Source organism: Cryptomeria japonica, chromosome 9 (genome assembly GCF_030272615.1).
Source record: "Cryptomeria japonica chromosome 9, Sugi_1.0, whole genome shotgun sequence".
Classification (NCBI taxonomy): domain Eukaryota; kingdom Viridiplantae; phylum Streptophyta; class Pinopsida; order Cupressales; family Cupressaceae; genus Cryptomeria; species Cryptomeria japonica.
In genome coordinates this window covers 344,639,638-344,774,791 of record NC_081413.1, presented here as the reverse complement: position 1 = coordinate 344,774,791, position 135,154 = coordinate 344,639,638, and the positions used below count along the sequence as shown (strand labels likewise).

Sequence of the window (135,154 nt, the reverse complement as noted above, 5' to 3'; positions counted from 1 at the left end):
GAAGAAGAAGAAGGTGGTGGCTTGATAGGCTATGAGACATTTGAAGAAGGGGCACACAACATGTGTCCAAATAAATAATGTACACCCAAGAGTCTTCTAGCTAGGGCTATGTTATTTATGTCGTGAAGGTTTGGTTCTGTGAAAGAACTAGTTTCCTTTGAGGGTGATATAACCATAAAGGACTCAAGACTAGTAGAATCTTCTTAGAGTGAGAATAATTGTTTCAAATGCTCAAGATTAATATAACTTGATGTTGAGAAGGTTTTATATATGATTTGATGATAATATGGTTGAATTATGTGGCTACGTTATTCAATTTTATTGTGTTAACAATTGAATTTTTAATTCTTATCAGATTATTACATGTCATAGTCACTAAGTCTATTTACATATAATTTAATCTTATCACATCTTATAATTGATCTTATTAATATTTAATCTATTATTTTTGCTGCAATTACTTAATTAAGTCTTGGAGAAAAGTGCCCTTACAGGGAAGGTGTGTATCCCTGACCATTTCCATCATTGTTGAAGATATCATCTTTATTAAGGATTCCCTCTCTTTTTTGGAGGTAGATAGCCTTAGGAAAATATCTCTTCTTCCTTTGATGATCATGTGTCCTTGAAAAGGATTTCCTTACACTTGCTGCAAGATATCTCCTTTACAACTATCTCTCCCTTTCTTAAAGAAACATATCCTTTACAAGGATCCCTCTTCCTAGCTTGGAATGCATGCATTTTTTCTTAAAGAATATCTACTTGGTGTTGAAGGTGTTTATCCTTGATGTGGATTTCTATCTACCTTTATATATTAACATGAAAGTATGTTGACATCGTAAGGAGGGGCATATAAGGCCTCCTTTTTTGTTTGTAGTAATTCATTGATGTAACCCCAAAGTTGTAGTGTTGTGAAAATGATTATTCTAAGTTGGCCTAAAAGTGAATTCACCTTGAGAATCCTATATAAGACATCATCCCTAATTCATTTCTTCATCTCATTATTATCACATTCTTACAATTCAAGAGCAATTATTATGATTCAAGACAAGATCTAAGTTTAATGAGAAACAAGCTACAAAAAGGCATCTTAAATTATGTTTTCATGATGAATTTTATGATGATTTACCATGTTATTGCATCAACGCATGGAGAACTTACCCTAGGAGAATTGCATCACCAATTGGAGGTATATTAATTTCAATTAAGCATTTGCATTCAAGTGTTTCACTTCAGATTTTTATTTATTTACCATCATTGCTTTAGGGTTGAATCCAACCCAAGGTTTGACTAAGGCAAGCCTCTATATAGCACAACAATATTGTTCTCTTCTATTGTATAGATTTAGGCTCAAAAAATAGTTTTCAAGTTCAAACTAAAGATACAAGAACACGATGCAGATAGAGACAGGATTAGTGAAGCATCTTTCACCATGAGGAGAACTAGGGTTCCTAGCACCTCAATCTGCCTGGACTAGGGTGCCTAGCACCTTAGCCTTCCTAGAGTAGGGTGTCTAGTACCTCAATCCACTTGTAATAGGACACCTAACACCATAGTCCAATTTTTCAACCTAAGATTTGACCAAAACGAAGATTAGGAGATCTTGAGATCAATTTGCCCTTGTTCTACAATTGGACACCTGCTTGGACTAGGGTGCCTAGCTACAATGTTCACCCAGTTGTTGAATACACCCCAAGACAAAGAAGGGGGTGAATCAATCTTGAACAAAACTTAAAAATTTATAACACAAATCAAATCCCAAAATCCTTAATCTGATCAACAACAATGAAAGATAAATCGATGAACATATATGCACAAGAGAACATCAGATTTAAGTGAAAAACTCAAGAAGGGATAACCACAGTTAGAGTTAACTCACACTATATGAATAATATTACAATTTGTTTTAAATGATTTATCTATATAAATCTTGTATTCGTATGTTTAATAATTATATTCTTATTGATAACTTTATGCAATCATATAATCATCATATTGTAATCCTTGGATAAACAATTAATTTTAGATTTGTATTCAATTGTAAAAGATTTTATTGCTAATTTTATGCAATCACATAATCATCATATGATAATCCTTGGATGTTATATTCCATATTAGCATAAAATTTGAAGAGATTTTATTGTAGTATTTTCCCCTTATATATCAATATTTGGTATTATAGCTAACCCTATCTATTAACTGTTGAAGGTTATTTTTGTTATAGCAAGAACTCTTGAGTAGGATTATGTCTAACCTTGGTAGAGAGAATAAAATGGTATTTAGATATTTACATAAAACTTCTAATTACTATTTGTGTCATTGTGGTACTGATGACGAGGACACATCATTAAACATATAAATAAAAATTGATATAGATTGAGCACATGACATGAATAATCAAGGATTCATTACTTGTATTTTTTTTGTTTGGAGATGTAATGAGTTGGATGAGTAAAAGGTAGCCCATGATTTCTTTATCCACCAGTAAAGTAGAATATATGACTTCTATATATCCCTCTAAGGAAGCAATTTGTTACATAGGATTTGTAAATGTGTTGATTTTGATTGTATAATTGTAAAAATTGGATATGATAAAATGCTATTTATATAGCTAATAATCTTGGATGCATCATACTCATACTAAGCATGTTGATGTTTAGTATCACTTTGTGCAAATGGTTGAGAATGGTAAGGTCTTATCAGACAAGGTTGACACTTTAGATATGTTACAAATTTGTTTACAAAGTTAATGACCACAAATAAGTGCTTTACGTATAGTAAGGTCATGAACTTTAATTCTTGTATTTAATTGTATTTTATTTCTTATGGATCTATATACACTACATAATGTCAAGTCAAAGAATATTAGAATTAACATGCCATTTACTTTTAGATTTATGTATCAACAGTATTGAAAAGTGTACTTGGATGCTTGGATGCAAATGGATAAAACATTATACTTAATATTCTCCAAGAATCTTGATCTTAATTGTTTTACGTATTCATGAGCGAGGTGGAATTGAAAGTGAAATTACAAGCCTATTTTGACAACTTTCTCAATGTGGATGCAAGATTTGAGTAGTGGGGCATTTTGCATGTTGTACTTGGGGATTTTTTTTTTATATTCATGGCTCATTAAGAGCTATATTTACTATTGTAGACACCTAAAATTGTCCTAGCTTAATTAAATAAATATTTTATTTATTTAATTATTTTATCCTAAGTCTTCTATTAATTAAATAAATTCTTATTTATTTAATTAATTCATTTATCCTCTTCTAAGTCTTTCCTCATTTAAAATAAATATTTTTATTTATTTAAATTATCTTTTCCCTAAATTAAATATTTTTATTTATTTAAATTATCTTTTCCCTAAATTAAATATTTTTATTTATTTAAATTATCTTTTCCCTAAGTCCAAAGGGTTGAGCTTAACTGGTTAAAACATTGGGTTCTCACTGTGGAAACCCAAGTTCAATTCCCAATAGGGACATCTGAAGTGGAATTCTAAGTTGTGACTCTTGGCCTTCCATAGGATGGGGAAGGTCTTGGAGTCAATCTAATCAAACAGAATAATAATAATAATAATTCAAAGATATGTAATGGGGATGGGGCCCCCTACTGTGTCCCCACTGGTTCATAGCTCCAGTCAAAAGCTATTCAGGCTTCGGCCAATTACCGATCAAAAAAAAAAAAAATTATCTTTTCCCTAAATTAAATAAATATACTGGTCCCACTTCCTCTATTAACTAAATGAATTTATTTATTTAATTAATTCATTAGTTTTTTCTCTTCATGACACATGTCATTTATCTCTTAATTTTCCTCTACCTATCCCCTTCATTATTTTATTATTTTCTTATACCTACCCTTTAATCCTAGCCGACCATTTATCCTTTCACCTCTTAATCTTATCCCTCAATTTTCTAAAGTGTCTTCTATATAAGAGGATTCTTTCATCCTTATCAACCCTAACTGATGCGTCTATCAAGCTTTCTTGTGATCAAGTGACTTTACAACCACAATCCATTCTTTGTTGAGCTCTTGTTGTTGGCCATTTGGTGGAATTGATTATGTGTTGCATTGATGTTTTGTCATTGATGCCAACACTAGTTGTTTGGATGCTTTACTGGCACCCTTCTGGTCCCAGTAGGTTGAGTGGTTTCTGGTTGACTTCGATCCGGCATGATCTGGTAGGCTCCGGTATAGTTTGGTGATGGAATTGGATTGTTCATGATACTCGTGCTCATATTTGGTCAGTTGGTTTTGGTCTGGTGATCGGATGCTATCCTTCTTGCTTAGAAGCTTGGTTTCTGGTTCCGGTGAGGATTTCACTGGTAGAGCTTTTGGTGGAGCTTCTGGTGGAGTTTCAGGATGTTGTTGGTGATCATGTTCGAGACTTGGCGGATGGAGATCATTGTTGTAGCGTGTGGACCTATATTGGGTCCCGGTTGATCTAGGTTATGGACTGACTTTAATGTATCATGTGGATTGGACCTCTCAATTTATTTTAGGGATGTCTTATGTGTTGGATATTATTTATTTGGTTTAAGGCCGACATGGTTTGTAATTATGTAATTGGTTTATTATCTGGTGGCCAACCTGATTGTTTATGGTCGAAGGTTTGTATATATAGATGTAAGATCTCATTGTAGATCATCATGGTTATGTTAGAGGTCATGGTCAGGGAATGTAATATCATTCAGGCAGAGGAGTTGGTCGATCATTGAAGATTGAATTGGGTTTATGTAAGAGGATTTAGTCCTCTGGTATTGAGCTCAACCGGAACTATACTTAGGCATAGGAGATGTTATCTTTTGCAGTTCAACACTTCTCCGGATTGTAGTATGGATTTGTATATAGTCAGTGAGGCTCCTTTTGTGATGAGCAGTGCGCTCTAGGTTGTTGGCCCCCTCAATTGTAATTCACATACTTACTGCAGAAGTATTATCTGACTGTGGGTAGGCTTCCCATCGTGTTTTTTCCTTTATCGGGTTTTCCACGTACAAATCTTGGTGTTATGTGGATGGATTTTATTCTGTGATTATTGTTTATGCTTAATTGGTTTAACTATTATTCTGGTATTAATGTTTTGGGTTCCGGTATTAAAGTTTTAATTGCTAATGGTTCTGGTAATCTGTGACAACTGATTCACTCCCGCCTCTCAGTTGTCTTCCAGCTATTTGAACTGTCTAACAGTTGGTATCAGAGCTTTGGTCCTCTCTGCAGAAAGCCTAACCGCTTGAGGAAGATCCTATGGCGACTAACAATTCAAGTTCATCCAGTTCTTCTGGAGCTATCTTTCGAAGGGATATTCAAAGGCTTGATGGAACAAATTATATAGTATGGAAGATTTGGATGGAAACTCATCTGATATGTCTTGGTAAGGAGATTTGGGAGATCACACAGAATGGTGTCACACCCTATAATCTGGGATTTGGCAATCCTCCTCCGACAAACCTGGACAAAGAGCTTGAGAATGATTGTAGAGCAAGAGAATCCCTCTTGTGTGCACTTTCTTATCAACAAATAATGGGATTAACCGACAAATCATCTAGAAAGGCTATATGGGATAAATTGGAGACTCTTAATGAAGGTGACCCTACAGTGAAGATTGCTAAACTTGATGGTTATCGGGTGAGATATCAAAACCTAAAGATGGAAGAAGATGAAAGGATTACTGCATTCATGGAAAGGGTAAATGAGATTGTTATGGGAATTCAATGTTGTTGTGGAACTCTGAGTGAAGATGAAAATGTTTCTAAAGTCCTGAGAGCCCTACCACCAGCTTACAAAATGAAGGTTGCTGCTATTAATGAGTTGAGAACAATGGCTAATACATCAGTCAACAGAGATGCTTTGGTTGGGAAACTATTTGCTTTTGAGGTTGAATAATTTGGACCTTCTGGAGCTGTGAAGACTGAACCTGCTTTTCATGCATCTACATCTACAAGCGGTAAGCAAGACTAGAAAGCTTTGTATGCAAAGGAATTGGAAGATATGAAGAGAGAAGATGATGAGTTTGAGCAACTTGAAGCACTATTTGCTAGAAGAGTACCTAAAGGACCAGTAGGAAGTAAGTATGAAGGAAAAACACCTTATAAATATTTTGCATGTAATAAGATTGGTCATTTTGCATCTAGATGTCCTGAAAGGAATTCAAGATTTGAAGAAAGAGTTAGAAGATCATTTAAGCCTAACCCTGGATATTAGAACAAGTATAAATACAAGAAAAACAGAGACAAATCATGCTACATAGCAGATGAGGAAGGCATTATTGATTCTGATGATGAACCAGCAGAAGACTCTGCTAGTGGTTCCGACAATGGGAAGGAATGGGTGTTCTTGGCTATCAAGGAAGATGATCCAACACTGGAAGAGAATGTACCTGAAGAGAAGGCACTTGCTGTTAAAATTGAAGACAAAGATGAATGGGTAATTGATAGCGGTTGTTCACACCATATGACTAGAGATAAAGGGAAGTTTATGTCTTTGCAAGAATTTGATGGTGGTCTAGTTAGATTTGGAGATGACAAAACATGTATGATCAAAGGAAAAGGAACTATATCATTGGATGGTAAGAACGATACTAACAATGTTTATTATGTTGAAGGTTTAAGACATAATCTTTTGAGTGTAGGGCAATTGGTAGATAAGGGATTTCAATTACAGTTCAAGGATGGAAAATGCAAAATCATTAACAGATCTGGATTGGAGATTACAACCGGTACACAGACAAAAGGTAATATAGTTCATTTGAACTCCGGTGAGAAGACATGTTTGATTAAACAAATTGATGAGAGTTGCCTATGACATAAAAGGTTGTGTCATGTGAATTTTGATTGCATTGTGAAGATCAGTTCAAATAAGGCAATTACGGATATACCTAAGATTATGAAGCCCTATAATCCGGTATGTAAAGAATGTCAAATGGGTAAACAGGTCAGAACCTCTTTTAGAAGTATACAAGATAAATCAAATGATGTTCTTGATCTTATTCATACTGTTTTGTGTGATGCTGCTAGAGTTAAAAGTTTTCATGGTGATAGATATTTCATGCTAATCATTGATGATTATTCTAGAATGATGTGGGTTACTTTTCTAAAAGAAAAATCCAAAGCATTTGAAAAGTTTAAAATCTTTAAGGCTAAAGTGGAAACAAAGACAAGATTGAAGATTAAATGTTTGAGATCAAATCATGGTGGAGAATTCACATATGGTGAGTTTAATAAATTTTGTGAGAAGCATGGTATAAGAAGACAATTTTCTGCTCCCTGAACACCTCAGCAGAATGGAGTTGTGGAAAGGAAGAACGAGACTATCTTGGATGCTGCTAGAACAATGATGATGGAAGTTAGTCTACCTCATATCTACTGGAGAGAAGAAATAAGCACAGCGGTTTATACATTCGACAGAGTACATATCAAAGGAGAAACCAGTAAGACACCTTATGAATTATGGTTTGGCAATACACCTACAGTTAACTATTTCAGAATTTTTGGTAGTAAATGTTATATTAGGAGAGACGATATCATTGGGAAATTTGATCCTAGATGTGATGAAGGCATATTTCTTGGTTATTCTAATGAAAGCAAATCATATAGATGTTATAACAAGAGATTATAGAGAATTGTGGAGAATGCTAATGTCAAAGTAGATGAGCTGAACAGAAGTCAAATCAAAGTTTATGAGAAGGAACCGGTAGTGGAAATGATTATATCTGAACTGGTAACACCTTTATTGGAACAAAGAGTTGAACCAATTACTCTGGCAGTATCAGAGAATTCTATAGTAACTGAAGAACAGGGAAGAGGGACAGAAAGTCAGAAGACTCCTAGGTATATTAGATTGAACCATTCAGAAGATCAAATCATTGGGGATAAGAGCAATGGAGTTATTACAAGAAGAAGATTGGCAACTAATGAGGTATGTTTAATTTCACAAGTTGAATTGGTATCAGTAATTGAAGCATGTAAAGATGAATATTGGTTGAAAGCTATGGAAGAAGAATTATATCAAATTGAGAAAAATAACACATGGACCTTGGTTCCCCGACCTAAAAAATAAAAATGTTATTGGAACTAAATGGGTATTTTAGGAATAAATTGAATGAGGATGGTCAAGTTATAAGGAATAAGGCTCGATTGGTTTGTAAATGATATTCTTAGAGGGAAGGAATTGCTTATGGAGAAACTTTTGCACCTGTAGCTAGGATTGAAGCTGTAAGATTACTTGCCTATGTTGCTTATAAAAACTACAAGGTTTATCATATGGATGTTAAATGTGCATTTTTGAATGGGGATCTTGATGAGGAAGTTAATATTGAGCAACCTAATGGTTTTTCACTTTCAGATGATACAAATATGGTTTGCAGGTTAAGGAAAGCTTTATATGGATTGAAACAAGCACCTAGAGATTGGTATGCAAGATTGGATAAATATATTTTGAAGCTTGGTTTTACTAAGGGCAGTGCTGACAGTGATTTATATTATAAAATCACTGATGATGATGATATACTGATTATTGAATTATTTGTTGATGGCATTATTTTTGGAGGTGAAGATAAGTTATGCATAGAATTTTCTAAGAATATGGAGAAAGAATTTGAGATGTCTATGATTGGTGAGATGAAATTTTTCTTAGATTTGCAGATTACTCAGACTGACAAAGTTATTTTCATCTATCAAACTAAATATGCTAAGGAATTGTTGAAGAAATTTGGTATGGGAGATTCTAAACCGATAAGTAATCCTATGGTTACAAGTGAGAAATTAACAAGAAAAGATGTTTCTGCACCGGTAAATCCTACAAGATACAAATTTATGATTGGAGGTTTGTTTTATTTGACTCTGACTGGGCCTGACATTATGAATGTTGTTTGTATTATTTCAAGATTTCAGATTGATCCTAGAGAAAATCATGAGATGGCAGTGAAAACGATTTTTAGATACTTACAAGGTACATCAGAATATGGTTTGTGGTACCCTAAGGATGATAACTCTACTTTATGGGCATATACAGATGTTGATTGAGTTGGAGATGTTGATGACCGGAAAAGCACTTCCGATGGAGCTTTCTTTCTTGGAAATAAGTTGGTTTCATGGATCAGCAAGAAACAGTCATGTACTTCTTTATCTACTGCTGAAGTTGAGTATGATGTTGTTGCTACTAAGTACACAAGTTTTATGGATGAAGCAAATGTTGAAGGATATAAAGGTGGATTGTGATGCACCGGTAGTTATTCACTGTGATAATTCTGTTGTTGTTGATACATCAAAGAATCTGGTATTTCATTCTAAAACAAAGCACATATCTATAAAGTATAACTTTTTGAAGGAAAAGGTGGAAGCAAATGAAGTTAGACTAGTTTATGTGAACACTAAAGAGAAGAATGAAGATATTTTCACTAAACTTTTGCCCAAGGAATCATTTGAGTACCTGAGAGGTAGATTGGGAGTTTCTGCCCCTCCGGTAGAGACTTGATTGATGCGGTTTGGCATCAGTTCGACATGCACTATCAAAGATACTATTCATTTCGGCACTGATGTGGGATGCTACTACTCAGGGGGAGTAGTCAGCTTTATGATTCAGTAGTTTATGTTTTTTCTTTGACATTTTTGTCAGATTTCTGGCATTGATGTCAAAGGGGGAGTGATATTGATGTGAAAAAGAAAAAGAAAGTGAAAAAGAAAAAGAAAAAGAAAGTGAAAAAGAAAAAGAAAGGGGGAGAGACATTGATAAGGGAAAAATTCAGAGCTTTACAGAGATATTATTTACAGGGGGAGTTTGGTCTTTATGTCAGAGCTGTATACGGGAGATTGTTGGTTGTCTTCCATTGGGGGAGACATGTTTGGCATTTCTTGGTACTTAGATGTTTTTCACATCTAGTGTTGCCACCAATGCCAAAGGGGGAGATTGTTGGCCATTTGGTGGAATTGATTATGTGTTGCATTGATGCCAACACTAACTGTTTGGATGCTTTATCGGCACCCTTCTGGTCCCGGTATGTTGAGTGGTTTCTAGTTGAGTTGGATCTGGCAAGATCTGGTAGGCTCCGGTATAGTTTGGTGATGGAATTGGCTTGTTCATGATACTCATGCTCATATTTGGTTAGCTGGTTTTGGTCTGGTGATCGGATGCTACCCCGCTTGCTTAGAAGCTTGGTTTATGGTTTCGGCAAGGGTTTCACCGATAGAGCTTGGTGGAGATCTTTGATGAATTGCATAAGTGGTATTGGTGCAACTTCTGGTGGAGTTTCAGTATGTTGTTGGTGATCACGTTCGAGACTTGGTGGATGGAGATCATTGTTGTAGTGTGTGGACCTATATTGGGTCCCGATTGATCTAAGTTATGGACTGGCTTTAATGTATCGTGTGGATTGGACCTCACGATGTATTTCCGGGATGTCTTATGTGTTGGATATTATTTGTTTGGTTTAAGGCCGACATGGTTTGTAATTATGTAATTGGTTTATTATCTAGTGGTCAACCTGATTGTTTATGGTCGAGGGTTTGTATATATAGATGTAAGATCTCATTGTAGATCATCATGGTTATGTTAGAGGTCATGGTCAAGGAATGTAATGTGCAAATAATGTAATATCATTCAGGCAGAGGAGTTGGTTGATCATTGGAGATCGAATTAGGTTTATGTAAGAGGATTTAGTCCTCCGGTATTGAGCTTAACAGGAACTATACTCAAGCATGGGAGATGTTATCTTTTGCAGTTCAACACTTCTCTGAATTGTAGTTTGGATTTATATGTAGTCAGTGAGACTCCTTTTGTGATGAGCAGTGCGCTCTAGGTTGTTGGCCTTCCTGCAAGTGCAAGCCCCTCAATTGTAATTCACATACTTACTGCAAAAGTATTATCTGACTGTGGGTAGGCTTCCCACCGCAGTTTTTCCCTTTACTAGGTTTTCCACATACAAATCTTGGTGTTATGTGGATGGCTTTTATTTTGTGATTATTGTTTATACTTAATGGGTTTAATTGTTATTCTGGTATTAATCTTTTGGGATCCAGTATTAAAGTTTAAATTGCTAATGGTTTTGATAATCTGTGACAACTGACTCACCCCCCCCCCCCCTCAGTTGTCTTCCGATTATTTGAATTGTTTAACACTTGTGCACATACAAAATCTAAGAGAAAATATATCAAACAAGATCAATGGAGATAGAAGACAATAGAGATCAAACCCTTCTTGGCATGTGAATGGTATTATTGCTTCAATTTGTTGATTTGCATGTTCTTAGGTTTCTTCATTGGTGTATGGTGAATGTTTTTATTGTAGAGCTAGGATTGTTTGTGGTTGGATCTTTGTGGTTTTGCAATAGTTTGTCATCATCATTTTTCACCTCACACAACTATAATTGGAATAGCCTCTTAATTTTGGACATGGTAGGTTTTGGATTTTACCATGGTTTGATGGCATATTGTTTTGAGAAACTATTTGTTGTATTCCTCTCTTATTTCTCTATAATTTGGAGCCATGAGCTACTAGTTTCTAAGTTTATTTTATAAATATATATGTGTTGCTAGAATGTAGTTAGAGTGAAGAAAATATTATTGTGTAAAATGTATCTCTTGTTGAAGATTAGTACTGTAGCGTCCTAAAATTGCACCCTTTGCAATTTTGACCACATTTGGGGCCCTCACCTTAGTGTTTTCATCCTCGCGCTTGATGTGGACCCATTTATACCTCTGCCATGCAATAAACATCATATTTTCATATCTTACCTTGATGGGACCCCTTAAACCTCACCCAATTTGGGGTAGGACCAAGGCGTAGCGCCTTGGTCCTACCCCAAATTGGGGCCCAATTCAAACCCTAGGCCCTATCTCAAATTTGAGCGGGAATTGCTTCTTCATGTCGGCCTATGTCAGAAAATTAATAAGTTTGATGAGAGTCAAGTATATAAGGAGGTCTTCTCCTCTCATTTGGATATAACATGACAAGGTGATAAGGCAAGGAGAATACAATCAAGCATCCAAGCATTCAAGCATTCATCATCAATCATCTCTAGAGGTCTTCAAGACTGCATATTCCTCATTCATCAATTGTGGAGCAACTTTACATCATTCATTTGCAAACATGTGTGTGTGTTAGGGTATTGTCATGTTCATACCATTTCATACAACATATGTGATTACATTCAAGAAGCAAAGCATTATCATCACTCATTGCAGATCTGAAGGTATATCTTTCCATTTTTTATTTTAGGCATTTGCAATATTTCATTCAAGGTTGATTCCAAATCAGGGTTTGACTTAGGCAAACCCCTATTCCCAACCTTTTCCCCTTTCTTTTTGTGTGCAAGAAATGAGTGTGCAGTTGTACTTCTGGAATTAAGCTTTATTTGCAGAGATTGAAAAACCCTTTTTGACGCGCAAAAAATTCGGAGGACCAGAGGCAACGCCACAGTTCGTTCTTTTTTAGGGCATTTTCGCAGGGCAAATCCAAATCAGCTCATATTACTCTGATCCAGTTGCACGATTGAATCCCAAACCCGTGGCTTGGTATTTTCTCATTTTTGTCTTCAATTTCAACACTTTACATTAAATGAACATTTCAACTTACATAAGAGGGGAAAATACATCATAATCAATCAATCCACTTAGTATTCTCCTTATTTGATTTGTGATTGAATCTAGGGGATTTCTCCCCTCTTTTGAATGTAAAGGAAATCTCCCCCAAAGCAAAAATTGATTTGGTGATTTCTCTTTCTATGTTGCAAATTGTCAAATCAAATTTTGCCCTTTATAAGTACATACTTGTCATCTTTCTCATATCGATTTTCTTTTCTAAAAGGGTTCTCCATGTAAATCTTGTATTCATATGGGTTGTTGATATTATTCTTATTATTGGTTTTATGCAATTACATAATCATTACATGTAACCCTTTGATAATATTTCATATTTGCATCTCAATAATATTTGGTATTTTTTTAATTTTTGTGGAGTTGTGGCTAGTTGTATTGGTGTGAAGGTTGTTGGTTAGTGGTGGTTTAGCTTGCAATAACCATGTTTGGTCTATTTTAGAGGAGAGTACATTGTATCTCAAATTTTGAATCTCCTTGTGATGTGATTGTATTTAGATAATGCTTTTGGTTTCAAGAGTCATTATTTCTTATATTCAATAGTTGTATAATGTGATCATTATGGTATTTTCTATTATGTTTGCAATGTTTACATTATCTTTTTGGGTCAAGATCCCTATAGATACCCCAAACTAAATCATATTTAAGAAACTACAAAATAACACATAAATATGTTTAGAGGACACTTCCATATATGGTGTATTCTGATGTATTCTTCATGAAATTAGTAGTCAGAATGTATAGTTGTAATCTATTAGGGTTTAACAATGTTAGGAACAATATGGCAAGACAAAGTGATAACATAAAAAGACAAGATAAAATGATCAAAAAGAGGGTAGAATATGGATGACACTTGAAGGTTCATAATCTCTAACATAAGATGGCTATTTGTAATGATGTAGTCTACAACTAATGAGCCACCAACAAAAGGGAAACATGTGAACTCATCAAAGCACAAAAATAGACTAAAATAATTGAAAATCGCCAAGCCATGTGAGTTTCCCAAACTAATCAAGTGCTTCCCATGTAAGGTTATCTTTTTGTCTAAGGATTATTTGTTGAAGGGCATCACTTTGTAAGTCTACTAATTGACTCATCATAAGACCTAAGTAGGATGTCATATCTAGTACATTGCATGCAACCGATGCAAATATTGAAAGGAACAATCGAAAGGATATCACCAACAAGAAAAACTTTGTTATTTTTATTGAATATTCACATGACGACATATTTAAAATTGCAAATGAAGATGATTGTAAAGAAAAATAACAAACATAAAAAATAGTTCTAATCAAAAAATATTTTCCACTGATCTCATAACCTATTTATTTTTAAATATATAAAAATTAAGGGTTGAAAATCAGAAACCCAAAAAATGAACAGAATACTAATAATAGCATTTACTTAAAAATAATTTGAGAACAATATAATTAACTATATATCTTTGGACTTCGAAACTTTGGAGGAAAGGTTTGTAGACTATCTTAAATATTAATAATACAAATATATTGGACAGCGAAATTACATGGCAAAGGTGTAAAAACTTAATAAATAGTGCAGTATTGCATCATATAAAAGAATATAATATTTTTAACATCCAGAGGCCAAAGATGTAGAGGAAAATAAAGATGTAGAGGAAAATAAAAATTAGGTTGTAATTTGTTTCACTGGCTTTGCATCCACCCGGAGTCTTCTGGCATCTCACCTAAGAGCTGTAGTATTGTTGTGGCTCTTCTTCCCGTTGATGATGGTCCTTTCTGCATTAGGTCTATCAAGGGGAAACGTGCGGCAGTGGCATAAAGACTTCGGTATTCATGCTTTTGGAAAATCTTTTCCAGGACCAGCATGGCCTTCTCCTGAGCGTCGGGGCTGCCATTGCGGAGAACTTGCACTATGGGTCCTATACCATTGGCTTTTTCTATTTCCTTCAAACCCGCCTCCCACATGCCATCACCCAGAAGAGTAATCAGTGCATCCAGGGCAGCTTCATCTGCCCGGCACTCTCTGTCCTGCAATGCCCTTACAAGAGGTTCTACTGCCCCTGCATTTACCAAGCAAAACGATGCCTCTGTGGCACATATTCTTCCATGTACATGGCAAATCTGTTCAGGATCAGGACTTGCCCACCACCCACAAGCATAATAGAGAACACTACTTTGAGGTTTAATTACAGTGCTCGTCTTTATTGTGCTTTCTGAAATTTGTCCCAAAGCAGTGGCAGCTCTATGCTTTGCAAGGGAAGAACCTGTTAAGAGAAAACCCACAAGCAAAGGCATTATGCCAAGTTCTATTGCTCTTTTCTGAATAATTAAATCGGATGGACTGGTGAAGTGTAATAATACTCCAAGACCATTCTCTATCAGTGTGCCTCCTTCTCTGATTTTACAATTACTGGATTCAGCTGAAGAGAGCAAACGGACAGTTGCATCCAACCCCCCTGCGTGCAAGAGCACCGTTCTTATCTTGTCATTGTCTTTTGGAAGACGACATAGTATACCTGCAGAAACAGCCTTCTCTTCTTCTCTATTGGCATTTGATATTCTGTCCACCAAAGTCTTGATGTGTGTTTCCCCTAGATTTTCTGCAAGCTCCTCTTCTCCTCCATCTTCCGTTAAACAGATTAGCAGCTTTGTCACATAGATACGAACATCTGGATTTAGATCACATATGAGAGTCAAAAGTACATGGATGCCCTGCGCACTCCTCACACGAAGCATGATTCTAGAGCTCTTCGAAGACAGGCCTAAAAGTATTTGAAGAAGATGAACTTTCAATGACTGTCCCATCAAACAATTATCTAAAATACTCTTAATATTTTCTTCAGAAGCCAATGTTTTTAGCTTCTGATGGATTTTTTTCCCTTTAGAAGATGCTCTCGCTAAATTAGCCAGTATCTCAGCTGCTTGCTCTCTTAAGTCGATTCTTATTGAAGCCATAAACATAAGCGTGAACAGACGAGAAGCTACATTTGCATCAAGAATGCAAACACAGTTCTCTGCCATTCTTGACAGATTTTTAAGAGCGGAAAGAGAAACTAACATCGATTCTGGATTATCTTCCGATATCATTTGGAGCAGACTAGGTATAATACCCCCGTTAGTCACAGAAGCCCTACTGCAATCAATATGCTTAATTTTAGAGAGCTTATCTGCAAGAAACATTTTTGTTTTTAGAGACCCTGCACATACCAAGGAGATTCGGTCAAAATGGTTTATGAGGATGTTTACAATCAATCCCACATTATACTTAGAGAACCAAAAGATTTGTAAAACAGAAATTCTTCTTACGTGAAAAAACAAGCAAATGGAAATTGTTAGAACTAATGTGCATGCTTTACTACATCGGGATTTGTTTACTAGCCTTAAAAAAAGGAGTGGTCTAACTGCTTATTCAAACATCGCCAAGACACTCTCTGATGATCTATAGTACATTCTCCCGCAAACTATGGGATCCACCCAACAACCAAATAACATAAGGTACGAAACATCTAAAGCTTTAGTGTCTTACACACACAAACGCTATGTATTTAGTGTTTGTGCACATAAGCCACGTGACCTTTCTTATCCTAGCTAAACTTTTATATACATGACATGTGCCAAACCATTTGATAGTTAATCAAATCAAATACTAAAACGTTAGACCAAAAGCACTAACCAATAAAAGGAAAATATACATATCATTTTACAGCTACGTATCACTGCAATCTCACTATGATCACTCTATTTTGACAGTGCATCAAATTTGATACGTAACACAGACCATAATCACTTAATCAGTATGGCTTATAATGATGCAAGTGTCCATGCACAGCCATGGAATTTATCAACTAAATCTATAGATGATTTGAATTCAAGCATAACAAGAGCATCAATAAGATAAAAATCTAAACAATAATTGATTAGCAAATCCTGGAACAAAATGTCTACCAGCCTCAAACTGAGAACTGAAACAGGATGCCATCAAACTTAATCAGAAGCTCAATGTTCCTGATAATTGCCTGAAGTTTTGAATTCGAATTGCAAGATGATTGAAGTTTAAAAGTATGATATTGGATCAAACTCTGTTAATTATGAAGAGAAAAATGACTTCTTCAACAGACTCAAATTTTGTAGCAAGGTCCCAAAAAGTACGACGGTTCCAAACTAAAACAGAAAATTCAGGATGAAGGTAAAAGATATTATTTGATGAAAATCACCCCTTAAATTTTTTCAAATTTAATGGTTGCACCCAACAAACGTAAGTCCTCTGAATTAGTTTTAGAATGAGGCCATGTAGTAAGAAGGTAGGTTGTTGGTCTTACTTGATGATGGTTTGGTCAAATTTGTCAGAAACCCGAGTCAGTAGAGTAAAACTCTCGACTCTTTGGGGAAGAAAGGGGAGAATGGAAAGAGAATTTTTATTGCGTTGTAAAACTGTTACAATTGCAAAAGCCCTGTTATGGTGTAATGAATGCCCATAAACAGGACAGAACCAAAACAAATTAAAAGAGATACAATAGAGAAACTAATCTAAGAGAGCTAAAGATACTAGAATTATGAGCTAGGATTCAGATACACATAGAAACATTATGACTTCAAAAATCAAAAGACTTCACGGGTAATATCATGGCTGTAGCATATCTGAGTAAAGACTGCGAAATAGTGTTGAACGTGCATAAAGAAGCAGACCTGTAGAAACTTGGCCCTTGAAACATTATGACTCCAAAAATCAAAAGACTTCACGGGTAATATCATGGCTGTAGCATATCAGAGTAAGGACTGCGAAATAGTGTTAAACATGCATAAAGAAGCAGACCTGTAGAAACTTGGTCCTTGAATGTTATGTACTTATGTCAACCAGGCACTGCGAAAGCTGAGTTTTGAGCTGTTTTCTTTGGCTTGACAGATTTGGCTCCATTGATGAGGACTCCTAAAGGAATGCATTTGGGTGCATGAGAAGCCTAGTTCTGACTCCCCTGTAAACTGAGAGGCCTCCAAAAGACACTAGGCCTGTGTAAGATAAAAAATTGCCTACTTTGGAATTCTTATCTTACATTTTTGCACTCATTATGGCATCCATTCTATTAGTCTTATTCAGGCATCATTTAGCCCATTTTCCAGGCTGAATAATTGTCACAAATATGCAAAAACCAGATGAAAAATCTCAAGATCATGCCCTCTACCAACTCCTTAAGTCTAGAGAACTGTTTCTATCTAGACACCAGAGCCTTTGACACTTGTGTTTATGTTCAAAATTTGAATTTAGGTCCCGATGACTGTTAGAACCCTAATTCATGTTATGTTTTCTAATGGTCATGTGCTGGGGATCTTCCAATAAACCTAGTTTTTAATATCATTTGTTACTCTTGCTTCTTCTTGCACTCTTCCTCTATTGGTACTCATACACATAAAAAGTTTTCAAGGAGACACCATTGTTGCAAATTGCAAGGCAGAAAACTCTCCGTTGAAGATCTAAAGTTGGAGCTGCCTTAGGACTCATTCAAAACCATCTCCATTGGACTTCTTCCCTCCTCACCACATCTTCATAATTTACTTTCTCCTTGCCATTTGCCATTGTATTTCTTTATTTGTTGATCCTCCATTGGTGCCCTTGTTTCCTATTTTCCAAAACCCTTTTCATCCCCTTATGTTGCAGATTCGAAGCTTTTTTCCTTCAATCCCTAGCTTTCTCCTTTGCATATCTTGGTCCATTCACTTATACACACCACCTTAGAGCAGAAATCCTCTTAGGGTTTTATTTATTAGACTCACAATCTCTACACGTCACTCTTAACACCCCACTAGGAACCTCACACACTCCTATTGAGGAAGCTGAAATCTGCCAAAATAGGGAACTAAGGCAATTTCCCAAAAGAACATAACCAATTTTATTCCCCCTCTGATTCGAACATCATTTTCTCAGCATACAAAAATCCATCATCATTTCTTCTAAGGCACCAAAGAACTCAATAAAAAAGGCCAAGCAACTTTAGAAAATTGCTATTGCTAGTCATTTGGATCTAAGGACACCAATGTGCATACTAGCGCCTATCTCTAGTGATCATGTCCAAGAATATATCAAATTGGGCTGCATACTTTTAGGGAACCTTTACCAGAGTCCATTTCCAACCTTGGATCTCGCATTATACATGTTTTTCTAATTCTATTATCTTTATTTTTCAATAGCTTAATCAATTTCTATTTCTATTTCTATTCCCAACTCCCATATGATTTATAGTAAATTTAGATCAAAATATTCATCATCTTCACGTATTTCCATTAGAGTAGAGAAATATAATACTTTATTGCAAGAATATAGTTTTATAGGTAAGTTAACACCTTATCCCTACTAATGTGCTAAGAGCAAAAATAAAATTGATCCAAAGAATATGCATTGGACAAAACCACCTAGTGAATTCCTAAAGCTCAACTTTGAAGAAGCTTCAAAGGGTAATCTAGGGTTGGTTGGCACTAGTGATGTCATTAGGAATGATCAAGGTTGGTTTGTTAAGGGATGCTGTACCATCTAAGTGTTCATTCCAACAAGGCAAAACGGACTGTTGTTGTGGAAGGTCTTAACCTTGCCAACAAGATCAGATGTAGAAAGTCGATTGTCAAAGGGAACTCCTATGTGATTATTCAAGGCTTGACTACAAGGGATTGTTTCAGCTGGAAAGCAAAATCTCTATTGGCAGATGTTCTTGCCATTTGTGGAGGATCGTGAGTCACAGCTTCATCCTCATGTTGATTTTCATGAACCAGCAACTCATCACAGTGTTTAACATTCTCCTACTACCCCAAACCTGAATGGCAAGGTTGTATCTCATTGTGGTATCATTGGAACCATGAATGATTGGAATGAGCATAAGACAGACCTGTGAATGGTCAGTCATTAAGCAGAAAATTAAGCAGTCATTGATTTGCAAGATAAGAGGATTTTAAGTAGCAGTCATGAGGCAGATAATTAAGGTCATAGGATTGGAAATTATACCATGTAAATGACAGCACCTATGATGATATAAAACAGTCCTCTATGGTGTCAAGCGTGAAGTAAATGCACTGCATTAGCAGGGGCAGTTTTTATAACAGGGCACTAAGGACAGCTTAAGACATGCAACAAAAGGAACATTATGCAAATATGCTAAATGCTAGGTAAACAATATTTTTATCTCTCAAAGACCGCATGGTAGCAAAGATATATGTGACAGTGAGCATGTGAAGGGACCGTATAAAAAAAACAATTGGGGATAGTTTTAATCATGCATTTATTGGTGAGCCTTCACATGATGAGAATGACATGACTCTCGTGTCAAGACATGTTTGACAATACAGCAGACCCTCCCTAAGTGCTATAATAGCACCCCAAAGAGTGACAATGGTGTTCAAAGGGTAATCGAGAAAAGAAGTTTTGAATTTGAAAAGGGGATATCAAAAAAGGGACGGAAAAAAAATGTGTGATACAGAGTCATGAAGATTGTGGTCTTAGGGAACTATGCTCCACTCTATAAATTTAGAGTTCCATGCTAAATGATTAAGGGTAAGCATTTCCAAAGTTTACTAGCTGCTTCATAATTCAAATGGCAGTGACAAGACAGATAAAAGTGAACAGCAGTGACAACACTAAAAGATCAAAGAACAGTGTGGACAATTAGAATGTTTAGAACACTTAGACAAGCATTGGATTGATGCTATGGAAGAAGAGCTAAATCAAATTGAAAAGAATGAAACATGGGAACTCGTCCCAAGACTAAGGTTAGTTTGTAAAGGTTATGCTCAAGTTGAAGGTATTGACTTTGAAGAAACCTTTGCTCATATTGCCAGATTAGAAGTTAGAATGTTTTTGGCATTTACTTGATTCAATAATTTTAACGTCTTATCAAATGAATGACAAGTCTGTTTTCTCAATGGAAATTTAGAGGAATACCTATACATTGAACAACCAAAAGGATTTCTGTTATTAGAAAAGAAGGATTACGCAAGGTCACCTAGAGACGGGGAGACTTGGAGACTTTGGAGATTGGTACCAGTACTGGTACAACTAATTTTCAAAAATAGGAGACGAGGGTACTTGGAGATGAGAATTTTTTTTTCATATAATTTAATAATTTCAAATAATATCATAACAATGTAACATAGAACTTTGAAAACAAGAACAATGTTGAAGTAGTGGTTAACTACAAACTTTATAGTTTTAAATTTTTTAATAGACAAATCAAAATGTCAAATCTGAAATCACTAATCAGCAATCACAAATGTCATTGTATCATATATATCATAGAGTAAAAGAGTTCAAAACTCATACTACATATCTGATATCTCATATAGATTATCATTAGATTCATTACATATTGATGATGTTATATTGAAATTCAAAAATATTGATAATTTGATGTTGATATGTAAACAAAAAACAAAAATCAGAAATCTATCCATCTACTCTTCAACGTTTTGATCATCCATATCAATGTCCTCAGCTATGATGCTCTCTAAATAATCATCGCTCTCCAACTAAGGTTCCTCTGATGGTAGTAGAACAGGGGGTAATTCATTAAGGCCATCTAGTTCAACTGTTTCATCCACCATGGCTGCAGCTTCTCCATTAGGTGCAATTTGGTCCCATTTTGCTGAAGGACCCTCTGTGTATGCATGATCAACACGAGAGAGAAGACGAAGTGAGCTATGAATGTACACTAGGTTCTCTGCTTTCTTTGACCCTAATCAGTTCCTCTTCAATGAATGAATAAAACAATAAGTACTCGAATTCCTCTCACAAGATGAAGAGCTAGCTACTTGTGAGAGCAATCTTATTGCAAGTGATTGCAATTCAAGAGTTTAACCTCCATAGATCCACCACCACTCTATAGGGTCTTTCTTTGCTCGCATATCATATAAAGATTCCACTGAAGCAAAATCACCATGCCCACGTGAAAACTTATTCCATTGACTCCTCATAACTGAAGCCTCCTCACCTCAACCATAAATCTTTTTTATTGCAGCCCAAAACCCCTTCATTACCTCTCTATCCTCATATGGAGCCCTCTTATTGGTCTCTTGTATATTATGCCATTTAGGATTTAAGACATAGGTAGCACAATGAAGGGGTATGTCAAGCTTGTTCAATCTTCCATGTAACTTTTCTTCTATCAAAGGATATAAAGAAAGACCTCTAGCATCTATTATTTTCTTGATTCTTTCACACATGGAATCTATTTCTTTATATGGTTCTCCCAAACATGGCGTATCTGAGTCTGCAAATTTAATCATCTCACATGTAGGCCTAATAAAGTCCACAACAAATCTAAAATCAGCCCCAAAACAGTCATCAAGAACCAAACTGATGAGAGGTAATTATGTTCTATTTTATATCATATTTTATACCTTTTAATATGCCTTCAATCATGTTCTAATATTCCATTTTCATATGATTCCATATCATTTTACCATTTTACGTTGCATATGATTAGATATATATAAGTGGTATTTAATATCGTTTTGGGATAAAATTATGAAATTAATTATTGGTTGTCTTTACTAACAAGCCTTGTTACTGTAAGCCTTCAAAAATATATTTTGCAGCATACAGATGGAGGGATAAAAATGCATACTTCCTATCATCTTCATACAAAACCTCGTCACCTTTTATGCAAAAAATTTCCCATCACAATTGCAGTTGGTTACAAATTCTTCATCCCTGTGGATGACATCAACTTCCATAGTGAAGCATAGTTTCCTCGTTGATGCTGACCATGCAATTTTCCTTGGCAGACTTCTTTTGATATTATTGAACATGTTCTCCACCATGTTGGTCGCACATGGCTTTTCTAGCTCAGCAAATAATAGTAAGATCGGATTGAGAGAAAGCTATTATAAAGAGGAGAAAACCGAAATATTTTTATCTCCTATTTTTGTTTGTTGTTGCAACAAACTCGGTTTTAATTTGTGGCCAGTAGCAAAGGTTTTACATGAGCCATTCCATTATATAGTTTGTTGGCCACTAGCCAAAACAAACACCCTAATCCTGTATGCATTTGTTATAAGAATGTGTATATATAAGTAGCATAATATAAGCTATGGGGATATAGAATTTAGTGTGAGTAGATTTCTGTATGCACACCTTAGTATCGAGTTGTATTACTACTGATAAATAAAAGAACGTTTTTCATGTACTGAGGAGGCAGGGCCCACTTCTTGGGATGTTTGGTAATTTTTGTTAGCTTAGAAGTATTTTTATTTTTGTTCTTGGTAGAATGTTGTTTCTATATTATTTGCAAGCATGGTTTGTGGTTCATTGAAATTATGTAATGATTATAAGTTGTTGTTCTTGTTGCCAAGAAGTGATAGAACCTGTAGCTAGAATTATTTCAATTTGCAATAGGTTTATTTTGTAGTTGCATTTCATCCCACTTAGCTTGCTACCTGCAGGCCTTGTGCAGATAACCAAGACACCTTTCGCAAGCTTACGATCCTTGGATTGACACAGACCAAACTAAATCTAGTTATTAATCTTCTTATTCTTTAACCCAGTTTTGGCCTATCACAAACCTCTCGCCTCAATTGTAATATCTGATGTAGATTATCTCCACGCTGCCCATGCATCACTAACTACGATGGAACACAAAGATCCTTTGACTTCACAAAGGCAGTCAAGGAGAATAAAATAAGATGCAAATCTTGTATCAAGAGGTTTCAAAAGTTCCACCTTGGCAAATTTTCGATAAATGGCCTATGTGGTGATGGTTACATATGAACATCTATATTTTTTTGCCCTTCTCTATGAGATATGAAATCCACTGTAACTTGCCAATATCTTTGAGTGCATTATTCAATGAATTCACGCAACATTGTGTCCAAAATATATGCTTATACTTCTTTTGCACCATCAAACTTATAGCTTTACAAACAGGGGCAGCATCAGTGATAACTTGGACAACATGTGATCCCCCCACCTCCTCAATGCTATCACACAACTGGCTATGATGAAAATCTGAATTTTTTTCTTACTCTGAACAGTCAATTGCCTTCAAAAAATAAGGCCCTTTGCTGCATGTTACCATGACATTAAGTAGTGGACGGTTTCTAGTGTCTGTCCACCCATCCATCACTATATTGCATCCTTATGTAGGCCACACTCGTTGATTCATACAATTTGTTGCTCTAATCGAATTTTTTCTTTATCAATTAGAGTAGTGCGAAGATTTTTAGACCCAGGTGGCTTATACCTAGCTAGTCCACTATTAATAGCTTGGACCATCTCTCCAAAAAAACGTGAGCGAGCAACATTAAATGGTATTCCATTTGCATAAAAGAAACGTGCAATTGTTGTATCAACTACTTCTCGACCTTGCACATCAAAAAGTCTTTCGATGGGGTTTGAGTTGCCAATGTATTGTCTCTTGTGAGAATGTCGTGGCGTTACAAACTTACATCTATAGAGGACACATCTATTTCTGCTATCCCTCTATTATAATTATGAGTTGCAACAGTTGTCCTTGTTGTCGAAGCATGAGAGGAGCTAGCATTATGTACTTTCCCATCAGCCCTCTCTTGATCTCTTACAGCATCATGATGTTCTACCTCATTTGTACAAGGTTTAACACCTTTCCAAGGGATGTGAAGGAAATGAGCCTTCACCCTCGTGTAAGTACCTTGCCTTTGCATTGGACAAAGCTTACATTTAATTGTGGCTATTCCACCTGAACCTTTTTTCCTTGGAATACAATCACAATACTTCCACAATGGATACAAAGCTTGTCTTCCCCCGCCTAACATTCTACACGAAAAAATAAAAAATATCAATACCATTTGACAAATCAGACAGTTTGAAACTCAACTTTTTCTTTTTTAAAATTTTATCTTTTTGAATTACTAATTAGTTTCACTTTCTATGTTATTAAAGTTAATAGCTAAAATCATAAACAAATCAAAATTTCAATATGCTTGGCATTACTTATATTACTAGTAAGGATTCCAACTTCTTTCCAATGCTTATATTGTTAGTTTTAGCAATCAAATTAGCAGTATAGAACAGAAAATCAGAATGCAAAGTAAATCATGCGCATAACACACACATGTACCCTGGGAAAACCTCCCTCTTGGAGGAAAAACCCAACAACCAAAGATCTCAGATTTGATTAAAATAAACACAGTAGCAGATTACAAACGTTAACCCCTTTAGGGTACACAGCAACAAGAGCGAACTTATCTGAAGATGAAGGATTGAATGTGTATGCAGATCACAGTTACTGTCAGCCGAATTGAGACTGAATTCGGCAGACCTAAGGTGCTTCACCCAGTTTGAATCAAGTTCGGCAGCCCAGCAATGTCTTCACTGATGATTAATTGGTGTTCGCTTGGCCTTGAGTGGGTTCGCTCAGCATGAACAAAAATTTGGCAGAGTTTAGGTAGGTTTGGATGTGCAGAATTAGATTCACTAAGCCTTAGAATAGGTTTGCTCCTCCTTGCACAGCTTCACTGTCATGGATAAATCCCCTAGTGCAGATATATGTTGCTGAAGATGCCCGCTGCTAATCAGAGATGGTTCGCATGAGATAGATTCGCTTGTATCAATAATTTCTTTGAGATCCTCAAGTCTCCTTTCATATATAGGAGATCATACACACAATAACCCTTGGTTGGCCTTGAGCATTTTGGCGCCAAGATACAATATAATTTAAATGCATTTACAAGTTACATGAATAGGTCTTGACCTATCATGTCGTCACAAGTTACATATATCATAAATACAAGTTAACATGTAATAAAAGTTACACCCATCGCCCAAATAGGGCTTGACCCAAATGGGGTTTACATAATAAAGTAAAATATCAAAATGCTAAGGCCGATAGGCCACTTAGCATTTTGTGCACTAGGTCGGCTCTAGAAGGGATCCGACCTAGCTACACATCAACATATATAGCTAATATAATTATATTACTCTTATATTCAGAAACAAATAACAGACTCGAACAAATCAAAACTTTAGTATGTTGATACTATTTAATTACTATTAAGTATTATGCTCAAAAACAAATCAGAGTTATGATTTGTTAATAGTATTACTATAATGCTTAGACACAAATCAGAATTTCAATATGTATTAAGTTATTAACTATTATCATTATGTAACTTGGGCATATCAAAAACTAGAATGAAAATAATAAATAGAGACTAGCATATTTAAAAATATTAAGTTTTCATTAAGAATGGAAATTTAAAAATCAAAAAAATCTTTTAAAAAAATAAGAAAATTTTCAAAACCCTCATTACCCACCTAAATTTGGGCTCGATTTCCTCTTCAATGGTGATTTTTACCAGTCGTTTTGTTGTTTCTCTCCCATTTTCTACGTTCACGACTTCTAAATGCTCATACAAATGCGTAATGGTACACTTTAGGGCTCGAAAAAATACTTACACTTGAAAAATTGTGGGAGACGCACGAGAGACGAGTGGGAGACGCTAGGGCACGTCGGGAGACGCCGTGTTTTTTCGACAAAGATGTGGAGACATCGGGAGACGACGCGGTCAAGATTCGTGCGAATCCAAAGGTCTTTGGGGATGGTGCCGGTATTGGAGACACGTCTCTGTCTTCGAGACGCGTCACTCGGTTTCACTGGGATTATGTTTACAAATTGAAGAAAGCACTTTATGGGCTAAAGCAAGCCCTCAGATCTTGGTACTCAAGACTTGATAAATATCTAAAGCAGCAAGGCTTCAAGAGAAGAATTGCTGATAGTAACATGTACATCAAAACTGAAAGTGGAAATAAATTGATTGTAGCGGTTTATGTTGATGGCATCATTTTTGGAGGCAACAATGATAAAACGTGTCAAGAGTTTGCTAAGGACATGCAGAAAGAGTTTGAGATGTTCATGTTTGGTGAGTTGTCATTCTTTCTTGGTTTACAAATTTCCCAATCTAATAAAGGCATATTCATTTCACGAACCAAATATATCAAGGATATGTTGAAAAAGTTTAGACTAGAGGATTGCAAACCAATGAGCACACCCATGATCACGAGCCGTAAATTAAGAAAGGATGATGAATCTCCTAAAGCAAATCAAACATTGTACAAGTCAATGATTGGCAGCCTACTAGATTAAATAGCATCAAGGCCAGACATTATGCAAGTGGTAGGCATGGTAGCACGGTTTCAGTCAACATCAAAAGAAACTTGTGCAAGCAATCAAAAGAATTTCCAGATATCTAAAGGAGATTGTTGATTTTGGTTCATGGTATCCTAGAGGTGAAGATTTCACTCTAATAACATATATAGATGCAGATTGGGCAGGTGGTGTTGATGATAGGAAAAGTACAAGTGGAAGAGCATTCTTTCTTGGAAAGAAACCATCTTGTTTCTTAGTCAAGTAAGAAGCAAGCTTTTGTGTCTTTATCCACAGTAGAGGCAAAGTACATAGCGGCAATGTCATGTTGCACACATGTTCTTTGGATAAAGCAAACATTAAAAGACATTAAGGTAGAGTATGATCATCTGATTTCAGTACTTCGACAACACTAGTGCAATAAACATTTCGAAGAATCCTATTATGCACTCAAGGATAAAGCATATTCATATCAACAATCATTTCTTAAAAGAGCAGGTTGCAAAACAGCAGGTCAAGTTGGAATACATTGCCACAAAATAACATATTGTAGATATCTCCACAAATCCCCTTCCAAAAGAGACTTTTGAGTAATTCAAACGAAAATTAGGAGTGGTATCTTCTTCATTTTGTCACTAAGTGCTCAAGGAGAAGCTAGATGCAAGGGGGGTTAATGAATGTATTATCTTTTAGCCCCACAGGAGAGCCACTACAAGAAAGAATGATGTTTTTATCTCAAATAGAAAAGATAGAGTAAGGGGGAGATGCACAAAAAGAGGAAGAATAATGCAGCACTGAACATCCCTTTGCCATTGATGTCAAAGGGGGAGAGTTACACTCAAGGGGAGAGTACAAAAAGGGGGAGCATTGCAAAACAGGAAGTATTATATGTTTCTAATTTTATTCTTGACAATTTCTTTGTAGGGTCGCCATCAAAGAAAGAGGGCAAGATTGTTGGAAATGTTTTCATTGATGTCAAAGATTGTTGATTGTTAATGTATTGCTGTCTAAGGTTGTTGAGTGTTGTTGTAATTTATATCTAAGGTTGTCGATGTATTGTTGCAAGGATGAGATTGTAGAAAACTTGTCAAAGTGTCCTTGGTGTCAAAGTGATTTGATTGTTAAACACTCGTGAGTTTTCAGTTTTTGGAAATAGGTATGGGGTAAGTCCAACCCCCGAAATACACTATCTCCTTGTCACCATGCTTGGTTAACACTTACGAGTTTTCAGTTTCTAGCATGTGGTATGGGGTAAGGCCAAACCCTGACCCCCAAAATTATCTTGACACTCATCGTTGATCAGAGTTCCTATATGATGTTTGTTGAATTCTATTTTTGGAAAGAGGGATGACATAGGTCCAAACCCTGACCCCCAATTTGTGCTAGCCCCTCATCAACATTCAGCGTGATTAGTTAACACTTGTGAGTTTCACTTTCTAGTAAGTGGCAAGGAGTATCCACGACCCCCGACCACCGTAAGGAGTGTCACTAGCTTTACTGGCTACTAGTTTCAAGTTTCATTGATTGGCCCTGCAAACTAATGTGTTTGATTTCCAATTTTTGGTATGAGGGAAGAGGGAGAGCTGACCCCTAACCCCCAATGTAGTTTATTCACTCTACAAAATTTATCTAAGGCAATTGGTCTTAGGTGTTCAATCTTGCTGCTTAACATGTTTAAGTCATTTTGGGATGAGGTGTGGATGAATCTCGACCCCCAATAGGCTAACAAGGAGGCAAAATTTTCTAAGCGTCAAGTTTTCTCCTTGTCTTCTTGATTGGTGATTGAAGGTTGGTCTTGTTTTTTGGCATGAGGTATGGACAACCACTAATCCCCAATGGGCTGACCTGGCATTGTGAGGCTAAAAAAAAATTGTACGGCAAAAATTGAATAACGTGTTTGGCTGACTTGATAACGGTCATTTTTAAAAGGGTGGCCAACATATGTTTATTCCATTGAAGAGGGAGAGCTGACCACCAACCCCCAATGTAGTTTATTCACTATACAAAATTTATCTAAGGTAATTGGGCTTAGGTGTTCGATCTTGCCTGCTTAACATGTTTAAGTCATTTTGGGACAAGGTATGGATGAATCTTGACCCCCAATAGGCTAACAAGACAAAATTTCCTAAGCGTCAAGTGTTCTCCTTGTCTTCGTGATTGGTGATTGAAGGTTGGTCTTGTTTTTTGGCATGAGGTATGGGCAACCATCGACCCCCAATGGGCCAACTTGGCATTGTGAAGCTTAAAAAAAATTCTAAGGCAAAAATTGAATAAAGTGTTTGGCCAACCTAATAATGGTCATATTTTTATAAGGGTGGCCAACCTATGTTTATTGCATTGAATTTTCGCACCCAAAAGGAATATATAAAGGAGAAGCATTTTGTGAGAAAGGGTTTGTGTGTGTGTGCAAGTGTAATGCTTTATCATTCAAACACAAAGTAGAGCAAATGTAATGCCATGTAGATCTTAAGAAGTGGTGAAGTGCAAAAATGTTTCATCTTTTGGGAGAAGAACAAAATTAATGGAAAGCAGATATATTTCTGATGCAAGTAAATGTTTGTAAAGAAGATTGAAGTGCAAAATATGAAGTAAAAGTTGATATCATCCAAATGAGTAGATTGTTGGAGCAAAGTTAAATACTCATCATCCATTGAAAAACTAATTTTCAAAAAGAAGAAGAGGTTGGTGCCTCATGAACTAAGAGATCGGTGTCTCTTGCTAAGTTGGTGCTCTGTTGTGGGGATTGGTGTCCCCAATTGGTTGGTGCCTACAAAATCTGTAAGTGGAGATCGATGTCTCCAACATGTTGATGCTTGCAAATGTTGTAAGATCTTTTATCATTTTGTGAGGTTGGATTTGGATAGTAGATGCAAGCAATCCTTCTCCATGGTTTTTGAAATATACCCCTTAATTGTTTTTGGATTTTTTTCCCAATTACAATCAACACAAACACCCGTTAGGGTTAGATAATGATAATCAAACACTGCTGAAAGTAACCCTTTCACTTTCCAATCACCAAGAGCCCAATGTGGGAAGGTGAGATCATACGGTGATGAGGGGATCGTTAGCTCAATAATCTGCTGAAAATTACAATGCAAGTACAATACTGGGCAGCAAGCCAGCGCCTTCCGCTTATTGTTACATCCCACTTGTGCCCTAGTTGATTTTGTGCAGTATTTACGTCCTGATACATGTTAACCCTAGTGCATTTTGATATACTCGTATGATGTATAATGTGCCTGGTTTTATGCTTTAAATGATGGCTTTGTTCAGATGATTATGCAATATGTGAATAATGATAATTATGTTTTCTATGCAATTTGATGTACTTTGATATACTAAATTGATGAATTTCAGTTAGCAATATGATATCATGTTTCACTTTTATCATGAGTTATTAATTGTCAGAACTAGACAAGATTGGATCTAACCGATTTCCGTGGGCCAAGTGTGTGCAAGAGATCGTCGTCCTCCACAAAAGGAGGGAAAGTATCATCAGGTCAGGAGGTGAAAGGAAGGAAGAACTCAATGCCGTTTGAGAAAAACCCTAACCTAAGCCAAGTAAACCTATGTTGATCTTGTCAGACCTTGTTAGCTAGTGCCCTAGGCAACCTGGTAGGTCAGTGTAGAGAATTTAGGGTTTATAACCTAGGGTTGTCGCTTCTCGAGATAATTATAAATTATTTCGTTAATTATTAATTAAGCTGATTGGACTAATGTTACTTTTAGTGTATACGTATATATATTTGTGTATGTGTATATATACGTTACAAATATATCCTATACGAGTACCTGGGTACGGTAGTACATATACCTGGTCGTATACGTACTACCGCAGTCAGGTATACGTAGGATGTATGGGTCACATATATATGAATAAGTATATTTTAAATCAATTAATAATTTGCATGACAAGGATTATTGTAATTAAATAAATTAATATTTTGTTTTTGCTAACTTTAATTGCTAAGTAACCGGTTCCTGTTCGGATTCAGGTACGGATTAGCGGGTTCGGCAAAAAAAAAAAAAATTGGGTAGAGGTACGGGTTTGTCTGTATATATATATATATATATATATATATATATATATATATATATATATATATATATATATTTTAGTTTTTTTTATATATATATATGTTCAAACTTCAAACATCAAAATTATATATGTTCACAGTTCAAACATACAAATATGAAACATAAAATGTAACTTTCCCATACAATGATACATAAATGATAACAGATAAATCATAAATCATAAATCCATAATTGCCAATGGCAATAATTATTCTAATATTGATATATCATAAATCATAAATGTAATATCATATTCATAATTTGCAAATAAGATAATATTCAAGTTTCAAGTTTCAACTGATTCAAGTTTCAAAATGTTAAAATAAGATTAAAAAGTTTGTTTTTTAATTGTTTTTCTTTGTTTTCTAACCCGTGGGCCCCGTTTTTGGGAACCCACGGGCTTGGGTTCACCCAGGTCCCCCTTGGTTCGACCTGGGTCCCACCCGGGTCCTGCCCAAGCGGTTGGGTTCCCTGTGTCCACAGGGAACCCAGCTGCTTGGGCAGGACCCGGGTGGGACCCAGGTCGAACCAGGCTCGGACCAGGATCGGGCATGAACCAGGGCCAGGACCCGGCCATTTTTGGCAAGAACCAGTAACTGAGTTTAATTGGCTTGGAATATTTTGATTATGCCAAGAGGGAAATAAGTTTTAATAAATCCTTTTTCATCGCTCCACCTTACCTTGTGATTTTATCGGGCATGAAGGAGGTATTAATAAAAAAATATAAAGGAGATTAAAAGGATTTATTTCTCAACCTTGATATAATTTTATCGAGCATATTGGGAGGGAAAAAGCACCAAATATATATATTATTATGCATTCATTTATTTGGAAAAGGATGGAAAGATATTTTTCACGGGAAGCTTCTGCTGGAAGCGAGAAATGCGGAAGGTGTGAATGGAGCACGGGATTAACGTGACTCCTTGGGCAGTTTAAGATTTTCGCCTGGTATTAGGGTGAACAAAGGAAGAGTCACGAGAAAGTCTATACTTTAACCGTTTTTGGAAGAGAAAGGGATGGGCGGTTTTTATCTTTGTTCTACTTGGGGACGACAAAGAAAGAGGGTTTTGCTCTGCAATTCCGTGACTCGTCTACTTAGCCATTACCAAGTTTCAAAGGCTTAGAGTGTGAAGTGCGTTAGAGTGCAACCTCTGACGGATTTTGCTTCTTTCAGGTCATGTGGTCTGGTTACCTACTGATTCGACTATTTCCTTTTCCGTTTTTTCATTCGATTTCTAGAAAATAGAGGAAAGAAACTAAATGCAGTTTATTCTTCAGTATGTTTATGAAATATCTGAACTATTTTCCCTTCTGTAATGCAAATTCTGAAAATATACTTTAATGGGAAGAGATTAATCCTTATGTTGTCTTAAAGAAAAATCTATATGTAGTATATCTGTTTACTTCTGAATAATACCAATTTTACCTTCTATTTTTGATAAAATTAAATGGTGATGATATTACGTACGGGGTTCTCATACCTGGTTAATTTGGAATACATATATGTGTATATATATACTCGTTAATGTATATATATGTAAACATGGGTATGTGTGTGTGTATATATATATATATATATATATATTAATGTGTATCTATATAACAATGTGTATGCATATATCATGAAAGATCAGGAAAAATATTTTAGTGGTTGGAAGATTGTATGCAGTAAACCAATTAGGTGTTTTAATTCCTTCAGATGTTGTAAATCTGGAATTATAGTGGTAGACTCATCTTATACCCTAATTCCTCCACAGTACTGTTATATTTTTTCAAAAAAAAAAATATATCCTCATATCCAGAGTGAACAATAAGGTTATACTGACGCTAGACCAGCATGTTTAAAGTCTGCCATTATGAATAAATATGTAAATATTGGTGTGCAGGCCTCGAGGTTATGTTTACTTAGACCATTTCGCTAACTAAAATCTGAAAATTATAAGAACATAACCAGGTATCAAGGTGCAGCAAGGCTCCTTTCGGTCAACTTAAACCGAAAAACCAACAAGTTATAATCAGCCGGTGTGTGTCTTACTTGTAATATGCACCTTAACGCAAGTACATATACCTCTAATGTAGAAATAATTGTGTAAGGACAACCGTAGGCCTATGTGTTAAATTTGTGTATATTCTTTAGTAGAACTATAGACTAGAATAAAATCTTAACCATGGAATCCCTGCCCTTCATGAAATTTGGGATTATTGTGATTCAATGGTTGGGACAATTGCTAAGTTGTTAAATTTAATTATACTCTAAATCTAAGGCACCCTAGAATACCTATCGTACATTGGAAGGTACGGGTACGTATGTACACTTGTACATGTACTTTGACATATACCGTCAAGTAGATACCAGTATGGTTATAGTTGGTATTACTTGACAGATATGTGAAGGTATTTGTACTCGTGTGTATGTGTAAGCATACCTAACATGTGCTGGTAAGCATATTCAGCATAGTGGTGCAAACTTATGCCCCTAACTTCCCCAGCTAGGAATTCAGTTGATACATTCAAATTGAATGAGAAAGAAATAAATGATAACACTTAAGAGTTCTAAAACTGTATCTATGGAACGCTAACACAAAAGTTGGACCTTAGTTCCCTCTTGAGTTCAGTTGAACTCCTAGAACTTAGACTTATTGTCGAGAAGGGTGAGATCATTGACAGAGCGTAAATTTGTGCTTACAGTGTAAAACCTCGGCCAAGGTGGTGTTGCATAACGCATGCACTAGTCTGATCTTTAGCACCAGATAACCCCTTGGTCAGAGCGTCATACTAGTAGGGAGTTACCCTTAGTGTATGACCAACTAAGTGTGTAGGTCCTGTTGACGTGTATTTTGTACACTATCAAACACAGAATAAAATACCCAAAGGTACCTTATCCTCTCTTGAGTAAAGCCTCTGAATGTTGAAGATATCGCGAAAAGGATCAATCAGGGTGACTTCAAGGTTCTTCGTTGTAGGATCTCTACATGTGGATAAGCACCAGTGGTCGTTGTAAATGTTGTTTCTTCAAGGGGCCTTACGTTTTCGAGCTGCAGGAACAGAATTTTCCTAAAACTAACAAGTTTTCAAAAAAGATCAAAAGATAGGGTTTGCAAGAGATGAATTCTAATCTAATCCTAAGAATGACTCAATGTAGGCTAGACTCGGTAAGATTCTACCAATTTCAGTATTGCCAAGGAATTACAACTCTACTGGAATTGATGCGATCTTCTAACGTGATTAGTGATTTTTCAAACCATCAAGAATTATAGACACTACCATGAAGGTACATATCAATAGTTCAATAATGATTGAAGGTTCAAGCAATATGGATATCTCCAGTTGACCACACAAGGCGTCCTTACAATCAGTAAGAAGCTAGTGGTTTGGAACGTGAATCTCACCAAAGATCAAGCCCAACACTTAGTCCTTCAAACTTAAATACTACTTCGACTGAGAATGATTCAAGAAAGTAAACAACCATGAAAGTAGCCACAAGAATTGCAATAAAACACCATAACTTCAATATTTTATTGATCTCAAAGCCAAAATAGACAACAATTGCTTGAAATTCTTTCTTCAATGCTCAATCTTGCTACAAAATAACTTTCTTCTCTCCAAAAGCTCTAATCTTCTAATTTCTAACTATGACAAAATGAAAATGAGTGAGGATATATATAGCATCCTCAATTACAATGAACGGCCCAGATCAAAAGAAGATCAACGGCTGAGATTTTGACACCTAAACCCTAATTAGGGTTTGTTACAAAAAGTTCCCTTTTTAGTTGAACATTATTAAATGCATAGCCAAATATTTAATTGGCACAAAAATCAAGGGAACATAGACCAATGATAATTAAGATGCCACATCAATTTATAACAACCTCTCTTCTAGAACCTTATTCCCCTTCCAATGTTCTTTCTTAGCATATGCAACGAATCTAGACACAATTCCTTCAATCTCAGCAATAGGAATCTCGGGAAGATTCCTCATTCGCTCCTCCAAGTGGATAACCTGATCAAAGGCCTTGAGAAGAGTCGTTTCCCATCCAGTTTCGAGTTCTTTGATCTTCTCAATCAAGAGCATAGTAGCGAACATTAGATCCCGTTGCCCATCTGTGATGACATTCTCATCTTTGCAAAAGATGACCTTGACTCTCTCTTCCAACTCATGAAGGTCCGCATCTGTCTCAACTTCGATCCTCCTGCCAAGAATGGTACACAACACTTCAAACACTTTGTCCTAAATTGGATGGATGACGCCCTCAACTTGATTGCATTTGGTGCTGATGTCCTCGAAAAGAACCTCTTTCATCTGAAGTAGAGTTGACCACTGAAGTAAATTATGAGCTCCTCCATCCATTATCTTTTCTTGGGCTAGGATCTTCCTTGGTGTTTGCCTGATTACTTGCAGAACAGGAATGATAACATCTCTAGTGTGAGCGAAAGCGGTTACCGTTATCATCAGGTTGTCGACAATCTCAAGGACCTGGATAGCTCGGTGGATTATCTGCATCATTCTTGTTGTAAATTCAACGACAACTGTGTGGGAGTTGTCAATCCAAGAGCTCATAAGCTGAACCAAGCTCTTGACTCTCTCTGCCTCGCCAACTGATTCAAGGGGAAGTGCTTGCACAAGAGACACTGCTGGATCCTGACGTCCCAAGGGCTGATTGAGATGGCTAAAGTAGCCTCTCCAAGCGTCGACCTCTCTCTCAAGCTTTCTATTCTTTTCTATTTCTTCCTTAAGCTTGTCTTTAAGTGCTTCAAATGAATCGGTTGCCTCATCTAGTGCCTGCTCAGTAGTGAGTGGACCAAGCTTAAATGTTTCCACATCATACTCATCTGCAAGGATTTCACCTTCATACTTGTCCACTATTGGTGTAGCTATCTGCAATTTCCTGGACCCTGTCTCATCTCTGATCGTCTTGGACATCTTGGTGGCCTTCTTCTTCTCCGTTACTTCTTGAGAATTTCCTATAAGGCTCTCTAAGTCAATTACATCATCCTCATCTTCAATCACAATCACCCTCGTCAGTCTCTCCTTCAACCAACCCGGAATGGCAGATCTTGTCTCTCTAACTTGTATTTCTTTAGGCAATGGTTCGTCTTCTCGGAGAGGAGATGTCACTTCATCATCATTCTTGTCTTCATGTAGCTCATTGACTTGGGGAGATCGACTTGACGAATGCTGAGGTGCCTTCCCTTTTTCAGGTTTATCATTCTGTACCATTGACTCCATAGATTCATCAACCTCAGGATCCGTCTTCTCTTGTCCTTCAACTTGACTTGTCCTTTTTTCATGTCGAGAAGATGTGCCTGATGAGCGATCTCGATTGGCCTCTTGCTTCTTCTTGGAGGGTTCCCTTTTCTCAGGTCTTTCTTTCCTCTTCGCGCCTCTAGGATGAGAATTGTCTTCACTTGCGCTTTCTCCTCCTTCTGGTTTTTCCTCCAAAGTAAAAGTCATTGGTACGTTCTGTTCTCTTAACTTTTGATGTTGTACATCCACCCATCTGCGAGTACATGACAAAACTGGGGCCATCAAGACTCTCAAGTCTGAAATCTCAGGCTCGTTCCAATCTATCTTCACTACTTTGTCTTCTCTGTCATAGGATGACTGGAGATGTCTGCCACTGTCCTGAGCTTGATCGGCCACTCTGTAGACTTTGCATTTCCTGATGAAATCTAAAGGTAATCTGGAATGCATCTTTCTTTTCACTTCTAAATCATTTGAGAGATTCATCCAAAAGTCCTCTACCTGTGGAAATTCATGCTTGTATTTCCTGCCAGCTGTCTCTTCCATATACCCATAAGGATCAAAATTCTCCCTCAAGGCAAAGAACGTGAATGAATATAAGGCCAACTCCCTCTCTGCATCATCCAAGGCTTGAGCATTAGGACATACCTCAACTGAATTCCCCAATATGATGGGCACGGGAATTCCATTTCCATGCCTGTGTTTGAATGCCTTCGCATAAGCTACCAACTGCCTAGTCACCTCAAGTAGCACTATCCTGTCTATCGGATACCTCGGCAACATATAGGGAGGCGAAGGACACCCATGAACTCTGATATATGTAAACTTTTGAAACTGAATGAACCAAGCACCATACCTCCTTACAAGCTCCTGTGCATCTGGAGATAGTCGATTGTGAATCCCGCCTTGCAATATCCTAGTGATGTTCATCGTGAAGGTATCATTGACTAACTTGTAGTCACTTCCAGGTGGATGATGCAAATGAACATAAGAGTCACAAACTCTCACCTCTCTGGGTCCTCTTCCGATCACTCCTCTGTGAGGTAGTCCTGCATATTCGAAACTCCTGATCAAGGCATATATGACGTATGAGCTCATGTGAAATGACTTGGTAGGCTTTAGTCTTCTTAACTGCACATCCAGGCAATGGCTAATAATTCTAGCCCAATGAATCGTTCCTTTCCCTTGAACTATCACTTGGATGAAGTAGAACATCCACTTCTCAAAGTAGAAGGCTTGAGGAACCCCTGTAACTCGATTGAGCAAAGTTATCAAATCTCTGTACTCCTCTTGGAAGTCGATCCTATGTGGTGTGTTGGGAATCTTGCTCAGGCGAGGACGACTTTTGAGTAACCAATTCTTATTGATGATGCTCAAGCAAGTGTCTGGATCATCTTCATACATTGACCTGGCTCCCTCTAAGCTTTTGTAAATCATATCTTTATGCTCTGGAAGATGGAGAGCCTCACTTATACCTTCCTCTGAAAGGTACGCCAAAGTGTTCCCTTCCTTGGATACGATCGATCTTGATTGTGAGTCATAATGGCGAGCACACTCGATCATCAGCTCATGACACTGGACTGCTGGAGGGAAACCGGCCGCTTTGATGATGCCACTTTCAATTATCCTCTTTGCGACAGGTGATGGCTTGCCAATGTAAGGGACCTCTCGAAACTTCTTGACACTGAAGTTTCCCAAGTTGGTATCTCCAATATTGCTCCACTTGGACACGATCCTGGTCTCCAATTCTTCATTCCTCTGATCTTCCTTCATGAGAGCCGGACGACTAGTAGATGCTCCTGCCTTTGGAGTCGCCATCTTGACACCTACACAACATTTCATAATGAGTAATATACCTTAAAGCGTAGAAATATAAAGTAGAAAGGAAGATTTAAGATTTTAATTAGGAAACTTCATGATAAATCTTGAGTTATCATTTCCTAATTAACTATATCAAACTTAGAATTTTCAAAACAAAGCACAAAATTCAAATCTTCAATAATGGTGTCAAGGTGATTTCGCCATACCTTCACTTGAGAATTAACTCTAAGAAATGATGCAAAAATAGGAGAATTCGCTAGACAAAAATGTAGATCAAAGCTCTCCCTTTAGCAAAATGCGCCTCCTTTAATCTTCACAAGCATCAACTCCACCACCTCTAGTCTTCAATAAATTTGCTCCAAATAGACCAGCTTTCGCACCTTCTTCTTGATCTCCAAATTCGCAATTAAAGTAATGAGTGAATGATTGATTAAACTTGATCAAAACACCCCTATTATATAGGGCGCTCACCACTTTGCCTCCCATAGGCCGACTTGGCAAAATAGGCCCAAAAAATAAATAAAATTGCAAAAAGAAGAAGCCGACTTGATAAAATAAATAAAAATAATACCTCAAGCGCTCCATTTTAAATTTTAATTTCACAAAAATTAATTTTAAATGCCTTTATAATAAAAAATTCGATTTTCTAAGGCTCAAAATTAATTTATTAAATGCCACCATGTTCTTTATTAAATGCCAATTTAATTAATTCTTTCAAATATTTCGAAGTTGGTAATTTTGGCATCTAATGCGATTTGGAGGATGTTAACGCCCAAATACGGTTAAAAATATTGAATGCCACTAACTTCGCCCTGGTCCCTTGGAGAGGGACAGGAGCGAACTTCTAATTTAGGCCTTGTATTCCTTATTTTCTATGTTCAAAACTTCATCTAGGCTTTAAAAATGGCATTTTTAATTGGAGTCTCGAGTTTAATTCCTTTGATCCCTAGGAGGAACGTGCCTTTAGGACTTTTTCGCCCTGGACCCTGGGTGAGGGACAGGAACGAACTTTCACTTTTGTCCTCAATCCTTCATCTTTCAATTGCCAACTCTCAATGCGGAGTAAGTAATGATCTCTTTCATCCATTCTATGCATGTTTAACTTGTTTTGCAAGGCAAAATAGGCTATCCAAAGATTTTCGCCTTGGTCCTTCAGTGAAGGACAGGAGCGACTTTTGCATTTTAGGCTAGGATTATCAAGTTTTGGAGGCAAATCCTTGTTCACCATGTTTTAGAAGACATCCCTCATCTTGCACAACTTTGCCTTAGCGTAATCTTGGAGGGAAATTGTGGATTTTGTAAAAATCGCCCTGGTCCTTCAGTGAGGGACAGGAGCGCTTTTGAGTCTTTGTGCAACTTCTTGATCGCTTCAATCTTCAAATTACCCTCAAGGTGTAGAACATCACACTTCACTCCCTCTTGAGTCTTGGAAACAAAAATATCATCTTGAAATGTAAGGTAAATGGGCATATTTGGAAATTTCGCCCTGGACCCTTGGAGAGGGACAGGAGCGATTTTCCTTATTGTCATTAAAATTTGCAAATCTTGTATCTCAATTCCACTTCAAGGCACTTTAAACATCATCCCACACTTGCGCCTTGGCTTAGATTTGTCCAAACTTGGAGAGAAAGGCTAGCTATTAGGTTTTTCGCCCTGGTCCCTTGGAGAGGGACAGGAGCGATTTTTCACTTTTAAGATTATCCGTCCCTTGTTAGCCTTCCAAATTATCCTCAACATGCTAAACATGCCTTCTTCCATTCATTTCAATCACAAAACTCGCCTTGTCTTTGCAAGAAAATTGCACTTTTTAGAAAATCGCTCTGGACCCTTGGAGAGGGACAAGAGCGCCTTTTGCCTTCTAGGTATATTTCCTTGTTTTGAAAACCCCCCAATCGCATCTGAGGTATAAAACATCATGTCTCCCTCCTATCCAAGTCAAGTTTTGCCTCAAAATCTCAAACACAGAGGAGAATCTTGAAAAAACGCCATGGTCCTTCAGTGAGGGACAGGAGCGCCTTTAGTCATTTGGGTTGATTTCCTCCTTTGTGGATCACACAAATTATATTCAACGGACAAAACATGCCCTCCTTGATCTCTTCAAATCATAAAATTACTTTGATCCTGCAAGAATAGTGCAAATTTGAAAATCAAGCTTCAGACCTTCAGTGAGGGACAGGAGCGAACTTTGCCTTCTAGGCCAAAATGCTTCATCATTCCATCATGAAATACCTTTGCTAGGAAAGATTTCATCTTGTTACAAGTTATGAATAAGAGTTCAAGTCCAAGAAAGGTCTAAAAATGTGGATATAAAGAATTTCGCCCTGGTCCTTCAGAGAGAGACAGGAGCAAATTTAACCTTCTAGACAAAAACTTCATCATTTCATTGTCTTCAATCAAATCTGGATGTCTCAATCACGTTCATTTCGCCCTCCACCATGCCTTTGATGTTTCAATTTGACCAAACAAGGTCAGGAATGACTCGAATAAGCTTTTTCGCCCTAGACCCTTGGAGAGGGACAGGAGCGAATTTTCCCTAAACCTCCAAAATTCATCATTTTCATACCTTCAAAATCTTCAAAAGTATCAAGTCACGTTCGATCATCATTCCTGGAGACCTTGCACAAAACAAAATAGAAAAGTCAGTGACAAATATGCAAAAAATAACATTTTCGCTCTGGTCCCTGAGCAAGGGACAGGAGCGATTTCATCCTTTCTGGCTAATCCATTCAAAATTTAAGTCTCCAATCATTTCACAAGGCAGAGTTAGGTCATTTTCAAGGCCGAGAACCAGCTAGCAAGCCCCCTTAAAAACAAGGAATCACACTTAGAATGAATTTCGCCCTGGGCCTCCAGCGAAGGACAGGAGCAAACTTTCTGTTTCAAGCATCATCTTGCCTCCAAAATTTGATCAAAATTCACCTAGGCAAGAGTACACAATTTCACCTTCAAAATGCTAACACTTAGACAAAAATTTGGATTTTACCTCAAAAACCCTGACTAGACCTAACCTGAGACCTATCTGACTTCCTGGCAGACTTACCTTATTTCAACAATCTCAATCCTCGAGAGGACGCTTAATAACTTTCAAAATTTGACTGGACTCAGCTTGAAAAACATTCGGAAGAAACCCCTAAAGCTTAGCCCTAGCCCAGACAGACAACTCACTCACTCAAGACCCTAAAAGCAGAGAGAAGAATAGGCAAAACAAAAGCGAAAAGAGGGGGTCCCCATTCTAATGGGGCGATGTGTGAAATGGTCACAACAAGTCCTAACACCAAGTCTCAGATGGCATTGAGTTCTCGTATTCCTTTATCTCCCTGCGAAGGATCGGGCCAGTCCAAAAGGATATGGCACGGGGGACTAGATAGTCCGTGGTTGGGCGGAAAAGCGCCCTAATGATACTTTCCCTCCCCACCAGTATCATGACAGAGTTTGAAGTTCAAAATTTAGCATCAGTTGAAAAGTACTCTCTAAACCCTATCTCTCTTTCATTTCATGCAAATTAATTAGTTCTGAATATTGCATGTATGCTTAATTGTTTTTAGTTCAATGTACTTAATCTTCAATTATCGTTATTCATGTTCCTGTTTTGAATTTTAAATAAAAAAATATATATCCATCTTGCTATGCTTATGTTAACAGCTATTCTTTTGCAACGGTTAGATTATTTGAATTTAAATTTCTTTCAAAATTTTCAGCATGTTACACTTATCCAGCAGGTGAAAGAACTTCTACAGTAGTTTGGTGGTGCAACCAACCAATTACAAGATTACAAAGAACTGTAAATAACAACAATCACTCTACCACTTATCCAGTGGGAGGACTAAAAATGGAATTGCAATCTACTCAACCGCTTATTCAGCGGGAGGAGAGTGTTACAATAATAAAAGAAAGGCGGCAAGCTAACCTCTTCCACTTATGCAGTGGGACTAAGAGTGAACAAGAAACTTGTTGTTAGCACTACTAACCACATTACAAGATGAATATGAATGGTAAAACAAGTGTTGATATCAAGTCTAATAGCTGCAACTAATAAGATATACACTCACAACCCAATACACACTTACCACACTAAAAAAACTCTCCACACTAACAATTCAAACTCTAAAAATGCAAACCACACGCTGGAAAATGCAGACCAGCAAGCTAAGAACTCACTAAAATGCTCACAATTTTGCCCACACTCAACGGAATGACCCCCAAACTGTTGCAAATGAAGGATATCAAATAGGCGATAAAGCTAGACCCAACAAACTGCATCAAACACCCCCCAATGAATTCTTGCACGCATTCACAGGCAGCCCAGCATGGTACGGCTAGGGCAGAAGTACGACTTGCAATATAAAAAGAAATACACAAAATTAAGCTCTACCAACTTACAAGAATAATCGCCTGGGACATAGGAAGAGAATGAGCCACTACCTAGAATGAGCTAACACCCGGACAAAGAATTATGAACGAAAACATGCTACAGCCACACCAAACCAGCAACCTGAAAGCACACTAACAGCACTCCAAAATCAGAAAACCACAAAAATCTTCATCTTCGTTGAGCTCAATCTGCTCCTCTGGATGAGAAACAATCACAAGTTCAGCTAGGCGCTATCTCTCAAGCATGAAACTGAAGGCACTAGGAGGTATGCATCCCTCAAAGCAAGAGTCTGACAGTATTTCGACAACAGTTTGTTATCATAGCAAATGGATACCAAAACAAGAGCCTAACACTCTTATTTATAGCTTTTTGTGTCTCCAAATTCAAATTCGCATTCCCTCCAATTGGACGCCAAACCCAAATGCACATTCACTTCATATTATTTTGAAATTTACATTTCATTTCTCCTTTTCCCCAAATCAACCTTCACTAAGAGGCAAATATATTTTATATCAATAAAGCATAATGTGGCATCCAAAGGTGATAAAGTGCATTATATTATAAAATCAACTTATTCCTCCTTAGGCGTCTAATATGAATAAGTGAAATATATTGCAAAATTAACTTATTTCTCCCTTAGGCATCCATTATGCCTTAGCTAATATTTCACTTAATAAAACATTTTTCCTCAACAAGGAATCGCCCAACATAAGCACTTGTTTACACATTTTTAAAGATTAAAATCTTTGATAAAATATTTTTAAGATGGACGCCCCCATAAAGCAGAAATAACTTAAGTCATTTAATTAATAAATGACTAGGTCCATTTGATCATATAATCAAGGTGAAGCCAATTTGCTTGCCAAAAATAGAACTGAATCTTTGGATCATCATGCCAAGCTGGACTGCCATAAATAGCCTGTGTTGCATTGGCTCAACCCAAAACCCTAAAATAGTACTTACTAAAAATAGTAAGTATCTCCAAACTCCATTAGGGCACAAACCAGGAAGCAATTGTCACTAAAAATAGCACTTACTAAACATAGCATACTGCTAAAAATAGAAAGTTTGTCCAAATTCAATTTAACCACATATTGAGCAAACGTCACAACTTATTAAAAATAGTAAGTCCGGAAAAGTCTTCAGATTCGTTTGCATGTCACACCATCGCGAGGCTCTCTGAAAACCCAAAAAAGTAAGTTGTCCTTGCCCCCACTTACTAAAAATAGTAAGTTTACCAAACTCCGTTGATTGCTATGCATGTACCATCATTGCGAAGCTTTCTGAAAACCCAAAAGGAATCCAGAATCAAAACTGTAAAACTCTAACATGCAAGCCACCAAAATTGCTAAAACATCCTCCTAGAAAATAGGAAACCCTAATTCTGCCTCTGACTAACCAACGGGTCTCGGGATTGTCCAATAGACCCCAAAACAAACTAGAGCAGAAAAGGGGACATTACAATCTTCTCCCAAAAGGATTTCCACGTAAATATGTCTTCTCTATTGTGTAAATTTGGGGTGTGTGTTATTATTGTTGTGTCTGTTATGGTTGTTAAAGTTTAAATAAGTAAAAATTACCTTACCACCCCCTCCCCCTCTTAATATAAGCATGTGATCTTCATAGGATGGCATGTGGAGTAGATGTCCATGATTAAAGATAAACCTATCTCACTTAACCTAACAAAACAATGAGATTCCCTCATATATATAGACCGGTTTTCCTTTCACTATGGGTGTGGAAGAGCCAATGACATTCATAGCTACTTTGTGAGTTTTTCATAGTTTTTGATTAAGGTAAACGGGTTTTAGAAGGACCCGAAACCCAAAAGTTTTACAATAACCAGAAAATAAGCATTAAAGTCCATAACCAGCAGCAAAAGCTAAACGAACATAGGCCAAGCCCACAAAACAGCCTATAAAACAAAAATGATTAAGACCAGCAAAAACATAGACCTACCGATAAGAATGCACCAGCTCTGCATTCTTCTGAATCACTTTCTTGTTGATAGTCTCCAACTCGTCCATGATAAATTTGGAGCTGCCTTGCTCTTGGTACGGGTACACGGACCTGTCGCAGTATGGGAACGAGAAATTTGATCACCAGCACCCTTCACTTTCTTTTTCTTGTTGGAATCCGAAGGAGTCACACTGGCAATGGGATCAACCCTACAATCTGCAATCATATTATTGACCCTCATCAAACCTTCCGAACTATTATTCATGGCAGCCTTGCTGATCTCAACCAGATTTTTGCAAACTTCCTTTGATTTCTTCAACACTCACCTCCAAATTCCATATTCTACTTTCATGATTCGATTTTAACTTATCCACATCCTCACTAACTTTCTGGGTCAATAGGAGGATTTTCTCAATTTTATTGGGCCCATGGTTGTCCGTAAAAGTATCTACAATACCCTTTATGCCCTCTTTTAGGACTTCAATCTCCATGCCCATCTTCCAGAGACACTCCATCTGACTGTTGGCCGCAAGGGAAATGCAATCATCCAAATCTGGGTCAATGACAACCCTCCCATGTTTCCCAGGATCAATGTCAATGGGGATTTCAATCTTAATCTCCTTTTCACTATCTATGTTGGCCCCCCCCTTTCCAGACTTGGGCTTCTTTGATTTGGGAGAGACAAAGTCAACAGGCTTGGTCCACAGGTTTTGTATTTACTAGCGGCTCACCTAGGGTGTTATGTGCACTCCACACGTTCCGTAGTTGTTTAAAGATCTATGTGCATGTTATGTGCACTCCACACGTTTCATAGTGTTAGAAGTCATATGTCTATCTAAATTAATTTATCAGCGGGTAAAATTTATTCCTTTTTAGGATCATTTAATTGATTTTCTCTTTTAGCAATTTTAATCATATTTAACCCTTCAATATTTTGATTTGAGTTATTTAATTTACATGATTGATGTTTCTCCTTTTGAATGTTGAATTATTTCCATGTGATTTAATTGTTCTAATTTGGAATTTTATTTTATATTTTTTACTTAAGTGATGTGACCTAATCCTAGGTTGTAGGGGTTTTATGATTTTTCACTTATTAGAAAGGGAGTATCTTTTGTCATTTTTCTTATTGAAAATAGAAAAACAAAGGAAAAAATGCTGGAATGAAAATGGGGGTTTGAGTTGAGAGCTCTAGAGAGTTTGCATTTGAACCTATTTGTTAGGTTTTCGTTTACATCTTGTAGGTGTTTTCCAATTTGAAAGAGGTTCTTTTCACTTTCATGTGGGTACTTGTGTTCAGCAAATTGAAGCTCTCTTTGAGGTTTTGGAAGGACTTCTTCGCTAATGTTATATTGAAAAGCTTTGTGAAGTCCTTGGAGAGGTGTAAAGCTTTCCCTTCTGTTGTGACGTTTTCACACATCGCCCCATTGCAAATGGGGACCCTTTCTTTTTTTGCTTTTTAGGGTTTGTCTTTGGGTCTCTTAGGGTTTTGTTAGTTGGCTTTTGCATTTTTGAGTGTTGTCGGGGAGATCAATAGGATAGCGAGTCTGGCTTGAGTGATGTCTTGATCCTGAAATTTGGCTAAGTCTGGAATGTCCTGAAATTTGGCTAAGTCTGAAAGTCCTAATCCTGAAATTTGGCTAAGTCTGAAAGTCCTAATCCTGAAATTTGGCTAAGTCTGGAATGTCCTGATCCTGAAATTTGACTAAGTCTGGAAACTGAAAAACCTCAAAAAACTAGATTTTGCTATATAACTCCTGGAGGTCTGAAACCACTCTCAAACATCCTGAAAGTATATATGGAATATAACTTAAAGTATAAGAAATGTCACTTATACTTAAATGTTATATTCCATAAAAATTATCCTGATAGAGAGTTCGAAAAGTCAAATTTCGCTCCTCTCCTTCACTGAGGATCCAGAGCGAAAAGCGCTCCTGTCCCTCTCCAAGGGTCCAGAGCGAAAAAGCTTAGTGGAGTCATTCCTAACCTTGTTTGGACAAATTGAGACATCAAAGGCATGATGGAGGGCAAAATGAACATGATAGAGCATCCAGACTTGATTAAGGACGATGAAATGATGAAGTATTTGTCTAGAAAGGTAAATTCGCTCCTGTCCCTCACCAAGGGACCAGAGCGATTTTATTCATATACACATTTTTAGACCTTGTTTGGACTCGAACTTTTATTCATGGCGTGTAAAGAGATGATATTTTCCTCAGCGAAGGAAATTTGAAGTGAAAAGTAAAAAGATTTGGCCCTGAGAGCAAAAATCGCTCCTGTCCCTCACTGAAGGACCAGAGCTTGAATTCCAATTTCGCATTATCCTTGCAAGATTTAAGTGGTTTCGCGATTTGAGGAGGTCAAGGGAAGTATGTTTTGCCCGTTGAATATAACTTAAGTACGCCACAATGAAGAAAATCGGCCTAAGTAACAAGTTCGCCCCTGTCCCTCTCCAGGGGACCAAGGTGACTGGCTAGGGCGCTCCTGTCCCTCTCCAAGGGACCAGAGCGATTTTCCCTCAAGACAAGATTCGGGCAAGAGAAAAACAAGTTTTACGTTTGAGGTGGGTGAAGGAAGACGCAATCAATCCGTTGAAGATAATTTTCGAAGCTAGCAAAGGACGAATTGGCTTGTAATTGCAAAAGTGCTCCCGTCCCTCACTGAAGGACCGGAGCTTGAATTTCAAATTTGCACTGTTCTTGCAGGATCAAGACAATTTTATGATTTGAAGAGACCAAGGAAAACATGATTTATCCATTGAATATAATTTGGAAGGCTAACAAAGGATGGATAAGCTTGGATTTGCAAACTAGCTCCTGTCCCTCACCAAGGGACCAGGGCGAAAATGCTTTAAAGTGCACTCATTTCAAAGATCGAATAAATTGAGCTCGAAATTCTAAGTAAAAATGCCATCTTGGACGTCAAAAATGAGGTCTTGGACGTAAAAAACAAGAAGTGTGAGGTCCAAAAGGTATGGGCGCTCCTGTCCCTCTCCCAGGGACCAGAGCGATCTTGTTGATGTCCATTATCTTGCCATGCCTAGGCGCCAATATCATCTATGACACATTAAATGCCAATTTCGATAAAACCTTGAAATATTTTTGAAATTAAATTGACATTTAATAAGTGCGCAAAACATTTAATAATTAATTTATACCTTTAAAAAATCGAAATTTTAATTATTGAGGCATTTGAAATTAATTATTATTAAATTAAAATTAAAAGATGAAGCGCTTGAGGTATTATTTTTATTCATTTTATCAAGTCGGCCTCTTCTTTTTTTTTAATTTTATTTATTTTTTTGCCTTTACTTGCAAGGTCGGCCTCATGGGTAAGTGGAAGGTGAGCGCTCTATATATTGGAGGTGTTGTTTCACAATTCAAATCATTCAATCATCCTTTCAAGTGCGATTTGGAGAAGCAAGGAAGGAGGTGCGAAATCTAGCTTGTGTGGAGCGAATTTCTACCAATTGTGGAGGCTAAGGAGGGCGAAATTCATCTTGAAGGCTATTGGAGAGGCGTATTTCTTGCTAGATTGGAGGATAAATTCCAGATGTTTTGAAGGTATTTGAAGGCGAATTTCCAGATCTTGAAGAAGCTAGTGGAAGATGGAGTTCTTTTCCAAGCTAAAGGGAGTTTTGATCTACATTTTGCCTAGCGAATTCTCCTATTTTTGCATCATTTTTTAGAATTAATTCCCAAGTGGAGGTATGGCGTAATCACCTTGGCACCATTTTTGAAGATTTAAATTTTGCTTTGAAAATCCTAAATTAGGAAATGATAACTCAAGATTTATCATGAAGTTTCCTAATTAAAATCTTGAATCTTCCTTTTAAAGTTTAATTTTTTCAAAGATATATTACTAATTTTGAAATGTTGTGTAGGTACCAAGATGGCGACTCCCAAGCTCGAAAGATCCACAAGTCGGAAGACTCTCCTCAAGGAAAATCAAGCCAGATCAAGGACGGTCAAGCAAGGACAAGGGTGACCTCCTCCAGCCTAGCATCGACAAGGACGGCCTTCTTTGGACTAACGTCATCAAGGGCGACTTCTCCAATCCAGTATTCCAAGGCAAGGTACATCAATCGTCCTGCACATCAAGGACACAAGAAGTTAGAACAAGGGTTCGTTGAAGAAGCAGATAGTTCCAGATGAATTAATTAAAGCTAGCTTCTCAACAACACCAAGTTGAATATTTACCAAGTTACAAGTGTCAGACGAGGTGGCATCCTAGTCATCACTTCTCCAGTCAGTGTGGTCCACCTCAGCATTTCCAGATTCAATGTACCTAACTCATGGAAGGTGGCACAAACTCCGATGTACCTACCCCAGCTATCCATTGGTGGAATTTTCTAGAGAGGACATGTGTCCAAGCAATACAATTTTATCATTGGTCAAGCATTAAATGTTATGTAATGGTTGTAACAAACCCTAATTAGGGTTTTCATTGTTGAATCTTGGCCATCGATCTCGAATTGATCTAAGCCATCGAATTGTATTGAGGGCACTATATAAGCCCTGGCATTTCATTTTGTAAAGGGAATCAGAATTTAGAGAGAGTTAGAGTTAGTTAGTGAATAGAGAGTAGTTAGAAGGTGATTAGAATAGCAATTAGAGTAGAGTAGAGAGAGAAGGCAAAGATTGTTGCCAAGATGTTGTTGTAAAAGACTTGTAACTTCATTGAAGAAATGGTGAAATTTATGGGTCGATTCGACAATTTGCATGGTCTTTATACTTCTCATGTTTGATTTTATGATTAGATGAGTGGAAGAAATGTGCTTGATTGATGGTGAAATTCGTATATCCATACTACTAGCAGTTTGTTGATTGCAGACTTGCCTTGCGTAGTCAACTGGAATCATTCAGCTTAAGCTTAACTTCAATTGTCGCTTCTTCATTGATATGCATCAACCTGATGGTGTCTATGCCTGCAGTGATGATTTGAACATCATAAAGCTTTCCTTCGAAGATCGCACTAACCTTGTGGAGATGTTCCTACGATGTCAAAACAAGACTTAGTTAGAATTTCATCAAAGATCAATCATTGCTCCTGCATTCCTTAGTATTAGGATTAGATTCTCTCCTTGCCCTCGTCTTTTTTCCTTTTTTTGCAAATCTAAGCTAGTGAAAATCCTGTGTTCCAGCAATATTCAAAGCAAATCAGAAGTTCAGGCATCAAATGTAAGTCCCCTTGTGATTCCAGCAAATCACATCATACCACAGAGAGCTTATCCACACGTAGAGACCCTACATACAAGAACCTTGGAGTCATCCTGATTGATCCTTTTTCGCGATATCTTCAGCAATCAAAGGCTTTATTCAAGAGAGGATAAGGTACCCTTGGGTATTTTATTCTGTGTTTGATAGTGTACAAAATACACGTCAACACCTTCTCCTTCAATTGGTATGCATACTCAAGAGAAAGGTATTCCCTATTTGATTATGTTATCCTGCTGATTTCCCCTTACTATTTTATAAACTTGAATGGGGTTTTAATATGCTTTCAATGAAGATTTATGATACGTTGAGTGGAGGCTTAATTTGTTGCATGGATTTTGCTCCTTCTAATTCTTGCAATCTTATGTGGAATTGAGGGCTTATTGGTTGGAGTGATTTACTCCCTTGATTGTTTATGCCTCTTTTCCTTAAAGGACTTTGTTGATTTGTGTTCAAGCCATCTTGTTAGGTAGTACATTTATATGTTTTAATTCTTGGGTCCTTGGCATGCAACCCTTGCCAATTGTCATGGCTTGTGTTTGAATTGAGGATTTAGTTTATGCAACCATAGAGATCATAAATATTGAATCTTTGTAGTTTTTATCTTGCTGATTTTATTGGATTAGTTCTAATCCTTGGTTAGGGCTGTTTTACCTAATGATATCCTAAGTGTACTTGTGCCTTGGTTGGCTTGAAACAAGAAATCGAAAGGTTTTAGCGAAGGGTATTTCAAAAATGACCTCTTAATAATTCTATTGAATCTTTGGCAAATCTACTATAACGAAGCATAATATCCTAAGTGATTTTCTTTATTTTGAAAATAAATTTTTAGAGTAGATGACAATATGTTTCCCTTGTACCAACTTTTTGCAATTCAATCACTAAATTTTTCTATTAACATATAACTTTTATGGTGAGTCAATGTCTAAATTGTCTATCAATATATATAGTTTTAAACAAAGATGTTGAAATGGGGTAAGTATACAAAAAAAACTCTCAAATAAATTGGGAAGATTAGAGCCCAAATTTATATATCCAATAATACAATGTGTCTATCTTCAAGAATTTAAATTTCTAACTCAGGGCTTTTTTGTTTTAGATCAAGGAAAATCTATCAAGGGTGGATTGGACACTTTTGAAGAACCTATAAATAGTGAAATTTGCAAGATAGAAATGTCAAAAATAGTCAAATGATGACATATAGCAACTAAAAATTTCCTTAAGTTCCTTGGTTTTAGTGATGCATTGTGAAGCCCCTTTGTGGTTGAAAAGTTGTAAGCTGTCTTATGTGTTGCAAGAAAGTTAATTTATTCCTATGCATGAATCAAAGTGGAATCCCTTATGTGTGTGTCTCAAGTAAACCCAAACCTGAAGGCGGATTCTTAAATCTTGCAATTAACCTAGGTGTTGTTGTGACATTTTCACACATCGCCCCATTGCAAATGGGGACCCCCTGCATTTTTGGTCCTCTTGGTCTTTTGGTTGTGTTTCTTTGGGTATTTTTGCTGCAATCCCTTTGGTCTTCCCAGGTCTACAAATGTTTTGGCAAATTTTTATCAAGTTTGCAAGAGTTTTGAGCAAATTTGACTAAGTCTGGAGCCTGTTTTGTCTATTTTAGGGTATTTGCCCTTCAGACTTAGACTTGAGGTCATTTTCTTAGGGTTTTGGAAAATCTGAACGTTGCAGTGAAGTCAGAACCCTTCGAGGAAGCTACCAGTGAACTTTGAGCGAATTCTGAGCACTTACTATTTTTAGTAAGTCTATTTTTAGTAAGTTTCATTGTGTCTTAGATTGGCCTAATTTTGCATTTAAACAAATTTACTATTTTTAGCAATTTCTATTTTTAGTAAGTGTCACCCTGTCCCAGTTTTCCCTAATTTAATATTTGGAAGTACTTACGAATTTTAGTAAGTCTATTTTTGGTAGGTCCATCTCAGGCGATGGTCAAGACACTGATGGCAAAGCATTCCTAAAAATCCAAGTCCAAATCCAGAAAGTTGAAAAAGCAGACGGTTGATCAGAAAAATGGCTAAGTATGGAATTCCTTCCTGAAGTGGAAAAAGCACAAAATTATTCTAAGGCATGATGAATCTTCCTCAATCCTAAGATGGCAATCAAAATTGGAAAGATGAAAAATGGCCAAGTCAAGAAAGAATTTCTTAGTTTCAAAAAGTCCTTCATTATGCCCAAGGAGCGCTCCAAGAAGGATTTGGACGCTAAAGTCAAGATGAGGAGGAACTTTCCTTTTCATGGAAATTACTCCACTATGGAGAAAATGTGCCCAGGAGAGGTGTTAGAGCACCCAAGAGAGGTCAAGGAGGAATTCTTTCTCCGACCAAAATTCCTCTTCCCTAGCCAAATTGCACCCAAGTCAAGGAGGAGGGCGCCAAAATGATGAGCAGGAGGAATTTCCTTCCAAGCAAAAAATCCTTCTCCCTAGTCAAATTCTGCCCAAGGTTGAGCAAGGGCGCCAAACAGAGGTCATAGAGGAATTTCAAAGTTTTCTAAATTTCCTTCTCCATGGTGAAATAGTGCTCAAGGAAAGAATAGGGCACTAGAAATGGGTAAAGGAGGAATTTCCTCCCAAGCACAGAATTCCTTCTTCCTAGTGAAAATCCACCCAAAAGTGAAGAGGGGGGCCAAAACCAATGCAGGGAGGAATTTTCCTCTAAGTGGAAATTCCTCCACCTCCAAGGAAGTGCGCTCAAAGGCACAAGTAGGGCACTAAAGTGAGCTCAAGGAGGAATTCTTCTCTCCAATCAAAATTTCTTCTTCAATTCAAAGAACATGCCCAAGGTTAGAGAGAGAGGACGTGGAAAACATGGTTAGGGAGGAGAATTTCAAGGTTTCAAAATTCCTCCACATCAATGAAATTGCACCCAAGGACAAAATAGAATGTGGATTTCATGATAAGGAAGAAAATTCATCCTCAACAAAATTCCTTTCCCAGGGAAGAAATTTGCCCCAAGTTGAAGAAATCCAAGGTGAATAATTTCAAGGCACGAGGAAAAGTGGCTAAGTGAGGATTTTCTCTCTCCAAAATTCCAGAAAAGGTAAATTCCTCAGATGTGAAAAAATGGTCAACCTTCAAGACGGGGTGTGCACAAGAACACATAAATTTTCCTTGAAGACAAAAATCTCTCAAGAAAGATTTTCTCTCTCCAAAATTTCCAAGCATTCAAGAATCCTTCAGAAGTGGAAAAGATTGTTAAAATTCTTCCCAAGGCACAAAAATCTTCCAAAATATCTTTTGTGAGCCTGGAATGGAAAGATTCTTGTAAAGGATGAGTTGGTGACATGCGAAGAAAACAATCTATATTAATGAAGCACAACCCGAAAAATTATAGAAGTTCCTATGACGGCGGGGTCCACTTGTATGGCGAGAATCTATTGAACGCATGGCAACATGATGCGCATTTACTGCTAGTGAACGTTTTGACCAAGTGGTGGTTGATTAATTGCATGGTGGTTGGCATATTCAATGAAGTAGTGGCTCATTTAATGCATTATGGGCGATTTTGAGGAGTGATGGGCATTTAATGCATTATGGATGCCATTTTTGGGAGCAGAGAGCAATTAATACATAGTGGGCATGATTCCGCATTTATGATTATTCCCACTACTTGGCACTATGGTTGGGAATCTCTTGGTCAAGCCCTAATTAGGGTTTTGCATGTTTAATCTTAGCCATTGATTGGTTTGTAATCTCGGTCGTCCATTTTCCTCTTGGAGGCCTATAAAAGGGGGTCACATCTTCATTTGTAAAGCAGGGAGATTTGTATGGCATTGTTGTGATAAGTTATTGAGATAATAACAGTGATACATTGTTCTCTGATGGTGTTCATTTGTGTTATTTTGTGGCTTGCATGGTTTCACCTTCCTCAATTAGTTTCGATTTATTTCAAGCATTTAAATGAACAAAGTTGATTGCAGTGTTTTATGGTGAGATCGCTTGCTCATACCTTTTGTTGATAGATGATTTCTATCCACAATGCAAGGTTGGACTGAGCTCTTATATGTGTATTCTTGATCTGAATTGTTGGATGAACATAGTTCTCTGATGGTGTTCATTAATGGTTTAAAATCTACAAACACAACCTCTGAAGATTGCACCCACTTTATGTAGTTGTCTGCTAGTGGCAAAGTAAAGTGTGGTTGATCACGCCTGGATCATTGTTATCTATTGAGTTCTTAGATTTAGCTTAGTCTTCCTAAACTCCTTTCCCCTTTAATTTCAGTTCATTCCAATTTAGTTCGTTTAAAGCAGAAGCATCGCAGAATTGCTATATCCGATGATGAAGTTCCAACCACAGTAAAGAAGTGAAAGAATGATCCAAACGTAAGTCCCCTTGGATTACCAGCAAACATCAAAGCCAAACGAACCTATATCCATCAAAAAGTCGCTAGTACGCAGTTGGAACCTTGGAATCATCTTCCTGCAATCGTAGCATACACATGATTTTGATCTAGAGAGGATAAGGTGACCATTGGGAAACTGTATTGTGTTGGTGTGGTCACAAAACACCCATCAACAAGTGTAAGTTGTGAATGCTCAAATTTTGATAGTTGATCCATGGTGTCTTCTTCATGCTAGAGGACATAGAATAGCATGGGACCCCCCCCATATGTACTCCATAATGGTATTATGGTCAAGAGGTAACTAATTGGCCCTCTTGGTCTTGGAGCATAAGGATGCTTCTTGGGAGATCCTTCTTTGCAGATAGCTTGGTAAAAATGTTTGAAATTAATTATTCAAATGTACCTTTTGTGATTAAACTTAGCATTAATTCTTATTCAATTTACTATATATTCCTTTCTAGGAAGTTGGCTAGTCACCTCCTAATTGTTGAAGTGATAGCTTCGGTCGGTATGTTATTAAGCCGACTTAGACAATTTAGTTTTACCGATTAGTTAGGATAAAAATAATAATTAAAATATATTCTAAATGACTCAATTGATATGTGAATCGATTCAATGATAATACGTATTAACTAACTATTAGTCATTAGACGTGTTGTTTAATGCATAACCGATCTGAGGGGAGAGGCATGATGTTTGAAATAAGACGTGATGTTTGGAACAGACATCTTATTAAATATATAGGATCGTTCTCTCCCTCTATTAACAGATCGATAATAAGAAGACATAAGGTATAGAAAATACATTCACACATTTAATATATCAGATTTTATTCAACACCATCAGCAGGTTGGATAAGCAATACATCGAATTGAAGACCCAGACAGATCACGTACTACTCTGCAGATCATATCCCTTGTTCTGCGAACTCTCTGTCATCTCCCAGTCTGCATTATACAAACAACAATCAGATTGAGTTCTCTCTTGTGACATGATTTCTCTGTCTACCAGCAGATCATCATTAATAGAGCAGATCGAACTCATAGTTTGAACTGTGTAGAGACTATCTTAAGGGGTGAAACTAATTCATTGTCAAATCATTTTGTAAACATAATCTGATTACCAAAACTTAATGCTAATTGTACTTAAACTTTGGAATTTTGGATTAAGTAAACATATAATTTGTAATTTGGGACTTTTTGACATACATGAGAGGTAATGTAATACCTGACAAGTACGTTGGAAGAAGATTATATTTTGAAGGTTGTTGAGTGTTGGTTAGGTGCATAACCTATCCCTACTCCATCCGATTTGAAAACTATCAACTCCAACTGAATGGATCTAATGCTATTCAGGAATTCACCTTTTTCCAAAAAAAAAAATCTAAGCAATTCATATTAGCTTGAGGATTTCATAGATTAAACTAGTAGTTTTTGTGGGAAGCTTCTAGTATCTAAAGCATGATACACCATGTGGACATATTAGGGTGATTATGTTACAAAAAAAAAAAAAAGCCCAAAAAACTTGCACAATGCAAGCAATATATACAAAATCTAAAGCAATAACGTAATAGAAATAAAGAAAATGGATAGTACACAATACTTCACCTAGAAAAACTCTTACAAGTAAAGAAACCTAGGACAGTAATCTTATTCAATATTGCATAAAACTCAACCATTTTATTAATGGGTTGATATTTTCACCTAGGGTTTTAAACTCTTACAAGTAAAGAAACCTCACACGGTAACCTTCTTCAATATTGCATAAAACTCAACCACTCATAATACAAAAATAAAGCTCTTCTTCAACCCTATTGCATAGGTAGACATTAACAAGCACATCAATAGAAGTTTTATTAATGGGTTGATATTTTCACCCATGGGTTAATGTCCACACATGCATTAGGATTGAATAAGAACTTTATTATTGCATTGGGGAAGTTTTATGCAATAGTGAAGAAGATTTTTACGCTGAGTTTTTCATCCATTAGGGTTGTTCTATGTGATATATTGTGTAATGTGTGGTTGCTTTCTTTTTATTATGCTATTGCTTCAAATTCTATATGTGTACTTCTATTGTACAATTTTATCAAGCGATTTTTTCCTATAGTTTATGAATAATATGCTTCACATTTTCAATCTTCCATATGCTAGTAGTTGAACATTATGTTATTGGTTGCTAGACATTTTTGTTTAGAGCTTGAAATTCACATTTAAAGTTGGAGTTCATACAGGGAAAATGCAGTATTGTAATTGTTCTCTTGGTTCATGGAAATGCCATTGCCGTTGCCAATAGCTGTCAAATAATTAAATTTGTTTGGGGGGATATAGACACATATATAATATTACATATACTTGTGTTTTGCATTAATGCATTTTGTCAACCACTTGGCATTCACATGGTGATGGTTGCAAGTCCTCACACCACCTCAGCCAAAACAAATTAAATATATTTCATGGGTTTTGAATGGTGATAGTATGGCAATATTTATTTGGAACCAAATAGGGAAAATTGGAAGTTTCCTACACAACCAAATCTTTCCAAAAATAGCCCAAAAAAGCCAAAATTTCCCCTAATGGTAATCTAGATTAGCTTGCTGATTTCATAACTTAAACTAGAATTTATGTGGGAAGCTTCTAGTATCTAAAGCATTAAGATGCCTTGTGGACATAAAAGGTAGATTATGTTATAAAAGGAAAAATAAACCTGATTTATATGTGAAACACAGTGAAATCAGGAGACACATCTCCGGTACTGGAACCATCCCCAGAAACCTCTAAATTCGTAGAGTCTTGACCGTGTCATCTCTAGATGTCTCCGTCGAAAAAGGACGCCATCTCCCGACGTGCCCTAGCATCCCCCACTCGTCTCCCATGCGTCTCCCACAATTTGCTGAGTGTAAAAGTGTTTTTTTTGAGCCCTAAAGTGTAACATTACGCATTTGAATGCAAAAAGTGGGAGAGAAACAACAAAACAACTGGTAAAAATCAAGCTCATATTCAAGTGGGTAGTGAGGGTTTCAAAAAATTTCTTATTTCTTTAAGATTTTCATTTTGATTTTTAAATTTCCATTCCAGTTTTCTTAATGAAAATTTATTTAATATTTTTAAATACACTAGTCTCTGTTTATTATTTTCATTCCAGCTTTTGATACCCCCAGGTTACATAATGATAATAGTTAATAACTTAATGCATATTGAAATTCTGATTTGTTTTTGAGCATTATAGTAATAGTATTGACAGATCATAATTCTGATTTGTTTCTGAGCATAATAATTAATAGTAATTAAATAGTGTTAACGTATTGAAATTCTGATTTGTCTGAGTCTGTTATTTGTTTCTGAGCCTAAGAGTAATATAAGTAATATAATTATATTAGTTATATAAGCATTGAAAACAAATCAGAATCCTAATTAGTAATATAAGTAATGCCAAGCATATTGAAATTCTGATTTACTTCTGATTCTAACTATGATCGTATTCTGGGGCAAAAAGGTACAAATGGAACAGCCACAATCAACTGTAAGCTTTGTCCAATGCAATGGAAAGGTACTTACATGAGGGTCAAGGCTCGTTTCCTTCACATTCCTGGGAAAGGTGTTGAACCTTGTACAAATGAGGTAGAACATCATGATGCTGTGAAGGATCAAAAGAGGATTGATGGGAAAGTATATAATATTAGCTCCTCTGATGCTTCAACAACAGGGACAACTGCTGCAACTCATAATCAGAATAGGGGGATGACAAAAATAGATCTGTCCTCTAGAGATCTAACGCCACAACATTCTCACAAGAGACAATAAATTGAGAACTCAAACCCCATCAAAAGACTTTTTGATGTGCAAGGTTGAGAAGCAGTTGATGCAGCAGTTGCACGTTTCTTTATGCAAATGGAATACCATTTAATGTTGCTCACTCACCTTTTTCTGGAGAGATGATCCAAGCTATTAATAGTCAACTAGCTGGGTGTAAGCCACCAAGGTCTGAAAAGTCTCGCACTACTCTAATTGATAAAGAAAAACTTCAATTAGAGCAACAAATTGCACCAATCAAAAGAATGTGGGCTACAAAACGATGCAATATAGTGAGAGATGGGTGCACAAACACTAGAAACAGTCCACTACTTAATGTCATGGTAACATGCAACAAAGGGCCTTACTTTTTGAAGGGAATCAACTGTTCAGGGAAAGAAAAAAAATGCTAATTTTCTTCATTGTTGTCCCCATTTTTTGTAATTCAAAAATGAGGCAACCCCTATGAATTTTTCCTTAAGAATTCATATTATTATTTCTCTAAGGCGCGTCTTTCATGGTCAAAGTGCACCTTGATTAATGTTTGATCTTTTGTGCGAGTTTTGGTTTTTGTTAGAGTTTTAGTTGTTTTTAGCTATTGTTTTTTGGTCTCTTTTAGTGCAATTTCGGGTTTCAGAATTGGCATTGCAAGTTAGGGAATTTTTTTTGTGTTATTGCAAGTGTTTCTTTCACTCACTTGGAATCGGGTCTCTAAGACCCGATTGCAAGTAAGTGAAGACTTTATTTTAACTTAAAATGCAACATGTGCAATCGGGGGTCTAAGGCCCAATTACACATAAAGTTTTCCCCTTTTTCATAACTTAAAAATATAACACTTGTAATCAGGGTTTCAAGACCTGATTACAAGTGTTGTGTTTTTGCAAATAGCAATGTCCCTGCGTGGTTTCCTCTTCCAAGGCAATTTTAGGGGAGAAGCTTTAAATGCTTCCTAGTTAGATTTGGATTTCTCCTCCATTTTCTTTAAAGAGGACTACCGTTAGTTTTGATTATTGTTCTTTCATCTTTTGGAGACTTCATTCCAAGTATTGGGCGATTTTCAATTTTAGGGGAGATGCTTTAAATGCTTCCTAGTTCGATTTGGATTTCTCCTCCATTTTCTTTAAAGAGGACTACCGTTAGTTTTGATTATTGTTCTTTCATCTTTTGGAGACTTCATTCCAGGTATTGGGCAATTTTCAAGTATTTCTTCTTTTCTTTTGTTTGTTTTGGTTTTAGTAGCTTGTTTTCTCAGTCTTGTATAGGCGTTTGAGGTTTTGTGGTTTGAATCTTTTTAATCCAAGCATTGCTAAGGAAATCTTAGTTGAAACCTCTTGCGTCCCATGGTTCTCTCATGACATACCGCTGCATATATATTTTTGCTCTTCTAATGATGTCATGTTTCCTAAATCGCCGCCTATTTTGCAAGTTCGTGATCTTCCGGTTGCATCTAAACTCATGATCGCCCTCATCTTTCATGCCATTGTCTTCCCTATGATTTGCCCATATCACAAGGTTGATGGCTTGCAATCGGGTCTTAGAGACCCAATTGCAAGCTCGTTGTTTTCCCTTTGCATATCACTTCGAGTGTTTTCCTTGGTTCGTTTATCATTAATCATTCATCAATGCTTAGAATCGGGCCTTGAGGGTTTGCTTACAAGTTTCGCCATCATTGCCTTCCACATATGTTCGTGAGCTTGATTAATTTTAAGTGATTCCCACTTGTAGTCAGGTTTCTAAGGCCCGATTGCAAGTTAGTTATTCTTTATGCAAGTTTGATGACTTGCAATCGGGTCCTAGAGACCTGATTGCAAGTGCTTATTATCATGTTTCCCTCTTATTATGCCTCCATGTTGCTTTTCAGGTTTCGAGAGGATGATTGCAAGTTCCTTCATGGCTGTCCTTACTTGCAATCGGGTCCTAGAGACCCGACTACAAGTAGAAGTTTATCATTGCTCCTAAGTCATGCATTCCAAGTTTGCAAGCATATTCCATTTGCAGTCATACTTAGCCATTCTCAAAGTTTCTCAAAAGTTAAATTACATACTATTCATATGCAATCGGGTCTTTAAAACCCGATTGCAAGTATTCATTATCACTCATTTTTTCAAGCAATACACACATACACTTGCAATCGGGTTTTCAAGACCTGATTACAAGTGTGAGTTGTGAAGGTTTCCTTGCTTCCATTTCACTTGCAGTCGACCCTCCGAGATCCGAATTCCACCCTTGTCGCTGTCCAAGACTTGTTCATAAAGCATCTTTTAGTTGACCCATTCCTTTTTCATGCTAAATACTCAAGCAAGTTTAGGTGTGAGCATTGGTTTTCCAAGTTTTGACATCATGGAATCCCCAATAGCTGCTGAATATGTTCTTACTCTTTTGAGTTTTCATCACAATGTTCCAGATTCCTATTCAATGATAGAAGAGCCAGCATCTCCTTCCAACAAGAAGATGAAATACAAATATGATAAATATCATAATGAAATCGCTCCTACTCAAGTGGTTTCTCTCATTGATGAGATCAGAGATACAGAGATCAGGCATGTTGACATGTCTGAGTTTCTGGAAAGGGTAGAAGGATCACCGACTCATGGCATGCAGTTGCTCTTGAATAGTCACATCCATTTGTTTTCCACTTTCCTAGTGGCTGCTTTGGAGCCTGAGTTTGTGCTTGCATGCGCTGTTCATTTTGACAGTAAATCTAGGACGATCAAAGATGATGATGGCAATATCATTATTAGGTTAGATCCAGAGACCATTGACAAGATCTTCAAAGTTCCAGTTGCCCCTATGTATGCAGACATCTCTCTGAAGAGTGCTCTATATTATTACAACCAAAGAAGGTCAGACTGCATTAGACACATCAACTCAAAATGGCTCAAGACTCCCAGGACTTGTTTCTCAAGATGGCCCAATTGTATCGCTCTGACTTCATTGAAGATGTTAGTGATATGATCACACTTATTAGCAGGATAATGGGTTTAAGACACTCCAATATGTTCGAAATCTAAATGTACAAGTACATCGTAGTCATGAGGAAAGGACAATCTCATATTTTTGGGGGTGAAATAATCAATGGCAACTTGTGCGAGCAACTGTCACAAGTTCCAACCACTCTCACCTTCTATGTGAATTCGTACTTGGTGTACATGGCGGCGTCACTTAGACAGTTTCCTGGTCTTTCTACCAAAGGTGACAGATTGCTGGTACCAATATAGAGGTATTATAAGCAACTCACTTTGAGGCCCAAAAGAATTCATTAAGAGTACAGGGTGCCTTCTTTGGCCATTTCATGTGCTTATTTGACAAAACACTCAAGAACGGGAGAGTGTTTGAGGTAGCATGGAGGAAGGTGAATGAATATGGATGTTTGTTCCTAGAGTTCCCAACTTTCACTTACATGAGGGTTGGATGTTTTGAAGGTCAGCCATATCTGCTACCCAGCTATCCCACCGACAAGCTTATTCTGATGGAATTGGCTAGGCAGTTGATGGCAATTCATGCAATCCAGTTAGCCAATCATAAGCATGGTATTAATATTTTTTCTCACAATCCATTGCAAACTGGTCGTTATTCTTTGACAACCTCAGCAAGAGCCAAGGCAATGGAAACTGAACTTCAAGAAATTAAATTGAAGAAGTTCAAGGAGAGGAAAGATTTTGATTATCGAGGGATGAAGGACAAAATCAAGAGAGCCTTCACTCATGTTCATCACCTCGAGGATATATGGGTTGATCTTCACACAAAAGAAGATATCGGGTGAATGGATTACAGTAGGCTCACCTTGGAGCAAATTGTGGATCTGGATCCAACCAAGATCCTAGAGGCAATGATGGATGACGATAAAATTCTTGACCCAGAATATACAAAGCAAAGAGTTGCAGATGCTCCTCTTCCCTCTCCTCAATGGTCGCAAAAGGAGTGTACTTCTATTTTTGACAGGTTTCAGCCCATTCTTGCTAACACCAATGCTTGGCTAAAGAATAATAATGTCAAAACCATCAAGATTAAAGGTGGAGTGGAAAGTGATTCAACTGGACCAGTTGGGCGTAAATATGAGGTCAGAATCAAGTCCAAAGAAGGTGCTTCTTCTTCTGGCACTAGAATCAAGCTAAGGGTAAGTAGGGCTTTGGCCATTCCTCCACTAGATGTATCACTAAAAGGAAAGGAAAAGCCTCAAGTGCAGATCCATGTCATTGATCCTAAAGGTGAAGCACATGAGGAGAGTGCAGCAGGATCCCCTGCCACTATGGACTCAGGTTCTCCTCACTCGATTCCCCAATTGTCATTGGATGTACCTATGTCTCCAATTGACACGGATGTGGCCTCTTTCTCCACAGTTCATGTAGATCCTGTTGAACTAAGTACATCTATTTGTACTAATGTATAAATACCTATTGAGACTTCTCATGGTGGATTGGAGAATGTCTTTGATGTGAATCCCTCATATGCCATCTTGTCCAGCATATCTCTTCGTGAGGTTGATACTTTTGCCATAAGTTTTCACAAATTCGTGACAGAGGCCTGCCATGATATACCATCTGAGCAAACATTTGTCGCTGTCCAGACAAAAACTTCTCCTAGAGTGACAACTATGGTACAGGCAGAGCCTGTTTCTTCACAAACCACAGTTGTTGTCTCAGATGTGAATCTTTAGAACTACCTCCATGGTTGAGTTCAATCACTCCTAAAAGGAAGAAGTAGGAAATCTCTCCTGACATATTTGATTTCCAGCAGCTCGGGAAACCTAAATGAAGGGCTGCTAAGAAGGCAAAGACAGTCTCACGGGTGGTAGTGGACAACAATAAAATGAAATATGCAAAAGTTGCAAAGCCTTTAGTTGAAAAACCGCCGAAAGAAATGCAATTGTCAGATTACAAGCTCACAAGGGTCGAACTTGGTAAGCAGACGCATGCAAGTATTATACATGATGCTCAGGATTCAGTGGCTTCACTGGTCCAAAGTTATGACGAGCTCCTACCAAAGAAAAATGAGCTCAAGGAAAAGAATTCACAGCTTATCACAGTGATCCAAAAGATCATTAACTCTTTAGAACAAACTGATCCTTTGACCTCCTCCACTTCGGAAGAATCTATCAAACAATTGGAGAAAATTGCTCAGAAGGCTAAGGCAATTGATTCTTGGGTAGATCAACTGATTGATCAAAGTACTCAAGTGGTGAAAAAAGCATTGCACGTATTGAGCAATGTGAGAGCAACAAAAATGAAGTTGAATCAGACCTTAGAGGTTTTTAGCCAAAGTCTAGATTCAATTGAGAAAGATTTGGAGATCTGGCATAAGATGGATCAGATCAAGTTGGAAATCCTATGCAACAATATGGTGACATCAAGTAGAGAAAGGTACATAGAATTCGACGAACTTATGACCAACAAATCATTGGTTATCAAAGATGTACGGGCTACTCTTGAAATGAGTGATGAGATGGAGCAAGATGACATCTCTCAATTTGAGAAGATGTCCTATAAGATTTTAAGTCAAGATGGAGAATTACTCTTTGAAGATTTGATACTTTCTAGACTGGTGTCAGGTTTTCGTCAAGAACTGGAATCAAAACAGTTTACAGTGACTTCAATCCATCGGCTTGTGAGTTGCCAATCTTTTCTTGATAAAATGCAAACTGATCTTGAGGAACACACAGCAGCAACAGTAAGGTATTTTGACGTTATCATCAAGACTGTTGTCGTTGCTAGGAATATAGCGATCCTGATAAGTTGCAGAAATCCATCGACAAGTTCCAGTCCTTCATGGCCAGAGATAGAAAAGAATAAGAAGTGTCTCATGACACTTTCATTTTGTTTTATGCATTTTGTTTTTGACAAATGACATGTAGTGTCAGGACTCATGATTACAAGTGGATTCTCACTTGTAACCTTGTAAATTGTAATTACATGGAAACAAATTACAAGTTGGTTAGCAATAGACATGTAATTTGAATAAGTCATAGTTAGTTAGTTAGTTGTGGAAAAAGACTCGGTTAGTTAGACTTCTACCACATTTTTCTCTCAGCCCCTCTCCTATATATACACATGGGTGCCCTTTGTAATTTTTTTCTTTTTAGCAAGCAAGAAAACTCTATAGAAATTTGCAATCATAGAGACTTTGAGCTTTCTACTTGTAAAATTGTAATTATTTTTATTGGAGTTCTAAGTTTTTAGAGTTGGTGCTCTAAGGTTATTCAGTTGGGGCTCAAAGATTTTGAACTGTGAGTTGGTGCTCTTCGAAAAGGGGTTTGGTGACTCCCTAGGGTTGGTGCCCTTAAACATTGTAATTGGAGTTTCAATAGAGAGGCTGGATTAGGACAGTAGATCCTAGCAGCATTCTCACTGTGGTTATCCCTTCCTAGGTTTCCACGTAAATCTTATGCATTGTCTTTATTGTGCATATCTTTTCATTCCTTTCAGTTTTCAGATTGAATCTTATTAAAAGTTTAAGTTGTTTAAGAATTAATTTGATAAGGATTAAAGTTTTATTTACTACTGATTCACCCCCCACCCCCCCCCCCCCACCTAAGAATTAAACTTGTGTTCTACAACCTTTACCTCCTATATGTACCATATTTATGCCTTGGATACCACCTAGGCTTATTTAAGTACCTATGTAAGACTATATTAATGATCATATAACTTAATCAAGTGTTAAGGTAGCCACAAGTCAACTATACATAACCCTATGCACCTATAGGATCAAGGGTGTAGCATGCCTACCTCCCCCCCCTCCCACCAGCCGCCTCTTCATAGAATCATTATCCTCAATGCTAATCAATTGTCAATGCTTCTACAAAAAATATTTATCTTCCCAAGTGGAAACTTCAAGAAGCAAATACTTCCATTTCATGAACTACTTTATGGTTGTCCCAATCGTAAGCTTCTTCATGTGTGTCTAGAAAATTAACTCAAGATCAAATTGGGTCTTCTCTGCATCTAGCTCATGTAGTTGACTATTCGAAATTTTGTGCTAATCCACTTGCCTCTTCATTCTGTTATGTCCATTCAACTTGTTCGCCTTGAGATTAAAGGGTACCTCTTGCTGGTGTTGAATGTGTTTTTCTATTGCTCTATCCTTTGGGTGCATCCTCAAAGAAGAGGTGATAGACAGTGGGTAGTTCCCTAATACTCTTTGAATAGCATGATCATGATCTACTTCAAGAGGTAATCCTTGTGGCACATCCCCAACAAAAACTGAGTACACCTCTATAATTGCTTATAGATTTGCTATTGTAGGAACCTTTGACTCTTCTTCTTCTTCCCAAGTCTTGTTGAAAGGATCCATGTATTGGGAATCTCTAGAACCTTGGCTACAAATTATTTGGTCAACCATCTCTTTGAGACATCCTATCTCAACTTTCGTCTCAGATACCGGTTCTTGCAAAAAATGGCCACGTCCGGGTCCTAGTTCATGCCCGGTCCTGGTCCGAGCCTGGTTCGACCTGGGTCCCACCCGAGTCCTGCCCAGGCGGCTGGGCCTTTGACTCTTCTTCTTCTTCCCAAGTCTTGTTGAAAGGATCCATGTATTGGGAATCTCTAGAACCTTGGCTACAAATTATTTGGTCAACCATCTCTTTGAGACATCCTATCTCAACTTTCGTCTCAGATACCGGGAACCAGCCACCTGGGCAGGACCCGGGTGGGACCTAGGTCGAACCAGGCTCGGACCAGGACCGGGCATGAACCAGGACCCGGACGTGGCCATTTTTTGCAAGAACCGGTATCTGAGACGAAAGTTGAGATAGGATGTCTCAAAGAGATGGTTGACCAAATAATTTGTAGCCAAGGTTCGCCTGGGCAGGACCCGGGTGGGACCCAGGTCGAACCAGGCTCGGACCAGGGTGAACCCAAGCCCGTGGGTTCCCAAAAACGGGGCCCACGGGTCAGAAAACAAACAAAAAACAGTTTTTTTTTATGCTTTTTTAACATCTAGACCCTAATCCACCCCTTTATGATGCATTTCATGCATCAAAACATTCATTCAACTCATTCTACTTGCGTTTTTGAAGATTTTTTCTCTACAGTCAGGTTTCTTAGTTTTTGCATTTTTCTTCGAAGGTGACGACTACGAAGGTGTGAGACACGCATCAAAGGCGTAGGAATCACTGAAGAAGGAATATTTAGCCATTAAAGGTAAGTGAATCTGAATTTTTTTCAAGTTTCAAGAATTTAATAAAAAAAATTAAAGTTTTTTTAATTTTTTTTAAAGAAGTCTTGTATATTTTTTTACACTTTGTATGCATAGTATGGGGTTATAATGCCAGAATTTTAACAATTTTTTTCAATAATGTTGTGCTTTCTCTTTTTATTTTAGGTGCATTATTCATATAATCATACATAATGGCTGGAACTAGAAGTGCAAGTGCAAGCTCTAGCTCAGTTGCAAATGTCCGAACTAGAAATAACCCCTTTAAAATTGATCAAGATTCACCACTTTGGCATTATACAACAATGATCAAGCAAGTGTCTGGTGGTGGGGGTTTTGTTTGGCAATGTAACCATTGTGGCACTGAGTATACCAGCTCATACTTTTGAGTGAAAGGCCACCTTTGTTTCATCCCCGAGAGTGGAATAAAATTTTGTAAGGGATCAGATGGCAAGGGGCTCTCAAAAGCTCTAGTTTTGGGATATATTAGAGAACAAGAGGAAGCTGATAAGAGAAGTAGCAAAGCAAAGACTGATCATCCTCTTGTCCATCCAAGCTCAACGTCTAAGAGGCCTCCTAGTAGCATTGGCTCCACAAGACCAGCTGGTTCACATCCTTTCATGCAAAACCCACCAGTTGATGCAATAGAGAATCAGAATGTTGTGGCTTCACGGAAAAGAGGCCCATTGGATTTTGCCTTCAAAAATGAACTGAGAGATTGCAGATTCCAAAATTGGGCGTTGCCTTTATGGCAATGGGCTTCCTTTCAACCTTGTTAGATCACCTTACTTTCGAGACATGGTGCATACTCTTTGCAATACACATTCTGATAATGTTTGTTCAGGGTATGAAAAGGTGAGACCCACCTTATTGGCAAAGGAGAAAGCATCCGTAGAGTCACAGTTGAAGGTCATCAAAGATACATGGCAGGAAACAGGTGTGACCATTGTTTCTGATGGATGAAAAGATTGTAAAAATAGGCCATTGATCAATGTTATAGCAATGTGTCCTAAAGGGGCAATGTTTTTGAAAGCAGTGGATTGTGAGGGGCAAGTGAAAGATGCAAGTTTCATTGCCAATATCCTGATAGAATGCATTGACATGGTGGAGCCTCAAAATGTTGTCCAAGTTGTAACGGACAATGCTAAAAATTGTAGGGCAGCAGGGACTATAGTGGAAGTTGCATATGGTCACATCTTTTGGACACCATGCGCAGTCCACTCACTCAATTTAATCATGCAAAAGCTTGGCACACAAATTGATTGGGTGAAAAAACTGTATGCAGAGGGCGAGGAGATTCAAATGTTTGTGACTAATCATCATATGTCACAAGCCATTTTTAGGACCTTCTCCAAGTTGGAGTTGTTGGAGGTAATTTACAATTACTAATTTAAATTTAATTTTTTAATTTTTAGTTTTAAATTTTTATTTTTTATAGACTTACAGTTGATAAATGCTGTGTATTTTGTTATGTCATGTTAGGTAGCTGAAACACAATCTGCATCTCACGCGCTTGTCTTAAGACGACTTGTGAAGGTGCGAGAGGCCTTGAGTTCTATGGTCATCAACACCTTGTGGAGTGTATGGAAGCAATCCCACACAGAAAGAGCTCTAAAAGTAAGAGCATTGATCCTTAGTGAGAAATGGTGGAATGATGTGGAATATGTTTTGAATTTCACGGAAAGAGCTCTAAAAGTAAGAGCATTGATCCTTAGTGAGAAATGGTGGGATGATGTGGAATATGTTTTGAATTTCACTGAGCCCATCATGAGCATGATCAGGTATGCTGATACTGATCGCCCATGCTTGGGTGAGATTTATGATGGCATGGATTGCATGGTGGAATAAAATAAAAGAAGTAATAAATAGAAAAGAAAATGACCCAACAGAAACATTTTTCAAAGTTGTGCAGAATATTGTTGTTGACCGTTGGAACAAGATGACCACCCCCTTACATCTCTTAGCATTTGCTTTGACGCCAAAATTTTATAGTGCAGAGATGCTTGCAACACCAAGGAGGGTGCCACCATATAGAGATGTAGAGGTTGCTTCTGGCTATAGGGCTGCCTTTAAAAAGATATACCAATATGAGGAGACAAGAAATATTGTCTTGAGGGAGTTTGGCCAATTTGTATCCACAAAAAATCATGATGTTGTAGCTCTTAATGCTAGATATGGGATGGATGCTGATGAGTGGTGGTATGTACATGGTCAAGGCTCCGTTTACTTGCAGCCTCTTGCAATTAAACTTAACTCTCAAGTATGTATCTTTTTATTTTATTTTTTTATAGTTTTCCAATTCCATTTGATGCTATGATATTTTTATTTTATAATTTATAAATTTCTAATTATGTTTTAACTTTTAACAGGTTGCAAGTTCTTCTGGAGCTGAGCGGAATTGGAGTACATACTCCTTCATCCACTCAGTCAAACGTAATCGTTTGGGTGCAAAGAAAGCTGAGGATTTGGTCTACGTACACTCCAACCTTCGTTTGTTGTCACATAAGGACCTTGGATATAGTGAGGGTGTAACAAGGAATTGGGATCTAGCCCTTGAGTGTGCTGATTTAAATGCTACAGTTGCACAGCTTGCCCAAGTCTCTATAGACAAGGCAGCTATGGAACTTGAGAGAGACATAGCTAGTGGGAGTGGCATTCCATTCGATATTGGTTCAATTGATGCTGAATTTGAACCAACTAATGACCTTGGGCTTGGGTTGGATGCTTCAGATGAAGATGAATATGGAATTTAAATCCCATGGATGGCATGTAATTTGAATGTTTAACTTTATACTTTATGGTGTCATGACATTTTCACATTTTGAAACTTGAAACTTGAATATTATCTTTTTTGCAAATTATGAATATGATATTACATTTACGATATATGAATATCAGAATATTTATTGGCATTGGCAATTATGGATTTATGATTTATGATTTCTCTGTTATCATTTATGTATCATTGTATGGGAAAGTTACATTGTATGTTTCATATTTGTATGTTTGAAGTTTGAACTATGAACATCTATATTTATAATTTTGATGTTTGAACATATATATAATATATGACATATGTATATATAATATATATGTGTGTGTGTGTGTACGGACGAACCCGTACCCAAGAAAGAAAAAATTTTTGCCGAATCCGTACCCAAATCCAAACCCAAACCAGTAACTTAGACTTTCATTAATGGAATGAATGATTTCTTCCATCATCTTGTTGGTTTTATCCCTAATTTCCTTCAGTAATACTTCCCTTATAAATTCCATATCTATGGAACCCATTTTCTTAATTATTGTGTAATCCTTGTTTGTAGATTTGTCATGTGTGACAGGATTCCTTCCCTTCTTGTTGAAGCCCCCGTCATGTTGTAACAAGATAGTTTGGCAATAAATTACACAAAACAAATCCAATTAATCTTAAAAATTTGTTGTAACTCACTGAGGCCTAGATCTAACTTCTCAATAAAAAACCTCCAAGAAATTTGTTGATTTGCAACCTTGGGAATGAATTTGGAGTAAACCCTAATTTTGTAATTAAATCCCTAAAGTCTACTCCAAATGATCTCAAATTTGTACAATAGAAAATTCAATTTAATCAGCCCTATCATTTTATTTTTTTAATTTTTGTTGATTTGCAGCCTTGGGAGCAAATTTTGTGGAAACCCTCATTTGTAATAAATCCTTTAATTCTGCTCCAATTGACCTCAAATTAGGACTGAAACAAGTTCAAGATCCCCTTGATCAACCCTCTAGAAGTCAACAAAAAACACCAAAATGAGAGAGATGCACTTCCCAACATGACCTCCAAAATAGAAAAAAATTGCCTTGTTTCTTACCTTCACAATGCCATGATCACTTCCCAACATGACCTCCAAAATAGAAAAAAATTGCCCTGTTTCTTACATTCACAGTGCCAAGATCATGCTACGATACAACTTGTAATAAAATAACCTGTACAAGAGAAGAATTTAATAGGAAATATGCTGCAAATGCTTGATAATAACAAGTCTTCAATAAGAACAAATACACAATATGATTAAAATAACCAACGTCTATCTCCTATATATACCAGATTTATGCCTTGGATGCTACCCAAGCCAATTTAAAACTACCTCTATAAAATGATATTAATAATTATATAACTTACTTAAAAGTAAGGTAGCCACAAACTGACTACACATAACCTTGTGCACCTATAGGATTAAAGGCATAACATTAAATATCCAACATTTTGAACCTCCATTCTACAATCAGAACAAAAAACATTAATCTTCCAAAACTTTCTTCCTTCCACAAACTTCTTTGAAAATCGAAGTATAACCAAAAACAACCCCAAAAAGTCTTTCAAAGCATTGCCCCAAAGTCAACACCAAGTCATTTGAGGAGAAAAAAGACAGACTTTGGCCAACTCATTCTCCTCTCCATTCGATACAACCTAAAACAACATAACATCTCATAACACTCTCTAATAACTTGAGCAAATCCTAGTAGCACTCTTCTACCACTTCTCAACACTTACTCCAAGCTCTTTAACACCTACCCAAGCTCTCCAGCACCCTTCCTTTCCTTTTCCCTTTCCTAATTTTTCTACCCACCCACCATTTTCTTGATTGAGCTTCATTGTTATATCTTGTACCATAAGTCCTTTGACGCTTTATTTTGGGATTCCTTGCATGCATACATCATCAGCTATGGATTGTTCTCACTTTCTGGATTCTTACCCCTTTGTCCTTGATGATATTTCCTTCTTGTGTGACGTACATAAGCCTACATGTTCCATGCACAAAATTCTATCATGATTGTCTAATCTTTCATCCTATATAGACCTTGTGCATGTTTTCCGTTGCATTTAGAGGATTTTACTAAATTTGTCTCTATGACTCATCATGACACTATATCCTATGAGACAAATGATGGTGATGATTTCGTGCTTTCTCTTGATACTAGCTATTCTACATGTTCCTCCTCTTCTTATTCTTTTCTACTGTTATTTATTATAAATATGAGGAAGGATCATGAAAAGGGGCTCCTTTCACTTGTTCGTTGATTTTTTTTATGCTTGTCATATACTTGGAAAAGAAAGGTTGCAGGTTAATGATATAGGAAGCTGCCATAATTTATTGTACTCTTCTCTTGTTATATTAAGTGAGTGTCTTCAATCAAATCCAAATCGTATGGAGCGTTTTGGACTGCGTATTATGCTGCCATTGTATAGTCAGGATGTTCTTGGTATATATGTGTTTGTTTTACTTAAAACAGGGGTTTCGATTTCTTATGAACCATTAGATAGATTTAAAATGCAGTTTTGGGAAGATTTAATGTATGCCCTGTTTATTGAGGGCTGTCCATTACTAAATGATCTTGTTTGGACTAAGTCTTTGGGTCTGCTTATTTTTGAACAATAATGGCAATGTTTTCTTGTTTCAAACCCTCGGCGGAAATGTTGATGATTGTTATAAAGCTTTCATCTTACCCCGCAACATAAAGCAACATCCCAATATCAAAGAGGCATTTTCACTATTGTTTCATGTTATTTATTTTGTCTTTTGTTAATAGTCTAAGCTATACTTGTAGATCTTACTTATGGCTTAATTTACTAGTGAAACTTTGACTAGATCCACTCATGGCTTAATTTACTAGAGAAACTTTGATTAAATTATGATAGGGAGTGAACATTTGTCTATTGTTCTAATTTTGTTTAGTCGCCAAGATCGAGAGGTATGGCTTGGGTAGTAGAGTTGTAATTTGTGTCTACCCAATATTGTAGAAACTGGTAATGTGTTTCTTGTGGTACGATTGTTAACTCATATGGCCCAAGGGGCAATGTCTTAAGTATTCCTATCCATTATACTTGCTAAAAACATTGACTAGTGATGTAAAGGGAAAGGATTGATTAGGTTAGTAAATTATAAATACAAACACAGAGGATATATATATGTGTGTGTGTGTGTGTGTAAAAGTGCTTACATGTGTATAATTTGTCTTGTCATGTTAAGATGGGAACTTGTTACTCAGGACTGGTGATTGTGAAAAGGCACAATTTTTTTTTTTTGAACTAAGATTGATACGATTGATCAAATGAAATTTTCTTACATCAATTTTTTATCTTTCCATCAACTAAGCAAGATTGGCTGTTCAAATTTTTATCCTTCTTCTCTAGCAACCTTATAAATGATAATCTAAAATCTTGTGACTTTAAATCTATATATAGGCGGTTTGGATTTGTCATTTTGAACTTATTCTTTTGGAATAATATTATATTTTAAGTCATGTCTAATCTGTACTCGTGTGGTCTAGTATGTACTTGTACTAATCTGAGTTGAGTTGTTTTAAATGATTGAAACATGTGTTCTAGTGTGTTTGAATTGTTTCAAAAGTCATGCTATTTCTTCATGTTCAATCATTTGAGCAACTGAACAGAATGGTGAGGCTTCTGGGAGCCTTATCCATTTCATCTAAATTCTCTGAACATGCACGCAGGGATGGGGCGATTGTTGATTTCAATTTTCATCTCACATTGTTTTTCTAGTTAGCTGGAAGAATTAGTAGGGCTAATAGAGGCCTCCTTCAATCTTTTTTTTATTATCCCATAGAATACATTTGGTCAAAGTTGAGATCCACGAGGTTGCTGCAAAGGAATGATTAGTAATATTGTTGATATCATATGCCGTCTTTTGGATGGAGATGAAGAGGTCCTATCTAGTGATACTATCTAGACTTTCGTGATTATCAAGGTAAGGTCAACACTATAGGTTCGTGAGATTATCATGAGACATTTATTATTGTTTAAGGCCAGTTAAGGTCTACACATATGTGTACTATGTTTCAAACCTTGGCCAAGGGAATGTGCTTGTGATCTTTTGTGTTATGTGTGAAGAGAAATAGCAGTCATCTACACGTGTTTCTAGTTTCTTCCTATGTGGTACACTCTTGTGACCATGTCCACAAAGGGTAGGGTTATGCTTGTGTTGTCTTGTGTTATGTGTGAAAAGAACTAGTGGTCATCTGCACTTGTTCCTAGTTTCTTCCTATGTGGTACACTCTTGTGACCACAGCCGTGAAGTGTACTCTTGTGACCACAGCCGTGAAGTGTAGAGTCCCACCTTTCAAGGTAGCATACAAGGGAGCCATACAAACCTGTGATTGGTGGAAAAGCACTCCCATGATGCTCTCTCTCTCTCTCTCTCTCTCTCTCTCTCTCTCTCTCTCTCTCTCTCTCTCTTCCACTTTTCTATTTCAGGTTTTTGTTCATGTATGTTGTCATTCAATAATTAGAGGTAAAAGATAATGCAATATTATTCTAATACTTTATAGGCTTTTCTATCAAGAGTACCATCACATCATACTTGAGGATATCAATAGTCAGTTCTATAGATACACGGTGAAAGATAATTATGTTTTCCAATTTGAAATCTTGTAGCTTGTATATGTACTAACTATCAGCTTTGTACTTGTTTTCAATGATTAAAAACTGTCCCCTTATTGTATATTATAACATATCAAAGTATTGTAAATCTGGAAAATATATATTATTTTTCTTAGGAGAAAGAAATCATCTTTATATTTCAAATATATTGTATTTTAGGTTTTTTGTAATTAAATCTTCATGTATGATGTATGTCAATTGTTTGATTTGAATAGAAAACTATTTTCATGAAGCTTGATTTGGTGGACATTCAACTGAAATGAATTATGATATGAAGTCTTTAAAAATGCAAATTTTGTTCCCTTAAATGTTTACATTGTACTTTGATGATCTTTATATCATGTACATTAGTCAATAGGTCTAATTCGTTGTATGGAAACCTTATTAACTATTATAAATCGATTTACACCAAATGCTTAATACAACAATAACCAGAAGCATGTCAACGAAATAGATATACATTAGTAATTTCTTAGTCTTATATCGTAAGTAAGTAAAATACAAAGAGTAAAACCCTAGCACTTCAATTTACAGTTAGTCATCATTGTAGAAGATAACAAGTATATTTTGATAGCAATTGAAGAATTAGATAGGACTTTTCGGCATTTTTTTTGAATTATAGTTAGTTACCAGGAGACCTGTCTCCCACCCCTAGAGACGCGTACCAGTACCCGAGACGTGTACCAGTACCTGAGACATCTCCAGAAACTTCTTAACGCATAGGGTGCTTTTGGCTGCCGTCTTCGAAGTCTCCCAACCAAAAATTGACGTCTCCTCCTAGAAGACTTAGGGCAAAATGCAGTAAAAAGGCAAAAAAAAAAGCAAATAAATAAGATTAGCTTGCAGAAAAGCAAAGTCGTAGGGAAATGACTAATAAGGAAATTGTTTCGCAGGAAGACAAAAATCCATGCAAAGTTATAGTGATCGAATCTATTGACAGTGTAGACATTTTGAGAGGACTAATTTCTTATCATTGTAATAGTCTAAAGAGAAATTGTCTTTACTATTTAGCCGACAATATTGAGTGTGCTCAACATCTATATTACCTTACTTTCACTAAACAATTTAGATTGGCTATGTTATCAGCAATTTTAATTTCAATTTTTGTTCAATTTTAAATTTAATGTTAAACTTCACCACTGCTCTTGTTTTCAAAGTTCTCTGTCATGATACGTTTTGAAAATTATTAAATTATATTAAAAAAAAATTGGCGTCTCCAAGTACCCCTTGTCTCCTATTTTTGAAAATTAGTCGTACCAGTCTCCGGAGTCTCCAAGTACCCCCATCTCCTAGTAACCTTGAATTTACAATGAGTTACCAGGAGACCCGTCTCCTACCCCTGGAGACGCGTATTGGTACCAGAGACGCGTCTCCAATACCAAAGACGTCCCCGGAAACTTCTTGACGCATAGGGTGCTTTTGGCTGACGTCTCCTCCTAGAAAACTTAGGGCAAAATTCAGTAAAAACGCAAAAAAAAAAGCAAATAAATAAGAGCTTGCAGCAAAGCAAAGTCGTAGGGAAACGACATAAGGAAATTGTTTCACAGGAAGACAAAAATCCATGCAAGGTTATAGTGATCGGATCTATTGACAATGTAGACTTTTTGAGAGGACTAATTTCTATCATTGTAATAGTCTAAGGAGAAATTACCTTTACTATTTAGCCGACAATATTGAGTGTGCTCAACATCTATATTACCTTACTTACACTAAACAATTTAAACTGGCTATGGTATCAGCAATATAAGCAATTTTAATTTCAATTTTCGTTCAATTTTAAAGTTAATGTTAAACTTTACCACTGTTCTTGTTTTCAAAGTTCTTTGTCATGATATGTTTTGGAAATCATTAAATTATATTTTTTTTAAAATGGCGTCTCCAAGTACCCCCATCTCCTATTTTTGAAAATTAGTCGTACCAGTACCGGTACCAGTCTCCAAGTACCCCCATCTCCTGGTAACCTTTGGTCAAATTAGTAGTTTTTCTAGCACACAACTTGCGGGTTGTGATAGTTTTGATGGAGAGCATATCCAATGGGTTGTGATAGTTGTAATAGTTTTCTTCTTAAATAGAAAGTTTTTGGGTAAGGTGTACATGGTTCAGCCATAAGGATTCCAGATTCTTGGAAAAGAACATGTGGTTTGTAGGTTAACTAGGTCATCATGTGGATTCAAGCAAGCTCCTAAAGCCTAGTATTTTAAATTGATCAACCTCCTAGAGATTTAGGATTGTGAAGAAGTTATTGTGAACCTAATCTATACATGGCAATCAATGGTGATGGCATAATGATTATAATTATCTATGTCAATGATATTGCTATCACCGAGAGTGAGACCGGGATTATCCAACAAGTGAAAGCACGTGATTGTTTTGTTTTTAACATGAAAGACCTCAACCCCCTAAAGTACTGTTTAGATGCAGAATTTTGGCCACTTGGTCATGCTCTTTTTCTAGCACAAACTAAGTAATGCCAAAGCACTTCGAGAGAATTTCAGGATGGAGTGTAATCCAACATTTATACCTATAGAAGTTGAAATAAAAATGTCAACTTACATTGATTCAACACCGGTCCCAAAATTAGTGTATCATCAATTGATGAGTAATTTGATTTATCTTAACACCACTCAACCAGACCTATGTTTTGTAGTGTTCTATCTCCCTCAATTTATGTCCAAACCAGAAGAAGAATATTGACAAGCTGCAAAATGAGATCTTCAATATTTTAAAGAGATTCTCACCTTTGGAATTCAATATCAATGCTCTACAGATTTCATGGCATCGCAGTTTACTGATTCTGATTAGGCTGGCTCAGTTGATACTGGCAAAGCTAGAAGAAGCTATTCTTTTTACTATTGGTTAAAGGGTTATTTCTTGGCATAGCAAGCTTTAATAGGTGTCTTATCTTGCACTGAACTAAAATATAAATCCATAGTCAGTACAGGTTGTGAGGCAAGAAGAGGATATAGATCAATCTTTAACTTGACCAAAAAACACCAACCTCACTATTTTGCAACAATCAAAGTTTTCTCAAGATGATTAAGAATCTAGCCTACCATGTCAGAACCAAAGCATATTGATGTTCATCACCATTACATTTGACCATTAGTCCATAAAGCTGATATAATGACTGAACCCATTTGCAGAGATAAATTTGTCAAATTAAGAGAACAACTTGGTATTATATCTAATTTTGCCATTAGGGGTTTTAGATAAATTGGATAATTATCAGGAAAACTAATGGTTGTTATGTTTGCTAAATTAAGGTTAGATTAAGCACTTACTCTTTTAGTTGTACATGTGTCTGTTACATGGGTATGAAGTTTGTTATGGCCTACAAATTTCATATCATACCTAGGGCATAGGAGGTGTACCTTGTATAAGCTGGTTGACTAAAGGATCATAATAGTGAACCTCCGCCATTTCTATGATATTGGCATCCACCCTTGACAAGTTAGTAAGTACTTCTCTTGACTTTTCTGCATGTGGACCACTCAGCATGGAAACCAACAAAGGAATGGAATTTCGAGTCTCCCCTATCATGTTTCGTAGCTGATGATCTTTGGAAAGCTCTAGTAGCAAAGAAACTGCTAGGCTCTTCATCTCGGTTTCTTCTGTGAGATAGTTCACTATCTCCTCTATTTCCCCAGCTTTTGCAATCTTCTCCTGCAGCATGAAAAAAATTGACATCATATTGATTTTGATTTTTATATTGTAAAGGATTCCCCACGTGGTGGTTACTACTCCAAAAGAAATGGTTCTCATTCAAAAGGTTACTATTTACAAAATCAAGCCAATTAATGGGATAAAATTGCACAGTAAAATTATGAAGCATATAGAAGTGGAATCATCTGGGCCATATTAAACATTGCAGATTAGGTTAAGTATTTGGATAAAGAAGCAAATGATATTGCAATGTTCTATATGAGCAAAGAACAAAAATATAAAATTTAAAGGCAGATATACTTTCACTGTGAAGGGTTCCTTGGTATATAACTATCATATTGATGAGTGACAGAAATGTTTCAAGTCAATACTGCACGAACTAAAGAAACAAGATATGAGATTCAAAATTATACAAATCATGTACGTCTCTTGACAAGAAGAATTTGTATTGTTATTTTTGTTTGAAGGGAAAATCATTTTTACCCCTTTTACAAAGGGATAAATTGCCTTTGGTGAGTGTCAGAATCTTTTGATTCATGGGCAGCAGAGTGATGCAAGCTTGGGGTTATACAAAGTGGATTCATAGGTTCCAATCTTTCCAGTTAAATCACAATGGACATAAAACCCAGAAAAGGCCTGAGCATCACATGTAGCATATAACCGCCAACGTTAATGGAAATAACTTAGTATAGTTACACATAAGTACTTTCATCAAAGAGCACAAGTACAGGCATACTTAGCACTAGACAAACTGGAAAGTACCACATATGCTAGGCAGGATTGTTTCCGAAACTTAAAAAAACCCAACAAAGTAATCTGATAGTTTTAAACATCTCTAAAACTTTATAGCATAAGCCCCTATGCACCTCAAAAATGATACTAAATATTGATGTAGAACAAAATTCCATCTGTAGAGATGTGACACGTGTAAATCATAACTTATGATCAATTATGACAATCATTATGCAGAGTAATTTACCACCCTTCAGAATGGTTGACACCAACTGTCCAAATTAAGTCATACAAGTAGGGAGAGAACATGCTGTGTCGCATTATGAAGCTGGGCAAATTGCTCCGCACGAAGCAAGGGGATCCACACAGCATAGACACTGTAAAATGATGCTAGTTGATAGCAAGAGGAGAAGAGGGCATTGCTAACGCAAGAACTTGGAGAGCTACAAAAAAACAAGAGAAAATCACGAAACATCAAAACAGGATTATCAACCCAGGTCAGCCATCCTGTATCCTCAAAAGATAACATAGTAATCACTAACTAACAGCAGCTAACCAACTGCTGGTTCCAAAGCAAGGGCAAGGACCAATAGAAGGTACTAATGCACTAGCTTTTCTACGTCAGCTGTCCCATGAAATGTGATCAATTCAAAAAACATAAAACCAAAATACTACCCACGAACATATTTTCCAAAGATTTGTAAGTGACATCCTACAAAAGGTGTGAAATTTCCTCCAAAAATGTTACTGATAAAATGTGTACAGCAACTCTTCGAAACGTTAAGAGTGCTAAAAAACTTTAATATATCTCATTTTATTGCAAAGGGCGCGAAAGTTATTCTGGAGCACTTCGGAAAGACAACTTAATCGAAAAGTTATGTGACAGTAATGGCGAACTGGTGGAGAGGCCACAGAAAAACATAAGATACTCTAAATTTTGATTTTTAGGAGAGTTTCAGCCGCTGGTAGAGGCTGGGGTTAGAAGTTTGCTGTGATGTACGGGTTATTTTAGGGATGTTTTGAGCCATATGGTAAGTTGCTTATGGGCCGACATATATAATAATTTGGCATGCATAATAAAAAAAAATTGATTAGGTCAAAGAAAATATAGTCTTTTAAATTGCTATCCATGCCATCCGGATCATGGAGTATGATGATGTAAAAATATTTCACTTTACAGAATCGTACCTTGTTAGTATCGTGTTCTGCAAGACAACACAAGCATTGCATTGCTTTGAGGCGCACGGAGTCCAAATTAGAGGATGTAAGATGAAATATTGCGGGGATCAGACCTTTGTCTCCAATGAGGCGACTGTAAGAGCTGCTTTCGGCACAGAGAGTTGAGAGGTCGACAAGGGCGGCCTCAGCCTCGGCCTCCGTGGCCAATTTGGTCGCTGCCGTGTCTATTCGGAATTTGGCATTGCTTTGCTTCCACTCTCGAATGAGCTCTCGCAGATTACGGTTGGGAATCAAATGGCGGCTCTGCACCTCACATTTGTTGACAGGGCAGGTGGTGTTGCCGCTCTCAAACCACTTCTCAATGGCTGACCTCTCGTAGGTAATTCCCGTCTCCAGATCGACGGGGTCTTCCATGATGGCCTCGCTGAGCGGGCAGAAGAAGTACAGAGGCACCGGCTGCGAGACAGGCAGGGAAGAATCCGTAGAAACAATGCCGGAGCGGCAGAGGAAGGCCTGAATCTGGTTGAGCATGTAGGCCTCGGCCTCCTTCTTGTTGTTCTCGAGCGCCTCCTTCTTCTGGCGGACCTTCTCCACTTCGGAGTGGAGGGAAGAGTGGTCCATGTCGACTCCCATAGCGTTGGCGACCTGCACAATGAGCTGAAGCACCTGGCGGCTGTCGCTCTGCATGTGCTGCATCTCTCGCTCAATTTCCCCCACCAGTGACTCCGTCCCCACTTCCGCCTTGAACTCCGCATTGCGCATGGTCTCGCACAGCGCCACCGTCTTCTCCTTGATCTCCAGCGACACATCCAGCGTCGCGATTCTTAACGCGTGCAAGCTCCGTTCGATGCCCCCTGTGATTTCCTTCATCTCGTCAGGCAGCAGCTTCAATTTCAAGAAGAGGTACATCCAGCTTCCCGACGTGTAGCTGTTGATGAGCCTCGACGCCTTGTTCAGCTGCTCCTGCAACTCCTCCAACGCAATTTTCACTGTATCCGACGACCCCTGCACGTTCCGGTGCCATAGTGCCACCAGAATCGGCTCTATTTTCGTTATGTGGCTCTGCAATTCCCTGAAGCTCCGCTTTGCAAACAGAACATTGTGCGTCGCGCTGCCCGTCTCTCGTATCTGCATCAGCACCTTTCCTATCAGCTCGTTCGCTATGTTCAACCCAATTGTCGTCGCAATATCTGACATTTTTCACCCACAATGCCAATTTCCAATGCAATCAATCCTTCACAAATCACCACCAATTCCCCACGCCTCCCACCTTCTTCCTCTCCTCACTCCATCGGATGAACTTCAATGGAAGCTACATGGAATTTAGTCGTCCGGACCACACACAAATTTCCCACGACTTTCTTACCAAGGATTCATGAAATTTCCAATTAAATCATGGAATGAGGTAGTCAACGAGAGCTTAAAACAGTGCTATGATGTGGTCAAACCTAGCCTCCACGGAAGGGTTTGACTACATTCATCGGACTTAAACAACTTCAATACGCCACCGTGTGCATGATCTCCGAGTGGACATTAGCTGAGAAATCTATGCTGTTAATTGTACTGTTCATACTAGATTACATCGTCTTAGATATGAAATCGGTTGGGGAGGGGGTAGTCATTAGGGTTAATTTCGTCGACATGCAGCCATTACATGGAATATCGTAAGACCTCCGTTTTTTTTAGGAATGTAATATGGGCACTTAACTATCTACAATTAAGGTTTGAAGTCATGACTCATCATGCAAGTCGTCAAAATAACATGTCTAGTGCGAAGGGTCAAAAAAATGACTTTTTAAAAATTTGACCAAAACTTAATCTAAAAATCCCTAGTTGTTGAATAAAAAAATATCATTTGTAATTAATATAATATCGTATTTTTATGTAGAATATAACTTATATGAAACTTAAATGGACCATATACCTATTAATAATCATAAATGTGTGTTATCTCTAACTTCTATATCCAACACTAAACGACCAATAGTTGAACACAAAAACAACATATTATGATATAAAATAAAACTTATAGGAACACAAAGGGACCAATTGTTGAACACTTAAATCTTTGGACAATCCCTCACATTTCATGGAGAAAAACAAGGTATTTATTGTGTTCACCTTTTATATTTGTGATAGGACAAATTACTAATATGAAATACTCCACACATATACATTGCTACCCCAATAGTTGTACACATAAGAATAATATTTTTACACTATGATAACACTACTTGTTTAAGTGAGTATCTTATTTTATATATGACATACTTATAGTGGATAGCTATGATATATTTTATTTGAAACAAAAAATGATCTATGGGTTCTCTTATTTTCAAGTATTGGTCCATTTTGATCAACACATTTTTTCACTTGTTAATTAATGTATTTATGTCTTTTTAATATAACATTTATGGGTTCTCTTATGTTCCAAGTATTGGTCCATTTTGATCAACATTTGGTAATTTTTTTATTTACATGTGGATTGTTTATTTACATTATGTAATATAAATATGTGGCAAGACTGGATATTATATGCACAATTGCTATAACGACTATTGAACTCTGTACAACTATTGGTCCCTCTCCCCTACATAAAGTTAAAGTGGGAAATAAAAATATGTTGTAGGGGAGGGAGCCTACAAGTGTGCACCTTACCTAAACTTTAGTTTTGATTTTTTTAGTTTGAAAAAAAAAAAATTAAGTGTGTTTGTCACATGTAGGGGTCTAGAAGGTGATATAGAACATGCGCACCATGGCCCCCACACATGACCGCCCTACTCGGCAAAACTTGTGCAACCGCACACCAAAAACATAACGAAAAAAAACACATAAATATTCAACTTAAACATAACATCTTTTGAGCCATACATGTATCCATTACCAAAAAAACATAAAACATTGCATAACATTTATAAATATTAAAACATAGTCTTACGAAATAAACACATGTCAACGTGGGCACTTTCACGTGCCACCATGCCAAAGGGTGGGCCCCTCTAACAAAAAAAATATGTTATTGTAAAACTTTTAAACATGAACAAGTTTATGTAATGTGTCCTCAACCACCAATAAAACAAGCATAACATAAACATTAATATGGCCAACATAGCACGCGTGGACCCAACTGCGACCCCTCACACAACACATTTTGGCTAGTTTGGGTCCATGTCTACGCTGCGACACCTCCTTCCCTTGGCACAATATCCAACACTTTGTCGCCTATGTACAGCCCATTCTGTCTCCTTCACGTCTCTTCACACCAACTCCCACCTACAACCACGACAAAAACCGTGTATGGCTACCAAATTCCAGCCAAAAACAATCAAATCAGGCTTATATGAATTACTTTTGCAAATTCAATGGACAAACAATGCAAATTCGAATTTCAAATTCGAAACAACACATTAAAAAGGGGGAAACCACACAATCCATGTATAAAACATAAATTATCATCTCATTGCAAGAGTTGGATTTGAAAGAAATACAGTGCAAGAGAAAAACAGAAAGAAAAAACACGGAGTGGCAAACATGCACAGCAGTCGACTAGATTCATCAAAAGCACACGGGTATTGTTCTTGTTACCATACATATTTTTCTACATCACACTGTTATTTCACATTTTCTCCTTTAAGAACTGTATAAACTGTAACATTTAATCCGAAATATTTCGAAGCATTCCCAAGCATTCCCACAAACCATTCCCAAGCATTCCCACAAACCATTCCCAAGTATTGACAGGGATTCCTAGCAACCATTCCCATTAAAATTTACATATTCTGTTACTTTTAAATTAAAAAATATTGACAAATATAATGCTTACCAAAATGTGTCACACATACACACATATTCATTCAGTCTTGCATTCGCTTCTTTTGCTTGGGCGAGGAGACGTAGTCTTCTTCGTCGTTGGAGTGCACATAAATCTCTAGTACTTCGTACCAATAACCAGTGTCATCTGCAACTCCCGCCTCACCTGCACCTCGCGACGTTCCCTCTCCTGTCGCCTCACTTACACCTCCCGCCTCACCTGCACCTCTCGACGTTCCCTCACCTCCCACCTCACCTACACCTCCCGACATTCCCTCACCTCCTACCTCACCTGCACCACCCGACATTCCTTCATCTGCCTTCTTCATCTTAATGAGCCACATCTCTAGCATCGTCCATCCGAGTGTGGTTTCGGCAGAACCTGCCTTGCAGTCTGCCCCCACTTCCCATCGAATGAAGGGGAAAATTTTAGGAACCCCACGACCCGGTTCTTGCTTAGGCACTTCAAACCCTAGCCTTAGAATAGTCGTTACGACAAGTTCATCGAGATTGAGTAGCCATTCATCGTCCACAATTTCTTTCAACAACCATTTAACTTTCTCTGAACTTTTCCCAATCTGTCAAGCCCAAGCTGCCACCATGGCCATGATGTCTGCATTCGTCCAGTACCGGTGATTTGTGTTCATAAAATAATCACCTAGAAACAATTTCAAATACCGAAGAATTTTTCCATCCCTGAACTTGAATATAGTCTTCAACCTTTTATCGGTGATCTGGCCCCTAAAGACCAGCTGTTGTCTCATTGTGTAAAGGGTGAAGGTGGCTTCCATGTCTTCTGCAAACACTACACACATATACAAACCTTCTGGATATATGCAGGGAATGTTTTTTTTAACTAACTAAAACTATATCCCACCAACACATTACATAGCAACTTCATTACTTTTTTCATAATTGCCTTCATATTTATTCTCTCTCGTCGTCTTGTTTCGTTTATTAACCAATTAATAATTGTGTCCCTTCACAATTACCATGTGTATACAATTAATGCATGCACAATTGTATAGGAGATGGCTGCCACCTTTCACCCTTTCCCAATTTCCATGCGTTTACAATTAATACATGCACAATTTTATAGGTGGTAGCTGCCAGCTTTCACCCTTCGTAATTGTCATGTGTATACAATTAATACATGCACAATTTTATAGGAGGTGGTTGTCACCTTTCACCCTTCGTAATTGTCATGCGTATACAATTAATACATGCACAATTGTATATGAGGTGGCTGCCAGCTTTCACCCTTCGCCATGTATATAGCTGAGTTGGCTCCCTCCTATCAACAGATGGGGTCCACATATATATGGGTTGTATATGTATGAATAACTTTCTATGGGGTCCACATATCTAATGGGCTCCAATTATGTATTAATACCTTTAGGAACACACACACACATATTTATATATATACACACACACAGTCACATACATACATATACACAAATGAGTATATATACACACACATATGTGATTACATATAAAGTCAAATACATATGCATACATTTATATATTGAAACATATTTGTGTATATATGTGTTTGTGACTATGTGTGTATGTGTGTGTGTGAGTATTTACGTATATATGTGTCTGTGTGTGACTGCATGCATCACTATTCATACATATATATGTATGTCAATCAATATAATGGCATACGACTTACTGTGCAATTGCAGACCAATTCAATATTTGCATTCAGGGACATGTACAAGTGTTTAGCAATTCCATACCAATCTAATCTTTGAATTCAAAGAACATGTAGAAATGCATGCCAATTAGTCTACATGTATGTATATACATATGATAATGTGCATGTATGTATATACAAATTAAAGTAATGTTTTGAGGTCACATGCAAAGATTGTACTATATAGCATGATGCAAATTGACAATGCACATGGATACAACAGAGCGTGGAAATGTCAAACATAGATCAACGCTATCAGATTGTAAAAAATTATCAATATGAGAGGCAAAACTATCTCAAGGTCCATGAGATTCTAACAAGTGAAGGTCTTGTTGAAACCCCATTTCCAGAGGATGTTGATTATGAAATCCTGAACTATCTCTGTGAAACTTTCCCCACCTCACACTTTGTTATTCCACCAACAAAATGCCCTGTTAACATCCCATATCCCCGAATCTGAGCACATCAAGAGTGGTTAGTTAGGCATGGTCATCATGTTGACCAATTCTTTCTCTGTCCATACCCCTGTGATGATCTTGTCTTCCCCACAAGATCTTGTTTCTTTTCAAAATTATTCAAACTCGGCCTCCAATCATGGCAAACCAACTATATCAATAGATTTTTCTTAGAAAACTATGGTCCTCGAGTCCGAGAATGCTCTCAAAACCTGTCCTGGCAACGTCTGCTTCGTACAGTAGTGGATGAACAAATCTCATCGTGGATTTTTACCAAAATATACATCCAACCTAATTGTAAGCCAAGCACCCCTTCCCGTCTATTCAGTCAAGTAATTCTTTGGAAAGAACACACTCTAGCTACACCCCCACATCTAGAAGACCCAGAAGGTTTCGACCATGAATCCATACTGAAATAGGTGTCTGATATAAAAAACAATAAAACAAGTGTCCAATACACAAAACAATCAAACAATTGCTGAAATTTTGAGTTTCGTAAAAGGGAACCATAGGCCTATTGTTCAAGCTTTGTTGACTTGTTGCACCTTTTTGTCATTCAATATGTAAATGCACATTCATTCCATATCAAGCATCATTGTTGCCACTGATCAACACACATCGATTTAGAAAATGACATGGTTAGTTGGTTTGATCTCAGAGTATTCGGATTCAAAAGAGTATAGTTGATATTAATCTTCAGAAAAGATTGAATGGCTAACATAAACTTATTCATATCAGTTATGGTGGCCTATATTTATTAAACATTGTTTCCATAGGTAACATTCATGTTCATGTTTTTATGTGCAGACAAGATGCCTCGTCGTGCTTCAAAGAGATCAACATGCACAAGGGTGCATTCAGAAAAAAAGGGGTGTCACTTTCAATGTTCAAGCAGAAGCCCCGCCTCATGTTCAGACTCGAGCATACCCTATACCCCCAGCAACAGACCACCCAAGTGAATGTCCTATCCTGGCCATGGTGGACCAACGTAGTCCACCTTCAACTACAAGAAAAGTAATAATGCAACAGAAGTTGTGGTCGACAACTGACATGGAAGGTGCACTCCGAGATGTTGAGGGAAACGACATGTCCATACGGGGTGCATGAAGAAAGTGGAGCATCCTAACTACAACACTGTCAAAATGGATGGGTGGTCTGACCACCATGTCCAAGAAAGGTCCACCAACCATCCTCACATATCAAGAAGAAGAGGAGATTGTGCAGTGGTGCCAAGAGATGGCTGGTTGTGGTCATGGCCTTGAAATCATAAACTTGAAGGCAGTTGTCTCTCAAAATTGTGAGGTTAGGCCAACCCCTTTCAAGGATGGCATGCCTGGCAACTCATGGTGGTCTAGATTCAAGGCCAGACATCATGAACTCAACTTGTGGATGGTCAAAGGCCTCGACAAAGACCAGGCACTGTGTCTTAGACCAACAATTGCTTCTTCTTTTTACGAGACATTGTCAAAAGCATATGTTGATAATCCATATGGTCCTGCCTGCATTTAGAATTGTGATGAAACAAGAGTTATGGCCGACATAAATGGGGCAATGAGGGTTCTTGCGAGGAAAGGAAGCCGAAATGTGTCTTATATACTTTCGAAGAGTCGTGAGTGGATCACAATTTTTTGTTGCGTTAATGCTTTCAGACAAAGCATTCCGGGGTTTTACCAGTTCAGAGGCAAGATGCGGATACATAATTACATAGCTAAATGCAAACCCAGTGCTTGCATGGGAGTGCAACAACATGCGTGGATGACCAAGGAACTATTCATGATTTGGTTGCACCACTTCAAGTGCTTTGTCCCTGGGGGTGTATCACCAACGAACAGGTGCTTGTTGATATTTGACGGCCACGACAACCATGTTGCATTGCCAACCATCCAGGAGGCAAGGATGTTGGGCATAGACTTGTTGACATTGCCAACTCACACATCTCACAAATTGTAACCACTTGATGTGAGTGTATCCTCTCCATTCAAAACATACTTTAAATCGGAAAGAGCCACATGGATAGCAAGGTTCTCCAATCTATAAATCAGGAGGGTTGAACTGGCAGAATTGAGCAGCAAGTCTTTGGCCAAGGCATTAACTGTTTTAAACATTACTGCAGGATTCAAAAGGATGGGGTTATGGCCCCTCAATCCTAATGCCCTCACACAAGACATGCATCCCAGCACCACATTCCACATTAATGATGGGGAAGACGCATCTGTAGTGCAAAACATGCTCAGCCTTTCGGGAGTCCATTTCTCCCTAGAAGTGGTTGCGGAAAACATTGTAGCCAATCGTCAAATGGATTCAACTGCACAAGTGGACATGGAACAGGCAGCCACCAACATTGATGAAGCTGCAATTGACACTTTGGGCGAGAGTCTTGGCCTTCCATATGAGGGAATTGCACCATCCTGGGTGGTGGAAGGAGTGGCGAATCTCAGTGTTGAGTTGGAAGGCGAAGACGAACGGGGGACATCTAGCTTGCCTTCACCACCAGAAGGTGTCATATTGGAAATGGTGCATTACTATGCAGACTGTGGTGACTCTGACAACGAAAACGATGCAAGTTTGACGCAAGAAGCAACACAAGATTGTAATGTGGAAGAGGAGAGTCTGATGTCACAAGTAAGTGAGATGCCTCAATCACAACAACATAATACACTTTCATGATTCTTAAAGCTACTCGTTCACATTGTGAACCAGAGAAGTGGTAGGGGGGCTTCAATTGGCATCTGTTTGGCACGGGAAGGGCAGTTGATAACTTCTAATGAGTTTTTCGAGGGTGTCGAGTTTGCAAAGACGAGGAGTGGAGAAATAGAGGAGGGGAAACAAAGAAAGAGAGAGCAAATAAAAGCAATCAAGGTAGCACATTTGTTGGCCAAAGAAACTAATGCACTGTTGAGAAAGGAGAAGGCGATCTTAAGGAAAGAAAAGGAAAGGCTGAAGGAATTAGAGAAGAAGGAAAAGGCTAAAAACTGCAGTGAGATAAAGCAAGGAAGGAACACGAGGCTGAGGAAAGGGAAATCTCAAAGAAGGTACATGGGTTGGAAAGAAAGAAGTTGTTGAACATTGAGTCCAGTACGTCCATGCCTTTGCCCAACCGACACCCTATTATGTAGGATCTAATTAACACAATGTTTCCCAACTTTCCAACAAGCATGAATTATTCACCTACTTCCCCCTCGCCTACTTTTCCTAGCACATCGAAATATATTACAGGGGTGCCACCATATGGTGCCAGCCCCGGATATTGCAGCCCAATGCCACTTGAATTGAGTACCTTTGACTCTATTGATGTTGATGAGAACGTGGCACCTATTGCAACACCGTGACCATCAGGATCAAGATCAAGAATTTTTTTGCCTTGTTTTTTCAATTGAAGTTTAAGAAGACATTTTGGATAATAGTTATTGTTTAATTTTGATTGATGTAATAGAGACATTGGTAGACATATTGATTGGTGACATACAAGTAATGGGATGATTGACGGTTTCTGCCAATTTGAATACTTTATTATGTCTCAATGGTTTTAATTGTTTGAGGGTTATAGGGTTTCAATGGTTTCAATGTTTGAATGACTCAAATACTTTCAATGGTTACATTTACATTCAATGCGTAATTGGTTTGCATAGTTCAAGTGCTCCAATGTTTGAATGTCTCAAAAATTTTCATATGTTACGTTTATATTAAATGCTTGAATGGTTTGCAGAGTCCAATAGTTTTGGGTTGGAAAGGGAAGTTTGATATGTTGGTACAATTCACATGTAATGGGATGATTGAGCAAAGGTGTGAACAACTAGATGCTACAATTTTCATCTATTGAATGATGCTCATGGAAATAGTTTTGATGTATCAATTTAGCACAATTGAGTTGGGTGCCCAACTTGAAACCTTGCCAATTGAACACCTCAAAAACCTTGCCATTGGTGTGAGATGTCAAAATTGTGCCATTTTGTACCATCGACCAAGTTCTTCGCGTGATATTTTTCTACACGACCACCCAATCCACCAAGCTCTCCCTCCATACTTCCTTCGGCCACTTTGATAATTGAAGAGCACGAAGGTTTTCAAACAATGGCATGTCCTCATTGTTTGGGAGTAAGAGAAGTGCAAAACAAGATAAAGGTGTTTTTTTGTGAATGCAACACATAGAGGATCAAAGTTGTTTGAACTTAATTGTTCAATCCACCTGGGAACTATTTCAAATTGAGTAAGGTCCTTGGGTTCTTGTACAAGTGTTCTACAATGTTGGAGGCTTCTTGTTCCAATTGTTGACATATTGGCCCAAACATCACATTACATCTGAATGGAGATCAACGAAGTACTTGGGCTGAGTTCAAAGTTGGTCTCTTAGTCCACGTGGCATGGCACGTTCTCCCTAAAGTTAGGGTGCACAAGTAGTGGATCCTCACAACAATGTATATATACATTGTCAAGCACATATGTATATACATGTACATGTACATTTGTATATATATGTACATGCAAATATGTATATGCATGTACATACATACATAAATGTACATGTCTATAGAGTGAATGTCTTGAAATTTGAGTTGTAATTCATGTAGATTCATACATGTGCATAGACATGTGCATACACATGTGTACATACATAGACATGTGTATACATGTGTAAATACATAGACATGTGCATGGACATGTGTAAATACATACACATGTGTAAATACATACACATGTGTATATACATACACATGTGCATACACATACATACACATTTGCACATACATGCCACTGTTCATGTCTAAGGGTTTGAGGGTTTCTAATTTACTATTTATGCAACCATGACAACCATTAATGAGTTCATTGAAAGAACAGTAAAAGTATCTTGACAAATAACTCACAATCAACCAAATAAACTTCATTTAATTAGATTCATACACATGTAGATTCATACACATGTGCACATACATAGACATGTGCATACACATGTGTAAATACATAGACATGTGATATGTGTAAATACATACACATGTGAATACACATGAGTATATACATACACATGTGCATACACATTTCCACATGCATGCCAATGTTCATGTCTAAGGGTTTGAGGGTTTCTAATTTACTGTTTATGCATTATTTGAAAAAAACATTGAAACTACTGAAACTTGACAAGTATTGAAACTATTAAAACATGACAACATTGAGACTATTGAAACATCGTGAACTATTAAAACATGACAACCATTAATGAGTTCATTGAAAGAACAATAAAAGTATCTTGACAAATAACTTGCAATCAACCAAATAAACTTCATTTAATTAGATTCATACACATGTGTACATGCATAGATATGTGCATACACATGTGTAAATGTGAATACACATGAGTAAATACATACACATGTGCATACACATTTGCACATACATGCCATTGTTCATGTCTAAGGTTTTGAGGGTTTGAGGGTTTCTAATTTACTATTTATGCATTATTTGAAAGAAACATTGAAACTATTGAAACATGACAACATTGAAACTATTGAAACATGACAACATTGAAACTATTGAAACATGATGACTATTGAAACATGACAAGTATTGAAACTATTGAAACTTGACAACATTGAAACTATTGAAACATGACAAATATTGAAACGTGACAACCATTGAGTCGCAATCAACCAAATAATCTTCATTTTATCGAGTGTAAACCCTCGGACATGTAACCATTGAAGCATTGAATGTACATTTAAGCATTGAAGCAATGTATTGAAATTTGATAAAAATCAAGACAATGAAACCATTCAAATAGTGAAACCCTTCGAATCAGTGATGAACATGTACCCATTTAAGTGTTGAAGCAATGTACATTTAAGCATTGAAGCAATGTATTGAAGTGAAAGCATTCAAACCCTCAAACCCACAAACCCACATACTCACAAAGACTCAAACATTTGAATATTCAAATATACACTTGAACCATTGAAACCGAGAAACCCATAAACCCTAAAAAATTCCAACATTCAACAAATTGAAACCCTTGGAAACCGAAGGCATTGAACTCTCCAAACCATTCGAGCATTGAAACCATGTAACAAATATATCAATTTAAATCCTCGAACCCTCAAACCTGCAAACAAAATTCCAACATATATCAATTCAAATCCTCAAACCCTCAAACAAAATTCAGTTGTACATCGATTAGAAGCCATCAATACAAACAAAGATGCAAGAAATGTAAACCCATCTTCTCTCAGCAGTGAGCAAAAAAAGAACAACGAACCTTGAACAGAGGATTATGATTCCCTTTTGGCATGTAATTGTGTTCAAGAACACATCGTGTTGTGCTCAGAAACACAAAGACTTGCGGAAAGACAAAGAATGAAAAAAAAATTGAAATACCAAAGGGAAGTAGCCTTCAAACAAAAAACTGGAATTGACATGCCTTAGTGAGGAAATTTCCTCACCTAGGTCGAAGGGTGAGCCATCGTTGGTCTGTCGCAGCCATCGCAACGCATCCTTGTCATAGTCGAACCCTACAAAAATCAAATAAAATTTCAAACAGTTGAACGAGGGCAAAAAAGTCGACCACAACCCATAATTTGAAGGACAAAAACAAATCACATACCCGATCGAAGGTGCACACGTTCTGGGTCCTTGCTGATTTGGTTGCATGCCATGGCAAATAGGAGGTGAGGTGATGGAAACCCTTCACTGGAGAAAGCGTGCAAAATGGATGACCTTTCACAAGAGCGAAATGCGAGGAGACGAATGCCATGAATGCATCTCTGCTCGAAAAATGTGATGGGGTAGCTAGACGTAGGGCGAGTGGATGCAAAGTTAATGCGACAGGTTGGAAAGTTTGAAAGTGGTGGCGTCGTTTTTGGAGGGAGAGCTTGGTGAAATGGGTTGTCGTCTAAAATTTTCCACGTGTAAACCATGTTCGAGACTGTCGGGTATTGTCGACAGGTAATGGGGTGGGTCTGCCAATGTTCCAATCAGGGGTACAAAACGACAATTTTTTGACACCTCAGACCAATGCGCGACGAACACGTGGCAAATGAAAGGAGTGGACATCCACCTCACGATTTCGGGTTGCCAACTCACCAGTTGAGGTGGCCGAGGGTCAAACTTGGTCTCTAGGTCCCTCGAATAAAAGGTGTGCACGTATTGGCACCTCTCCCCTAAGACAATGATTCCTTCAAGATGTCAAGAATTTACCATTTTGATGCGATGAACATTGCCAACACATACCCATCTCGTAATATGCATTGTGCATCATCTAAAATGGACTTTGTGACCATGTGGCATTCCATCAATGCCCACCCTTCAATCCAATTTGTGCTCATTTATCAATCGTTGTCACCCTACACTCTTCCTTGCAGTGACATTAACTATGCATCCCTTCTCCTTACTTCCACCACATTGTTTGCAAATCTCGAGCACAATTTCATTGAATGGTCCTACCTCCTCACCAATTAAGCCAACTTTCATTCCTTTCATTTTAGTGTCTTCTCAAATCTTTGACACATTATGCACCAGAATGTGTTAACCCAAGGTCTTTACAAATTAAGGTGTTTATCAAGGATATCTCACTTCAGATACCAGTCTCCCTTCCACTATGATGGCTACACCATGGTTCTTTGATGACAGCATGTGCAGATAAATATTCTCATTGTGGTCATTTGCTTTGTGTTTTGCTCTTCATTTATCGCCCACCATTTCTTCATACTTGCATTTACTTTCACCCTACTTCTGCTTGCAAGTATGGACCCTAGGATTTGACAGTCGCCCGACATGCACAAATGGGTTGTTTCAAGTGCATGTCTTCAACCCAAGTGAGGATTAAATCCTCATTGAGGCAAACCATTATCCATTTTTCATTTTGTTTTATTTATAAAAAAAATTTAATTTGTTTCTTTCAATCGGTAACTATGGTGTTCTCTAATGTTGTGGGTGCTTGTTCTCTAAAGATGTTGGTGCGTTTATCATGCGTGCTTAACTTCTCCATTGGATGTTTATGAACACTAAAATATTTATTCATAAACACAAATTTCTTAAGGGGAATGCAATCTTCTATTCAAGCATCACTGGTATTTTGTAATTTTATAATAAAATGTATAAAAAAAAATACATTATGGATATGGAAATGATTTTTTTCAGTTAATAACACGTTAGTAATGAAATTTTGTGTTCAAGCATCATTATTATATTGTCATTTGTTTTCTTTTGTTTATAATGAAAATTTACATTAAAAATCACTATTAATATGTTATTTGGTTGATATGTTCTATCATTCTCTGGTTAATATGTCTTGGTTTCTATAATGTTATAATTATGAAATGGGTTTTTTATGTTATGGTTGTAAGGGTTTACAACATCACCAAATAAAAGGAAGGGTTATAAAATTGCATCACTTTTACTAGGGTTTCTTTCTTTGAAGTTATTCAAAAGCATAAGTTGACAATTTCACAGTGCCTTTGGTCTTATCATTTCATTTACAGGTATTATGATGGTTTGATTGGTGATCTTCTTAGGGTTTCTTATTTGAAATTAGTCAAAAGCATAAGTTGACAATTTTGTAATGACTTTGGTCTCATCATTACCCAAATTATGCCAACTAAATTTTTTGTTTAGTCTTATCATTTCATTTATAGGTATTATGATGGTTTGTTTGGTGATTTTCTTGGCCTTTATTGTCTTTTACTTTTTATGTTATGTGTGATATATATTTTTGTCATTTGTAGCATTCAAACTTTGAAACCCCCCATATGAGTATTATGAACATTATTGATAGTAATTATGATGGTTTGTTCAGTGTCATAATTGGCCTAATTTGTCTCTTACTTTTATTGTTATATAATATATTTGTGTATCATACTTAGCCAATTTGTCTTCCAAAGGACTAGATCAATTATAACCTAATTTGGTATACTATTATAGCCTAAATTGTTACGTCTTCATTTCTATTATAAATATTTATGAATTATGTCTTGATATCTATAAGTGGACTTTGTAGCTTCCTGGCATTCCATCACCTTGCCACACTTTAATCCAACTTGCAGTCATTTATCACCCACCATCACCCTACACTCTTCCTGGCAATGGCATTAACTTTGCACGTCCCTTCCCCTTATGTCCACTACATTGTGCGCAAATCTTGAGCATTTTTTCATTGAATGTGTGTGTGTGTGTGTGTGTGTGCATATATATATAAATGTGTGTGTGTGTGTGTGTGTGTGTGTGTATGTATGTATGTATATGTATGCATGTATATGTATATGTATATCTATGTGTGTGTATATATCTGTGTGTGTGTGATATTTATACACACACATACATAGATGCATACATACATACATACATATATATGTATATATATGTACATATATGTATACATCATATATACATATGTATATGTATATGCATATCTATGTATATGTATACTTATATATAGTTATATACATATACTTATGTATATATGTATGTATGTATGTATGTATGTATGTATGTATGTAACAAATTTTCTTGGTTTGTTCCATTTCACAGTTACCCACATTCTATCATACTATAATTTCCAAGTCAGAGATATATTTTCTTGAGATCTTAATTTTCAAGTATTTTTTGTTTGTATGTAAAATGTCAATATTGTTCTCAATTTGGTTTGCATGTATATGTGTTTATAGTGTATGTGAATGCAATTTGCAAATGTTACCCATCATGTATCAATTTTAGTTTGTTCTTCATTGCAATCATAGGTTAATATTTCTCCTTTTCATATATGTATACATATAAAGAAATTCATATATCTCTACATGCTCCTGCTCTTATTTTGAGTAATATGTTAACAACCTTAGTTTGTTAAACTCTTACTTATTGTTTTTCATCCTTTTTCTTTTATTTTTCATTCATATCTATGTATGAATGTATATATACACTAATAATTTACACTGTTCAGTTACAAAGAGTATGAATCAAATTTTGAAAGGTTTCAAACACCTCTTAAAGTCTTTCAATCTAAGTCAGAGACAATGCATCCTTGTTAACACGCATTCTTGTTATTTTCCAAGGCCACCTGCTCACTACATTTACAATCTCTTTAAGTTCCTCATTTTCATCCAAGGCCTTAACACAAATGGTTGTCACCAATGAGACCCGTATTTAGTTCCATTGCGATAGCATTTATCACCTTGATAGCCATTGCTCTTAGTTGTGGGTGAACCAATCATTTGATTGCTTTCACCATTGGTTCCTTTTCACCAATAGTTTGCAACTTGTACATGAACCTTTTCAAAATCTATGCATTATGTATGTGTGCTCTGGTTAAATTCTTCTCCTCCACTATGACTCTAACAACATCCTCCTCGACATCTCCAGAGACAATGAAGACGTCCTTTAGTTGTTCCTCCATCCTCTTTCAACTCCCCCATCGAACTTTCCATGTTTTGGAAACACCTGTCGTTTCATTCCAAGTCGAGGATGAAATGAAATGAAGCATACAATCAGCCAACATCCTGTTCAAAACACAAAGATAACAAATTATTCCCCATATCCGTGTCACTCGATGCCAATGGAGGCGTCCACCATATATAGGTTAGCATCCTGCAGACTCAACCCCGACCATGTCGATGTGACATTTTGAAATTATTGATTTATATTTCCAATATATCGCATGATTCAAGAGATAATCAACATCTCTATTCGCCTCACAATATATTTGCTTCATTGAAAAGTCTGTTCCTTCAAGTAACTCATGAATCCGGGTTAACTACAAGGCTGATTTCCAACTGGGAAGCTGATTGGAAGTAACTGCTCTTATCACATCAAGAGAATCACTTTGAGGTTCTTCTCCTTACATAATTTCAGACCGTCAAGAAGAGCTGCAAATTCAACATCATTATTGCTTTTATTTTTATGTGTGAACATATATGTATATGTATATACATGTGTGTATGTGTATGTGTATGTACATGTACATGTATATGTATATGTGTGTATATAATCATATATGTATGTGTACATTCAAAGATGTAAGTATATATATGTGTATATGTGTAATTATTCTTCCTTCCTTTTGTTGGTAATTTATATTTCAATTTATGAATTTGCCTTTATCTGATCTATAATATAATTATGTAAGTTTGTAGGGGGTGGGGGCCTATACATGCACACCCTATCTTCAAAGGTACATATCTCTGCATATGTATGTATATCTATATGTATATTATATATAGACAAACCAATTTGAATTAATAAATTATTTGGGTAATTGTGAGACTGAACAAACCATCACCATTATTAAGATTGTAAATTAGTAGAAATTTGCATGTACTATGTATAAACATATGCATATACATATATGCATGTCTATGTATCTGTGTGTGTGTGTATACATGCATGCATACATACATACATATGAACAAGACCATTGGAGTATGATCATGTAAATGTTGTTTGCATTGTTGTGGACATGTGCATTTGATCTAATGTCTTCACCTTAGTTGTACATTGTTTACTTCTACCCTTAACTTTAATTTGATTAGAAATATTTTGAGAATACATCTTTCCTGTTCACTTTTCTCCTACCTTCTCATTTTCAATTCCATTAGTGTTGAATCCTTTTTTCTACACTCTACCTTAATGCTTGGCATAAATTGTGTCCATCATCCAAACTAGATTTTAATGTTTGGCCCTTAAATTCTTTACATTTTCCCTTATATTCTTTACATCCGCCCTTCAATTCTTATATGTATATGTGTATATTTGTGTATGTGTATGTGTGTGTGTGCATATACATATACATATACACATACATACATATGTATATGTATGAGCAAGCCCATTTGAAGTATGATGATGTAAATGTTGTTGGTAGTGTTGTGTACATGCGCATCTTGTTGGTTCCCAAAACCACAATTTTGCCAAACTCTAAGAATATGCCAAGTTCTATGATCAAGCTTAACAATTGATTTTGGCCAACAAACGGAATGGTTGTAATTCCCTGCTCTTCAGGCTCTGCTTTGCCTAGGTGGGTGTACCCTTTTTATAACTAAACATATTGTAATTCCTTATGAAGTTTTCAATTAAATCATTCTCTACTTCAAATTGACATGAATATTTGAAATAGATTAATCTAACCCCTACTCCTACTCCTACTCCTACTCCTAAACAATGAAATTGAAATTGTATATGAATATGATATTTTAAGAATTTATCTTTTAGGGTTTGGATCAATGTCTTTCTTCCACTGGGAAATAGAGTCAAGAAACATGTGTCTTATTACTAGTCATAACTCAAGTTGTTTGACACTTTGATGTTTATAACTTGTATAAACTTGCAGGGAGATTTATTACCAAGTCATTCTTTTTAATCCAAATGGAATCTTTCAAATCACTATGACTTATCTAAATAAATTTAATTCTACCTTACATAAGACAATCAAATGAATCACACGAAAATAACAAATGTGTTTTGATAAACCAAAGTATATCCTTGACATATTGAATTAAATGATAAAAAAAACCTCAAGTTGGAGACAACCATGTAATAAATTATCAATAATTGCAACACAACAATTGAAACCAATATTTAGAACACCATATGCACTGCTTCCATTGCTTTGTGTAAAGAAAGGTTGTGCAATATAAGCTTCCCAAAATTCTCCAATTCTAATTCTACCACCCCTTTTTCTCTATCCTGATTTCCCTTTTATAAATATAAGGGAGTGTTTCCGACCATTACATCTTTTACTAACAAGAAATCATTTAGTTACCCTTCATTTACAAAATATTTACACACATTATCATTAGGTTTTAATCTTCAACCTATACTTCCAGAGTAAAGTTTCATAGGCACAACTCAACACATTACCTTTACTTCTTCTCGCTCATGTGAAACAACTTTAAGCCCCTTTGCTAAATATCTTAATCTATGTGAAAGTAAGAATTTTTAGTCTTTCCAACGGGAATAATCACTATATAGTGTGCCTTTATTTTATTTTCACTCATTTATGCTTTATATGGAATTATTTTCATTTTGAGTGAAAACATTTACAGTTGAAGTTTCTCCTTTTAATCTACACATTTACCTTTATCAAATATTTTTATTTGGAAAAATAAATTGTACTTCTCATCCTATGCTAATAAAAAAATGATTTTCCCTAATGGCATTGATTTTCACATTTGCCCCTTTGATTCTTCTGTACAAATCTTTTTACTTTTCAGTGAAAACATCTTAGTGTTGCACACAATATCATTAGTGAGAATTGTGTTCCCAAAATAATATTATATTCATATTGTGGATAGATTTTCCTTCTCAATTAAAAAATCCACCAACCTTTCAATTTAATTTTATTTCCTCCTCTTTTATTGTCTTCCATAACCTGGCAGAACAAACTTCAAAATTTCTCTTCAATATTGTTCATCTAAGAGACTTGTCAAATGTTTCTTCGATATTGTAATGTCCCTTCAATATTGTTCATCTAAGACACTTGTAAAATGTCTCTTCGGTATTGTTCATCTAAGAGACTTGTAAAATGTCTTTTCGATATTGTTTATCTAAGGGACTTCAAAATGTCTCTTCAATATTGTTCATCTAAGAGACTTGTAAAATGTCTCTTCGATATTGTAATGTCTCTTTGATATTGTTCATATAGGAGACTTGTAAAATGTCTCTTAGATACTGCAATTTCTCTTAGATGAAATTTATCTGAGAGACTTCAAAGGTGTTTCTTAAAAAAATCATTTTTAGCCCTTTTGGGAGATTTCATTATGAGCACTCCAAGTGTCGTGGAGCCATGAAACTGGTAATATTTGAGGCCAAATCATGAACTAGGTTGCTCTCAAAATTTTTAAATTTGAACATTTTTTTTGTCAAAATTTAGCTCTGCAGCATTTGGAATGGTCCTTGAAAATTGGTCAAATATGTTGGCAATTGACACTCAATTGGTTGGTTTCACTATGTTGTCATTGATGGTAACATGGCAGCTTATTTCGGCTTCAAGTTTTGGTTCAGTTGTGTACCGACACCGACAGCGGCATCGGCACCGACATGATAGAAGGAATTCTTAGGTTACCGGCAATGCAAGCCGACAAGGTTTAAAATAAGGTTATCGGTATTGCAGGCCGACATCTCTTGGATCCGGCATCGGCAATTGTTTTTGATATTCATGTATTTATGTTATCTAGCTGACATGTAATTTGATATTGTAAATATCTTTGTAAGCTGACATAAGGCATGATAAATTATATAGGGTATATAGGTCAGTTGGATTAGATCATTCTATGTGATGTGAGATTATGGAATATGTGGATGTGATATAATGCAAAATATATCAGAGAGATCATGTATGTGAGGATATTTGTGTAAAGGGGTATTCTGGTAAAGGGTTTAGGGTTTCAAACTGGAACAAACATAGCTTAACCGGAACTATATTTAGGCATAGGAGATGCTATCTTTTGTAGTTCAACACTTCTCTGGATTGTAGTTTGAATTGTATGTAGTCAGTGAGGCTCCTTTTGTGATTGAGTAGTGTGCTCTAGGTTGTAAGCCTTTTTGCAAGTGGAGGCCCCTATATTTTGTAATATCTCTGCATATGGCCAGTGAATTGATATTGTGGGTCACAAATACCACCGTGGTTTTTTCTCTTTGAGGTTTTCCACGTATAATTTTGTTTGTTATGGTGTTCATTTATGTGATTGGCTTATTAGTTGCTTTACTTCTTTCAATTCTGTATGTACCGATATACCGGTTGGTGTATGCATGTTTTAATAAGGCTAAAATTGATCATTCTGGTATAACACTGATTCACCCCCCCCCCCCCCGCCCTCTCAGTGTTATTGGATTCCAACAAAATCTTATCATAGAACCTTGAAACTTAGACCAACTTGGAGACGTTTAACCAAAGAATCCACAACAACAAATGGTTTTGTAAAACTCATCCCGATGTGCCATATATTCGTTGTCAAATATGTCCTTTGAAGCTATTTTAACCAAACATTATTTTGCAAATAGTCCAAAAAATGAAAAGTTTGGAGCTTAAAAAATATATCAAACGGTGTCCAATGATCACAAAAACTGGTGAGCATGTATATAAAGGTGCCATGAGTTTGCTCACAAAGTGGTTTCTTGTGATGATCAACATGTATCAAGTTATACATCTTCAAAGTAGGCTTCTGAGGCAAATTTTTCAAGTGTGGTTCTGAGTTATGTAATTGATTTTTTCAACATAGGCACTCAAAATTTTGATGAAATTTTGAGGCACTAACACATTTGATCTAATGTCCTCATCTTAGTCTTTACTTTATTTACATTTGACCTTATATTCTTCACATCTAACCTTAAATTCTTTACATGTACCCTTAATTTTAATGTAATTAGAAATACTTTGAGAATACATTGTTCTTGTTCACTTTTCTATTCCATTTTATAAAGCACTTTGGGATATTAAATCTTTCATAGATTTGTTCTACTTTGGGATTAATTGTTCCAATATCCACATAGCCATATACATATAGGTGATTGTCTTTTGCCAAGCAGTTGGCATAGATATTTATGTTACAATATACTCTTCAATTTCATAACATCAGTTCTCATTGGACAACCATTTGGCAAATCCATAATACCTTTACGCTTGGCCTAAACTGTGTCCATCTTTTCAACTAGAATGACATTTATGTTGTCCATCTTAGCATCTTCCCTTACATTTTTGGCATCTTCCCTTCAATTATTTACATCTGCCCTTAATTATGATGTAATTAGAAATAAACTATAATAAGAAATTTGGAAATTTGTAATACTAATCTCGTAAAAATATTAATCTCCTAACATTGGTTTCTTCATATAATAACATGGTAAGTTCATTATCCTTACAACCACTTCTTTTAATTCTGAAAGTCACATAAAGGAGACTATGGTTCCAAAGTAATATTAATCTTTTCCATTAGTGTTGAGTCATTTTTTGTACACTATGCACTCTGTGATCTTTACAACTTTCCTAGCATTCTCATTCAAATTCAATAGTCACCACTTTCAGATTTACATCCATATGGTAGTCACTACTTTGGGATCTTTACATCCTTCCTATCATGTCTTTGTCATTTCATTTTATTAAACTTTAGTTTAAATTAGTTTCACTTGCTTTGGAAATGAAGGTGGAGCACTATAAACTAGAAATTTGGTTTCAATTGTAATTTTAAAGCAATACATGTGCAAAGTAGATATCTAACCTCATGTACACACCATATACAAATGTTTATAGACATAGTAATATGATTTCATTAAATTTTAGTTTCACTTGTCTTCATGTTGGAGGCAATTGGTTATGAGGCTATATTGGAAATGAAATGGAAATTTGATTTCAATTGTAAATTTGAATTAAGATGTGTAAATTAGAAGCAAGACATGTGTAAATTTGAAACACTATACAGTAGAAATATGATGTTGTAGTATATTATTCAGTTTTGCAACTTCGATTACCATTTGATAAGCTTTTGGCGAATCTAGTCTACTGTTGTCAGAGAAGTTTTCACCTTTGATGACCCAAGAAACCTTGGTCATCAATCTTGTGAAACATTGAATCAACCTCCCAAGTGTGGAACCTTGCAAAATGTGAGGTTGAATCTCTGGAGAAGGTCGACTTTCTTTCAATTTGATGCAAAGTGTTGGACCAACCCAACACATGAGAATCTAATCTAAGCTTTTGGCAGGGAAAAGGGAGAGAGGGAGAAGGGTTGCATGAAAGAAGGGAAAGGGGTTTGCACCCAAACTGAAATGATGATCTCCCCTGCCTATGATTGCACAAAACACAAATGAAACCACCTAAGGCATGCACAAATTTCTATTCTAATCTGCCAACAAAGTGCAAATGAAGGTTGAAATCTATGAAAAGAAGAGAGGAGCTGAGCACAGTTCACAGTCAACTTTCATAGAGAGGACCAACACAACATCTACAACAAAGGGAAACAAACAAGAAATAATTCAAACAATGAGGTAAGAGAGATACATGCATCATAAGAATGAAATCAAGCAAAATAAGTAAGTTTCATTAATGTGTAGGCAAATAATATTTTACAAGTGCAGAGACATAAGCTTGCTGTAGAAGAAAAAAAAAGGGAAAAGATGATGAGAAAATTACAAAAATTGCCTTTATAGTTTAGGCATAACTTTGGATTGTTACAATTGAGAAAACCTTAACCCTACCTGGGTTAGGTTACAAGATCTAAGAGAGGAGAAGATGATCAGATCGACAAATTAGATAGCATGTTGAATCCGGCCTCTAGAGGCGTCCTCTGCCTTTGGAAGAGAGAAAACCACCCCGCAAATTAGGGAAAATCGAGCATCTGGATACATCTCAGTGTACTGGATGGCGTTTGCAGGCACAAAAAGTCTTGAAACTGCGTTGAAGAGGCATGGGTTGCATCTAGAATTGGCAGTAGGCATTGCATCTAGAATAATGGCGGAAAGATCTGGTGGCTGGAGTGAGATCAGGTCCGAAATCGAGCGTCGACTGAGAAAAATGAGGACCTCGACCATCGGGTCAACAACCACCCCTGACAGAGAACATTCTAACTCCAATGGTCACCGAGAAAATTGAATTTTAGTCGTTGATCAAGAGATCTCACGTGAAGATGGACGCGCGAGATCTCGCCATGTAAGTGCGCTCAAAAGCCCAATGCAAGATTAAAACAACGTTATTGGATTGGGCATTATGAAGATCCAACAACCGTGGATGGTCGACGTGGCACCCTAGGTCCACGCTTTCTTCATCATGTTTGACCATCAAGCGACCTTACATTCTTACCTCGCAGCATCACTGCAGGTCTAATTTTACCCCATAGGATAAGCTTTTTCTTTGTTCTACCTTGTTTTGCTTATCCTGCGACCCTTCTTTGTCTTTGTTTTCCTTCGCAGGATAAGGGTCTCTTTGATTTACCCTTATATCCTTATCCCGCGGGGCCCTTGATTTCTTAGTCTTACCTCGCAGGATAAGGTCTCTTCTTTTCTTTGGTCAATTCCTTATCCCATGGACCACCGTTGCTGCCTTTCGTTCCCCGCGGGATAAGGGTTCCTTTGTTTCTGCTTTGTTTCTTATCTCACGGGCCCCGTTGAACCTTCTCTTTACCTCGTGGGATAAGAGCCTCTTTGTCTTTGCTTTGTTTCTCTTACCCCACACAACCTTATCCCGCGAGACCTTTTTTCTTTGATCCTTGTTGTCTAAAGATGCTAATTGGGACCCGCCTTGGTGCCAAATAACACGCTGCAAAGTGAGGCGGGCAATAACACGACCCGGTCAATAACACAACATATTATTAACATGAGTTGTTGATATGCAATATAAGGCACGAGGCTCAATAACACTTGTGTTATTGACACACCATATAACCTTCATGTTATATGACTCTGCAAAACTATGAAGAAGCAGCTAAGTTTGCCGAGACCGATAACACGACATGTTATCGGTATTGACTAACATGAAATGTTTGTCACACTAAAATCTTGGATCTGAGATCTGCTAAGGTTGGCACAAAAATTACCAACATTTCTAGTGAATCAGAGGGGATGGAAATCCTGCTTGGCACATTGATCATTAGCCTTATGAAGTCCATTGGGTGTAGAGTCAATGCACGAAAAAATTACATACTCTATCCCTGCAAAATGTCAAAATTTTGGCCATTCTGGAAGAGATGACTTGTGCTCGTGCACTTCTTGGAAGGCTGAAAAATCTTAAAAGAACCTAAACTAATTATGTACACTACCTCATAATGAAAGGGCTAAACAAAGCCATTGACTGGCTTGTCAAAGTAGCTACCTTTCCTGACCAATGTTTGATACTCTTCATGCCTGTGGAAAACCAACCAGGAAAAGAAAATTACAATGCATCCAACAGATAGCTAGAATGCCTCCCAAAACTGAGAGCAAAGAAACTCGCCCATGTCTTTTTATGCTTCTGAGGTGGATAGGTGAAAAGAACTTGCTCCTCTTCATGATGCTCAACTTCATGCTCAGGAGTAAGCATGACAAGGGGTGAACTGTAGGTTTGATCCAAATGTCTGATAGGGCATCCCCTTGAAGGAGATAGACTTAGGCCATTACTATTGGCTTGCCCTTTGCTCTGCTGATTTGGCGACAAAATGGGCACCTTTGAGATATGCCTCTGTTCTTCAAAATTTATTGCCTCTGCTAGCAATGCAAGATATTCTTCTTGCTCCTCTTGATTCAACTAACTAGAAGTTTTTAGCTCGATGTCAAAACTTGAGCAAAAGCCTTCTAGATCATCCCAAAAAGAATCATCCTCTGACTCCTCAACCCTTGGCTGGGTCTCATGTTGTTGCTGCTCGGATGTAGGCACATCCTTCTCCTCAAAGAAGGAAGGGAGCTCATCCTGGAATGAGAAAACAAACTCCTCCTCACTGTTATCCTTTTTGTTATTCACAAGGATGTTGTCTGATTGGCCAACACCATGAATATCTACCTCTTGCGAGTTTGTATAAATAAAATCTATACGCCACTAAGGCCTAAGGGGCATCTTAATTCATGCAAGTGACCTGATCAACATGATTGGACCACACAGGAACAAATGCTCTTGAGGTGCTTGCAATTGCAAGATTTAGGCTATCCAAAAGCCTAGGGCCTATCCATTGGTTTTGCCCTACAAAGCTAATTCTTTGTTGCTAATAGCCTTGACTTTGTTGTTGATAAGGCCTGTTGCCTTGGGATTTTTGAATCTCTATAGATGATGGAGGAGAAACAGGTGTGAGCAATTGGCCTGTAGATATCACTAGTATAGGCACCAAAGTAGGTTTTTGAGCAGGAACCTCTAGCAACAAGGGCATTGAAAGCCTTGGGGCTAACTTTTTAGCCTATATTAAGCACCTTTCTACCTTGATGGAAATGTCATAGGCTTTTGGAAGGTTGTCCCCTCCCAATGACTGTATCATCACATCCATGCCACTATTTATAGCCCTGAGGAAGTATAAAAATGCACAATTGGTAGATGGCCTAACCAAAGCAAGGATTCTATCCCAAGTCTTCTGGAACCTGTAGTTGAAGTTTTTCATAAACTCATATGGGGCTCTCTTGATGGTTGTTAGTTGTTCAATCGGTGACAAGGAATCACTCCTATCCTCAAAGCTCCTACACAATCTTTCCCCTAATTCATCCTAGCTATGGATTGAACTAGAGGGCAGACCCCTAAACCACTGTAGGGTTTTTCCTTTGAATGAAGAGGCAAGAAGCCTCATTGCTGCATTATCTTTTGTGATGTTTCTCTTTTGGGTTAGAGCTAAGGGGTTGCCACCATTAAAGGTGACAAAAGCATGTATTCTAGGGATAGCCATAATTTTTTCTACTCCCTCTTCTTCTGGAGTCTGAAAGTTCATAATACCAAAGAAAAATACCTCTATAAGGTGCTCATGTTTAGCTACTTGATGTGAAATGGTTGCTGGTCCTAAACAAGAGCCTAGATTTGGTCCTCAGAGTTGACAGGTATTGAATGTCACTACCTCCAAAGGCAATATATTGAAGAGCACACCAAGTCTTCAGCTGATTAGAGCACTGGATTGCTTCACCAGTAGATGTTTTCTTTATAGAGTCGCCAAATGCTTTGATTGATTGCCTCTAAAGGCTAGATTGCTAAGGGAAGCACTGAAATCTTAGCAAAAAATAAATGACTAGTGAATAAGAGTTTGTACCCCAGATGGCCATCAATGAACTAGAAGTTCAACAGTCCCACCGGGCATGCCAAAAACTATTGCCACAAAAGTTTGGACCCTTGATGACCCAAGAAACCTTGGTCATCAACCTTGTGAAACATTAAATCAACCTCCCAAGTGTGGGACCTTGTGAAATGTGAGGTTGAATCTCTGAAGAAGGTCAAATTCCTTTCAATCTGATGCAAAGTGTTGGACCAACCCAACACATGAAAATCTAATCTAAGCTTTGACAGGGAAAAGGGAAAGAAAGAAGGGTTGCATGAAATAAGGGAAAGGGGTTTGCACCCAGACTGGAATGATGATCTCCCCTGCCTATGACTACACAGAACATAAATGAAACCATCGAAGACATGCACAAATTTGTATCCTAATCTGTCAACAATGGGCAAATGAAGGTTGAAATCTACAAAATGAAGAGAGGAACTGAGCTCAGTTCACAGTCAACTTTCACAAAGGGGACCAACACAACATCTACAACAAAGGGAAACAAACAAGAATGAACTCAGACAATGAGGTTAGAGAAATACACACATCATAAGAATGAAATCAGGCAAAACAAGTAAGTTTCATTAGTGTGGAGGCAAAGCAAATTTTACAAGTGCAGAGACATAAGCCTGCTGCAGAAGAAAAAAAAAGGGAGAAGATGATGAGAAAATTATAAAAATTGCTTTTATAGTTCAGGGATAACTCTGAATGATTAGAATTGAGAAAATCATAACCCTACTCGGGTTAGGTTACAAAATATGAGAGAGGAGGAGATGATCAGATTGACAAATTTGATAGCATACTGAATCCGATCTCTGAAGGCATCCTCTGCCTCTAGAAGAGTGAAAACCACCCTGCATATCAAGGAAAACCCTACATCTGGATGTGTCTATATGTACTAAATGGTGTATGTAGGCACAAAAAGTCTTCAAACTGTGTTGAAGAGGCACAGGTTGCATCTAGAATTGGCAGCAAGCGTCACGCCTGGAGTAATGGCGGAAAGATCTGGTGGTTGGAGTGAGATCGGGTGCAAAATCGAGCGTCGACTAAGCAAAATGAGGACCTCAACCATCGGGTTGAAAACCACCCCTGATAGAGAGAATTCAAACTCCAATGGCCACCGAGAAAATTGAATTTCAACCATTGATCAAGAGATCTCGTGCGAAGATGGACGCGCAAGATCTCGCCATGTAAGCATGCTCAAAATCCCAATGCAAGATTAAAACATCATCATTGGATCAGGCTTTATGAATATCCAATGATTGTCTATGGATGACGTGGCACCTTGGTTCCATGCTTTCTTCATCGTGTTTTACCATCAAGCGACCTTACATTCTTACCCCGCAACATCACTGTGGGTCTATTTTTACCCCGCGGGATAATCCTTTTCTTTGTTCTACCTCATTTTGCTTATCCCATGGCCCTTCTTTGTCTTTGTTTTCCTTAATGGGATAAGGGTCTCTTTGATTTACCCTTATTTCCTTATCCCGCGGGGTGCTTGATTTCTTAGTCTTACCTCACGGGATAAGGTCTCTTCTTTGCTTTGGTCAATTCGTTATCTCGCAAACTGCCATTGTTTCCTTTCGTTACCCATGGGATAAGGGTTCCTTTGTTTATGCTTTGTTTCTTATCCCACAGACCTTATTGAACCTTCATTTTACCTCGCAGGATAAGAGCCTCTTTGTCTTTGCTTTGTTTCTCTTACCTTGCACAACCTTATCCCATGAGACCTTTTTTCTTTGCTCCCTGTTGTCTGAAGATGTTGACTAGGACCGCCTCGGTGCCAAATAACACGCTGCAAATTGAGGCGGGCAATAACATGACATGTTATTGACATGAGTTATTGATATTGTTGGCAATTGGAGGAATTGATTATGTGTTGCATTGATGGCAACACCGACTGTTTTGATTGTTTACTGACTTCTGGTAGGTTCCGATAGAGTGGTTGGTTTATGATATTGATCCGGTATGCTCCAGTACGCTTTGGCTTGTGGATTTTGTTTAGATTTGTCATTCATGCTATTCAGATGAGTATCATGATTAGTTGGTTCGGGATTTGATGACTCAGGAGCTATCATCTATTCTAGTAAACCTTTTTGTCACTAGTAAGGGTTCTACTAACAGAGCTTTGTTGAAAACCTTTTGATGCACGTGATAAGTGGTGTTGGTGTGGCTTCTAGATGGCTTTCAGGATGATGTCATTTATCTTGTTCGTGTTCCTGTTGATCGGTGGTGTTAGATTTGGGTCTGGACCTAATGCTATCTTATTCGGCTAGGTTATGGACCGGTTTATGTAACGTGTTGGTGGATGATCCCGATGCATTACCAGTTGGGTTTGTTGATTGGATCATGTTGTTTCGATCTCAGGCCGACTTGGATGATCATTAGATTGTGGGTTTAAGTTATGAATTTATTGTATTATCTTTTAGGTGGCCGACCTAATTGTTTAGGTCCTGGGTTGGTATAACTATGATGTAAGATCTTTTTGTAGATCAGGAGGATTTCATGGGATTATTTGTGTGCGAATAAAGTTGTAATCATATACAAAGGTTTTTGGTCGATCATAGGTGATCGAATTGGGTTGGTGAAAGAGGTTTAAGACCTCTGGTACTGAGATTAACTGGAACTGTACTCAGGCATAGGAGATGTTATTCTTGTAGTTCATTCTTCTTCTGGATTGTAATCTGGATTTATTTCATAGCCAGTGAGGCTCCTTTTGTGATGAGCAGTGTGCTCTAGGTTGTTGGCCTTCCTGCATGTGCGGGCCCCTCTTATTGTAATCACATACTTACTGCAAAAGTATTATCTGACTGTGGGTAGGCTTCCCACCGTGGTTTTTCTCTTTATCGGGTTTTCCACGTACAAATCTTGGTGTTATATTTTGTGTATGGTTGGTAAATGTTATGTGGTTTATATTTGTGCTTAATTGTTATATTTGTTGTTCCGGTATTTGGTTTATGTATTCTGGTAATAAGGTTTTAATGCTTAAAGTTCTGTAATCTGTTGACAACTGATTCACCCCCCCTCTCAGTTGTCCTCCAGTTATCTAAGTTGTCTTACAATTGGTATCAAAGCCTGGTCCTCTCTGCAGAAGCTTAACCACCTGGGGAAGATCCTATGGTGTCTAATAGTGCAAGTTCATCTGCTGTTGTTTTCCGAAGAGAAATTCCTAGGCTTGATGGAACAAATTACAGAGTATGGAAGATTTAGATGGAGAATCATCTAAGATGTCTTGGCAAGGAGATTGGGGAGATCACCAAGAATGGCTATACACCTCATAATCCGACATCTGGCAATCCTCCTCCGACAGGCTTGGATAAGGACATTGAAAAAGATTGTAGAGCTAGAGAAGCCCTTTTGTGTGCACTTTCTAATCAACAAATTATGAGACTATCTGACAAATCAATTGCGAAGGCTATATGGAATAAATTGGAGACTTTGAATGAAGGTGACCCTAGTGTTAAAATTGATAAACTTAATTGTTACTGGGTGAGATATGAGAACCTGGAGATGGAAGAAGATGAAAGGATTATTACTTTTATGGAGAGAGTTAATGAGATTGTCATGGGATTTAAGTGTTGTGGTGGATCTCTGAGCAAAGATGAAATAGTTTCTAAAGTATTGATATCTTTGCCACCGACTTATAAGATGAAGATTACTGCAATTAATGAGTTGAGAACTATGGCAAACACCTATATTAATAGGGATACCTTGGTTGGGAAGTTATCTGCTTTTGAGCTTGAGGAATTCGGTCCTTCTGGAGTTGCAAAATCCGAACCTGCTTTTCATGCATCTACATCATCTACCAGCTGTAGACACCTGAAATTGTCCTGTCTAATTAAATAAAATATTTATTTAATTATTTTAAGCCTAATTCTTCTATTAATTAAATAAATCTTTATTTATTTAATTAATTCATTTATCCTCTTCTAGCCTTATTTCTCATTTAAATAAATACTTTTATTTATTTAAATTATCCTTTTTCCTAAATTAAATAAATATCTTATTTATTTAATTGATCCCACTTCCTCTATTAATTAAATAAATCTTTATTTATTTAATTAATTCATTATCCTTTTCTACCCATGACACATGTCATTCATCTCTTAATTCCTACACTACCTACCCTCTCATTATTTTCTTATTTCTTCTACCTACCCTCTAATCCTAGCCGACAATTTATCTTTTACACCTCTCAATCTTATCCCTCCATTTCTTATAGTGTCTTCTATATAAGAGGATGCTTCCTTCATTATCAACCCTAATCGATCTTTGAAGCCTTCTAGCATTCAAACTTTCATATGTGATCAAGTCTACTTGCAACTACATTTCCATTCTTTGTTGAGCTCTTGTGCACACATAAAATCTGAGAGCACATATATCAAGAGAGATCAATGGAGATAGGAAGAATGGAAATCCAAACCCTATTGGACATGTGATGGTATAATCTTTGTGATTTTATTTGATTTGCATTGTCATAGGTAATCTTCATATGTTATGGTGGATCTTTGTTGTTGTTAGGCTAGGGTTTTGTGGTTGAATCTATTTAGTCTTTCAATATCGTTGTTTCCATTTTTACCATAAACATTTTGGCACACCCAGTGGGACACTTGTCCCTTTTGCATTTAACATCTTTTGTTGCAGATTTTATGTTTTTGAAGTTGCAGATCTGACATTTCCGACAAACTTTCGACATTTCTGCGTCTGCGCATCCTAGAACCGCATTTTTGCTTTTCTGTCGCATCTGTGACCTTTGTAATCGTGTCTGTGTTCGACATTATTTTATCTTATTTTACAGATTGCAGAGTTGCATCTCTGTTTTCAAACCATGTCTGTGAACCTCTTAGTTGCATCTGCGTTCGGGAGTCATGTCTGTGTGATCTAGGCGCGTTTGTGACGAATTGTCGTGTTTGAGTTAGGTTTAATCGCATCTGTGTTTCAGATCTTGCATTTTTCAGTTTTTGATCCAGTTTTGAGGCTTTGTTTCGTCATTTGGATTTCAGATCTGGTTTATTTCGAGCTAACATCTTGTGATCAAGCTTACAAATTGGTGTAGCTTGTCCTTGAAACAAATCATCTTGTCGAAGGCCCCTATTTCACAAAGTCTTTTAGATCTAAAATTTACATAACTCGTTTGCTTGTAGGAAGGGGTAATAATTTGAAACAACCCAAACTCCTAACAAATCATTGTTGCAGGATCTTGGCAAGGGTTTTTGATCTTTATTGTGTCCCTTGTTTTCATAGACTAGCAAACACTTCAATTGGTGCACTAAAATTGAACCAGTGTCTTTTGTGTCTTGAGCAATAGGCTCTTTTTGTTTAATCTCTAGAGGGCCTGTCTCTTTGTGTGGTCATTAGGACTACTAGTGAGGAGAGAACAACCCAAGTGGTAGCGAGGAAAACACACCTCTTCTGAACCATTATAAATAACTATATCCATGGTGAAAGCCATGGGTAACGTGTGCTGATTAGTTCATACTGACACTATGTCTCCCCATAAACCCGTTTGATCAAATTTATTTGATCAATTGTAGGGCGTAACCCCTATCGACTGGGAGCCTTCTGTATTTACAGAGCTAAAAGTGTCACATGTATGGCCACACAAGCGGATGCCCTTACTAACACCTTTTTGTTCTAGAAAGCCGAAATCCTTCTAGTTATTGGGGCAGGAGGTCGGACCTCTGGAGCGACCCACACACATACGGTTCTTAGTAGAGATACAAAGTTCACCAAGGGGAGTTTTTGTGGGGACTGGTGCTTGGCTACCCCGGAGAATTGAGTGCCGAGGGTGGAGCTAGTGGGTTCAAGCATCTAAGTATCCGCTTTGAATAGCGTAGCCTCGCAAGAAACCCCATGTGGGATCAACAACTATTGTCCTAGCCAACCATAAGAATTGTGTTTATATTCTTTTGAAAATTCAAACATTCAAGACCACACATCATAACATTGTGTCTTTTGTGTCTTCAAGTGTATGCAAAACATTTTTACATCAAACAACACACTTTTCTTTGAGTCATTTTAAGTCTAAACACTTGCAAACATCGAGTCCTCATCAACATTGTGTCCTCTTGTCATGAAACACGGTCACAAATTCAGATTTGGTCACAACAATAACTTCACAAATTGGAAAAAATTGCACTCAGATTTTAGAACTGCGTCTGTGAAGTATACAGCCACGTTTGTGTTCAGTATTGGAAAAATTTACAGTCCAACAAACAAGAGCAATCAGTTTCAGAATTCTTGAGCTTCCTAAGTTATTTCTCTAGATTTTCATCTAGCATTCAACCTACCTTTGGGTCTCACAAAGTTTATCATTGCTTTATACCTTGCATTACATTCACATTTGTCTAAACTTGAGTCAAAAGGTCACTTGCTTGTCCTCATCTTTCTTTGTCAACACACTACATACAACAACATCTTGCTAAGTGGTCCCTCATCAAGGTCTATCACCTTTGGGTCTCATTTGGTCTTACTTAGAGTCAAGGTCAACTTACCTCATCAAGAGAAACTATCATCTCTTTGGAAGCCACACCTACTTTACTACATACATACTTGGTCTTACACTTTGGACATTGCAAGTAAACCTCAGATTCATTTACATTCCATCCAACTCTTGGTCTTCCACACTCTTTCCATTTTCATCTAGTCTCACACATCTTGGTCAAGACCTAGTTCATGGTTGAAACCCATTCCCAAAAATCTAGGAGAGAAGCTAAAGAGGCTCAAGAGTCCGCAAACATGAGTGCCTATGAGTATGACAATGATGTCTTTTTCAATTTTGATCATACCACATTACCAGACATGGACATTTATAGAAACACTCAAAATATTGAGAACATGGACACTACAAACAACAATGATACACATAATGACAATATGGACAACTTTTCTGTACATTCAGCAGAAGTGGAAGACTCCATTATGGATCCCCGTTTCAATCGATTGGTTGAAGAAATAACGAGGAGAGATAGACAATATTTCTTACAAGTGATGGCACAAAGTGGAGCCAAGATCCCTCATGATTTTGACATGTCTCAAATAATGGAACATCAACCTTTGCAACAACCTCACCTCAACATGGATCAAAGGAGGCCTAATAGTGGAGGCAATAGAGGACCACATCTTGTGCCTGAATCACCATCATCTTTGTTTCAAAAACCCGAGGTCCCGCATACACATGGTCAAGCATATGATACTCACCTTCGCAGACCATTATGGAAGTCTTATACAGAAAAATATACTCAATCACATACCAATGCTAAGGACCAACCACCAAAGCAATTGGATATCCAAAGGCATGATCAAAATTTGGACACGAGGAAACCCCATGTCAAATTTGAGGGCAACACATTAGAAAAAAACTCATGACATTCCTGTAGAGTATGGTATACATGGACAAAATAGATATTTCATTCCTCATCATGACTCTATACCAAGTGGTCCATATACGCAGCATCATTATAGACCTCCTCCATATGAACATGTGTATGATCAGTATCATCCATATATGCAACATGCTCCTCCTCCACCTGGTGGCTTAGGCATGGGGTATGGTCCAATAAGTCGATCTCCACCTAAGAACAATTTGGAGCAGCAAATTAAGGACTTACAAAAGAAAATGGAGGACATAAATACACCAAAGCCAACTTACACAATGAGAGACATATGTCCCTATCCATTTGACAAAAGCATTCCAATGCCTCCATTTCCTACACACTTTGTGACACCTAAGTTTGATAAGTATAGAGGAAAAGGGGATCCTAAGGCACATATAACACAATTTTTCACAGCTTGCATTGAGGTAGCATCAGAAGAGACATATTTGATGAGATTATTCCCACAAAGCTCAGGTGATCAAGCTATGGAATGGTTTTCCCAACTCCTACCTGGAATTAAGTCTTGGGGTGATCTAGCAAAGGCTTTTATCCAACATTTCTCATACAACATAGAGATAGATATATCAGTCACCACTTTGTGCAACACCAAGCAAAAGGATGGAGAATCTTTTTCATCATTTTTACAAAGATGGAGGAATTTAGCCAGCAGATGCTCTTGTGAAATTCCACAAAAATAAATGGTAGAGATGTTCACCCAGAATGGAAAGCCTTATATGCTAGGGAACTGGAGAAAATGAAGAAATAAGATGAAGAGCTTGAGCAACTTGAAGCCCTATTTGCTAGAAAAGTACCTAAAGGTCCTGCAGGAAGTAAGTATGAAGTAAAATCACCTTTTAAATGTTTTGCATATAATAAGATAGGTCATTTTGTATCTAGATGTCCTGAAAGGAATTCAAGATTTGAGGAAAGAGTTAGAAGATCTTTTAGACGTAACCATTATTATCAGAACAAGCATAAGTACAAGAGAAATAAAGACAAATAATGCTACTATGTTGATGAGGAAGGTGTGACTGATTCTGATGATGAACCAACACAAGATTCAGCTAGCGGATCCGACAATGGAAAGGAATGGGGATTTTTGGCTATTAAGGAAGATGATCCGGTACCTGAAGAAAAGGCCCTTGCTGCTAAATTAGAAGACAACGATGAATGGGTGATAAACAATGGATGTTCACATCATATGACTGGAGATACAAGGAAGTTTCTATCTTTACAAGAATTTGATGACGGTTTGGTTAGATTTGGAGATGACAAAGCATGCATGATCAAGGGAAGAGGAACTATATCACTAGATGGTAAGAATGATATTGATAATGTTTATTATGTTGAAGGTTTAAGGCATAATCTTTTGAGTGTAGGATAATTAGTGGATAAGGGATTTTAGTTACAGTTCAAGGATGGAAAATGCAAGATTATTAACAGATCTGGATTGGAGATTGCAACTGGTACTGAAACTAAAGGTAACATCTTTCATTTGAACTTTGGTGAGAAGATATGTTTGATTGCACAAATTGATGAGAGTCGGTTATGGCATAAGAGGTTGTGTCATGTGAATTTTGATTGCATTGTAAAGATCAGTTCTACTAGGCAGTTAGAGATATACCTAAGATTGTAAAACCCTATAATCCGGTATGTAAGGAATGTCAAATGGGAAATCAAATTAGAACTTATGAGAGAGAACCGATAGTAGAGATGATCATAATTGAACCGGTAGCACTTGCACTAGAACATAATGTTGAACCAGTTACTCTGGTAGTATCAGAAAATTCAACAGTAACTGAAGATCAGAGAAGAGGAACAGAAAGTTAGAAGACTCCTTGGTACGTAAGATTGAATCATTCAGAAGATCAGATCATTGGAGACAAGATCAAAGAAGTGATGAGAAGAAGAAGGTTGGCAGCTGATGAGGTATGTTTAATTTCTCAAATTGAACCAACATCAGTAATTGAAGCATGTAAAGATGAAAGTTGGATGACAGCTATGGAAGAGGAATTGGATCAGATAGAAAAGAATAACACATGGACTTTAGTTCCCCAACCTAAAAATAAGAATGTTATTGGAACTAAATGGGTTTTTAGGAATAAATTGAATGAAGATGGTCAAGTTGCCAGGAATAAAGTTAGATTGGTTTGTAAAGGATATTCTCAGAAGGAAGGAATTGATTATGATGAAACTTTTGCTCCGGTAGCTAGGATTGAAGCTGTGAGATTATTTCTTGGTTATGCTGCCTATAAGAACTACAAGGTTTATCAGATGGATGTTAAGTGTGCATTTATAAATGGAGATCTTGAAGAAGAAGTTTACATTGAGCAACCTGATGGATTTTTACTTTCAGATGACAAAAACATGGTTTGCAGGTTAAGGAAAGATTTATATGAATTGAAATAAGCACCCAGAGCTTGGTATGCAAGATTGGATAAATATCTTTTGAAGCTTGGTTTCACTAAAGGTAAGGCTGACAATAATTTGTACTATAAGATCACTGATGATGACATATTGATTGTTGAAGTCTTTGTTGATGATATCATTTTTGGAGGTGAGGATAAGTTATGCATGAAATTCTCTGAAAACATGAAAAATGAATTTGAGATGTCTATGATTGGGGAGATGAAATTTTTCTTAGGTTTGCAGATTACTCAAATTGATAAAGGTATTTTCATCTGTCAAACTATGTATGCTAGATAGTTGTTGAAGAAATTTGGTATGGAAGATTCTAAACTGATTGGTACACCTATGGTTACAAGTGAGAAGTTCACTAAGAAAGATGCATCAACACTGATAAATCCTACAAGGTACAAGTCTATGATTAGAGGTTTGTTATATCTGACTCAGCCTAGACCGGATATAATGAATGCAGTTTGCATTCTATCAAGATATCAGAGTGATCCTAGAGAGAATCATGAGAGTGCGGTGAAAAGAATTTTTAGATATTTGTAGGGAACAACTGAATTTGGTTTGTGGTATCCTAAAAAATGATGACTTTACACTATGTGCATATACATATGCTAATTAGGCTGGAGATGTTGATGACCGGAAGAGCACATCTGGTGGAGCTTTCTTTCTTGGAAAGAAACTTGTTTCTTGGATCAGCAAGAAGCAGTCATGTATATCTTTGTCTACTATTGAAGCTGAGTATGTTGCTGCTGCTAGTAACTATACACAATTTCTATGGATGAAGAAAATGTTGAAGGATTTAAGGGTGGATTGTAATGAACCGATAGTTATTCACTGTGATAACTCTACTGCTATTGATATATCAAAGAATTTGGTATTTCAATTTAAGACAAAGCACATATCTATCAAGTATAACTTTTTGAAGGAGAAGGTGGAAGCAAATGAAGTCAGACTGGTTTATGTGAACACTAAAGGGTGGATTGCAGATATCTTCACTAAACCTTTGCCTAAGGAATCATTTGAGTACTTCAAAGACAGATTGGGGATTTTTGTCCCTCCAGTAGAGACTTGAATGATGTTGACTGGCATCAGTCTGACATGCACTTACAAATCTACTATTCATTCCGGATTGATGTGTTTGTGCTACTACTCAGGGGGAGTAGTTAGTTGTGTGGTTCAGTGGATTTATGATTTTTCTTTGATGTTCATGTCAGATTTCTGGCATTGATGTCAAAGGGGGAGAGATATATGTGAAAAACAAAGCTTAACAGAATATCAGTCAAGGGGAGAGATCAAAGCTTAATTGAGATATCATTCACAGGGGGAGTTTGTTACTTCATTATTATATCATCTTTGGGAGATTGTTGATTGTCTTCCTTTGGGGGAGACTTGTTTGGCATTTCTTGGCACTTGGATGTTTTTCACATCTAGTGTTGCCATCAATGCCAAAGGGGGAGATTGTTGGGAATTGGAGGAATTCATTATGTGTTGCATTGATGTTTTGTCATTGATGGCAACATTGACTGTTTTGATTGTTTACCAGCTTCTGATAGGTTCTAGTAGAATGGTTGGTTTATGATATTGATCCGGTATGCTCTGGGTACGCTTTGGCTTATGGATTTGGTTTAGATCTGTCATTCATTCTATTCATATGGGTATCATGATTAGTTGGTTCAGGATTTGATGACTCAAGAGCTATCATCTATTCTCGTAAGCCTTTTGGTCATTGGTAAGTGTTTTGTCGACAGAGCTTTGTTGAAGACCTTTTGATGCACATGATAAGTGGTGCTGGTGCGGCTTCTATATGGCTTCCGAGATGTTGTTGGTTATCTTGTTCCTATTCCTGTTGATTGGTGGTGTTGGATTTGGGTCCGGACCTAATGCTCTCTTATTCGGCTAGGTTATGGACCGATTTATGTAACGTGTTGGTGGATGATCCCGATGCGTTACCAGCTAGGTTTGTTGATTGGATCATGTTGTTTCAGTCTCAAGCCAACCTTGTTGATCATTATATTGTGAGTTTAAGTTATGAATTTATTGTATTATTTTTTAGGTGGCTGACCTAATTGTTTTGGTCCCGGGTTGGTATAAATATGATGTAAGATCTCTTTGTAGATCACGAGGATTTCATGGGGATTCATGGTATTATCTGTGTGCGAATAAAGTTGTAATCATATGCAAAGGTTTTTGGTTGATCATAGGTGATCGAATTGGGTCTGTGAAAGAGGTTTTAAGACCTCTAGTACTAAGCTTAACCGAAACTATACTCAGGCATAGGAGATATTATTCTTGCAGTTCCTTCTTCTTCTGGATTGTAGTCTGGATTTATTTTGTAGTCAACGAGGCTCCTTTTGTGATGAGCAGTGCGCTCTAGGTTGTTGGCCTTCCTACATGTGTGGGCCCCTCTTATTGTAATCACATACTTACTGCATAAGTATTATTTGACTGTGGGTAGGCTTCCCACTGTGGTTTTTCCCTTTACCGGGTTTTCCACATACAAATCTTGGTGTTATCTTTTATGGATGGTTGGTAAATGTTATGTGGTTTATATTTGTGCTTAACTATTATATCTGTTGCTTCCGTATTTGGTTTATGTATTCTGGTAATAAGGTTTTAATGCTTAAAGTTCTATAATCTACTGACAACTGATTCACCCCCCCTCTCAGTCATCCTCCGATTATCTAAGTTGTCTAACAGATATAACATATAAGGCATAGGGGTCAATAGCACTCATGTTATTGACACATCATATAACTCGTGTTATATGACTCTGCAAAACTACGAAGAAGCAACTAACTCTAGTGAGACCGATAACACGACATGTTATCGGTATTGACTAACATGAAATGTTAGTCACACTGAAATCCTAGATCTGAGCTTTGCTAAGGTTGGCACAAAAATTGCAAACATCTACCAAATAATTTAGCATATATTATATCCATATTTAACAAATATCGTCCAACTTCCCAAATAGAATGACACGAGTTTAAGACATTCATGCCATACAAAATTAAAAATTGTCCATAGTAACCCCTACACAATACACACATGATATATGAAATAAATTTTGTCTGCAAATGCCTATTTGTTCTACATCATATACACATGTATACAATAGTCCCAACAACATTTATTTTAAATACAACATAACAATGCACCCTAGTATGCCATCATAGAAATCAAAACATATTAAATTTGATACCCTTTTAGTGTTAAATTTTGTTGCACTCTACCATTCAAAGTGAACGAGAGAGTTTTGCAACACAACTTAATACTAAAAAGTCTTTTAAATGGTAGTGTGTCCTCATTGCACTATTGAATTCAGAGTGGATCTGGATGTGTATTATAGTTGACTTGTCCATGAGTCAGGGTATAGCCATTGTCAAGGTGGAAGGGAGATTGGTATCCATATTGAGCATGTTCTAGATTAACACCTTAACTTGCAGAGACCCTAGGAAAAAAACATTTTGGTGCTTAATGTCTCGAAGAGTCAAGAAGAAATGGGGATCAAAGGAATGAAAGTTGGCTTAATTGGTGAGGAGTCATGATTATTCAATGAAATTGTGCTTAAGATTTGTGCACAATGTGGTGGAAGTAAGGAGAAGCGATGTAGTGTTAATGCCACTACAAGGAAGAGTGTAGGATGACATAAATTCATTTATGGTTTGTGATGTTAGCAATTATAACTTGCAATTTTTTGATACCCTTTTAGTGTTAAACTTTGTTGTAGTCTATCAATCAAGGTGAGTAGGACAACTTTGCAACACAGTTCAACATTAAAAAGGATTTCAAATGATAATGTGTCCTCATTGCACTACTGAATTTAGAGTGGAGCTTAACATATATTAATGCCACTACAAGGAAGAATGTAGGGTGATTGGTCAATAAATGACTGCAAGTTGCGTTGAAGTGTGGCAAGGTGATGGAATGTCATGTGGCCACAAATTGTCAACAGCTTGGACAAATCATTGTGTTACAGGTGACAAATATACTTTAAAAAAGGACCATCTATTAATGCATAATTTACTTTGCTACATGTATGCATTTGTTGACACCTTGGTTGAATCATCACTTTAGAGGTTGTAGATTGCATCCACATCATCATTTATTGACCAAAAAACATGTCATGTTCATATATTCATAACATAAAATTATAGTCCATATTTGGCAGTATAAATCAAAATCCAAAAAAATAAAAACAAGGATGCCACTATAGATTGCCGATTGTTGTTTCAATTATCAATCCATCCCAACCTTAGATAGACTAATTAGGAAAATAAGTAGTTAGTGATGTAAGTTGGATCCTTGAGTTTGCAATGGGAGTAATGTTCTTAGCCCTTGATGGTAGTTATGAAGCTCTAGTTACTTGACTTGGAGTTGGGCTGCAATATTGAGTTCTAGTTACACATGATGGGACCCCTGCAACACAATTTATAGGAGGAAAAAGTTAGGGGATAGTGCGACAATTGGACTATTTATTATAGTTGAAAAGTTAGGGATGTTTATATTGATCATATCTTGCAATAGCCTAAGAATTTTATCATTACATAAAATCATGATTTGGATAAATATACTTTGGATAAGCTCTATGGAGCATTCTTTGTCTTTGAGATTGTAGAACTTAGTGAGAAACACAATGAGAAGAAGGAAGCAACATTCAATGTTACCAATAAGATTGAAGATGAAACTGAATCAAGAAATGTCAATGACATGGATGATGTGGAAACAAATTTTGTGAGGAGATTGAAGAAAGGATCTAGGAAATACAAAGCTAAGTTGCCCTTTAAATGCTTTAATTGTGGAAGAATTGGTCATTATGCTTCTAGATGTACTTTCAAGGAGGATAAATATAAGAGGTCAGATGATGATAATAAGAGAAAAGTTTATTATAGGAGAGATGACAAAAATAAAAGAGTAGATGATAGAGATAAGTCTAAAAGGATTTATTGTTCAATGGAGACCTACTCCTCTGAAGATGAAGACGGTGATGACTCAAATGAAGAATCATTTCATTTAGTCATAGATGAAAAGGATAGTGATGTTTGGTACTCCACATGATGAGAATAATAGTGAAATTTCAATGACTGAGAAGACTGCACCACATGCAAGGTTGGAACCTAAAGATTGGATAATTGATTTCAGATGCTCAAATCATATGACGAGTGATAAAAATAAGTTTATAGACTTTGTAAAGGATGATGGTGGATCAGTAAAGTTTTCTAGTGAGGAGGCTACACCAATTTGTGGTAAAAGAACTATAACTATTGATGGTAAGAATAAGACAAATTATGTTTATTATGTTAAATATTTGAGGCATAATCTTTTGAGTGTGAGTCAGATGTGCAATAAAGGATAAAAGCTCATTTCATGGGTCCAATGTAAGATCAGAAAAGGAGGTTTTGAAAGATTGGTTGTAGAAGGCATAAGAACAAATGGGAATGTTTACTATGTGAAGGAAAACAGAGGAAGAATTGTTTGTTGGCAAGGAGCAATGAATGTTAGTTATGGCATAAAATATTGGGACATGTTAACTTTGACAACATGGTGAAGATCAATTCAACTCATGTTGTGAGAGATTTACTAAGGATTATCAAACTTGCTGATACAGTGTGCAAGGGATGTCAGATGAGAAAGTAGACAAAGAACATATTAAAAAACAAGGAATATTCTACTTCAAGGCCCTTGGGTTAATTCATATAGACGTATGTAGACCTATAAGAACAAGAGGACTCCATGGAGAAAGGTATTTTATGTTTCTTATTGATGATTATTCTAGAATGGCATGGGTTACTTTCTTAAGGGAAAAGTTTGAATCATTTGATAGATTTAATATATTCAAGTCCATGATTGAGAATCAAATAGATGCTAAAATCAAGTGTTTGAGGTCTAATAGAGGGGAGTTTGCATCAAATTAGTTTGATAGATTTTGTGAAGAGCATAGTATTAGAAGGCAATTATCTACACCTAAAAATCCTCAACAAAATGGAATTGTGGAGAGGAAGAATAAGACTGTTGTTGATATTTCTAGAGCTAAGTTGAAAGATTGTAAACTACCTAATGTGTATTGGAAAGAAGTTGTACATACTATTATGTATATTATTAATAGGATACAAGTAAGAGTGAATCATACAAAGACATCTTATGATTTATGGCATGGAAGATCACCTATTGTCAAGTATTTTAGAATATTTGGAAGCAAGTGCTACATAAGAAGAGATAAAGAGGACTTTGAAAAGTTTGATGCACAATTAGATGAAGGAATATTTTTGAGATATTGTACATATAAAAAGACTTATTGATGTTACAAAAAGAGGCTAAAGAATATTGTAGAAAGTATGAATGTGAAAGTGAGTGAAAAATGGAATCATATTGCACCTAAACCTAAGGTTGAGATAGAGGATGTTCTCATTGTTCTAGAAGGGAAGGATGTTCCAAAAGACAAAGAAGAGACAAACACGAAAGAGAAGGAACCTGAATAAGCATATAAGATGCCTACAAAGTATGTGCAAAAGAATCATTCAGAATATCATATCATTGGAGACAAAGTTAGAGGTGTGTAAACAAGAAGAAGACTTGTTGAGACTAATGAAAAAAAAAAATTGTCTTAGGTGGAGCCAATTTTTTTTTGCAAAAGGATGAGGGTCAAATAAAAACTATGGAAGAGGAGCTAAATTAGATTGAAAATAATTAGACATGGGAATTGGTACCTAGATTGGTGGATAAGAAAGTGATAGGAACAAAGTGGGTGTTCCAAAATAAGCTAAATGAAGATGGAAAGGTCACAAGGAATAAGGAAAGATTGGTTTGTAAACATTATTAACAAGTTGAAGGTATAGTTTTTGAGGAGACTTTTGGTTTGGTAGCTAGCATGGAAGTTATAAGGATGTTTCTTGGATTTGTTGCATATAAGAAATTTAAGGTATATTAGATGGATGTCAAGTTAGCCTTCTTGAATGGATAACTTGAAGAAGAGGTGTATATTGAACAACTGAATGGGTTTAAGTTGTCACAAGATCCACATATGGTCTGCAGGATCAAGAAGGCACTTTATGAACTCAAGCAAGCTCCAAGGGCTTGGTATGCAAGGTTGGAAAAATATTTATTGCAACAAAACTTCAAGAAAGGTACATCATATAATAATATTTATTAAATTGAAGGTGATAAACTATTGATAGTTGTTGCGTATGTTGATGATATCATTTTTTAGGTGATGATGGTATTTGTAAGAGATTTGTTGAAGAAATACAAGAAGAATTTGAGATGTTAGTGATTGGCAAGTTGTCATTTTTCCTTGGTCTCCAAGTGACATAGTCAGAAGAAGGTATTTTTATTTCTCAGATCAAGTATATCAAGGAGATGTTAAAAACTTTTGGTATGAAGGATTGTAAACCAATTGGAACTCCTATTACTACTAGTTGTAAGTTGAGTAAGGATCCTGATGGATTTACGAAAGTTGATTAGAAAACGTATAGATCTATAATTGGAGGTTTGTTGTATTTTGTTGGTTAACAAATTTGTCTTTCTTAAATACCTTTCAAAAATGACTCATAAATGCCCAAATTGAAAGACAACAAAAGAACCAACAATTGAGTCACTTGCAATTGTAAGTGCAAGTGCTCTCTAAATTTTAATATGAAGGTACAACTCCCTTCATTGGATAAAATGTATATTTTTTGAATATGCTTTTAACCAGGAAGCAATAAAGGAAAACTAACATCTACCCATAACCATGAAATTAGATGTGAAAAACTGATTTAAAATGAAGTGAATGAAGATAACTAAAACATAGTTTAATTACCCAGAAAATACCCTTTCCAATAGAATCCAAATGCCCTGGACTCTGATCGAGTCTCTCTCATGCCTCAAAGGACAAGGGGGATCAGAATGCCTAGGCAAAGAGCTAACAACAAATTTCTTTCCAATATATAAGTTATTTCTAAAATCAAAGTTTCAGAATTAAATGCATACACATAGTTTGATGTAACAGAAAAGGCAATGAAAGGTAATTACAAGAGAAACAAAGCTCATTGTAATCAAAAGAAAATATTGACAAATGCATATATCAACAAAATGTTTTTCATTCCATCAATGCCAAAATGTGAGCTCACAGACTCAACACTTCTGAAAAATAAAACTATGTAGTCCTAGAAAATAATGCTGCCACCTCTTTTTTACAACAAAAAGAGAAAAAAAAAAGCCTTGCTCTTTTCTTTTATTACATATATATAGTCTCTTTTTCTTATGATACTTTCAGTTATCAATAACTGATTCTTGAAAAGATTATTAATTAATCATTTCTTTTATCTTTTATCTTCTTCCCAACAACTCTTCTTTTTTTTAGCTTCAAATGTTTTATCCTCCATTCCTTTCTAAGAAATATTTGTAGAAAATTTAAATTAAACACATCTAATTATGTGTTGACAAATGGGCATATTTTTTTTACATCTCCAAGATAAATTATTATTTGGATCTCCATTTCAAAAGAGTCCCCACTGTGAACTTCTCATAATAATCTTTTCCTCGGAATTTTTTATAGACCCATACTCAGAGATCAATAATTTTTGAACGCAATAATATTTTTCCAATCGCTCCAGTGAAGATTTAGAAAACTAGGTTTTCTAAAACATATCAAAAATTCAGTGCGATCCAACGGTTGAATTGATAGTTATGACCCTCGCACAAAGACTGATTTTTCTGTCTCAGAAAATTCGTGGTTACAGGTTGCATTGACAACTACAAACACTATACATGCCAATGTTGTTGGATTATTGAACTTGCTGAATTTTGAACTCACAGACTTTGAACCTGCATCTGTTTAATCTAATGAATCTTTGAACTTTAAATTTGAACCTCTGAAATTGAACCTGCGAACCTTGAACTCTGAACTTTGAACCTTGAACCTTGAACCTGTAGAGTTCAATCAGAAGGTTCAAAAATATAGATTGTGCCCACATTATGCTTCATTGATCACTTTGTCTTCACATTTAGCTGCGTGTTGAACCTTGAACCTTGAACCAAAGAAGGTTCAAATTTCAAGTTCAATGACCAAAAATTACAAAGACCTTACACTCATAAAAACTAAAGCTGTGATACAACCCGCTCTAGCTGAACTCAAACTTTGAACTTTAACTTTGAACCCGAACTTTGTACTTTTGAAATTGGTTCAATGGTTCAATGTGAAACCTAAGGCATGACATTATTCCTTTGGGCTGCCATAGAAAAACTTGCATAACTTTTTACTGAGGGCGTCATTTCTTATAAAATTTTAACTGTAGAATAAATAAGCCAAGTAGAGCATAACCCAGAAATCATTTTTTGCATAGGACACATAAGAATTAAGATTTAATTATTTAGGCATATGGGTAACCCAAAAATAAAAGAATTAAAATCTCCCAACCGACATGGAGTTTGGCCATAAAAACTGATCATTTGAAGAAAAAGAGGTTAAAATTATCTCTACAAAAGGATTTTGTGTCATCTTTCACAAAATTTGAAAAATAACGATTTCTTTGTGACTGGCAGGTAGGGAATGTCCATGAGGGTCTTTGAAAGTTTGAACAAATGTGACCAACACTTTCAGCATTAAAACATTAGCAATAGCTAGTTTTTAACTAATTACGGGTTTAGGCACGAGAAAAAATATAGGGGTAACATATTCGATTACTTCAAGACCACAAATTATGCATTCTTTATGTTTGGTTGCTAGATATCAAGATAATCCAAAGCAATCACACTGATGAAGCAGTGAAAAGGATATTCAGATATTTGAAAGGGACTCTGAATTTTTATGTGTGGTACAAGAAGAATGATGATTTTACTTTGAAATTATACACAAATGTTGATTGGGTCAAATATGTAGATGATAGAAGAAGTACAAGTGGTGGTGCATTTTTATTGGGAGATATATTGGTCTCTTGGTTGAGCAAAAAGTAGGATTCACTATCTTTGTCTGCTACGGAAGTAGAATATATTACAATAGCATATTGATACACTCAGGTCATGTGAATGACGCAAATTCTTAGAGATATCAAGGTGATGCATGAGGAAGCAATTCCTATTATGTGTGACAATACAAGTGGAATTAACATTTCAAAGAATCTGGTAATGCATTTAGGGACTAAACACATTTCTATCTGATATCATTTCTCAAGAGAGAAGGTTGTAGAGAAGGAAGTCAAATTGGAGTATGTTCCTATAAAGGATCAAGTCTCATAAATTTTTATCAAGGCACTAGTGAAGGTTACCTTTGAGTATCTCAGGCAAAAGTTAGAGGTTATTGCCCCTACTTCTTAAAACTAGATGCATAGAAGTGGTGCATCTTTCTAAGGGGGGAATTATAGCTTATTCTTTGTCTCTTAGATTGATGTGGTGGCTTCTCTCAAGGGGAGTAGTGAATTATCCCTATTAGAGGTAGTGTTGTAGTTATTGGCTTTTTACCTAGAAGAGAGAGAGTTTTATAATTGAGGAGAAAGTTATTGTTTGCAAGCACCCTTTCTCCTTGATGTCGAAGGGGAAGAGAGAGATACAGTAAGTATGGGAGACATATATTTTTGGAAAGAGTTTATTATTGATTGGTGGTACAAGTGTTTCCATCAATGAAAAAGGGGGAGATTGTTGGAAACTTGAGTTATGTTGCTTACGTGTTATTGATGTCAACCTATCTAGTGTTGTCATTGATGTCATTGTATGTGGTAGTTATATTTTTTCAAGTGTGTAGATGTTATAGATGGTCTAAAAAAGGGTATCTATATGTAGAGAGTTTTTTAGTGGCAAATCTTTGCCAATTGGTGGATTTCGCGTATTTTTGCGTATTTATTTTGAGGAAATGGTGAATAGTCTGGGGAAACATAGTGGTCAAATCGTCCAAAATTTTGGGGTTAATGTTAGACTGTATTTTGGCTTTGCCATTGACCACACACCGTTTGATGTGCATGCCCGTAATATTCGCCTGGAATCACTCGAACGTGGGTATTAGATCACCTCTGTTATTTGCCAGAAATAGTAAAACGACCACGTACCCAGGACCTAATTCACCAATGGTAAATTAAATGTTCATTGCACGTGTCGACCAAATTTGCCAATATCAATTAAAACATTATAAGCATTCGAGGACCCATTTTATCCTGCTTAAATCAAGATGCATTTTGAAATGCCCACGCAATTCGCCAAAAATGCAATCATGGATTGATATAAATACACTCTTTCTTACAATTTGTTCATGTTTGATTAGTAAATTTGGGAGCTCTCGATTCACATTCCACAATTTGAGTTGGATTGTCAAAGTTCATTGTAGGGCGGAGGGCTAGAGTTACAATCCTGCAACACAGGCCCATGCATTCCTGATTCCTGATTCAGAGAATTGAGAAGGCATAAAGGTGAGTAATCATTTCTTCATACTTGATAGTATTAGTTTTAACTTTTAATTCATAGTGAGAGGTCAAGACTCAAGATGTCATAGTCAGACATGGGTGAGACTCCTCAGGGTGGTGAAGGGATTGGGAAGTCAGACAAGGGTGAGACTGAGACTCCTCAGGGTGGTGAAGGGATTGGGATGTCAGACAAGGGTAAGAATCCTCAGGGTGGTGAAACTGAAGGGATTGGGAGGCCATCAAAATGCCCAAAACTTAAACTTAAAGCTACTACCATAAAGTCTTTCTTTGGAATTGGCAAAGTTTCTGGTCCATCAACTTCTGCAGTTGCAGAAGCCATTCACAGTAGCTCACCACCACCACAAGGTGGGATTGTCATTGAGTTAAATGCATCAAATGAGGATGACAATGTCGACATGGCAGAAGATGTTCTAAGGGATACACATAATGAGATAAGTCACTCAGATGCAAATGCTAAAACTGAAGATGATCTTGGTAGGAAGAAAAGAAAAAGGAAAGTAAAACTAGGGCGAGAGTGGGAGATGACAAGGAGTTTTAAGATTGATTGGGTAGCAAAGTACCCATTCATTGAACCAGTCCCAAACAATGATGAACAACCAATAGAATGCAGGTGTAAGATTTGTAGCTGGAAAACTAAAAGAGAGAAGAAGATGCAGCTAAATCTTGACACCATAGAAAAGCATATTGGTAAGGTTTATGAAAAATAGATCATAGATGGAAAGGAAACACTAGTAGTAAGATGGAAATCAAAGGAAGAATGTCTTCATGTTAAGTATGCCGCGGAATATGAAGAGCATAACCACAAAATGAGACTGATTGGTAATAGTGGATTTGGAAATACAATCAAGGTTGGGCTTTAACATGCAGTGAAAGATTCAAACCAGGCAAAGACTGTTCAGATGAGTGTTATTTTTCATATTCTGTCGAGAGGGCGTCCTATGAAAGATTTCCCAGAATTTAGTAATTTATTATCTTTTTTTTAATGTTCCTCACTATCCTATGTCACATTGGTCAATAAATACTAGATGGGAAATGGCAAACTATCTCGCTGAGGTGGAAAAGCAAAATTTACAAGAGAGTGTAAAAGAGTCAAATTTCATTTCATTATCCATAGATGAAGTTATTATGGTAGATAACATTGCTTGGGTTTGTATGCATATGTATACTGTAAAAGAACACGTCCGCTGAGCTCATCTACTCTGTGTTCATAAAATGAGGGGTAATTCAACAACAGAAAATTTATATTTGGAAGTTAAGAAAGCTTTGAATGAAATTGTTGGTATGGATGACTTGACAATTGCCAAGAAGTTGGTGTGTGTTGGAGCTGATGGAGTTGCAGTAATGCAAGGTCAAATGACCAGTCTTTGTGCAAGATTACAAACTATTATTGCACCATACATGGTTGGCATTCACTGCATTGCCCATTGAATGAATTTAGCATATAGAATTGTAAGCAATTTCCCTACAACGTCAAAAGTTGAAGATCTGGTCCACGAGCTCCAATCATACTTCTGCCGAAGTCCTAAATGTTTTGCAAAATTTCAGATTTTTGTTGAGGGAGTAACAATAGGAAACAAGCTTCTCAAGGATGTTAAGACCAGATGGATCTCCTTGCATGGACCAGCGGAACAAGTTCTAACAGAATATCAATCCTTGATCGGACTAATGTATGAGCAACATCTCACAGTAGACAAAGCTCCCGATCTCTTACATAAGTTAAGTGATATAGAGACTCTGTTAACTTTAGCTAGTCTTCTCCCCATGCTAGATTCAATGAACAAACTTGTTAAGAAATCCCAAGACAGAAATATGTATATCAATGAGTATAGCACTCTATGTAAAATGACATGCTTGAGCCTAGATGGTCTATATTCAGATCTAACAGGGCGAAGCCCCTTTTTTTTAGGTGGCAGATAATTACAGATTTGAATCATGCTGAAATTTTTTTACATTTCAATAAAAAAATGAGTTATGTGTCTTTGTAAAAGGATTTCAGATACTAATGCACCAATCTAAGACGGGCAAGCAAGGCAGAGTACTACCAGTTAAAAAGGAAGATTTTGACATGATTGTTAAATCTGTTAGTGATAATTTGAAGTCTATTGCATATGAACTTTCAACTGAGATTCATGAAAGATTCCCTCGAGAAGAAATACTTGAAGCCATGGGTTGTGTGTATCCTCAATTTTGGCATTCAATTGGAGATAATCCAAATGACGCAAAGATGTTTCATAAAAAACTAGAGGAATTGATATTGACATTTTCAAAAGATGCATATTGCAATGGACAACCAATAGAAGGAATTTTAAATTCAAATCATCTTAAAAAACAATATAAACACTCTGCATTGTTTATGAAACAATAGTTGGTTAACTTGGAGAATCCATTTGAACCTGGATCAATCACAAGGCTTTGGAAAAGGATAGATCAAAGTGAAGCATTGCGTATTGCAATACCAGAATATTTGAAACTTGTTGATTTATGTCAAACAATGATATTGGGGTCGATGGAAGATGAGAGAGTTTTTAGTGCATTAGGGCTTTTGAAATCAAAGATCAAAAACAAATTAGACAAAAAATTGGAAACTTGCTTGAGGTTGTTTGTAACTCAATATAATGTTAGAGATTTTCCATATGATAGGGCACTGACAATTTGGAATTCCATGCATGAAAGACAAGGGTTGTGCAACACTTTAAAAGCTGGTGGTGCTACTGCTAGTGCTAGTGCTGAGACAAATGATGGATCACAAACTCAGAGTCAGCATGAAGATGAAGAAATTTTTGAATACCCGACTCAGAATGAAGATGAACCTGTTAGTACTAGTCAGTTTCCGGATCTTGAGTCCATTTGGGATATAGAAGCCTCAGACTGAGTCACTGAAGTGAATTAGCAGGCAGTTTATAGGCATTTATAATTATACTATAGTTCTTGAGTCATATTACAATTTCAATTTGCAATACTATAGTTGTCATTGATGATTATTGATATTGTATTCCTTGAATTTGTCAATCAGATCGGATACTTATTTCATATTTTTAATTGTGAATTTTAATTATTAGTAAACAATTAAATTTATTTTCTAAATTATTAGTAAATTGGTTCCACATTATGTTGAACATCAAATGCAACAATTTGTGTCACGAGATCCATAAAATTATTCATATTGCATAACTGTTAGAACCTTTCAACTATTCTACATTAAATGCTTAACATGATGTTCATGGCGATTAGGGTTTTGTGTTTGTTTTTTATCTTAGTTGGCTAGTAAACCAAAGTTGTCATGTGTTGAAAATCTGAGTTTTCCTCTCTTTATTTGTCCATGTCAACGTCAAGTGTGGTCAGACAATGAGACATGTTTTATTGTTTCATCTCTAACTCGCAGATAAATTTCATGTTTAACAATTTAAGTGGCGAGTTAGCGAGTGTTGGTTTGGGTTTAAATTGCGAGGTCTCTAGTTTTTTGGGTGTTAGCATTTTATGTTAGCGAGCTAGATATTATTAATGAAATTGCTTTGGTCATGAGGTCTCAAATTGGTTTGATGCCATGCATTATAGCCACGAGAGTTAGCGAGTAAGTCATTAATGGTCTGTGTGCCACTTCTTGCACCTGTTTATGAAGGTAATTAACATAAAACATCGATTTTTGTTGGTACTCGTTGGGTCACTACGGTCAAGAGATAGAAAGTTTTGAGATTTTATAGTTATTGCTAGCTCGCAGGTCCTTTATCATCAAGTCAGTTTAAGTCATGAGCTTGAGAGTACTGGGAGATTTTAGTTGTCACTACCTTGCAAGATATTTTGCACTTGACCATTTTATGTTGCGAGATTGCGACTGGGTGTGATTTTATGTTATCGCAAGGTCGCGAGTTGTTCACGGTTAAGTCATTTTAATTTGCGATCATGCGATGTGGTTGGTATCGTAGCTTAGTTAGTTTTGTCGCTTGCTCGCAAGTTTTGAAGTTGTTTAGCATTTTATGTTGTGATTTGGCGATAGGTAAGTTTTGGTTTGATTTTTTGGTCATTGCATGCTCATGGGTTTGTACGTCTTAAGTCAAAAAGTGTTGTGAGCATACGATGGCGGTTAAGTGTCTTGTTGTCGTGGGATCACAAGGGTTTAAGTCAAGTTAAGTTTCAAGTTGCAAACTTGCGATGAAATATGTTGTTTTGTTAGATTTGCAGTGGTCGCCAGCTCACAAGTAAAGAAATAATATTACAAATGTTGTTGCAAGGTTGCGACTGAAGGGCTTGATGAAGATCAACAGTTGTCACTCACTCGCGAGATTCTTTGAGGATCGTAAAAGGTGTTGCGAGCTTGCGATTAAGAGGATTTGGTAGTGTTCAACCCAACAATAAGAATAATAACTCTAGTTGAAGTGTCAACCCGAAGTTTGGACATTCATTTGGTAAAGTCACTATTTCCATAGCTAGTGTTCATTTGATTATCGACCCAGGGACGTAATACTTGAAATGGGTCTGCACTATATATGCACTAAGTTCGTGCGACAACGATTCTGCAGTACTACAACAACTAACATTATGCGGAAAAGATAAGCAAGAATTGAAACTATAGAAAGGCTATAGGAAAACTTCTACATAAATTCATAAAAGCAATACTGGATAAATTCAATGCTGATAAACAAAAATTACTTTGTTTTGGTTTGGCTGCAGGAACAGTCAGTGGATCTGTTTCCAGTGGCTACAGGAACAGTCAATGCAAGAATGTCTACTGTAGCTAAGGAAAGAAAACTAATCTTAACAAATGCACAGGAACACTCACCAAGTGGGCCCCCTTGGATGAGTGATACCAGGCTTCCCAAAAACAACTCTAAAAGCTCAGAATAACATATTTTTATTCATCATTCTTTGGAAGTCATTACATGATTCAATATGAAAAGAAACTCAAAAGTACTTATGAAAAATCCTCTGCTTTTTTTTTCTTCTCTTTCTATCTAACCTCCGAGAAGACAAAGAGCTTATTATTAAAAAGAAATCATCTATAACAGACAACACAAATCACGCTGAAAAGAAGAGGCGGATAATTTGATCGAGAAAGGAGATAACTGGAGTTATGCTCCAGGAAATGTGGATCTAAACCGAACCACAGTCATAACATACTGTGGTGGTATTTACAACTTCAATGTCCACCTAAGTTAGACATCGGTAGTATTGCTTGATTGCTCCTCTTATGTCGTTCTTTACACTTCTCAACTTTTCTGCTATTCGATCTTTAGTCATCTTCTTGAGTATCCTTTCCTTCAACTGGCGTGATAGGCGAACATCCACCGCAACATCATTTATTCCCTGCACTACAAAATAAATAACATACAAGGACATACATACGCATTTTATTCAATCAAGACATCTATTAATTTCACATATGATATTTCCCTAAATAATCCGCATGCCAACAGGAATAAATCACATGGCTGCAGGAATAAATGGCATGGCTGCAGGAATAAACTGACAAAGATAAAACATGATTTAATAGGTTCAGGCTAACATATGGAATACATATAGTAAACTTCCAATACATCACTACTACTATGCAAATCAAAAGATGACAAAAGCTTAAGAGTTTTGAGGATAGAAATATGACAATGTCTCAACTCATCATGCCCCCCAACTTTAAGATCTTGTGGATCCTCCAGCAAGAGGAAAATTTTTGATTCTTGCACTAATTCTTAGGTCACCAATGGTTCCTTGACCTGTTCCTCCTGAAGGTAAATTCCAGTAAAATCATTTCATCTTTTCCAGCCTGGACCATCCGGCTTTTTCTGTAACTGTTGCATAGGGCTAATCCGTAGTCTTACATCCCAATAGTGGCCACATAAGAATAGGAGGTTGAAAGATCAGTGGTAACCAGTTATTGGTCTTCTCTCTACCTAGTTGTATATATTTGGGGGCTCTTTGTATAGCTGCTTGAAAATTTGGTAGTGAATGAGGTTCTCCCTACTTCAATTCTTTTGGTAAGTTATTCCAGAGCTGAGTTAACCCATCTATTGCAGCTGCACTGTCAGTCTGAACTAAATGCTCATATGCCTGGTATATTTCCCATTGTCTATAAAATGTTAATGCAATAGATAAACTGCTTAGGGATGATGGAGGTCTAATATGTGTTACCTTAGGTCATGGAATCTCTTTGACAAGCTCCTTAAGCTGCTCTGCCACATAAGCAAGATTTGACAGTCTATCTACATCATCTTCTTCTTGGATTTCAACATCTGTAGGGCTCCCTTCTTCTGATGTTTCCACTAAAATAACCTCTGCTGGATCACCTGCTGGACGAGCCTTCTGGGTCCTACTCCGAGTTCTTCTCACATAAACCTTTGGAGTGGCTACAGGAATGGTTTCTACCTATGGCTCTGTTGTAGGAGTTTTTCTTTTTGACCTACGCCTCTTGACTTCAGGAGAAATTTGAGTTGCATGCGGTTGAAGCATAGGTTCTTCATCTGTTTCATTTATTTCCAATTCCTTCCCTTTTCTCTTAGCAAATGATGAATCTGTTTGAAGAGAAGTGGAGGGTTGCTCCACATTTGCCTCAACCATCTCTTCTTCCATAATAACCACAACTCCTTCAGCAATGAGCAAATCATTCTCTGCAGAAACTATAGGAGAAGAGGGTTTTGCAATATTTTCTTCTTCAACTGGTGGATCATCTGCAATAGGAGCATCTTCAACCCTAAACTGCAATATGTCCTTAAATACCAGCTGTTCCATCTGTGAAACATCTCTAAGAGAATGTTCTACAAGAAATTTAATCAAACCATGATGGCTGACAGAATGATTTCCATTCTTTTGCGTTTCTTTGGCACTTGTAGAAATGAGGTGGTATAGAAAATTAGGGACATTCACCCTCCGACCATGCTGTAGATGACTAAGTAATTTAAAATGTGGTGAATGTAGATTTGAATACCTCCCTTTGCAAGTAATGTATTTCATTACATATAAAGCTACCCGAGGCCACTTTGCTGGTAGGGAAACCCTCCTAGTTTCTTGCTTGTCCACCGTTAGAGGTCCATCTGCGGGAAGTGCAAACTCTACTCTGGCGCTCCTAGCGTCTTTTGATTCTGGAAACAATTCTCCTTCCTGTGACAACCATATAAATTCAGCTATCTGCTGCTCCGTAGCAATGACCCTTAATCGTTTAACCATAGCTTCTCCTTCGTTGAAGGAATGCATAAACTCAGTAGCAATTTCTTCATTAAAATCCCTGATTTTCAAAAAGTAATCAATCCAGCCATGGTGTCTAAAATAATGCTCACAAAGAGCATCCTGTAGCAACACATCATGGACTGTTGGTTCATGGCGGATTGGATCTCCACCTATTTCTTACTCTGTTAGTATAACACACTCTGTAGCTGAGAAAAGAAGAACCAAAATATCCTATAGACTTGAAAATTGAAAATTCCATACATATCTCCAAATTTGGTGGTAGAATTTATTACTTCCTTGAGTGAAAGAATATCTTGTTAAAAACAATGATGGCAAGCAATCAATTCTAGGTACCGAAAAGGATGAATAATTACTAACTTTGGAAACCGAACCATAAAACACCCCCCCCCCCCAACTTAACTTAGCACGTGTCCACACAAGCTGGTGAGATTTAGGGGAGTGTATGCAGATTTAGGAAGGTAGTAATCATAATAAAATCATAAATGCGTAATTAAAATAAAATACAATATGTACATACCTACAGTCATACAAAAAGGAAGGCGAAATGAAATGAAATGACAAATAAGAAAATAACTTGGGATGACGTGGATGAAAATTTTATTTATAGAGAAGAATATTTCCATAAGACATGGAAATATTTTTTGTGAAATGATGCGAGAAGAATTATGAAGTGGCAAGCATGTTCATTGCAGTGGCTACAGGAACCTTACCTTCATTACTTTTCTCAATTGCAGTAGGAACCTGATCAGATGTTGTAGGAACCTTATTAGTTGCTGCAGGAACCTGTGTTTCATCCTTTTGGGCAAATTGCTGTAGGAACTCCTCTTTAGTGGTCGTCTTATGATAAAGACGCAATCGGTGACCATTCACCAAAAGCTTAAACCGAACGACGTCAATTATGGTCAAATGAACAACTCCATTATTGAAAACTTCTTCTATCTCATATGGACGTAACCATCTAGTTTGCAGCTTTCCCATAGTATCTTTATATCTAGAGTCATACAATATTGCCCAGTCACCGACTTTGAACTTTTTCTCTTTGATATATTTATCATGCCACTTTTCTCTCTGATTTTGGATCAGTTCTATCTATTGGACAACCATTTTCCTCCATTCATCCAAACCATTCAATTGTCGAATATGTTCTTTTTCTGCTTCAAATAGTGTCATATTTAATTGCAAAGCTGTTCTCAGAGTTTTATGCTCAAATTCAATAGGCATCATTACTGCTTTTTCATAAACCATTTCAAAAGGTGTAAAACCAATTGGTGTTTTCCAAGTTGTTTTGTATGCCCAAATTGCTTCTGAAAGCCTATGAGACCAGTCTTTTTTATGAACATATACTGTTTTGGTAAGAATAGCCTGAAGCTCCCTATTTGTAACCTCTACCTATCCATTAGCTTGTGGATGATATGGAGTAGATTTTTTGTGCCTTATATTGTATTCATTGACCAAAGCTGCAATCAATGTTGAAGTAAATTGTGGGCCTTGGTCTGATACAATTTC

General features: G+C 36.9%; 1 protein-coding gene across 1 annotated transcript; it reads right to left on the bottom strand.

Annotated features, from left to right (window-relative positions):
• Positions 1-13,972: 13,972 nt before the first annotated feature.
• On the bottom strand, positions 13,973-80,103 carry LOC131029712 (U-box domain-containing protein 24). The gene is made up of 3 exons (XM_057960328.2): positions 78,680-80,103; positions 76,468-76,759; positions 13,973-15,774 (listed from the first exon to the last, which is right to left on the bottom strand). Exons 1-3 carry the CDS (start codon positions 79,865-79,867, stop codon positions 14,261-14,263), a joined length of 2,994 nt encoding a protein of 997 aa, XP_057816311.1. The 5' UTR covers positions 79,868-80,103; the 3' UTR covers positions 13,973-14,260.
• Between the last annotated feature and the right edge of the window lie 55,051 nt (positions 80,104-135,154).

What these genes read in the sequence shown, in the direction of transcription:
- LOC131029712 (XM_057960328.2), bottom strand. Translation starts at nt 79,867, where the DNA reads ATGTCAGATATTGCGACGACAATTGGGTTGAACATAGCGAACGAGCTG. An exon ending in CAGAACACGATACTAACAAG is followed by an intron (nt 76,760 to 78,679) that starts GTACGATTCTGT and finishes TTCATGCTGCAG; the next exon opens with GAGAAGATTGCAAAAGCTGG. An exon ending in AGTCAACCAGCTTATACAAG is followed by an intron (nt 15,775 to 76,467) that starts GTACACCTCCTA and finishes TGGTATGTGCAG; the next exon opens with GGTCTCTAAAAACAAAAATG.